The sequence below is a fragment of the Typopeltis vanoorti genome, chromosome 19, assembly GCF_054136105.1.
Source record: "Typopeltis vanoorti isolate ZY-2024b chromosome 19, IOZ_Tvanoo_1.0, whole genome shotgun sequence".
Classification (NCBI taxonomy): Eukaryota; Metazoa; Arthropoda; class Arachnida; order Uropygi; family Thelyphonidae; genus Typopeltis; species Typopeltis vanoorti.
In genome coordinates, this window is record NC_143567.1 from 111,964,566 (window position 1) to 112,108,744 (window position 144,179).

The 144,179-nt window shown below is 36.3% G+C and overlaps 1 long non-coding RNA gene across 3 annotated transcripts; it reads left to right on the forward strand.

The window, feature by feature from the left end:
• The first annotated feature begins 385 nt into the window (after nucleotides 1-385).
• Nucleotides 386-109,824, forward strand: LOC150096446 (uncharacterized). Of its 3 annotated transcripts, none has more exons than XR_016549946.1 (4): nucleotides 386-670; nucleotides 26,818-26,983; nucleotides 31,274-31,877; nucleotides 109,623-109,824. It is a non-coding gene; the product is annotated as an uncharacterized LOC150096446 (long non-coding RNA). The 3 variants fall into 3 exon arrangements; XR_016549947.1 differs by lacking the exon at nucleotides 109,623-109,824 and adding an exon at nucleotides 43,888-44,735; XR_016549945.1 differs by lacking the exon at nucleotides 109,623-109,824 and having other exon boundaries at nucleotides 31,274-32,365.
• Nucleotides 109,825-144,179: the final 34,355 nt, after the last annotated feature.

The following is a 144,179-nucleotide window of genomic DNA, read 5'->3' on the forward strand; positions in this document are numbered from 1 at the left end:
TACTGTAACTTGTTTATTTTAACAAAACCAAGACACCATTGTTTCTATTTTTGTATTTTCTTAGCTTTTAGCGCAGTGGTTCCCAACCCATGGGTCGCGACCCCAAATGGAGTCACGAAGGGTTTTCTGTAGGGTCGCCGGGCAGTGGTGGGCTATGAAAATTTTAAAAAGGGAAAACAAAAAATCACGTCATCGCGTTCTGCAAAGAGATTTGTTCGCTTAAACGTGTAACGATCTTTCGTTCGTCGGGCATGCTTGGGAGATTCGTGCGCAGTTCGGTGATTGGCTCTACGGAATGCGGGCTCGGCTTGTGATTGGTCGATTCTTAGTGATACATGCTGAGTGCCTAGCCTTCTTTCTTGCGGGCGGCAACGGTTTTTGTTCGATACCAGAGAATTCTGCGAAATATAATAAATCGTATGTCGACACGAATCGAATGATCCCGCTGCCAGGAATCGGACGCCTGCACATCGCGTTATTTCCCTTCTTTGGCCAGCCAAGAGCAAACAACCACGACCCGAGCAGCGCTGTAAATTCCAGACACTGTAGTCGTCACTGTAGCACCACCAACAGCTCCAGACTACGCAGCTAAACTGAATGAAAATATAATCTGCAGATCGGAACTTTTCACTCGTCACCGTCCAGCGACCCGATAACACTATTTCGGAAGGTACGCAAAATTATTTTTTACTTTTTTTTATGAATTGAAACCACTTAACGTCCAGGCACGTAATTTTCGCATTTATCACACAAAAGCAGACATTTGAATTAAGTAATTGTAATTTCATGTAGTTGTTTTGTAACTAAAATATTTGCCCGTAATATTACGGATATGATACAACAGTGTTTGATTTACAGTGTACGTTTGAAAATATTTTTTTGAAATAAATGTTTCACGTAAGTTTATTGTCTCTAATAGTATTTCTTATAAATTCAATAAAATAAATGGTTTTTTAGCCAGTTTTTTGCTAATTAATTGGGATCTTAAGTGTGAAAGTTCAAATAAATGTTTTTGCTTTATCTTTGCTTTTAATAATTATTTGAACTGTTTTGTTACATTGTTTGTGCATATTTGTATTATATTATTTAAATTGTTTCAAATATGTATTTTTCGAAATCCTCCCCATGGGAAGAAAACGTCATTCAGAAGATTTTTTGAAATATGGCTTTACTTACTTGACTAACAATGGAATAGTGAAGCCACAATGCGTTTTGTGCAAAGTTGTTTTCAGTGCTGAGTCTATCAAACCGTCACCTCTTACGCCACTTACAGACGAAGCATTTTGAACATTCTAAAAAGGATTTAGAGTTTTTTCGTCGGTATGAAACCAGTTGCAAACGTCAGAGATTGGATCAAACAGGAATCTCACATCAAGAACGGACAGCATTACTGCAAGCGTCATATGAAGTAGCATTGGAGCCGAGAAAAGCCAAGCAAAAAAAAAAAAAAAAAAACAATTGGATAAACGCTCATAAAATCCTGCATGTTGAAGATGGTAAAGTTAATTCTTGGGGTTTCCAGCGAAGTAAAGATGCAACGAATATCTCTGTCTAATAATACTATTCAAAGGCGTATAGTAGACATGTCCATGGACATTAAAGAGCAGATTTTGAATGAAATCAAAGTTTCACCATTGTTTTCTTTTCAAGTAGATGAGTCAACGGACGTAAGCTCATGTTCTCAGTTGCTTGTCTTCGTGAAATATGTTCATTCAGAAGGCATCAAAGAAGAGTTGCTATTTTGTAGTGTACTTGAAACTACTACAAAAGGAGAAGATATTATGGAGAAGCTAAATAACTTTTTTTGTGACTGGAGGACTAGAATGGAAAAACGTCTGTGGGGTTTGTACGGATGTGCACCAGCTATGCTAGGGTCTAAGTCTGGTTTCAGAAAAGACTAAAAGAACTTGCTCCCGAAGCAAAGGGAATGATTTACCGATATGCTCTTGCCTCTAAGACTCTTCCAGCTCCGCTGCAAGCAGCACTTGATTTGGTGATCAAAATTGTAAATTACATCAAATCTTAACAGCTGTGTAAAGACATGAATGCTGATCACGAGGTTCTTTTTTATTCTATACTGCTGTACGATGGAAGGAAATGTGGTCAATCGTTTTTTCGAGTTGAAAGAAGAAATCAAGTTATTCCTGGAAGTGCAAGGGAAACATGAACTTGTGGCGTATTTTAATGATGAAGCTTGGTTGCGAAGAATTGCTTACCAAGCAGACATATTAGAACAGTAAAATAGGCTTAACGGCCATTATGGATCCAATACGCAGCCTCATACGCTTCATATCCATTATATATTTCAATGCAATATGAATGGTATTACAATTTTAATATGCACTTCGCATCCATGATAATCATGACGTCTATAGACGACTCCGCCAGTAGCCTGGTTCTGAAACTGCAAGGAAAGGAAACAACTATTATCGAATTTCAAGATAATCTCAGGGCATTTATATCCAAACTCCAGAACTGGCGAAGAAAAGTAAATCTAGGAAACATTGCCATGTTTGAGAAACTGTGCCGTGTGGTAGACGAATCTGATGGTGAAATAAATGACAATTTGATAGAAGAGATTACTGGGCATCTCGATTTTCTTGAAAACAAACTCCAGCATCATTTCCATGAGCTGACAGAAGAAGAAGAAGAAGCTGCGCTGGTACAAAATCCGTTCTCTGCTTCCCTTGATGTCGCCAGCATCTCCGATGAAGTACAAGATGAATTCTTGGATCTGCAGAACGATTCCTCGGCAGGCAACATATTTGATGAAAATCTGCTGACTCAATTCTGGTGTGCTATGTATCGGTCATATCCATATGTCACCATGCTTGCGTTTCGAGTTTTACTCCCCCTTTGTTTCTACATATCTCTGTGAGAGCGGATTTTCAACGCTTCTTCAATTGAAAACCAAAACAAGAAACAGAATAAATGTTGAGAATGACGTGAGGTTGGCATTAACGAAAACTCAACAGAGAATTTTTAAGCTTGTTAATGAGTTAAAATTTTAATCATCGCATTAAATATGTCGTAAGTTAACATTATTTTGAATTATATTATACTGAAAAATGTATTTTCGATGAGTTTTCATTTACCCTATTAAAAAGCCTATTTTTAATGTATCGGGTTCGCGGGCCACTTTGCCTCTATAAAATGGGGTCGCGACTCGAAAAAGGTTGGGAACTGCTATTTTAACGTAATTGCTTATTTCATTTTATATGGATTTGTTTTTTTAGCTAATAATTTGTTACAGTCTTTAGTTAGTGATATAAGAAATAGTTTTGCCGCTATAAATGAAGAAGCGAATTTATTAACAGATGAAACGAAATTTAAAGATGAAAAGGAAAGAGTTAAAAAACGAAAAAAAAATGAGTGACGAAGTTTTACAATCGAAGGATGAGATTATATTACATGGGAAACAAAATTTCGCGGTGAACACTTTTAATGTCATTTACGATAAGCTAATTTTGGAAATTAATGAAAGAATAAAAAGCTATTTCGACATATTAGATATGTTTGGCATTTATTTGAAGAAAGATATAGATCAAGACAAGTACAAGACTAGTATTAATAAACTTTTACAAACATATGGGACTGATATCATCATCATCATAAAGCGTATCAAGGATTTAGGCCTAGCATGGCCTGTTCCGGCCTTAGAAATCATCGTTTAAGAGGACGTCCTGGTTTTCTTTTTCCTAATGGCTTGTACTTTAAGGCTTATTTTTGGTAATCTTTCTGTTTTCATTCTTTGAACGTGTTCCATCCATTTATGTTTATATTTTTTAATTTTTTCTATTAGTGGTTCTTGGTTGAATTCTTTCCTAATATCTTCGTTTCTTTTGGGATCAAATAGGGTATACTTTGCAGTTTTTCTCATAAACTTCATTTCTGCTGTTGTTAATCTTTGTTTGTCTTTTTGTTTTATTGTCCAGATTTCGCTTCCATACATTAAGACCGGTAGTATTGTATACTTTTAGCCTGGTTTGTTTTTGAACTAGGTTTGGTTTAAATATAGAGTTAATTACACCTGTTATTTTTAAATATTTTGAAATTTTTATGTTTATATCTTTTTTCATTTTCATAGGTGACCATACATCCTAGGTAGTTAAATGAATTCACCTTTTCTAAGATCTGGTTATCTATTACTACTTTAGTTCTTGCTGGATCATGTCCTTTAAAGGCCATAGTTTTTGATTTTTCTGTTGATATTATCATACCATAATCTTTGGCTATCTCATTTAGATCTAAAATAACTTTCTGCTAGTTATCTTCAGAATTTGTAATTATTATTTGGTCGCCGGCAAAGAGGAGAGTGTTTAAGTTAACTGTAGGAGAAAGTTTAATTCTTTGATGTAAATTTTTATTCCATTTTATTATTATTTCATTTAAGTAGATATTAAAAAGAGTTGCTGAGAGGGGACATCCCTGTCGGACCCCTTGGTTTATCTCTCTCTGGTATATGATAGCTCGTGATTTAATCTTATTTGTATTTGATTATTTTCATATATACTTGCGATAGCTTTTAGGATATTATTTGGTATTTGTCTTTCTTTTACTATGTTAAATAATATGTTTCTTTTAACTTTGTCAAAAGATTTTTCAAAGTCAATAAATGCAATATCCGTTTCTAAATTGTATTCTCTTCTTTTCTCTGTTATTAGTTTTAGGCAAAACGCCGGGTCTATACATGATCGTCCTTTTTGAAATTCATTCTGTACTTCTAAAATACAGGAATATTTCATTAGTTTGCTATTTAATATTCTGCTATATATATTTTTAACAAGAATTTAGTATACTGATACCTCTATAGTTTTTAGGGGCATCTCTCTTACCTTTTTTAAAGATAGGAATCACAATTGCTTTTTTCCATTCTATTGGGGGGATACCAGTTGAGTAAATTTTATTTAAAAATAATAAGAGTCTTTCTTTGAATCTTGTTCCTGCGTATTTATATAGTTCTGAACTTAGCTTACCTTCTCCAGGTGATTTTCCGTTTCTTGTTTCTTTCAGGCTGATTTCTAATTCTTCTTTAGTTATTTCTAATTCTTCTTTAGTTATTTCCTTTTCATTTTTGTAAATTGTTTACCAGTTGTATTTTTTTAAAATATTTATCTGTCCATAATTCTGTGTAGTAATTTAGAAATTCTTCTAATTTCAATTTGGTGTTTAGTTTTATGTATCTGCATTTAAGTATTTCAAAATCTTATATACATTGGGTCTTATTTTATATAAATCATATTCTAAATTAGAAAAAAATTTCTTCCATGATTCTCTGTCTTTTTCTGACTTCTCTTTTAGTTATGGCTCTTATTCGTTTATATTCTATTTCATCTTCTAATCTTTTACTGCTTAACCCTTTGTGATAGGCTTCTTTCTTCTTTTTGATTATTCCTTTGATTGTATCATCCAAGATCTTCAGTTTTTTCCTTTTATTGAATTTGATATTGATATTGGGACTGATATTGATCCAGAAAAATTTACTAATGAAGTTAAGCAATTTTTAATAATGATAAAGGAAGAAAATTCTTCAATTAAAAATATGTACAAATTTATAAACGATGGGTTAAGGTCTACTTTTCCGAACGTAGAAATAATTGTAAAAATATTTTTGACGATGCCTGTTTCAAATGCAAGTGCTGAACGCTCATCTTCCGGGTTGAAACGAATAAAAAATTATTTAAGAAGTAACTTGCACCAAAATAAAACAAGTGACCTGTCGTTATTATGCATTGAATCAGATGTAATGGACTCGATCAATTATGATGACATTCTAGATATATTTGCTAAAACCAAAGCGAGAAAAAAAACTTTTATTTATTAATTTTTTTATTTAAATTTGAACTGATTTATTTTATACTTTCTTTTTAAAATGGAAATGTATGTATACCAATGTTGTATTTTGTTATTAAAATGAGTTATTATGGAAATGTTGACTTTTATTTTCAATAAACTAAAAAAAATGCTTATTTTTTAGGCTTCATAATGGTGTTGGGCCTCGGGCCTCCAAAAGCATAAATGCGGCCCTGTATATGGTACTAAATGTAACGAACTAAATCTTATGCTTTTAAATGTATCTAACGAAACTTTATCTATTAAATGTAGGTAAGGATATCTTTTGCTATCAAATATACCTAAGAGAACCTTATCCAATTAAATCTAATACATCTTACGCTATTAAATGTACCGAACTAAACCTTACGCTATTAAACCTAACCTAACGTAAACTGAAAATCAACCGTTTCTGGTTTTTTCTACCTAACTTATCGTAAACTGAAAAACGACCATTTCTCATTGTTTCTACCTAACCTAAAGTAAAAATCGACCGTTTCTCGTTGTTTCTACCTAACTCTACCCATTTAAAAGACATAATATTCAGTAAAGATCTTTTTCCCACTACCTAACCTAACCTATTTTCCCCATATTTTTCAGGTCCAAGTTCGATTCCCCTATTATTCATTTTATTGAAAATATGGGATTCAATTTTTCCATATCTAACCAATTTAAAACTTTTTTGTTAATATTCAAAGCATTAAATACATATTGGCCAAATAAACGTTGGTATCCACACATTTATAAAACTTGGCTTTTTATATGTTCCTTTGCATGCTTTTCATCTTTTTTGGATTCATAATATTCAATACCATGAGGTTGGCATCTTTTATGCACTCTCTCGTAATACCATCGTTTTAACAAATTAATAACTTTGAACAATTTCCATCGCAATCTTGCAGCATATTGAATATCGTATTTTTTAATTTACAGGGTGGCCATGAAATAACTTTCCCTCTTCGGAGGCATCTGTAGCTAACACCAATAAATGGAAGGAGACCAAATTTTATATGGAGACTTTCGAAGGCATGGGGAGATGATTTCCGCGAATAAAAGATTTGAAACAAATTCGCCGATATGGGAAATTTTGGCGCTGGAGGAGCCGAAAACAAGCGGATAATTACATTAAAGGCAGATAAAACGGAATAATAACATTTCGACGGTGTAAGCGACAGCTGCGTCACTCATTCCAGCTGGAATGTGCGCGTTACGATGATAATAATAATAATAATAATAATTAAACTAAAACAACAACTTGCGAGAGACACAGAAATTGATTTAGTGATTGAACTCACAGGAAATAATGTTTTAATCATCAGAATCAGGGTCCCCTGCACCACATACACGATTTTCAATGTGCTAAACTTTGTTGTGTACAAAAAACTGCATCCGGTGTGCGACATGCTCTATAGCTGAGCATAAGGAGTCTCATTCCGTATATGGATGTTCATAACAGCCCGTTTTATGTTCTCTTTCAAGACATTCAAGTTTGGAACGCCACTTGAATGTCTCGTATCCTTTTTATACTGATTTCTTACACAACGGATTTCAAATACCCCACAGCCAAAAGTCACATGGAGTGATGTCCGGGGATCGAGCCGGCCATGCCATCGGAAAGAACTGACTGATAAACCCTCTTTACTGAAATGCTGGCGTAAAAGGCGCTGTACTGACCGTTTAGTGTGTGGCCATGTTCCATCATGCATACAAATAATGGAGTCCAGACATTGTCTTTGCTGCAATGCAAGAATGACAAAATTTTCCAGCATTCGTTGAAAAATGTAACCTGTAACCTGCTACAATACTCTCCAGTATTGTAGCAGGTTACAGGACCTGTAGGGGTAATACGCTCAAACAAGTATGGTCCTATTGTGAAATCGGCTGTGAAGCCACACCACAGGGTTACTTTTGGAGAATGCAGTGGTATTTGCTGGATCGCGTGGGGATGTTCAGATGCCCAAATTCTGCAGTTGTGAGTGTTGACCGACCCATTCAGATAAAAATGAGCCTCATCATCCGACAATATTCTCCAAAGCCAGTCATTGTCGACCTCCATTCCGGAAAGAAACGTTACCGCGAAGGTCATGCGCTTATCATAATCTGCAGTAGTTAGTGCTTGCACACGACTGAACTTTTACGGATAGAAGTGAAGCATTTTCCGTAAGATTTTCAGGACTGTACCATAAGTCATATCAAGTTTGCGAACTATGGCATGAGCCCTTTGACCAATACTGGTCCCTGTGTCTTCGAACACCGCAGTAGCAACGTCTGTTACTGTCTCTTCTGGCACTGGTTTCCATCCTCTGCCAGGTCTAACTCCTAGCGATCCAGTTTCTTCAAACTTCTTAATCTCAGTGCTACAGCTGACATAGGACCTGTACGCAGGTTATGAAGCCTTCTGAATTCCTGAAGGGCCGCTACGGCATTGCACTGTTTAAGGTATAAACAACTTAACAAGTAAGGCACGCTGAGGCAAGGTAGGACGCATATTGAGCAAAATTCGTCAGTCATTCGAATAACTGCCTGAACGTTCGCAATCCCTTTTTAAGTGGAATTGGTGGCGCTGCTGTCACGTACGCACAGTAAAATTTGCATAATCCTTCTTACTTGCGTTTACTGCAAATATTTGACTGCTTTCGGCTCCGCCAGCGCCAAAATTTCCCATATTGGCGACTTTTGGTACTAAACCTGTTTTCATCGGAATTCTTCTCCCCATGCCCTCGAAAGTCTCAATATAAAATGTGGGTTCATTCCGTGTACTAGTTTTAGCTACAGAGAGAGAAAAGTTAATTTATGGCCACTCTGTATTTTAACGGTAAAAGGGTTAGACCTCTTTTTTGAATGACTAAATTTTGTGATTTGTTTCATCACATAGATTTTAGCAAATCATTTTCTTCAACGTACACCAAGGTAAAATCGTAATGACAATATTTATACTTCGCATCCGTCAAAAGTTCAGGATTATTAATTGAAAAGTCTTCACAACCGATACGCATAAATTTTTTATTATATTTATAAATGATCATGTGATAAGGTTCATGAATAATGATATATGTTCGCAATGCCCCAAACTACAGTTTTTCTAAATGCTAATGAACATTTCAAAATTCATAGGAAAGTACATTTTATTATTTTGCAAAGGAAAAAAAGAGCAGTTATTGAACAGGGTATCTATTGCATGAGGAGGAAATGGGCTGTACAAATGCGTACATGTGTAAATGATTAATTCTGTTGATCTCTCATCATTGATGATTCTCATATATGATTCGACTATTTGTTGAATGTTTTCGTCTTCAATATCTCTCCAGGGATCAGTATTGATATCATCGTATTGTAAAGGAAAGAAATTTTTCACATAGATTCATAATAGATGTGGATGACATAATCTAGTATGTTATCCACATCCTGCTTATAACAACGAGCAATGTCACCAAAATAAAACTCCGTCGTACATAAGTAATTGTAAAAATGATATCTAAATATCACTGCAAAGCATACAGAAAACTTATTCTGAAATTTATCTATCTCGTATTTCTTAGCATTGCCATGTCAAAAAGAACAAAAATTGGCATAAGATAAAGTCACATAGGAATCATGTTCTTATACAAATCGAATATCACTCTCTTGTAGTAGTTCCTTAAATTGTCTCGTACAATTCAACTCTAACCGATTCAAAACATTCTCATCGCAGAAAATCGGTATTCGAAAAATTAAATACATGTTACTTGGATCGCGATCAGGCCAAACTTTAAAATTAAACTGTGGTAAGGTTAATTTGGTTTCCATTGGGATGACAATCTAAATCTATTTTTTCAAACAAAGAGAATCTTCACTCTCACTTTAAGGGCAGTGATGTTGTTTGGCAACAACAACGTGCATAGAACTATGTCATTAAATCTTCCGGTATAATTTCTTTAACGACTTGTAGTACATCTGATACCGATGCAGTTTCGAACTGCTTTTGATCTGTATATTTCTTCTTATCATTAAGGATTTGATATAAACCTTCTTCATCAAAGTTACCAATAAAACAATAATAGTCCATATCATATTTACCCATTAGCCTCCTTCTTTTTCGAGAAACACGTGATTTTTTGGAATTTTTATATCATCTTCATATAGCGAATCGTTTTGATTGATTACTTGCAGGGTATTAACTTGATATTTATCGTCAGTTAAATCCTCACTACTACTACTACTGGAATATTCGCTTTCAGTCAGGGGCGAATTCTCCGCAACTGCATTTATAAGCATTCCGTTGAGGCTTTTATTTTTGTAGACAGAAGATGAGGCAATAATTGAGCATTGCGTTGTATCGAAGGCCGATGTTTGCTCGTCTAGTCAAAGTTAACTTGGCTTGCTCGGTTGTAGGAACTTCCAGGTACTCGCAGCAGCACGGTGATTTCATGCACGCGCATAGCCATTTCACGTCGTCTCACTCTATTGCTTGAACACAGGCCATACGCAGTTAACGTAGCTCTAGCCAGTGAGCTTCAGCCAGCCTTTGCTTAGGAAAATTAAGTTAGAACCAACTTTTTATGACGATGTTATTGACCAGTTCATAAAGAAGAACTGTAGGGTAGAATTTGTATTCAAGTAGCTAAAGTGAAAAAAGATAGAATATCATTTGTAAGATAAATGTTATATTTGTGTGATTAAATGTACGTAAATTTCTAAATATGTAGTTTTAAATGGTCAGTAATTCATTATTCCACTGATCAGAGTTCAATCTTGAATGAAAACAAGAGCAAGGGTGAATTTCAAGACCAGCATTAGCCCATGTTACTGTAAGGCCACTTTCTTTATCGAATCTATATTGCCATAATTAAATTAAAAGTCCCCAAAATGGTCACCGGCTTTCCGCTCACCAAGTCAATTTTCCAAGTGCAAATGCTGGTCTTGAAATTCACGCTTGCTCTTGTTATTATTCCGGGAGTGAGAGGTGTGATTGAAGTCTGATTAGCTCAATAATGAATTACTGACCATTTAAAACTATAGATTTAGAAATTTACGTACATTTAATCATACAAATACAACATTTATTTTACAAATGATATTCTATCTTTTTCAATTTAGCTACTTTAATACAAATTCTACCATTCGGTTTTTCTTTATGAACTGGTCAATAACATCGTCATATTGGTTGTAGCTTAATTTTCCCAAGCAACACGCACACTTCTAAAGGCTGACTGAAGCTCTCTGGCTAGAGCTACTTTGATTGGGTATGACCTTGTGTTAAAGACGACGTTAAGGGAGCTGAAATGGCTATGCGCGCATGAAATCACAGTGCTCCTGGAGTTCCTACAACCGAGCAAACCAAGGTTGCTTTGACTAGATGAGAAAGCATCGGCCTTCGATACACAACGCAGAGCTCAATTATTTCCGCACAAGCTTAAGACGTCTTCTGTCTACAAAAATAAAAGCCTAAATGGAATGCTTATAAATGCATGCATTTATTAACAAATAAATAGTACTTCTTTCTCAATTAATGAGCTTGTGCAGCAAGCATGGAGAATTCGCCCTGGTAGGAAGAGAACACTGCACGCAAGAGATGGATGGTATTTAAATGTGAGGGTTAAGTGTTTGAAAAAATTACAGTGGAAATTATATTAAAAGTGGAATTATTTGATTAGGGAAACTAGAACTGATAGCTGTTGGGAGTGGGAGGGTCGGCCTCATGTTAGAAAGATCTGAAGACTCATCGCGGGAGGACCCCTACAACTGTCTCAACTGATAAGGTGTGGAAATACTTTCTGAAAATGAAAGCTGCCGAACAAAGCGGCCTTTTGCAGCTGCCCAATTTTTAATCCATCTAACTCGAGTGCTTCTAGATGTTTTTTCAGTATTTTAGGTATGGTGCCTGAAGTACCTATTATTATGGGAACAACCTTCGTTTTCTTTTTATCAGATTCGTTCGACTTCGATTTGCAAAACACGATACTTGGTAATTTTTTCATTTTCTTTGCGTTAATCCGACTATCTCCTGGTACTGATATTTCGATAAACTGAACACCCTTGTTTTCACTTTTCTCAATCACCGTGATATCGGGTGTGTTACATTCCAAGCTTTTGTTAGTCTGGATTTTGAAATCCCACAGTATTTTAGCTCTTTTATTCTCCACCACTTTCTGGTGGTGAACTTTAGCTTCCAATAGTCTTTAGATACTTTAAACCCATACTTTTTACATAAATGCCACTGGATTATCTTAGCTACGTTATCATGCGTTTTACGCTACTCAATTTGTGCGATTTTGCTGCATCCACTTATAATGTGGTCCACTGTTTCTTCCTTTTCTTTGCACAATCTACATTTACTGTCTTCTTGAATTTTTTGCATTTTTGCCTTCATAACGTTGGTTTTAATGGCATGTTCTTGTGCTGCAAAAATGACAGACTGTTTCTTTCTTTAGTGCTCCATTTCTCAACCATTGCCAGGTCAAGTTGCTGTCAGCGCTGTCCTCTATACTGTGAAGGTATTTTCCATGCAATGGCTTATTTTCCCATCTTTCAGTTCTCACTTTTACTTGGTTGGTTTTGTATTCCAATTTTGTCTGCATGAGTTTAAATAAACCCTCTTTCCTTACCTCAATTAGAAATTTCCCATTGTTTGCTGCAGATAATCATTTAAATTTCGTTTTTCTTCTTCAATAACTTGTAATAATCCTCTACCTCCTTTTTTGCGTGATAGATAGATATAGCCTATCAATATCACTGCGAGGATTGAGGGCATGGTGCATTGTGATTAGTTTTTCGGTCTAAATTTTCCACCTCTAGCTGGGTCCATTCAACAATGCTTGCTGGATATCTCAGAACATGTATGGCCCAGGTATTAATTGCTTTTATCAAATTTCCAGCATTAAGCATTGACTTTAGGAGTTTTTTAATCGTCTTATGTATTCTGCTCTAGTTCTTTCTTTGATCTTATTGTGCAGAATTTGTGATGATTCTAAATTCCCAAACATCTGCCAAGATGCCTTTAATACAAAACATCATACATCCCCTTCTTTCTACACTCCCTCCTCTTTCTACATTTATATCTCCTCCAGAGATTTTTATTTAATAAGGTTAAAACACCTTATGGTAACTTGTTCTGGTAAAATACTTATAAGCTCTGTATTACTAAATCTTGGTATTTCCAGCCTGGCTCCCACTGATGAGACCTCAATAAAGGTCGAAACCGGTCTGGGTAGTGGCTCATTGCCTTTAATACAAAACATCATACATCCCCTTCTTGGAGATGTGTTTTGGCATTAAGGGTAAATATTAAGATTAGTGATCAGAGCTTATGCTGCCTTTACCATGAGTTGCCTTGGGCTTGCACTACTTGTGGGATCAGCTAGACTTGCATCACTTGCAGGCGCAAACTTGACATGTGTGTCTGTTTGCTTACTTGGAGTAAAATCATGGAAATGGAGTAAAACCAGGTTTAAAATTGCTTGGTATTTTTAACATATATGAAATATGTTATCATATGTCATCATATATATGTTATCATATGTTATCAAAAAAAAAAAAATCAGCTAACGCCTTTTTATTCCCGTATACGGGGAGTAGGCGAAGCCATCTAGCCCTATCTAACTTTTGGAGACTGAGTGGGCAGTTCAATCTCCACTGGTACCAATCAGAGATAGATGGCCCAAGGCTATCACTAATTAAGCAGTACTCAGTGAAGAGAGATGGCTCAAATGTGCCGCCATCTCGTGGTCCCTAACCCTAACACAATATATTTAATGTCTGAAAAAAATAATGTGGGTTCTACGGTCGATTTTCTTCGGTCGAAAAAAGACTTAGAAAAATTTCCTCTAGTCGCCGACTAGACTCGAAACCAAGTCTTCCTTCGTGCGGCCAATCAGAGATAGATGGCCCAAGGCTATCACTAATTAAGCAGTATATATATATATATATATATATATATATATATATATAGAGAGAGAGAGAGAGAGAGAGAGAGAGAGAGAGAATGCCCACTTTTTTTCTATACAAAAATGGCCACGAACACTAGAGAATGAGTTAGTGGCGTTGACCCATTCAGTCTCTCCTATGATTATTGCTATGAGTGAAATGTTGTAAACAGAGGAATGATGTTCTGAGAGGAACAGAAGAATTCGCTATTTTCCTGAAGGTTAGGGGAGAAACGGAATATTGGCGTGTTGCTTATAATAGTTGATGAGCCTGTCTCTAAGGAGAGACAGGATATAAGGATATGCTTATATACTATCTATCCATGTGGCTTGAGAATGCGTGGTGTGGAGCGGGCAGGACCTGAAGTATATTTGGAATCAGCTATGGGCCAGGAAATGTAGATATAGGTGCACAGGAAAATTGCGTGGGCAAATTCTCCATGCTTGCTGCACAAGCTCATTAATTGAGAAAGAAGTAATATCTATTTGTTAATAAATGCATGCATTTATAAGCATTCCATTTAGGCTTTTATTTTTGTAGACAGAAGACGGCAATAATTGAGCTTTGCGTTGTGTATCGAACGCTCATGCTTTTTCGTCGAGTCAAATCTATCTTGTTTTACTCGGTTGCGGGAGCTTCCAGGTCCTTGCTTCAGCACTGTGATTTCATGTGCGCGCATAGCCATTTCCGCTTTCTTCACGTCGTATTATACACATGCCATACGCAATCAAAGTAGCTCTAGCCAGTGAGCTTCAGCCAGCCTTTACAAGTGTGCGTGTTGCTTGGGAAAATTAAGTTACAACCAACTTTTAATGACGATCTTATTGACCAGTTCATGAAGAAGAACCGGAGATTAGAATTTGTATTCAAATAACTAAATTGAAAAAGATAGAATATCAGTAGTATACCGGGCGGTTTGAACCAGATTAAGATCAAGATAAGATAAGGAATGGCGTGATGGGTTGTTCAGATGATGACGTCAAAAGTTTGGAATGTTTGGAATTTTTCTGGGGGCATGTGTCAGTGACGTCAGTTCTTCTGTTTTTGTTCGCGTATGGAATTGTGGGTGAGGGTAGAGATAAGGACTCGTGTCGTGATTGATGGAGTAGTTTAAACCAAATAGCGGTAGGGTAAATGGGGGAAGCGCGCCTATGTCGTGGATGTGTGTGTTGTTATCAGATGAGGATAAGTGATGTCATTTGTTAGTTGTAAGTACGTGTCGTTTTTGTTTCGAATGGAAAAGGAAGATATATTAGTGGATAAGGATTCGTGTCGTGATTGGTGGGACACTTTAAACCAAACAGGGGTAGGGTGAAATTGCAGATATCTTTTAGTGATGCCACCTCCAACTGATACTGATAACTGCACAGCGAAAAAAAAAGCGTTTTTTTTTGCGGTGAGCAACCCGCAGTTTAAACTTACTCGCATTATTAATATTAATATTGTTACAATAGTAGTGAGAAATAAGTTGTTTAAAACAAAGATAAATTTCATAGTGAAGTGTAAGTGCTACTCTGTTGTGAAAATGAATGTGAAGGGAATTTAAGAAGGAGATAGGCGACCGGCAGGCACATGAACGGTATAAAGTTATAAGTTATATAATTTTACTCCAGATTGCTAGGAATAAACCCAAAGAAAACGAAACAGGTGATTTCAAGTGGTTAAATTTTTGATGACCTGCAAATTATATGCCAATAAAAATGGAATAAAAATTAGAAGAGAAATTAAATATTGAATAATTATTTATTTTGTTTGATCTTACAAAGGCATAATGGCGAAAGAAATAACTCCTACACCTTCAGTTGAATGATTTTCATCAAAAATGCCGTTACTCACTGAAGTACCAGTGTTTGATGGGGTAGGTGCGGAATATAGGGGAAGGGTAGACTTGATATCCCCTCAGAAAGCTAAGAAGTATTGGAAAATTTTAGTTAAATAAACAAATCCAACCCCATCCCGATATACAGGGTGACCCACATGTCATGAAGTGGTTTAAAATGTGAATAAGTTTTTGGATTTTTTAATTATTCATTTTTTATTTCATTTTTTCCCGGTGTTCTAAGGAACATGCGGGAAATTAATCAAGGAAAAGTTCACAACCCAACAACGAACCAAAACTGTGCGATTTTATTTTGAAAATCAGCATTCGATTATATAATTTCGCGAAGATTGCAATTAATTGGCACTCACGCTCTTCAGATCCGACGGCTCCCGACTTCTTCCTGTGGAGGTTACCAGAAGGAAAATGGACAAGCCCCAGACAATCGAACAGCCGAAGGAATTCGTACAGAAATGAGGGCTGCAGCCAGAAACATTCACGGCTGTCGTGGAACGTGCCGTAGAAAGGGCAGGGCTTTGTGAAGCTGAAAATGTGAGGTATTTATGTGATGTGATTATTCGCAATTAATAAAATAATCACTAGGCTCTGTATTATATTAAAGCAAACAAACAAAAAAAAGAATATAATAATTTATAAATAAAAAAGATATTAAATGTTTATACCCCTCGTGACTTATAGGCCACCTTCTATATAAATTCCATTTTCCCCTTTTTCTAACGCGTCATCAATGATAAATGGAATTTATATTAATCAAATAAAAAACTATGATAACACTCCTCATAAATATTTCTCCAAACAATCGCCCATTTGAAACTTGCTGTTTATTTTCTATCTTCTCCCTTTCTTTAAAATGCTGGACCGTCCCTCTTTTACTGGGATACACTTTCTTTAGACTGAAGTAGCAGAATCGGAATGAAAAAGATGACTTTCTTTCCAAGTGAAGCATTTTGTTGTTGTCTAAAATTTTGTATTGGACGGAAATAAGACCCTTTGGAAATAAGCGTTTTCAGTTGTTAAACGAAATTTAAAACCACCGTAAATTGGAAAAGTTTATTTGTTGTGTTTCTTGGACACAGGAATGTTTGCTGCGATTTCAAAAAACAGCCAAGCGAGAACAAACCTCTGCCGCAGCTGGCAGCAGTGCGATTATCAACAGTTCAAGGTCGTGTAGAAAACGAAATGGGAGCGAAGGGGGTATTATGTGTTGAGACAACAGGACTAGAGCCAGCGCTATCTCTAGCCACATTCTTTTTTCTGTCAAAACGTTCATTGACAATCACGCGATATCGCGTGATACGAGTTCTCACCGGGCGGCCGATCGCGGGTTATCGCGTGGGCGTCGCTAACTAAATAAAAAAATAAAAAAAAGTTTCGCCACCACACCAAATTCCAATTTTCAGCTTGGCAATGAAAACGATATCGCGCATTACGCGATGCGAGTTCTCACCAAACGGCCGATCGCGCGTTATCGCGTGGGCGTTGCTAACTAAATAAAAAAATAAAAAAAGTTTGGCCACCACACGAAATTCCAATTTTCAGCTTGGCAATGAACGTGTTAACTCAGACGAAGGCCGCCAACACATTGTGGACTGGACACAAACTTCTAATATCCATGTGTGCTAAGATGAACTTGAAAGAAAAATTGTCGAATGTAGAGAAATTAGCTTAGAATCTTCCCATATCAATAACAGCCTAAGTTTCAATCTCTCTGACGCACACGTTGCCTCTGTTCAATACTGGCGCACTCCTGACAGCACGTAGTCAACTTTTGTTTGGAACTCAAGCTGGCTTTACTGTTTTCAAAATGTACTACTGTTTTTTGTACTACTGTTAATATAATTTTTAAGTCTGTTATTTTTTGTATATTTCTTTGATTGTGATACCTGAAGAAGTTGATCCATTCAACGAAACTAGTAAACCAGTAGTATCTTTAATTGTTCATATTTGGTCTAATGTATAACGCTCTCAGCTTGACAGAACTACAATTCGCGAAAAAGCACACAACACGTGGTTATGTACCGGATTCTGACTAACGCATGCGCACTTCCAAACGCGAATTATCAGATGTAACGGCCTAACAGGTACTAACGCTTCTGTATTCATGTAACTTGGTGCCTTTGTATTTACACCAGTACAACCTTGATAATGCTAGACAGGAGCTAGTGAAACTGGTTGGGAATGTGTATTCTATTCATTAAATCGTATGGTCTCTTATTAACAAACCATACGATTTAATGAATAGAATATGGTCTCTTATTAACAAAGTTCTCAGTTTTAGTAGTATCTTTTTAAATAAACCATTTCACCTCTCTATCTCTCGGTATCAGTCATTTACTTCTAGTTTACTAGTTTCGTTGAATGGATCAACTTCTTCAGGTATCACAATCAAAGAAATATACAAAAAATAACAGACTTAAAAATTGCATTAAGAGTACTAGTCCACAAAAAAAAAAAAAAAACAGTAGTACATTTTGAAAACAGTAATGCGAGCTTTAGTTCCAAATAAAAGTTGACTACGTGCTGTCAGGAGTCCGCCAGTATTGAACAGAGGCAACGTGTGCGTCAGAGAGATTGAAACTTAGGCTGTTGTTGATATGGGAAGATTCTAAGCTAATTTCTCTACATTCGACAATTTTTCTTTCAAGTTCATCATAGCACACATGGATATTAGAAGTTTGTGTCCAGTCCACAATGTTTGGCGGCCTGCATCTGAGTTCACAGAGAAACGAACGTGGCTAGATAGTGCGCTGGCTCTAGTCCTGTTGTAGGAAATATCTCTACGGTGTTCTTCCAAACGAACAAGGATGGATTTAGCAGTTTGGCCATAGTATGGCTTTCCACAATCGCATAAAATCTTCTGGAAACTGGGTGGGAAGATGTTTCTCTTTAGGTTTACTACGTATGGAGCGAAGTTTTGGGAACGTAGTGAAGGAAGTTCTGAAGTTAAATTTCTTGAGAATTTTAGCCAGTTTTGGTGAAAGAGAGCTGATGTAAGGCAAAGAAATAAAGGCTCTGGGGAAGAGGGATCTTCAGAAGAAGTTGAGTGACGGAGAGAAAGAAATTTGTCAATTTTATTAGGAGAGAAACCATTATTGATAAAAGTCTTTTTAAGAAAAAGGAGTTAATTTTCAATTTCTGTTTCTTTTGTTAGTAAAGATTTGGCCCAGTGTGCTAAGGTGGAAATAATACCAAATTTTTCCAGAGGGTAGTGATGGGAAGAAGCATGAAGGTATCTGTCAGTATGAGTAGGTTTTCGAAAAATTGAGATTTTAATACTTTCAGAACATCTGGCAAGCTTCAGATCTAGAAAGGGGAGGCAGTCATCGGATTCCAGTTCGAAAGTAAAAGAGATTTTTTCATGAAACTTGTTTAGGTGGTCCAAAAATAAATTCAGGTTGTTGACACCGTCTTCCCAAATGAGGAATATTTCGTCAATATAACGATACCAAAATTTTGGTTTAAGAGGGAAGGAGTTAACAGCTTTTTCTTCAAAATCGTTAAGGAATATATCTGCGAGGATCGGAGAAAGTGGGCTACCCATGGCTAGACCTCAGTTTTGTAAGTAGATCTTATTGTCATATTTGAAGTATCCTGACTTTATGCAATGGGAGAGTAAAGCAAAGAGTTTTTTTTGGATAATTTGTTCTTTAATCCCTCAAATATAATCGAAGGATTCACGGATGAAGACTAAGTGAAAGACGGATGTTTCTTGGTAATTCCAAGGTGGTTTTTAATAAATTATTAGTTCTATTATGTAATTCAATTGTAGGATCGCTGTTAAGTCAAGAGTAAGCATCACTGTTTAAAAGTTCCAAAATTTTATTATGGTAGTCAGACTTGTCTAAGATGACAGTCGCATTCCCTTTGTCAGCAGGTAGAATCACGATGTGTAAAATTAACCTAATCAGAAAATGTGATTCTCTTAAATATATGCAAGTCCTCGAAACTTCTCATTTTGATTCTACCTTTTTGAAAAAAGTTGTTATCAATAATTCTTCCCACCAACTGTCTTCGGCAGAAGAAAGTGTCTTGCTAAAAGTCTTAATTTTGTCACTGGTATTGAGGTAGGAGCAGTGACAAAATTAAGTTCGTTAAGAACAACTCTTAACGAAGCTAGAAAAGGCGGCATTTTTATTACCAATCAAAGAGGCTAACCTCCTTCGTATAGAAGCTATTTTCACCATAAATCATGCTAGACCACCTGTAGACAACATCTCTTACTCTGAAAGAGCAGCTATTAAGTCTTTAAAAAATAATAATGACATCGTGATTCTACCTGCTGTTCCGCTAAAGCCTGTAACATACCATTTTAAATCTCGGCTCCTGTTAGTAGCAAAAAAAAAGGAACGCAATCCAATGATCCCAGCGAAACAGAATAAATGACTTGTACGCCAATAAATGACATTAGGTTCATCTAAAATATTTTTTGTTTAATTCAAGGAAGGATCGTACTATGGTGAAAAAACAATAACAGAGAAATAATCTTCTTCTTTGAGTGCCATCTCCTATCGGAGGTCGGCCACCACCTTCGCAAATTTTGAACGATCCTCAGTCACTCTGAATAGTCCCTCAGAGCTCAGTCCACTGTCTGATGTCTGCCAGCCAAGATTTTCTTCATCTTCCTTGTCCTCTTCTTCCAGTTATCTTCCCTTTCATAATCAGTTGGAGTATCTTATATTTTTCATTACGAAGTAGGTGAACAAGATATGAAGTTTTCCTTCTTTTTATGGTATCTAAAAGTTAATGTTATTCTCTATTTGTTCCAGTACTTGCTGACTGGACGCTTTTGCTGTCCATGGGATTTTTAACATTCGCCAGTATAACCACATCTCAAAGGCTTCAAGTTTTTTTTTATTGATGTTTTCGTCAAAGTCCAAGTTTCTGCACCGTAGAGCAGCACAGACCATACGTAGCATTTAACCATGCATACTCTAAGCTCTAAACTGAAATTGCGATAGAAAGGGGGATAGTAAATCCCTTTATGTTTTTATAGCCGGGTACGAAACTCGGATCGAAATCCATCGAAATCCATAGAGTTTCATGCCGAAAAAACTATCGGCGAGCCCAAGTGTAAATGATCACTTGGGTAGTACAACACCAGGGTAACTCCATGCAAAGGTGGAGCAAGCTCCATCAGTAACTTTAATATTCTTTCATAATGTAAAACCATAATGTAAAAGGGTTATTAACATATTCGCCGGTAAAATAGCCTTCCGGCTTATTAAATTAGTAATTAACAATGAAATTGCGATGTTGATTTCGTCAGGAGAAGATTTTTTCTTGCCATTTCAATTCTAAATTTTAAATTCTAAACCTTCAAATTGCGTCTCCAGCTCAAACTGTGCATCCCGAATATTTTAAGCTGGGTAAACAATTAGAAACTTCGAAATCTTCCAACGCAACCAATCTCAACCGGTGGTTAACTACAAAGAAAAACAGATAGTTGTAGACAAATTTTCCACTTGGTTGTAAAGTAAATGATACTCACCAAGAATTATTTTCTGTTTAGCCCTTTACCCAAGTGTGCGCAAAGTTTGCACGTGGAGTACTCAATATTCAGACTAGGCTGCGTGTATATAGAAGCTATGACTTCACAGCAGTTGCCTTGGTACCCCCAAATGCAAAGCACGCTTCCTTTTGGACGTGCATGTTGCTATGTGAGGGATACTACCCATTTCAACGTTTAATGAGGCCTCGTTAGTGGGAACCGAAACCCGCAATGCCGATAACATATGATTTCTGCATTAGTTAATGTCTTTCTGGAAGAAAAAGAGCGAAGAATGAAAGCGACCAGAACCAGCACTGGGAGGTCCGTTCCATACTCTAATCACGAATATGGAACGGACCTCCCAGTGCTGGTTCTGGTCGCTTTCATTCTTCGCTCTTTTTCTTTGCTTTCTTCACGGATTCTTCGCTCTGCTTCTCATTAGTCCTTTTCACTATCCTCTCTTTCAGACTGCCATCACTGTGGTCCAATGCCTTGTCGCTGTGTTTGCCGTGGACATCAGGAAAGAGGGGGGGATCCTATAAACTCGCACTATTGGGCCTCTTCTTCGGCAAGACGGGCGGTCCTGGATGACCTGGACAGGGTCAGTCGGCTAGTGGGTCAAGGGGTATACAGAGGTCAAGGTCGTTTTACTAAATCTTTATCCCTCATGGTCCGGGATAGGGTCCAAGACTTACTGTGTTTCTCGTGTAGCGTCCGAAGTTACCCTGAAGTTCCACTCTCGAGCGAAGTCATTGTTTGCCAGATAGCGGGCATCCATATGCAGCTCTCTGGTGGGTGTGTAGCTCTGGAACTGAACAAAAACCACACATTCTTAATGTTTCGGGGATCATAACAGAGTCCTAAACAAGAAATAATAACTGTATCACACCTTTCGACAACAGAAGTAAGAAACAAAAGTCCTGATACAAGTTTTTCTAATCACCCGCGCATTAGGTGAAAAGCCAATAGGAAAATGCAACTGCTTCTTTTTTTTTTCATTCAGAAGTGTCTAGAAGGATCCTCGCAAAACAGATAAGAAACTATTGTTTCGATGTCATCATAAATATAACATGTCAGCAGCATTCGGGAAAAGTAAACGTACTCAGAGCTACATGAATGCCTGGATACAATAACAGTGAAACCCTATAAAATAATCAATTCAATAAAACACACAATTGAGGGGTGATCTCTGATTGGGATTTCCTAGATATCCACGATGAGGGACATTTATCGAGATATGTACAGAGCTGAAACATCAGGTGTTGACAGGAATGAGGCGCATCCTGATCCGTGGGGATGGTCACCTGGTTCCAACTAGAAACATTATCTTGCATTTGATCACCTAAGCCTCCAACATCTGTTTAAAGGGTATCTCAATTGTCCTTTAAATACATGATTAGTGCACTAAGATGCTCCAAATGCAAGAAATAAGGACATGCCCAAACTGCCAGTCGTGCCTGTGCTACCTGAGCCCGATGTGGTAGTAAAGAGCATGAAAAGCAATCTTGCTCTGATAAGAAAGTAGAATGGGTCGACTGTCAGGAAGATCATCCAGTGTACTTCCTTGCATGTCAGAAGTGGAAAGAGGAGAAAGAAAGACAAAAAATGAAAACAGAAGAAAACAAATCATAAGAGGATGCCAGAACAAAACGTTAGTCGTCACAACCACACCTAATCTGAGATCCTTTTGTATGAGAAAGTTAAGAAAATGTCAACTGAAATCATCAGCAGATCTAACACTATTAATCCCAGTGACATTTATTTAAATTCCCATTTCAATTTCTTCATATTTTTTCATCACAGCAAAACACACACACACACACACACACACACACACACACATATATAGTCATATTTATATATATTGACTATAACCGAGACTAGAATAACAATTAAATTTATTCAAAACGCAACATGTTTCATCGGATTGTCCGACTTCTTCAGGCGTGGGAACATAGAAAGCAAGTAAACACTATAAGAAACATCGTATCACTATAAAACGACTATTATAAAATCAGTTAGCTTTGAACTGTAGCTACAGTCCGTGTTGAAGTTCTATAGTTAAGTAGCTACGTGCGTCTGATTTCACGCGTGTGCCAATATCGAATAGCAGAACTGAAAGAGTCCGGTAGATTATTGCTGAGGTTATTATTTATGTGATGAGGGGCCATAACAATTTCCTTAGACTCCACTACGCGTTGCTCCACCTCGTCACGGCATATATGAAGGTTTGAGGTTGTTGTCCAGTTTATCTCATGTTGACGGCCTTCATCATTTGTGTTTACTGAAAACAGTACATGGCTTGACAGGGCACTTGCTCTAGTTCTTTTGTAGGTAATGTCTCTCTGGTGTTCTTCTAGACGTAGGAGGATGGATTTTTCAGTTTGGCCATAGTATTGCTTCCCGCAGTCACACGTGATTTTATACACTCCTGGGAATTGTAGATGATTGTGAGCTTGTTTGTGTTTGCTTAAAATCGATCTTAGTTTAGGAAGTGTAGAGAAACAGGTTTTTATGTGGAACTTTCTTAAAATTCTTCTTAGTTTCGGGGAGAGCGAGCTGATATATGGTAAGGAGATATAACCTTTTGGATTGTCTTGTGTTTCTGAGTTGTTTTGATGGCGGTGGTATAGATGCTTATTAATAGTTTTCGACGAGTAGCCATTACTTGTAAAAGTTCTTTGCAGATGTTGTAGTTCATTTTTAGCTCGTCATCATCTGACAGTATAGATCTGGCACGATGTGCTAGGGTTGAGATGATACCCACTTTCTGTGCAGGATAGTGATGTGAGGGCGCATGCAGGTATCTATCTGTGTGTAGATTTTCTAAAAATCGATATTTTAATAGAATCAGATGACTTAGTAAGTCTTACGTCCAGGAAGGGAAGAGATCCATTTTCTTCAACCTCGATTGTTAATTTAATATCTTGGTGGAAGTTGTTTAAATGATTTAAAAAAGATCTAAAAAAGGTTATCGGTGCCACGTTAATATATATATATATATATATATATATATATATATTGAAAAATATAGAGGATGTTTGCACACTTGTGTCACTCCTCTTTTGTTTCATTATGAATTTACTGTAAATTGTTTTCTGATTCGAGTATAATTTTATTATTATTTTTCTGTGGGTGTCAATTTGAATGTCTTCGCTTGTTTCTAGTAGCTCTTCATGGCTTACTGTGTGAAATGCTTTTCGAATGTTAATGAGGCAGGGAGAAATATTACTATTTATTTCTAATAATCTTTAAATAACAGTTTTAATTAAAAATTCCATTACCTTCTCCTGGTATGATTTTTTACTGCTCACTAGTATGACTTTTAATTTTACAAAACATTCTATTTTTTATTACCATTTCAAATAACAGTCTTAAAGCATGAAATATGATAGGAATCGTGCTAAAATCTTTAGATTCCGCAGCATTATTCTTTTCATGGCACTGGAATACAAACAGATTTTATGAAGCCTTCTGGAATGATGCCTGTATTACACCCCCCCCCCAAATCTTTCATTAACTCAGCTGATATTCTGTCACATCCTGTCAGTTTATCATTAGGTAGTTCTTTTATTGTTTCACTATTTCTTCTGCTTTAAATATATTTGGATTATTTGAGTCATCACAGATCATACGTTTGCCACGCCTGTGATCATCATACAGTTCTTTTAATTGTTTACTATGCCGTTCAGTTAGATATTCCTTTTACGAGGGTGGTCTGAAAATTTCTCGGCCTAACAATGAAAAAAACGAATTCATAATTTCAAATTTATTTTTATTTTTCAACATAATCTCCCTTAAGACTAATACATTTATTCCAGCGATGCTCCAGCGCCATTATCCCGTCCCTGCAGTGGTTTTCAGTAATATCTGCAAAATACCCCTCTACAGCTGCAATCACTTCTTGATTAGAAGAAAAACTCTCACCAGCGAGGAAGATTTTTAGTTTTGGGAAGAGATAGAAGTTAGAGGGAGCCAAATCTGGGAAGAGGGTGGATGTTCTAATAACTCATTGTGCAGATCCCTTAATTTTCCCATTGCCAAAACACCTTTGGGGGCAGGTGCATTGTCCTGATGAAAGATGAGTATTTTTTTCCCCTGCAAACTGAGCCTTTATCACGAATTTCTTCGTGTAGTCTGGTTAAAAGATCGAAATAATATTCCAGGTTATTGTTTTTACCCTTTTCAAGATAATTAATAAAAAAAATGCTTTTAGCATCCCAAAACACTGATGCATGATCTTTCCTGCTGATGGAACCGACTTTGTCTTCTTTGGCGCTGAACAGCCGGCTTCTGTCCACTGTTTTGACTGCTGTTTGGATTCTGGTGTGTAATGCAGAATCCAAGTGTCATCGGTAGTAAGACATCAACGCACAAAATCAGTTTTATTCTTGTTGATATGCTCCAAGCACTGTTCAGAGATTTTCATGCAAGTGCATTTTTGATCTGCTGTGAGCAAGCGCGGAATCCATCTTGTGCAAAGAGTTTTCATTTGCAATTCTTCATGCAAAATATATCCTACAAGTTCTGTTGAAATGCGTATAATGTCAGGAATATGTCAAAAGTTCACGGAGTTTGACTCGCCGGTCACCCAATACCATATCGTGGACTCGATCAATGATTTCTGGCGTTGTTACACTTTTTGGACGTCCTTCACCTGGATCATCTTAAAGGCTGGTACGGCCACGTTTAAACTCGGCTGACCATTTCTTAATTGTCGAAACGAAGGAGAAGAGTGTCCATAAACTTTTATGAACTTCGAATATATTTCTTTTGGCATTGAACCTTCTTTTACAAAGAATTTTATATCCGCACGATACTCAATTTTATCCATCTCAAAGGATACAGACAACACGTTGGCTTCCGACAGCTGTATAAAACAAAACTACTTGATCGAATGACTTGCAATTTCACATGGATGCTTATGACAGATGTACCAACTTGGAAAAAATCTTGCCGATAGTGTTGCTATCTATGGTCGAGGCCGGGAACTTTTCAGACCATCCTAGTATCTTCCTATCTTCTGAAATTAAAATAACATTCTGATTCTTATCGTTTAACTGATGGCTTGCTATTTTCTTTTGGTTATTAAGAGTTTTTTTTTTTTGTTACAAGGTATAACACAGTTTTATTTTCTTTATCTAATTTCTCTACTCATAAGCAATTCTTTTTGATTCATCTACGTTTTTATTATCTACGTTAATTTTCTATTTGTGTATTCAATCTTTTGTATTATTTTTTCCCCAATTAGTGCTATTTTTCCAGTTCTTCTTTAACCCATCGGTCCTTGTATCTCTTTTGTCATCCGTGGTTTTTTAAATTCGCTCTTTGGGTTACATTTTACTCCTGCGGTGAACATCTCTTCTTATATCAAGCCATTTGTTTGAGATTTTCTTTCTTCTCGACATATTGCGCTCTCCCAATTTCAAATAAAGAGTTGGTGTTACTGTTATTTACTTTAGCTGCATCTCAATTTGAAAACTCTGTATCTGCTAGTTTTTATTATTATTATTTTTTATTTCATATTTATTGTAATTCTTACAAATCTGATCTAAAGCCGGCTCTTGAGATAACTTTTTTATTTGTCATTCCATTTCTATATCTCTGACTGACCATTATAAAATCTGTTTGATTAAATATACATGTATATCATCTGGTTACCTGCACGTATTATTCGCTTTTTCCTTTTCTTTATGTGTATGGAGTAAATAAAGGAAGCGGTTTAAACCTCTTTCTTGTTTTCCTCCTTTCTCAGTAGGTAGCAGCACTTTCCAAGATACACTTGGAATAAGTTCATTGAGCTGTACACGTATTTATAGATGACGTCAAGGCATCCGGGTGCTTGTGACACACGTCCTAACAACTGCCTTCGAAAGAAAGAAGCAGGAAGTTGTTACTGGCGTCTCAGTTTGCTGTGCAAGGTGAGTTTTGCTGTCTACATAACTAAGCATGTAATCCATTGTGAAATTATAAAATAATTATGATAATGTTGCTGCTGTTTATTCTTCGTATGCGTCATTTCACAGTATCGATATTACGAAATCCCTCTTTCTCAACAGGAATGCTTATTACATCGTAAACTGTACCGTCCCGAATGTGTTTGTATGATCGATGTGTTCTTTGCATTCTTTACCAGCAACAACACAACCATAACATATTCTATGGTTGTGGACACAACCATAAAATCAAAGCGTTTAGCTTGTTTTTGTTCATGTCTGAAGTGCCTTTCCATTAAATTTTAACTTTCGATTCTAATTTGATAATTCTGTCTACACCATGCGATTTTTTTCTGAGGAGAGGCGTCGCTAGCTAATACGGCGCCTTTGTGCCGGCTGCGTCTCTGTCATTCAAGTAATTTTTTTTAAGTTACTGTATTATTTTTGATGATTTCAGTTGGTATAATAATAATCGTTTATTATTGAGACTAACAATTATTATATCTCAATAATAAACATAAAGTCATTTCATATAAATTATACACATCAAATTATTAACTTTAAAAGAATTCTTTACCAGCAACAACACAACCATACTTTCAAACCATACATACGTTTTTCAAAGTCGCTAGGATGCTACAATCTCTATAAAGTAGTTACATATATTGCTTTCATAGAAACTTGTTTTTCTCCCTTCTCAGTAGGTTATCTCGTAGCAGCACGCCCCTAGATGCACTTGACCTGTACACAGTAATCAGCACTAAGGCCAAGAAGATACAACCTCGCTGTTTACATAATCCAATACCAGACAACTCGTTAAACGTTACTGTGGGCATGAAGGCTTGGCAGATGTCTTTAATTTCATTAAAATTGAGTTTATCAACATGAACACACAGTGCAGATGGAATGATAGAGTAGTACAATACAAAATGCTTCTTTTAACATTAAGACAAAATTACAATATGACGTGATAGAAAATAAGAAAGTTTACAATACGGGATGATACAGCTTACAGCATAAAATTTATGAGAATAAATGTACAGCACATATGTGCTGTACATGGGTACATATGTGTACCCAAGAGCAAGGTTGCCACAAAAAAAAATAAAAAAAAATACACATGCCTTGATTGTCTCTACTTGATTACTTGATCACATAAATTATTACATAATCAGATTATTTTAGGCATACGATTCTGCTTACTTTTAGGTATTCATCGGTCCAAGTTATTCTTTTTTTTTTTTTTTAATTTTAATTTATAAACACACATTTTGCTTGTTTGGAATATACTTCAATATCACTTAAATTCATCATAAAAAATCCTGTTTCTTTTAATATGTAATCCAAAGATACAGATTTTATGTCATCTGCTGATTTATTTTAGCTGTTTGTGGCCGTATGTTGAAATAATTTGTGGAATATCTCTCTGTTGGCCTCGGAAACTTGCAAATTTCTCCCACACTGCAGATTATAATCCAGAATGCATTACTGGAAAATGTTCGATGTTTTTCCTGATGTAGGTTTTGGATTCTTATTGGGGACAGCAATTTATCGAATTAATCTCCACCCCACCAAATGATGCTACTACACTGTGATGAGAATTATATACCCACGCGCAATAGTAGGCATCTCAGGAATGCTACACTAGCAAATTTCTTAACATAATCGGTCCCGTTGATGCAACTTATTTTGTTTGCCAAAAGTGGAATTCTGCTTCAATGTTATCGATATTTTAAAAAAAAATTTTTTTAAATAATCGGCAGTAAAATGAGTTACTGCCGACTTAAATTGAGATGCTTGCCATATCAATTAAGTCATGCTATTTTATTAATCGACGGCGATCTAACTTTTTTGTTTAGCTAAATTACATGTATCTTGTTTTATTTAAACTTATTTTTAGGATATAATTTTGAAATCATTTAGTAATATCCTAATCCAGTGTTTCTCAATGGGGCAATTTGAATATTTTGGGGGGCAATTAGAAAATGTACATATTTATATTATACTTTTTCAGAACTTGGCTGTCTATTATGCTAGGGGGGGGCATCAAAATCTTTGAGACGTTGAATTGGAGCATGATCCAAAAAACGTTGAGAAACACTGTCCTAATCTATGTGGTCTCCTAATGCGTCGATATTAGATTTGTTGTAAATCAGAACGATGTCATCGGCAAAGGACAGTATTTCACAATAAGCCGCAGCCACCAAGATCATTGACATAGATTGAAAACAGGATACGTCCCAATTCTAATTTTTTTTCGGTACGCCATATTTTGTATTTCGCTGTTGTCTTTGCCAAAGTTAATGAATTGTTTCCTGTTAGCTAAATACAGTTCGAACCAATTATTCGCAACACATCTACCATGTGTGGACCTTTTCTGTGAGAGTAGATCATATGATGAACACAGTTCAGACGAAGGAGATGTTTATGAAAATACCAGTGGTACCCTTCCTAATGTGTCCAAGTGGCAGATGAATTTCATCGTCCGACGTGGATCATCACCCTGCTTTTCGGAGAACTGAAGTGGCTTGAAATAAAAGTTCCGTGTTTGGTCTCTACAGTTAAGGATTTAGTACTACAACGTTTAACTTCCCGCATAGTAGTACTAATGTACTGTGGGCTAATAGCCTTTCTTGGGTGTGATTCACAAAGAGACAAAAATGCGATCACTTTCGAAAATTTTATAATTTCAAAACAAGCACAGTTGGTCACAACATACCAGTGGATCTTTAATTATCCTTTCGTTTAATAATTTTTCGCTCCAAATTTAAGCTTTTGGTTTCTCTATTTGCTGCGTTTTTTACACTATTTTTTTGCAGAACAAATGTGAGTGACGGAGACACGCTGCAATACAACAAACTGCACAGAGTTCGCAAACGATATAATTGTGATTTGAGCTTTCTTTGCTCGTAAAATTAGCGGAAACTGATTTTGAAAGATTCCTTTGTATTCTTTCATGCACTAGCGATGTTTGGCATAATGAAAACGGCTTGCGAAATAATTGTGTAATCAGAAGGAAGTAAGCGATGTCATCGAAGATTTAATTTCGAAATATGGATGTAATCCGTCCCGCCAAAATGCAGAGTAACTGCGTACAAAAGGAAAAAAAACATGGGACCTTAAGAGGCTATATTAAGGATTACTGTAATAATGATGTGCCTGCGTTTATCACCCTGACACTGCTAATTTAATCGAAAGAAAGCAAAAGGTTTTGGACGATTAAATTCGGTTGCAGCAAAGCAAAACTGCGGACATTGCTGGTTAGAGAGTAGTAAGTAACGCATAAACTTGAAAGAAAGAAGCGAAATTTGAAGCTTTGTTTGTGGTGAACTGCTTCCATATGAAAACTCTAAACCGAATTGAGTGAAATCAAGTAAAGACATTCAAATATCTCACAATGTACGAGGACGATTTTTAAAAAATTTTTTTTTTAAGGTTTAGAATCGTGTCAGAATATTTCAAGCATGCAGACATTTGGAATGATTTTAATTATTGGTTCAGCTTCCACTCTAAATACGCAAGCATTTTTCTACCTTCTGTGTTTTGGAATGCCGCTGAACTGTCTCTGATAGAGTTGATTTTTGTAGCTTTGTGAAGGTGCCAGCTCTGCACTTAAATGCAAATCGCTTTCGTCCCTCCATTTAGGTCCAGCGAACTACCTTGTGTGGCTGATAAAATGGAAAACAGTTAACGCCTCAAATGAATGCAGTTTGCTGCAAATAAGTCCTTGCAAGAGCGCTGGCTGTTTGTTCAAGTCGAACGGTCATCTCGCTTCCAGCTGGGCCCCTTTTACTTTAATGACCCACATTCGCAACTTGTTGAAGAGTTTTACTGAATCCATTTTGGATCAAAAACTGTATTCAATTTTTGATCCAAAGCAACTGATTTCGTTATGTTTGTTCTTCTCTTTTGAAATTTCTAGTAAGCTGCCACTATGTCATTTGAAATATTCACTGTGCTGTCCAAATTATGGAGAAAGTTTCATGAACTCAGCTATATTTTCCCGCAAAGAGCCACAATAGATTTTCAGATAAATGTTGATAAGGGGACTCAAGCATATGAACTCTTTCGCACATTTCAAACTTTTATTTTGCTTTATATACTATATTTGAATTATATTGTCAAAAATAATAACCAACAAGTCATAAATCAATAAATAATAGTAGTAATATATAAAATATTTACTGTTAGTCACTTACGTAAAGTAATGAAAGTTATCAGACAAAAAGTTTCTTTTCACTTTTTGATACATTATTTATCATTTTCTTTTGGCAGGTCATGCTGAAAACAAATTCACTGCTTTAGTGTGAGAAGACGAAGAACAGATGGATGTTTGCATTTGATGAATTTATTCTCCTCGTCAATTGTCATATACAAAGCGTGAAATCCGTGTTTCTGCGTCCTTTCCTGGATCTCTGAGAGGAAGAATTAAAATTTCGGTGCCCAGAGACACAAAAGGAAGCTCATTAAAGAAAACTTCGTTTGACTGCAAGTTAGAATTTCCTGAGGTGTGCACAGAAAATCACTTTTATGCAGCAAAGAAGTAAAATACCCATGTACTTTTTACTGGACTGAAGATCTTGTTTAGAAAGTTAGTTCTTGATTAGAAAGGGACTTTTATGACTGAGAAGTTTTAAACCAAAATGTTGCTATGTATTAGAAACAGTTTTGTAGGACAGCACAGCATGCAAACTTGTGTTGAATGCATGAAATTCACTCAGTTGATGGCACTCATTGTGCCAGAAGCACCCTGTACTTCTACAAAAGCAGTGAGCTACAGCAGACTTCCGATTCGCTCCTTGGATTGGTGCTGCTGTGAAGTGGAAAGTGAACTTGCTTTCTGTTGAGCAAATAGATGGAAGAAACAAGCCAAGTTGAGGTGAGTTTTTAAGAGGTGCAATTACTGCACTGTAATCATTATTCATTGATTGCTACCTTATGCTCAACAACTGATATTCTATTATGCAATGCAGTGTTGCATTGTGTTGCATAACAGAATAGTGGCAGAGTATGAGAATAAGAGAATTAAAATTGAGTTTTACTATGTGATTTTGTTTTTAACAATGTTAGGCAAAGGCTTTGATTGGGAGTGTTTGCTAATCCGAGCAGGAAAGGCCAACTTCAGGTGGCGTCTTCTTGGGGATGTCTCTCGGAAGCAATTTACCATTCACTAGTCTACCTTGCGTTGTTTACTTGTTTAGTTTGCATTATAGCTTTAAGCTGAACTTTAAGTTTATAATTGCCATCCATGAGAACTCTTTGTTTTGTACCAAGGTCACTTAGAATAAGAGTTTCCTGTACGTGACACTGACTTAAAGCTAAGCAGTTCTAACACACCAGCCACTGAATAAAAAAATTTATTTAATACCTTGTTGGACTTGCTTTAGTTCAATTTACAGCACATGTGCTTCGGGATATATTCCACAAAGTGTTTACAACGTATCAAGTCTTCACCAGACAGTCCTTTAACTAGCTCAGATTCTATGTAAAGGGACTTTGCTCCTGGGTCTGTTTTTCTAAGATGTCCCATACATTCTCAATGGGGTTCAGATCCGAGCTTTGTGGTAGCCAAGGAAGCTGATGGAACATTTTTGTGTGCTTCCCAAGCTACAAATTCCATATAGAATTCTTGAATATACCAAAAATTGGTATATTCAAGAATTCTTGAATATAACGTAAACAGTGTATGTAAAAATTGAAACTAAAAATTGATGAGATATACTGTGTGCTTAATGTTAAACATTCTGTATAATACATGCACCTTCGTTTTTGTAACTGTTTGTATGTGGGTTTCCATTTCGGTTATGTTCCACTTGTATGACCAGATTCTGCTATGTGTGGACCCTCTGTATAGTTTGGCGACCGCAGTCATTTCTGGGGTTGCTGGAAGTGTATGATATTGAATTGATGAGATGGCTTCTCTGCTCTTCACTTCAAATAGGCTATCTTTGCTTTTCTGGATGTTCATTTTGATTTTGCTTTAACTGGACTATGTATGCAGGATTAATATGTGAGAATCAATGTTGCTCTTTAAAGTGAAAATTATTGCCTTATCATCAGGAAAGCTGATTAGGTAGGTTCCTTTCATTTCCAGCGAACAGAGGTCGTTTATATAGATCAGAAATAAAATAGGTCCTAGAACTGAGCCTTCAGAACTCCAGTTTGGATGAGTTGATGGTTTGCTCTGGGTCAGCCTTTCTCAACATGTCTAAGCCCAAGGACCAGTAAGATGCCTAAAACAATTCTACGGACCACTGAGTGATGTAATTTTTTTTTTATTTTTTTTATTAATGTATGTGGGGATTACCAACATTTTGGAAAAACTGTGCCTTTTTATTACATAATAAATCGAAGGCATGTTTTGAATACACATAGAAACATAATTAAGTTGGAAGTAAACGATTAAAACTATATCATCACTGAATCAAGTTTTAATTTTTATTAAACAAATTAAGGTATCAGTTTCCGATTTGCCGTGGGCAAATGAATGGGTATGCCAGCGCCGTCACGCTGAGACCCTCATTCATCTGCCCACAGCAACTTTTATATTTTATATGTAATCCTCATTCATCTGTCCAAACTCATTAAACTCACTCCACAACAACATTATTTTAGCGCCGTTTGTACCATGGGCAAATGTCAGCGCCGTCCCGCTCATACCTTCATTCATCTGCCCACAACGACGTGTATCTTTAATTCCCGTTCATTCACCCACATCAACTCATTAACTTTTATATTTTATATGTAATCCCCCATTCATCAGCCCACAACAACGTTTATCTTCACGCACTCTCTGATTCGATCTACGACATATAAACTGTTCCATTTGCTAAGTGCGTTGTGAGACGAGGTAAAAATGTTGTTTTTATCTTACTCCATTCATCGTAATACTGAATACGAACTTGACATCCATGGATTCCATCATGGATGACATTCCTTGTCCTGTCCAAACCATCATCATATACGCAAAAATTTCTCACAGAATATCGCAAAGCCATTAATGCCCCCTTCCATCAACACACACAAAAAACACTCCCTGCCGATACAAATCGTCTTATTTCCCTGACAAGTTTTCCATGACCATCAAAAAAATTTAAGACACCTTGTTATGTGAGATCCTTCCCAATATCTGTAAAGAGTCCAATCCACGATGTCAGTCGCAAAGTGCCATCCACGTGGTCGGGCGCATTTTTTCCGCCAGCGACCGTATGCCGTATATACTGTACGCATGTGATTTGTACTAATCGTATTATGATGGTGGTTTTAATTATATCCTTCCTGTTTTATCCAGAGGCACAACAGTGGTCATCATAAATCTGGCAGATTCATTAATCGTGTGGAGGTTTTATTTATATCCGTCTTGTGTGCTGCTTGTATTCGATACGTTGTGATGTGTGTTTCTGTACAGTCCATGACCGTACGGATGTTGTTGTCAGCATGCGATTGATTGGGAGTGCTCGGCCGCATATTCCTGGAAGCGAATTTCGCTAAACGGGACGCGGGCAGCTATCCTATCCTCCTCGCCAGCAGAGCGTAGCCTCACCATGACGTCACTTTGCGCAACTTTTGTTTCATCCGTGATTTTGTCCGATTTTGGAAATGGATTACTTCTAAAACCAGTAACGAGAATAATCGGAAACTCTACTCCAAATAAATAATAAGATAGTAACATAATTCTACCTTTTTTTAATGAGATGGTTCAGCTTCTCGGCAGAGTTGCTGAATATCTGGCTCAATATTGGTCAACTTCAGTCGGAGATCGGCACACACACACACACTAAGACGATTTCTGTATTTTATTTTTATTTGAAGGAGCGATGAAAATCCTTTCTCACAAAGATAGGTTTGTAGAAAACTTTAGTGCTTCTTCAGGTAATTCGGGAAATTCGTTTCTCACTGAAGGCGAGATCCAGAATTGAGCCAAACCAAGATCACGGAATTGCATTTTAAGCCCACTTTCACTTGAAAGCTCAATTAATTGTTCTTTTTTCGATAACTAAAGGTTGTTCTCGTTACTGAAAGCCGGAAATAGATCTCGAACCCACAGATTTCTTATAAAAGTTATTCGGAAAATATGTTTCGAAATTTTGTTTCAGAGTTTTGAGGTGTGAACCCTTTCAGAAACTCGGAATCAACAAAAAGATCATTTTTCACTAAAGAGGATTTCAATGTTGAAAAAGGTGCAGATTATCTGTCTTTTACATAACTAACACATAACATCATTTTTTTTTTTTTTTCTGGAATGCCTTTATTTTGTTGTAGGCATCAAGAACAGTTAGAAAATTTGCCTGAAAGATAGGATACTATTGATAACCATTACAATAAAACTTCGTGCCTTAATTGAAATGATCTTGTTAGTACTTTTCCCCTGGAAAGCCAGCGAATTTCAGAATGAAGCAAAAGTTGTATATATATTCACTGCCCATTTCATCGCAGAGTACTGAAAATAAACTGTTATTTAACGGTCGAGCCTTAATAAAATTAATTAACTTTACATCGTTGTATAGCACAGTTTTAAATAAACTGTTATTTAACGGTCGAGCCTTAATAAAATTAATTAACTTTACATCGTTGTATAGCACAGTTTTAAATTCTGGTGGCATTCCTTTGGAGGCCAACCTTTCCCTATGTATGAAACAATATATACCTGATTCATATCCAGAGTCACTTCCTTGACCATAGAAACAACCCCCAACTATGCCTGCCTTAAGGGCGCGAGCTCCATCCGAACAGAAGCCCATACATTTTTCCCACTGGATCCCTTTATGTAATTATTGAGAGTGTGAAATATTTCTTCTCCAGTTGTTCGGGATGACAAAGTTCTACAAAACAGAATATCATCATGAATGTCGTTATCAGGCGCATATCTTAAGTAGCATATTAACTGCGCATCATTTGTGTCATCGGTAGTCTCGTCTATTTGTCATGCATAATAAAGGCTCTTCTTAACTCTTTCGGTTAACTGAGATTCGACGTTACCTGTAATATCATTAATTCTTCGACCTACAATATCATTGAAAGAGGTGGCAAATCAACATCTTTTAGTAACGTGTTCCCAAACATAGTTTTTACCACATCTTTTATAGCTGGAAGTAGCAAATTTTCCTCGATAGAATAAGGTTTCCCTGTTTTTACTATGCGCAAACTTAAGAGATAGATGCTTCCCGTGCCGTGCTATTAATCGGACCGATGGCCGGAGCTACATCTTTCCCATGATTTAATGTCGCTGAAATTGTCTTTTTTTTTTTTCCAATTTGCTTATTTTTTACATTGCAATGTTTAGTTTCTAAATATCGTGGGAGTTTTGCAGGTTTCATGCACTCGTTCGACAACACTTTATAACACGAAACACATTGAGTTTCTGTTCACTTTCATCTCCACACCAATTAAATCCGATTTTCAAATATGAACTGTTATATTTCCTACTGTATTTTTTCTTTGAACTGCTTGTTTCTTCTACTTTAATAGTATCAGATTTATTCGCCGTTATCACAATTAGGGTTAGTATCACCTGTTTTTCATTTGCCCTTCTTTTCAAAGTCCTAGTTCTAAGCCACTTTTCCATTATTAAAAAACTCCGAAAAATATATAAATACTGGGGTTAACTCAAGACACACTTTGTCCAAGTATCATTTAGCACTTCTGAAGGAGGAAAACCTTCAGTAATAAAAATCAATAAACAACAAGCAATTGGTTAAATGTTGATAACACATGTTCACTTCAAATCTGATAAAACAGCAAGGGAAGGCGGAAGCAATAAAACTATATTGTTGTTCACTTCACCCATCTTATTCGTCATTCTGCCACTACAAATTATTGCGGTGCCAGAGTAACGAGTAATATAAAAGGGGTGAAGTGAACAACAATGTAGTTTTATTGCTTCTGCCTTTGAACATTCTGACGCTCTTGGTTTTTTTAATGCCCATTGGATTTCAATAATTTTTACTTACTTATTCAATTTTAATTTGTTTGGATAACAAAAAAGATACGGGGATCTAAAATATATTTATTTAAATAAATTCTGCCTGCGGACCATCTGTGGTCCGTGGACCCCAGGTTGAGAAACACTGCTCCAGATTCATTTGAATTGCTTGCCACCTGAATTCTAGATAAGTTTGAAGCCATAGGTGACACTTCCCTCTAATCCTGACAGTGTACAATTTTTTTTAATACTTTGGCACGATCTACAGTGTCAAATGGCTTTGTAAATCTAAGACGATAACTGCTGTTTTTTTTCTTTACTGTTGTTAATACTTTTATATATGAGTTTTCAGAGAATTTAGGCAGGCTTGTTCGTGTTTCACGGAATCCGTACTGAATTATACTGTAGAAGTTTATTGAATGGCTTTTATCATTGTGAGTTCAGGAATTTTTGAGAGAATAGGTAGAATAGAGATTGGTCTGTGGTTTGTGAAGTTCCTCGATGTCACCTTTTTATAGGTGAGTAAAACGGTTTTTTATGTCTATTATGAATTTACCAGTACAGAAGGATTTGTTTACGATATGATGGACAATTTTTGAGTAGTATTTAGTAAAAGTTTGTATCCTTTTTATAGTTACTCAAAATTTCACAGCCTGGTTGGTGTTAATTCTGTTTAGTGTTAGTTGTAGTTCACATCTTAGATTTCTGACAGGAGCGTTTGAGGTTACACCTCTTTTACAGCCTACGTTCAAGGATTGAATGCCATTCGTCGGATAATCTTCTGCCACATGGGCACCAATATTTATTAAGAATGTGTTAATTTAATTGACTATAATTCTCAGATTAGTGGAAGTGTGGAATGTTTTCTGTTTACTCTGCTTACTCAGAAGTGAATCCAAACATCTCCATTACTTTCTTAGATCGTTGCCGCATTTCGCAAATTCAGTATGGAAGAATACTTCTTTTCCTTTTGATTTTGTTCTTCATAAGCTTGTTAAATGATTTATGTTCTCTTCCATCTCTGAGATTCTTTGTTTTTTCCTGTATAGCAGTTCTTTTTGTTTAGTAAATTATTCAGTTATGCATGTTTTTTTTTTCTGTTTTTTTTTTCTCTCTGAGGTCTCCTTCGTACATGTTTTGGCGGAGTGATGTTGGAAATCAGCTCCCTGTAGAGCTCATTCTCATATTTTCTGTAATCAACTGTTTGGCTGCTATGTGTGTTGTCTGTAAGTGTTTGTGTTTATTGATTTTTAAAAAAAGAAAAACCCTCAAATTTGACGTCCGTAATTTTACTTCCGTCCCCCACTGGGTTTCGGGAATGAAGTCTTCTGCTAGAATAAGTGGTACGGTCGCAGATTTCCTTTCCACACAGAGTTTATAGGACACTCACAAACATCCATGCCCATGGCGGAATTTAAACTCGCATTCTCTTGGTTGGCAAGCCGACATGCTAATCACTTGGCCAACCAGGCCGGCATATTTACTTCTGCCTTCTTTTTTTATATTGGGAAATGGTTTGTAGTGTGGTATTCGCATATTCTGACTTACCTGTGTTCTCCGTTGTGCTTCACATGAAGACATGATCGGTACGTGATCCTTCATCTCTCGCCTTCTTGGTTGGTTGGAAGACATACTGTCTGAAACTCAGGTCACACATTATGTTTAGATATTCGCCCTATTCTCTACTGTTTTTAAGCAAGCCCATATTTACATCCTCTAGGTGATAAACGGCTTCAGTTTTGATACTTTTCAGTACGCTTTCCAGCTCTTCATTAAAATGATCTTTTGTGTAATCATGTTTGTGTCGGTGCAGGCATTCGAAAGTATTCGTGTGAAACTTATGCTGATTTAGATTTCAATGAGTGTCCGTGGCGAAAATTAAAACACCACCCGATTTTTTATATGCCATACAGTTAAGGAATATTTGATACTCAGGAGGAGCAAAGATACTCATCTCTTCCTCTTTGACCCATTTCTCAGAGAGCATATCCAGATGGTGGTCCATATTTTGTATTAAGCTCCTGATGTTTATGTGCAGTATATAAGAGTTGGTTTCAAATATAAAGGTTTGCAGGTCCTTCAATTCATCTAAAGAACCTGATGAGGTGTCCTCTATTAGGAGCTAATATTACTCGTCTCTTCTTCGGTCCTTATCGGGTGTATTTTGACTGTTGTTCATTCGTAAAAATATTTTACCGTGTTTGATCCAGGCAAATTGAAAACCGTTTGCTATCTTGAATAGTTTTACAACATAAAATAATAGTTTAGTAGCATTAGTTGTATGCTAATTAAGGTACATTTTAATACATTTAAATTTGTTATTAATATCTGAAGCTCTAATTTTCTTTTTGTATTCTTTTTTTTTATCCACGTGTCTCTAATCCTGCTGTCAAACTTGACATCTAAGTGAACCTTAGATGTCAAGGTTCACTTCAAAATCGCAATTATCCTCTGAGTTATATTTGCTACTTTGAACTTTAAATTCCTATCCACCAATACTCCAGGATCCCTTTCCTCTTCAGTTTATGTAGGCATAAACCCGCTAATATAATATGTTGCTGGTACTCGAATCATGCCAAAGTGCATAACTTTACACTTACTAAGATTAAACCGACAGCTATTTTCGTTTGTCCAAATTTCCATCTTGTTGAAATCATTTTCAAGTGCTTGATATCAGTAGCATCCCTGATTGCCCCCAATCTACACATCATCGGCAAACAATTGCACATCTCATGTTAGATCCTTCCGATTGCCGTTAATGTACAGATTGAACAATAATGGCCCAAGGACTGAACCGTGAAGTACATTACTGTTCACCTTAAATCTGGCAGATTCGCACCCATTGTATACCACTTTTCGATGTCTGTCTGTCAACCATCCCCTGATCCAAGTCAAGAGTTTATATTCCGATGCAGTATTCTCCAGTTTCTGCAACAGGCTTTCGTGTGGTATCCTGTCAAATGCCTTAGAAAAACCTAACATTATCATAGTATTTCCTCTCCCTTTATCCAACTTAGCAGTAACATTGTTATAAAATATGGACAAATTGCTAAAACATGACCTTTCTTGAGTAACGCCATGTGGTTCCTTGCACAATACAGCTTGTTTGTCCACCCATTTCCGTATGGAAGTAATTATCAACTTCTCTAAACTTTTCACTACCACACAAGGGGTGCTGATAGGTCGGTAGTTAGACACATCAGTTTTTGCACAACCCTTTGCACAATAGAACTAGCAAACATTACTGTTGTAAAGTGTGGTTTTGTATTCTACCTGGCTGATTGTTGTTATGTATATGACGTGTTTTAAAACGTGTATTTTATTTGCTACGATTGCTGCTCCTATGTAAACTATGGCTTCTATATTTTTATTCGTTAACTTTAACGTTATCGTTTTCATTTCATGTACTCAGTTAATCTTATTTCCCTTTCTCTACCTTTAGTATTCTTTCCTTATGCCGGAGATCTCTAGAAATTTATTAATTTATTACTAGCTGCGCCACTAAAGTTCTCCAAATGGCATAAGAAAATATTTATACTTCCAGTAAAGTTCCTCCTCTATAATTGCATACAGTCGTGGCTAACTCTCAACTGAAAATTCGTACCAAATTCCAATCTCCCCCGCTCACAGGATCGGTTGTTTTTTTTGAGAACAGTGCAATTGCGAAAAAGATCAGATGGCACTCCTTTTAAATATAACAAACATGTTTATTTATACTAAAGCAGAAATACAAGGTATGCACTAAAAGGATGCTACTTTCCTTTCCTCTCTAAGCTAAGCACCTTAGAAAAAAAACATCATATAGGACAAATTCTTAGGCATGCGACAAGATACCAATGACGTAAATTATTAAACTTTTGCAGTTTAGGAACTTCCATGCTTTGATTAATTATAATCTCCAATGCATAAAATATAACACTCTTTAAGCAACCTACTTCTCATAACATTATATTTCTTAATTCTATAATCTTGTCAGTTCTTCTGAACCAGTTCTTTACAAAACAATGTAAGTCAAAATTTTCATTAATGTCTTTTACATTTACTTTAAATACAGCTTCTCTCTATGCGAACAAGTTTTCGATCTACTGTATATAGCAGTTCTATAATTTCAGTCTTTCTAAACAGTCCTTCACATCATAAATAATAAAAAAAAAGTTTGCAACAAAATTCAACTCACATGACTCCTCCATAGGTACAGTGCACTTAGTCGTATTTCCTTTACAGACTTATTCTGGATCCCCCTCTATGCTAGGGCTTGTCTATCACTTTAGAGGTTTCACGGATATCGTGTTCTCCTCTGGAATGGCTGGTGGGGATGGAGCGCGATCTTCTAGCGGTGCAGGCACTGGGACGTAAGGTCTGATGGTCAAGGCTTTGTCATCCAGGTCCTGGGACGCTATTCGCTCTGTAAGGTTTCACCTCCGGTTACCTTCCACGACTTCATCCGGATCCGACGTAGTCCATGAATCGACGCCCTCCTTTTCTCCTGGCGTCAACTCTGCCAATGCTCGATCATGATAGTCGATTCTATGATCCTTTTATTTGGCTTCTCGAGGGACCCTGCGCGAACATTTTGGACCCCAGATATTCCCGCGCAAACTTTGAATTAAGGTCTGAGATCCCCGTATCTTTCACGTGCAAACTTTTATCCTTCTAGAACAGCGCTTCCCAAACTGTGGGCCGCGGTCCCCTTGGGGGCCGTAGGTTTTGTTGAGGGGGGGCCGTGAAATAATGAAAACAAATTTAAAATGTTTTAAGACTAAGTAGGTTTTTTTTTTATTTTAAAAGAAACGTATTTAACTTTTATTATTTATTATTTCTTTTTTGTTATTTTTTATATTTTAATGGAAAAATTCACAGATTGGTGTTGGTTCACAAACTTTGCTTCCTGCGTATTTCGGCGCTTAACGAATATTAGTAAATATTGCTTATTCATATGTTTCATTTCAAAGCAGTGGTTAATTGTACTTACTTCGCATGTTCTCCAGGGAAGTTCCAAATCTTTCTGTCCCTTTCATAATGCGTTCGTAATCAGGGACTGTTGATATTGACTTTATATACATATCAAAACTCGTTTTATATTATCACTGTCATCCGAGCTAGTTTTCTGTTACCAATAAAAGTTTCGCATATACTTCACACATGAAAAAAAGCTTAAACAAGTTCATGTGGGGATATAGTAACTCGCTCGCAGTGGTAAACAACACGCCCTCCCTAAGAGCCACTATACTGCAAAGGCAATAAAAATAAGTACTTTTGTTATGCCAGTGAATAAGGTATGAGGAGTCTGTGTAATATTTCTCAACAAATAGTGCAATTAGAGACAACTTATAAAAACACGCTAATTAATGAATCACATGTCCCCTCATACAGAAACTATGCTGTATAGACTGAAACAAAACCATATGTTGCATGGGCAAACATAGTATCTAACTAAAAACTATTGTTATTAATTAGATGTATGTGAGTTCGATTTCCCAAGGCAGCAATAAAATTCAACCGAACGTGTTAAAATTCGTAAAAGTGTTAAAACTAAGTAATATATATATATATATATATATATATATATTAAATGTTATGGCAGTTTCACATATGGAATTCGGTTGAAGAGAGTGTTAGAATTTCAACTCAATTGTCAGCTATGCTTTTATCTTTCGGGTTGCGCGATCTTTTGTTAATACCGCACCAATCCTATGCACGTTTGAATAAACAGACTGCCTTTGCTGTCTGTTTCGCGTTAGGCTTAATTACCGTAAAAGGAGAAAAGTCACAAAAGTGAAAAATGTTCCTGGTCCGGGGATTCCCGTATTCAGGTAATATTCAATAATTTCATGTTATCAGTCTGTGGTGTGCCATTATCGGTAAGTGGTGATATTATTTGATCTATTCTACGTTAAAAAATTTAACCCTGAGATGGATAAGTGGTTGATAAAAAATAAAAAAAAAATCCTGCGAACAATCAGAAGCAGAAACAGACTAAAAAAAAAAAAAGGACAGTATTTCATATTTTACCAGAACAGACCGTATCGTCTTCAGAACCAAACGGTAAGAGGCAAAAAATGTAATACATGCATTTGATTTTTGCAATATTCGCTGTGTATGTTTTGTATTGAATATAAATACAATAAATATAATAATATATCTCTATTACGATTTTTTTCGAGGGGGGGGGGCCGTGAAATATTTTAATTTTTGCAAAGGGGGCCCTGACATCCAGAAGTTTGGGAAGCACTGTTCTAGAAAGTGCCGACTTCTAGATCTCCCTGAAATGTACGTTTAATTCCTTTTACAGCATAGCGTAACAGCTTCTGATGTATACCCCCCTCTTTTGCTATTGACCTTGAAGGCGGTATTGGACTGCTTTGGTTAAAATAGGTTTCTTTGTCACCCAATACTAAGTGATAACATCAGATGCATTTCGGAATTCTAAAGTATTTCCAATGAACTTCTATTTTAAGACATCTGTTTACTCTATTTCAGCATGTTTAATTCCTCTGGGTCTTTATACATGGGTTTTGGTATTACTTACATAGATAAATTCTAACATATTTCTGATTTCTAGGGCATTTTCCCTTGAACTACATATTCATATATCTTCTATTTACACAGTATCATGCTAATTTTTCTGGGCTAATTTATATGGGCTGTTAGTATTATTTACATATAAAATTTACAAGGTTACTTTTTGTGAGTTTTGGATGTGACTCCTGTAAAAGTCGATGCAATAAAATTTTGGAAAAATTATGACGGTGCATCGAATTTTACACTGCGGTATCATTCCTGAACTGAGATCAAGCTATATTCATATTTTTGGAAACACTTGGTCGATTGGAGTTGGAGTGGTTTACGAGAGGGAAGGGGGGTGCTGAGAAGTTTTGATAAACACCTAGAACAAAAAATCTTGAAATCCTAAATTTAATCCCCTTCTTTCATTAAATATTGTAATAATTTGTTCTTTTTCTTTTAGGATATAAGAAGACATATCAAAAGTTTTGAAGAAATTCGAAGCCACACAGAGGTGCAAAGTGAAAAATTCATTGAAAGCTAAAGTTTTCACTAAATTTTAATGTGAAGGTTCTGAAAAGTGTTTTCTGCTTCAGAATGATTTGAAACCGAAATTATGGACTTGAGAAGTAAGGTGTGACATCGACAGATAATAGAAATTATAAGTCAAAGATGCGTCATAATTTACACTGTGGTATCATTCACGATGACACGATAATGTCAAGAGACTTATGAATATTAAGATTATATGAACGCTTTAAATTGTTCGAAGTGAGGTATCACGCGCGATGATTATGACAGTTAGTGATTTGTCTATTTTTTTTCTGTTGATTCAACCCAGGAAAACTTCTTAGGAAACCTATAGTGGAATAAGGATTATTTTCTATTTTAGTGCCTTTTCTGTAGTTTGCGATTCACATAATGCAACTTTGTTGCAGCTTTGTAACAGGCTTTCAAACGCACGTGTGTAATAGAAATCCTTTTTCCTTTGGGACGTGTTTTCGTGATGACATGCTGTTTGCTACCTTGTCTTATCTACTGCGATTCATGGTATTGTGTAAGGGAAAAGGATTTCAAAAATCACTCTTTGGGGAAGAAAGTGACATCTACTTCTCACCAGTTATTAACATTTATTAAAATACGTTAAAAAATGTGAAACTAACTCCAAGTACGCGTTTATTGCACAAATTGTTGTTCAATAGCTCGTGCCAGGATAAACGACAGGGTATGTTCACAGAGAAATAAAATGCGAAAAACTTTTCTTCTAAATGTTATTTTTCTTTTATTCCTATCATAACTTTCCAAGATGTTAAAAAGCTCACGAAACCTAAAATTTTCCATTTTAGGTAATGACCTCCACAAAAAGTTACATAGGTGTGGAATTTACTATTAAGACAGGGTACATTTGGAATTATTGGGCTGGTGAGTATGACAAGCTTAGGAGTTTGATTAGTTCAGTGCCATGCCATGTAAACCTGCAAACGCTACATGTTGATAGTGCATGGGAGGCAGTTAAGAAGTGTTTGCATGAGGCAATGGATGACTGTATATCTAGAATCCGAATAATAAATCACGTAGGGGATAAATAACACCATTAAGCTTGAGCTGCAAAAAAAGAAACAACTATGGAGGGAATTAAAGTAGAAAGGTGACTGGCAGGCACATGAACGGTATAAAGCGCAAGCCAGAAGGGTAACGAGTGTGGTAAGAAAAGCAAAAACGGATTATGAAAGAACATTAGCCATGCAGGCTAAAGAGAATCCCAAACAGTTTTTTCGATATATTGCAAGTAAAAGAAAATATGTATATGGCAGAATGATTTTAAAGAATGTCGATGGTAGGGAGGTAACCGAATCAGTTGATATAGTTGAATTACTGAGCTAGCACTTTGCAAGAGTATATCATCCAGGTGGTGACATTGCATGAATGAATAAACCAATCGATTATATGGGAATTGTGGGGAATGTAGTGGAGGTGAGTTGTCTATTAGAAAACCTGAATGTCAATTCATTTGCGGGATTGGATGGTATACCAGCTCGTGTCGTACGTGAAGCGGCTAAAGAATTGTCAGTGCCCTTGACCAGTTTGTTTAATTTGAGTCTCGGGTCTGGGTTAATCCCTAGGGGTGGAAAGAGGGGAAAATAGTTTCACCAAGACTGCTGTTGTAAATTACCGACTGATTAGCATATCAGGAATCGTTGTCAAGGTCTTGGAGAAATTAGTCAAGAGAAAAATACAGGATTGGATAGATGAAAATGGGATACTGTATGGGGGATAACATGGTTTTGTTAAGGGTAGATCATGCCTCAGTGATGGCTGAACTGTACAAGGGTAATGGGTTTACAGTGATTCTACTGGACTTTGCTAAGGCCTTTGACAAGATACCACATGGAATTCTAATCAGTACACTGCATAATATGGGGACGGATAGGAGGGTTGTTGATGGAGAGATATCAGAGAGTGGTTTATTCAGGAGTAGAGTCCAAAAGACAGCCTGTGACTGGTGGTGTGCCTCAGGGTTCTGTTCTTGGACCACTACTTTTCAATTTGTTCATTAACGATATAGGAAAGGATCTGAGAGGAAGTGTTCACTTGTTTGCTGATGATGAAAAGTTGGGTAGAGCAATAGTGAGTGCACAGGATGTCAAAATCTTGCAAGATGATTCGGATGGTTTGGAGAACTGGGCTAAGGAGAATGTATGTCAATTTAATGTGGCAAAGTGTAAGGTTATGCATTTTGGGGTGAAAAGATTAGCAGCAGTATATCACATTGGTGGAACCGTACTCCAGGAGATTGATGAGGCCAGGGATTTGGGAGTGTTGGTGGATAGGGAGTTGAAGTTCAGGGGGCACCTCGCAAAAGTCGCTAAATCATGTCATCAAATCACTTGGTTGCTGAAAAATACTTTAACAAGCAGAGACAAACAGGTTACTGTTCCTCTGTATTGAGCCTTGATAAGAACCCATCTAGACTACTCTGCCCAGATATGGGCGCCAGGGTTTCTTCTTGATGGGGAGGAGGTGGAGAGGATCTAGAGACCAGTGACCAAGATAATAGCAGGACTATGGAATGAACCTTATGAGAACAGGTTGAAGCTTTGTTGGTTGCAGAAATTGATTGATAGGCAGAAAAGGGATGATATGATTGAGACATTCAAATTACTGAAGGGGTTTCTATAAGATTAATCCAGAAGATATTTTTGAGAATAGGACTGGTGGGAGGACTAGGGGCCATACATGAAAGCTGGGCAAGAGTGTGGTTAGCAAGGGTGTTAGAGCGAGGTTTTTTACTTGGAGAGTGGTGAATGAGTGGAATAAGCTGCCAGAGTCTGTTGTGGGTGCCGTGACTGTAAATGAGTTCAAGGTGACGTATGATAGATACTGTGTGAAAGTCGAATAGTTGTTCTTGAACTAAAGTTAGGGCCTCCCTCGATGAGTCTAAGGACTCCTTGGAGTTGCTCGTAATAATAATAATAAAAATATTTTCTTTTCAATATTTTTACCGTTGATGACAGCATTATTGAATCTTCAATTGTCAAGGCAGCATTTTTAAAGATAATAAATGAATGGCTGTAGAATGTCCCTGCAACATTCTGATTGATTATTAATACCCCAATTTAATGATTTTTCTCCATTCAAATCAGTTTGTTGACTTATACTTTGCAGTGATTTAAAAGATTACATCACTGATGAATATCTTTATTTTCTAAATGAAGACTGGTCTTAAGATGCAGAAACAAACAGTGATGTTACTTTGATCACAGTTCAGCTGATCACTCGTGACAGAAACATCTTTAAAGTGTTTACTATGCTTGCCTAGGAGTTAATCCAAGCATCTCCACTGTTTTCTTGGATCGTTCGGCCATTCAGAATGGAAGGATACTTCCTTCGTCTTTTTCATTTCTTTCTTCACAAGCTTGTGAGTTATATTATGATGTGATGTTAAAGAAGTTCGATGAAACTAGATTAAAACGTTACGACACAAAGTAGCTCATTGCTAAGAATGCACCATGAGATGACACATTTTGGCCCACACGTGTTTGCGATAGCGAAAGGAAATGAATCATACATCTGAAGAACTCTTTGTCTATAAATAAAAGCATACCCATTGAATAAAAAAAAATAAATGATGTTTTAAGCCTTTACAACGAGATATGATATCTTTTACTACTTAAGAAATGTTTAGTTGTATACGCATGCGTATATTAGTTTTCAGGCATTAAGTCTGAACGGTAAGATGTCACGTAGATTAACCTTAATAGCATTTTTCGATTTTTTAATCATTTAGAGACAGCCGAATTTCTACTGGATTCAACCAGGTTAGATGTGACAATCACTACATGGCAAAATGCACAAAAGCTTGTTAAGCTAGCATACTGTCTCAACAGCTTTCTTGAATAAATTGAAAGGTCTACTTTCTACATGCGACACGTTTTGAACGTATTAGGCAGGTGCAACCTTCCTTAAATACCTATGCAAACTTATTACTGTCTTTACACTTACTTGAAAATGAAAGAAGCAATATGCATAATTATTCAGCATCCTCTCCACCTAGACTGAAAAGTAAGTTGAAAAAAAGAAGAAAATAATGTACATGGATGATTTCTTAGAAATGGCTAGTATAGGTTTCTTGTTAGGTGGGCAATGCTCAGTTTATATTTAGCAAAGATTTCAAGTGTATTCGATTCTATTCAAGTTATATCCTTCCTAGGGAGATATCTGTGCACACTGATGACCTTTATTTATTCATTTTCGGGGTGTAAGGGGGTGGTGAAGCGCAATACATAGCCTTTCCCACTCAAATGTCAACCCCACCTTCCCGTGGTCCGCCCTGTTCTAAAAGTACAAACGAGGCACTGACGACCGAGTATGGGCGGTATAACCTTAACACCCTAACAGAGTAAATGCTGTTAGATCTGCCTGTCGAGAGGCGTTAGGCCCTACCACTGGAATTACCCAGCGACATGTTAGTAACCTGCCCTGGGGAAATTCAAAATACTTTCAAGTTTCATGCAAAGAAAAGCCGGACTGTAAAGAAAACCCGGAAACACCAATAGAAATTAGACTCAAGACATTAAGCGGCCACATAACAATAATTGGTGCATATGCACCAGAAGAGGGAAAAGAAGAAAACCGTAATATATTTTATAAAGAATTACAGAATGCCATAGATAAAACAAACAAAACTGACTATTTACTGCTAGCAGGAGACTTAAATGCCAGAATAGGAAACAAAAAATACAAAACAAACATAGGTAAATTTGGCGAAGATACATGTAATCAAAATGGTCGCAGATTGCGCGATTTTGTCATTTATAATAATATGGGAATAATGAATTCAGTGTTTAAACACAAGGAAATACATAAATATACTTGTTCGACCAGAGGATATAAATCAGTAATCGACTACGTTATCACAAATTTTAAATTAGCGGAGTTAATTTTAGACGTAAGAGCATATCGAGGCTTTGAATTAAACTCTGATCATTATATGGTATCAGCAAAAATTCGTTTTAAACCAAAGTGGCTAAAAACACATAGAATTGAAAATTCTTACCAGCCAATCTACAAAATTTCTTCATTACAGGATCCTCAAGTTAGACTACAATATCAAAAATGCACAAACTTAAAAACAGAAACCACACATGAATCAAGTGACATAGAAGATGAATGGGAAAATTTGAAACAAATTCTCACAAAAGCAGCAACAGAAACCTTAGGAATAAAGCACAAATGGATTAGAAATAGAGAACTACGAGACTGGAACAAAGAAATAGAAAATATAATAAAAACCGAAAAGGACAGTTACCAGAAATGGCTAAATTCCAAAACAATAGAAGCAGAAATAGAGTATAAAAGAAATAGTGCAATTGCAAAACGAGAAGTAAGGAAAAAACATAGAGAAAGATGGAACAATTTCGTAACAGAACTAGAAAAGGATTTATTTAAGCCACAACCCAAAACCTATAAAGTAATAAAAGACATGAATAAAAAATAGATTTAGAAAAATGGGTGACCTATTTCCAAAATCTCTGGACAGATGAGAACAATGAATTAAAATTTTATAAGACAAAGAATGACCTAATAGAAAATATCACAATGTTAGAACTGAAAAATATAATAAAGAAGATGAAAAATAGGAAAACGCCAGGAGAAGACAATATAAATATAGGACTATGCAAAAATGCAGGTGAAAAATTTAATAAAAGACTTATGAAATTTTTTAATATGGTTTGGATATCCGGAAAAACCCCTAACTCTTGGAAAAAAGCACTGGTTTTCCCAATCTATATAAAAAAAAGGAAATAAAGACAATTGCAATAATTATAGGGGAATTAGCCTGCTGAATATAGGATATAAAATATATGCAGGAATATTAAAAGAGAAACTAAGCAGCATTGCAGAAGACAAATTATTAGATGAACAAAATGGTTTCCGAAAAGGCCGATCCTGCATAAATCCAATTTTTACTTTAAAATTATTATAGAAAAGAGAAGACAATTTCAAAAAGAAACACACGTGGCGTTTATTGATTATGAAAAAGCCTTTGACAAAATTAGTCGACAAAAATTGTTTAAAATATTAACCGATTTAAACATACCCAAACCAACTTTCACAATCCATTCAAGAAATATATACAGGAAATAAAATAGCAGTTAAATTAGAACACACCTCAGAATGGAAAGATATATCAAGAGGAGTACGACAAGGAGTACCCTCTCACCTCTGCTTTTCAATATATATATATATATATATATATATATTTAAATAAATGAAATATTAACAATCTGGAAACAGCATAAACCATTTGACATACAAATGACCCCACAAATGAAGATAGATACACTACTATTTGCAGATGATCAAATAGTATTAGGTACATCAGAAGATGACTTACAAAGGTCATTAAAATCATTAAATGATATCTCAAAGCAATATAATATGACAATATCCAAAGAAAAAACAAAAATAATGGCATTCAAAGGAGAAAATCCAATAAGAAACAAAATAGTGATAGATAATACAATACTAGAACAAGTAAACACTTTCAGATACTTGGGATGTGATCTATCATACGAAGAAGAAAAGACATAGACACTAAAATATCAAACTTTGTCAAAGTAAATGGCATAATAAATAATATATTTAAGCCATCCCTGGCACAAAAACACACTAGAATCAGACTATATAAAGTCTTGTCAAAACCAACTCTACTATACAGAAGCGAAACATGGACCATGAAAAGGAAAGATGAAAAACGAATTCAAACAGCAGAAATGAAGTTCCTCAGAAAAACATGAAAATAAAACCAATTAATTTCTACATAAGACAGTATAAACAAATATAGCTAGAACATTTAAATCGAATGGACAACAGCAGACTACCAAAAATATTATACAGATACAAAATAAGTGGAAAAAGAAGAATCGGAAGACAAGAAAGAGATGGCATGAGACCGCAACTGGCCACATGGCCTAAATTTGCATGTTAGGAAGAAGATTTATTCATTTTCTTGTAACGAAACATCTTTAAACTGACCAAGAAATAATAAGCATATTTATTCAGCATTGACTTTTACATTGAAGAGTAAATTTTTAAGAAACAAAGTAACTTACATGGCCAGTTTCTTAGAAATGTCTATCATGAGTTTCATGCCATTAAAACTGAATGGGGTTGACTAGATAGGAAATGCAGTACCCGGTATTTACATTGCTTTAAATTATGGCAGTTTTTTTTTTTTTTTTAAAGAAATATGGATATTAACTAGAATCTCTCATATGTGATGCTGTTAATTTGCGAATGCTAAATCTAGAACATAACAAGTAAACTATATTACAAATGGTGATCTCAAAGACTTCGCAACATTAACAATCATTTACAAAGGGTTGCTGAAGAGTTCTGATAAACACCTAAAAAAAAGTATATTAATGCTACTGATATAACCAAAAGAACGAAGATATTTTTGACTAAATTTAACACACATGAACCAGAGTAGTAGTTTTTTTATTACGTAACGTTTATTACGTTTTTTTTATTTCGTCCGAGGTATCTTACGACATCATCAGTACAGTAGAACAATTCTAGGAATGACAGAAGAAAGAGCGCATACGTACAATGGAATCCAAATTACGTGCAGTGGCGCGTCGCGGCCTGAACTTAAATTAGATTAAATTGAATTAAATTAATTAAATGAAAATTAAATTACAGTTAAGTTATTTTTACACAATTTGTATGACAATTTCCCATACTTTAGGGATGGCAAGAATATCATTGCGGTTTGGATTTGGTCTGTGAAGTAGGGCTTCAGCACTTTCTTTATATAAGCGTTCATATTAATATGAAGATCTGTGCAGGAGTTTCGTCTTTTCCCAGTGGATCTTGTGGTTTGGGTTTTCAACTCCGTTTTGACCGAGGTCTGATTTTTGGGGTTTCGTGAGGTGGATATGGTCTTGATGTTCCGAAATGCGTTTAAAAACTGATCTGCCTGTCTGTCCATAATAAGAGAGTTTGCAGGAGCATGGAACCTCGTATACACGAGGTAGTAGCATAGGTGAAAGTTTGTGTTTAGGCGAAGGTAACAAGTTGTGGATCTGTTGATGGGTTTGTAGGTGGCAGCAAGATTGTATTTCTTCATAATTTCCGAGAGCCTTTCGGAGATGCCTTTGATATAAGGTATGGGAATGCTATGGGCTTGTTCTTGTCTAGGTTGATGTGGAGAAGTTGCTGATGATTTTTTGAGTTGTTTTGAAATTGTACCCATTTAGAGTGGCCGTGTTTTTGATTATTTCCAATTCTTGTTTTAGAGAATCCTTGGAGGAGCAAAATCTGTTTGCTCTGGTTACCAATGATTTAATGATGCCAATATTTTGAGAGGGATGGTGAGCAGAAGTATGGTGAATGTAGCGACCTGGAAACGTCGGCTTGCGATAGACAGAGGTGGAGATAGAACCATCTTCTTTTCTTTAGATGTGTAAATCCAGAAAGGGGACACATCAGCCACCTTCCCAGTAATGAAGCCAACAAACGTCGTTTTGAAATAGCAAAAATAATTTTCGATGTGAAACCTTCAGTTTTAAACATTCCACCTTCAGAATTGAAGGCTCTTACTTCTTTAAAACATAATAAAAATATAATCATTAACAGAGCCGACAAAGGAAATACCACAGTGGTTCTTGATACTGTTTCATATGACCAAAAAATGAATCTATTACTCCGAAACCGAAATACTTATGCAAAACTTGACTATGATCCCACAAAAAAGACAACTGAAGAAACTGAACAAGTTACTCGATGAAGAGCCTTTGGATGAAGAAACTTCAAAAAAACTCAAGACATATCATGGTAGACCTCCGAGAATATACGGTTACCCAAGCTTCACAAGAACACGTTCCACTCAGACCTGTCGTTTATTCAATTAGCAGCCTGACTTACAAGTTATCAAAATTCTTATCCAACCTGCTCCGTCCCCACATAGGCCATTCAACCTTTTCAATAAAACATTCCACAGAATTTCACGCCAAAATAAAAGACTTTCAACTGCTGAAAACTGACATGCTAATTAGCTTCGACATCGTCTCTCTCTTCACCAATATCCCCTATAAAGAAACTGTAGACCTGTTAAATCAAAAAAAATTCCTTTGGATATTGTTGAACTTTTCAAATTTGTTATCACTTCCGGTTACTTCACATGGAAAGGAAAAATCTACAAGCAAAAGGAGGGAACAGCAATGGTGTTCCCCTTGTCACCCAACTTGGCAGACCTGTTTATAGAACATCTTCAAGAAAAAATTCTCGTGTTTAAACCCAAACTAAAACTCTGGCTTTGATATCTTCGCAGTCTGGAGTCATTCCAAACTAGAGCTACTTCAGTTTTTAGATAAAATCAACCTTCTTCATCCACGCATCAAATTTACATTAGAAAAAGAATCCCCACAGGGAATCCCATTTCTTGATTTACACATCGAAAGAAAAGAAGACTGTTCCATCTACACCTATCTATCGCAAGCCGACTTTTTCAGGTGGCTACATTCACCATACTTCTGCTTACCATACCTCTCAAATATTTTGCATCATTAAATCATTGGTAACCAGAGCACACAGATTTTGCTCCTCCGAGGATTGTCTAAAACAAGAATTGGAAATAATCAAAAACACAGCCACTCTAAATGGATACAATCGCAAAACAACTCAAAAAATCAGCAACTTCTCCACACATCAACCTTGACAAGAACAAGCCCATAGGATTCCGATACCTTATATCAAGGCATCTCCGAACGTCTCTCGAAAATGATGAAGAAATACAATCTTGCTGCCACCTACAAACCCATCAACCAGATCCACAACTTGTTACCTTCGCCTAAACACAAACTTTCACCTATGCTACTACCTCGTGTATACGAGGTTCCATGCTCCTGCAAACTCTCTTATTATGGACAGACAGGCAGATCAGTTTTTAAATGCATTTCGGAACATCAAGACCATATCCCCCTCACGAAACCCCAAAAATCAGACCTCGGTCAAAACGGAGTTGAAAACCCAAACCACAAGATCCACTGGGAAAAGACGAAACTCCTACACAGATCTTCATATAAACATGAACGCTTATATAAAGAAAGTGCTGAAGCCCTACTCCACAGACGAAATCTAAACCGCAATGATGTTCTTGTCATCCCTAAAGTATGGGAAATTGTCATACAAAATTGTGTAAAAATAATTTAATTGTAATTTTAATTTAATTAATTAAATTTAATTTAATTCAAGTTTAGGCTGCAACGCGCCACTGCACGCAATTTGGATATTCCATTGTACGTACGTACCCTAATCTTTGTGTTATTCCTAGTATTGTTCTGCTGTACTGATGATGTTCTAAGATACCTAGGATGAAATATTTACGTAATAAAAAACCTACTACTGTGGTTCACGTGTGTTAAATTTAGTCATGAATTCTCCACAGGTTTCTCTATATAATCAAGATATTTTTTAACCTTTTAATCCCCATGTTTTATTAAAATGTGATAATTTGTTCATTTTCTTTTATATATACAGTAATCCCTCGATTAATGCGCCCCAAATTAGTGCGAAATATTTTTTTTTGATACCCAAATTCGATTAGTGCGCCTCTAAAATTCGATTAATACACCTATATACATCTTAAAAATAAATGTTACAGATTTTAAAAATTTTGTATCTAGCATTTTTATGGCTAACTATTTTTAAAAAAATCACTCACCAGAATGAAATAATTTAGTTACCGATTTAAAATATTGTACAGAGTTATTTTTAATGGCATACTACACTACTTTCATGTACACTATGTATACTATGTTCCAAATTTTTACCGCCAAAATTTATGTCATCTGCTATAGTACGCCCACAGATTCGAGACCTTTCGACACCTCTGAGCATGTCAACAGAAGGAGAATCCATTCCGATCATAGGGTAATCAAACCATATCGTGGGATGAGTTGTTTATTATTACACGTCGGAAAATTAACTTCTCTTTTATGATTACTGTAGTTTTTAAAGTGGTAACTATTTTGCTTGTATAACAGTTGGGAAATTTTATCTATAAAGCACGTGATTTCGCGTGTTGGTGACCAATTCTTACGGCCTTCGTTTCTTTCTCCCATTAAATTCGTCCAAGAGTTAATTAAATCTCATTTTGAAGAATTGAGCGATTCCGACCTGCTAAATTTAGATGCACAGAAGATCTCGAAGAATATGAAGAAATTTAACCACTGATAGTCAGCCAAAAGAGATTTTACAGAAACAATTTGAAAATATTTTTCGTACAATCGAAGTTTTAAAGCAGCAATGCTTGGAGGCTGACCCTGATGAAGAGAGAAGCAGTAAAATTTGCAGAAGAGGAAGAGGCAATAGGGCCATACCGTCGGTTGTATGAAAAAAAGAAACGAAATGCCCGCCAAACTACGTTAGTCAATTCTTTGTTAAGAAGTAGAATAATAAAATTTATATTCTGAATATGTTTTATTGTCTTTCAGCTTCATGGTTTTCCTTTAACTAGGCCCTGAGACATACCTTAATTCTTTTATAAAAAAAAATTAAGGTTCAAAAAAGAAATTTGCGGAACGAATTATACTTTTTCCCATAGCTTATTATATTCGATTAGTGCGTTTTCGATTAACGCGCCTCTTTTAAAGAACACATTAGGCGCCCTAATCAAGGGATTGCTGTATATAAGAAGACATGTCAGATTTTGAAGAAATTGGAAGAGAGAGAGAGAGAGATGCAGGCCATCATCAGGTTTTCGTTCTGCAAGGTAAGTTTCCAACTGAGATTCACCAAACTTTGTGTGAGGCTTTAGGGGCTGTGCACCGGCATATCAATCAATTGCCAGATGGGTGGACATGTTGAAAACTGGACATCATGAGACAACTGATGCTCCCAGTCAGGAAAACCTTCCACACCAATCGCACCTGAAACATCGATGCAGTGCATGCCATGATATTGATGATAGACAAATACCAGCGAAAAATATTGCAAAGACTCTGGGAATATCAAGGAACGATTGGGGGTCATTTTTCACCAACATCTGGAGAGAAGCTCTCACGAAAGTGGGTCCCCAAATGTTCGAATACCGACGAAAAGAGAGAACATATGATGTCATCTCAAGAGATTTTGGTAATTTTGAGAAAACAAGCGCAATTTTTTTGGTTTTTATTGTGACTTGATGAAAGATGGTTTTATCATTATAACCCGAAGACCAAACAACAGTCAATAAAGTGAAGACACAAAGGTTCTGCATGACCAAAGACATTCCGAACCCAAAAGACAGAAGGGAAGATTCTTGCCATTGGTTTTTGGAATGCGAATAGTATAATCTTTAGCAAATATTTCAAGAAATGTGAACCTCTTACAGCAGCAGTTTATTCAACGGCTCAGAAGAAAATGAAGGAGTCTGAACGAAAAACGCCATGGGAAACTTAGCAGAGGAGTGTTGCTTTTGGAGGACAATGCACTCGCTCCCACTGCTCATGAAACCCAACGGACAATACACAACCCTCCCCCAACCTTTTCGGCAGACCTGACCCCATCAAATTATTTCCTATTCCCAAATTTCAAGAAACACTTGAGAGGAACAAAATTTACCATGGATGAGAATGTCATGTTTGCAGATGAGGTCTGGTTTGCACAACAAAGGAAAGACTTTTTTCTAAGAGGATTGCGAATGATGCAGCAGCACTCTAACAAGTGTATCACACTTAATGGTGAATTAAGTATGTAGAATTAGCTGCAAGTTACATGGTTCTACCTCGATTTCTTCATGGTGATAATCATAACTTTTCTGCACACATCATTTTGGACTTCTCAAGTACAATTACTGAGCACATTTTTAAGTCATTAACTGTTAACTTCTTTGTCAAATGAACTGATTCCCTTACTTTTTATTTTTGTTTGTTTCTGTAAGTTGTGGGATGAATGGTGGGTGTTTGGCTTTCTCTTCGAGAGCTTTTTGCAGTTCTCACTTTGTGAGGGAGGGAGGCTTTTAGTTGTTTTGTGTTTGTAGTAGTCCGAGGGTTTGCAATAGGCTGCCTTTCATAGTAGCTAGTTGGGGTGATAGTCGCTGTGGAGAAGTTAAGTGATGCTTCTCATGTAGGTTTTGGAAGGATCATTGAGGTGCCATGTCTTGAGTTAGTGTGGGGCCTTGTTATTAGGTAGTTATTGCTATCATTCTTAAAGGTTTCTTGGTATCGCATTTGGATTTCCTGTTTCCTTGCCCTAATGGTTGATCATTGTTAGAGGTAGTGGTGAAAAGTTCTTTGTAATTTCTTTAATTGTGTTATGTAAAGTTTTGGAGTTATGGTGTTTATATGCCTCATTGCATTTTTCTAATTTTCTGTTTAGCCGGTTTTCTTTAGCCTGTCAGCAGGGTTTATCAATTTGGTTTTTGAGTTGTTTGTATTTCTTCTTGTTTTCTTCTGAGGCATGTGTGTTTATTTTGGTTTTTAGTTTTCTTTTTTCTTCACATTTTTCTAAAATTTCAGATGATATCCATTCATTATTGGGTCTCGTATACAGGGCCGCCGAGAGAAATGTTCGGGCCTGTGAGAAGTCTGTGGTCCTGGCTCCACTTAAAAAAAGTGTATCACGTTTGTTCAATAAAAAAAGTAATTTATTTAAAAAAAGTGTACAATAAATTCAAAATTCGATACATTTCGTACCATAAAAAATAAAAACATTAAATAAAACGACAATTTGTAGATTTTTATTGCCTCATCCACTTCCTCACTTTATGGTTAGCGAAATCTTTAATCACCTCGTCATAATCAATTTTCATTGCCAGGTCATGTTCTATTGATAGGCCGTTTAATCTTTCCTGGAGCATTGCTGATCTACTGAAGCTGTTTATTGCTTAACGTTTACTAAACGCTCTTTCACCGTCGGTTACTGGTATCGTGCAAAAAATTCTGATTGAAGTACATATTTCGGAATAAACACCGTGAAGTTGAAATTCATAAATAGTATTTAATAAATGTAGTTCGTATAACGCCACGTTTAAAGATATTATAAATCTTTTTTATGCGATAGATTTCGTCTTTCAGAGATGATGTTAAGTCTTTCGAATATTTATTTATTAAATTATTGCACGAGTCAGAAATTTCTTGATGATTGATTCATTGTTTTAAAATTTAATATTGGTGAAAATAAATTCTGAATGTTTTTTAATGATGTCAAACGTATGTGAAGTTGGGAAATAATTGGATCCACTGAATACAATTATTTCCCGGAACCGACGATTGGGCCCTTTTCGATGCCGGGCCTGTGACAGAAGTCTCAGATGTCACCTGCTCTCGGCGGCCCTGCTCGTATAAATTCCTAAAGTTTCCCTTGCTGAGTTAATATCTCTTTTCCTGTTTTCCAAAGGTTTTCGGTTTCATCTGTTTGAGTCCTATTTATTTCTTCAAATTTCCTAATGTAGTCTAGTCTTATTTGGTTATTTTTTAACTTTTATCAATTCTATTTCTTATATAATTGATTTTTAATCTTATCCACATTGTTGCAGAGAGGAGTTCATGGTCTGTATCCAGCTCTAGGCTTTTGAGAGTTCTTACGTTTTTGATTGAGGTTTTCCATTTATTTCTAATTAGGATATAATGTATACAATTTCATACTTCTCAATTTGGTGAGGTAAAGGTGTATTTAAAACTAGGTCCATGGTAAACATTGTGTTTGAGATGACAAGGTTATTTTCTTTGCAGAAATTGGATAGAGTTTTTGCCTTTTAATTTTCGGTTCCAATTCCAAATTTTCCCATTACATCTTTTAGCTCTTCTCTGAAAGTTCTGATCTTAGCATTGAAATCTCCTATTATGAATAAGATGGCTCTTAAGGTTAGTATTAACTGGGCTATTGTCTAGTAGAATTTGCTGAAGATGCTATGTGCATCTTGAAATGTAGGGGTCCACCTTTCTCCTAGGTAGTTTACTGATTTGTGCAAAGGGATGGATTTCCAAAACATTAGTATGGATGCTCTAGGTTCTGCTTTTCGTCTGGTAAATAGGACTGTGGATCCTTTTTCTGGGTTAATCGAGATACGCTGTTTGCTGTGGAACTAATCACCAACTTGTTGGTGATTAGTTCCACTCGGTTGGATATAGATGATAATCATGTCGTCATAGTGGGCAGTGATGGTTGGGGGCATCTTGGGGAGATATCCCATGTATGTAGAGAAGAGTAGAGTGGATAGCATGGAGCCTTGGTAGAATCCAGCCATACTTCTTTCTGCGGACCTGATTCCGTTTTGTGGTTCAGATATGATTTGATGAGAGGTGTTGGGATTTTCGCTTGGCGCAATTTGTGGAGTAGCCCATAATGTGGCTTTGTCAAATGCTTGAGCTACATCCAGGAAGATTGCGCCAGAGTGTTGGCACCATTTGTATCACTGGGTAATGTGTTCTGTTAATCTGTAAGATTTGTTGTGTTGGGAATTCTTTTCCTGAGAGACGAATTGCTAATCTCGTATGAAGTGCGTATTCTCTGTTGCTTCTGTGTATTCTGTTGGATCCACTCGAGTATCGCACATTTGGCAATTTCGCGTACATAGATAAGTAGACTGATGCTTTGGTGGTTTTTTGGGCACTGAGCGGCTTGTCTCTGTTTGGGGATTAGAAAGACTTCTGAGAATTTCGAGCATTTTGGGTAGTGATCCAGCTGCGGCTTGTATTAGTGATAGCTATGACAAGCAGTAGGAGAAGTTTAAGTACCTTGTTGGTGATCCCAACTGTGCCTGGGCCTTTTGTTCTTAGTTTTCCTGATGATCTGGTATATTTCTTCTGGTGGTATTGGTGGTTTTGTTGTTGCCTTTTGGGTTTGGTATTATGGATTCCTTTGTGCAGTTGGGTGTGGATCTGTCTTATGAAGCTTAGATTTGCATACATATATTTGGTGCTGCATTGACTTTCAAAGCTGTCTGCAAAGATTTTCCCTTTCTGTTCATCTTTGTAGGCAATTCCTCTTTTTCCCCCCCTTATTGTGAAGAGTGTTCTACGATTTCAGTAAAGCAATCTCATTGCTTTTCACATTAACTAATCTTGTATTCAGGTGCTATATCTTGTTCTACTGTTCGTTTCGGTGGTCTTTCAATGTGTATCAGATTTGGATCATTGCTGTGTTAAATGCTTGCTTGTCTGTTCGTCTTTGTCCAATGTTTTCTGATATTATCATCATAGCAGGTTCTTCTCATGGATAGGATCCGCTTGGTGTCGCACTGATTAGATCGTCGGCTTGCCGAGAGCTCCTGAAAAGATTAGTATTATTTTGTGTTAACATTAGATATTTTACTAGAATTTTAAGTAGTATTGTTTGCTTTTTGTTTCTTGGTGTGTCTGTACAATTTTTGCATGTTTTCTGTTATTTTAATTATTATTTCTAAGAAAAGATAGCGCACACATGGCACCGATAAAGAAAAAAATGGCGGCCAGATCGCCATGTTTGTTTAAGAGTTTTGATGTAAACGAATTTATGCAATGTGCTGTCTGTGAGATGTATGCCTTGCGAAGAGCGGTGGGAGTCTGGTTAGAAAGTGATAGTGGAGTTAATATGTATAAAAAGTAAAGAGAATGAGGACTTCAAGCGTGTTTCGTGTGTCGAGAGCGATATCGTGAACGATAGTCAGAATGTAGAAAATGGCGGTGTGCTAGAGAATTGCGTGGTAGTGCCAGATAGGTGTGAGAGCGTCGCCGAAAATGTAATTGAAGGTAGAAACACAGAAAGAATGGATGATTTGATCGATAATGAAAATGGTGAGATAAATGCGAGTAGCGAAATTGCCCGTTTGAATGGTGCCATACACAGCTAAAAGACAACTGGAGCGTATGGAAAAATGTGTTGAACGTACCGACAAATAACCGGCGGAAGTCTGTGACGGCAAATAATAGAATGTTTGCAAACGTCAATAAAATGAAGGAGCGAGTGCTGTATGGGGATTCGCTATTAAGAGGCGTAATAATTGAGAGTTTAACGAAGTCGTACCAGCCGGGTGCGATCATAAAGGACGTCAGCGAATCTATTCGACTGCAAAAACAGAGGGTGAAAGAGATGATAATCGTGGCAGGAACGAATGATTTGAAACAGGACAAAATGGAAATGATAGAGGATGTGAGGGAGTTGTTTGAGGTAGCAAAAGAGAAGAGTGAGAGAGTTAGGATGGTGAGTATCTTACCGCGGTATGACAGTGAAGTGTTTAGAAGGAGGGCCATAATTGCCAATGACTTTATGCGTGGGTTATGCATGGAGAGTGGTGTGGAATTTGTGGATGTGTGGAATGAGTTCGATGGGCGAAAGGACTTATAAGATGGATGGATTGCATTTGAATGGAGTTGGTGTACGGAGACTTGAAAGAGTGTTGATGAATGATGTGGAAGTGGATGTACAGACTCAGGGAAACTAGATTTATTAAGAGGGGGGGGGGGAGTAGATATGCTGACTTTAGGGGGGAAGTTAAGTGTATGAATGAGTATATTATGCCCGAGCGAGTACGACGGACAACAAATCAGAATGGGATAGTTAGTATAAGGCATCAAAGTAAGGATGCGACAAATGGGCTTCTGCGATTCATGTACACTAATGCCAGGAGTATTAGGAACAAAAAGGAAGAGTTTTTAGCCATGGTTGGCACTTCCAGGCCAGAGGTTGTCGGTATTAGTGAAACATGGCTGACAGAAGATGATAAAGCTAGTGGGATTGAATGCGACGGGTATAGCGTGTTCAGGAGTGACAGGGTGAATAAAAAGGGGGGAGGAGTGTTATTGATGATAGCTGATGATCTTAAGCCAAGGAGTATAGAAGTTGAACTGCATGATGGGGAAAAAAGCACATTTGAGGCTGTTTGGTGTGAGATACAATCCAGCAGAACAAAATATACAATTGGGTACTGCTATAGACCGGGTGATGGAGTGGATGGTGGGGATAGTATGCATAAGCAAATAGAAGAAATGAGTGGAAGGAGGGTAATTATTATGGGTGATTTCAATTATGGTAACATTGACTGGAAAGAGGAGAGGGCACATGGGAGGAAGGAATTGGATTTTATGCGGTTATTAAGGGACAACTATCTACGGCAACATGTATTGGAAAATACCAGGGGGCAGAGAGTGCTGGACCTAGTAATTGCAACCGAGAATGTGGCTGTAATGAACATGACCATGTTGCCACCAATTGGTGAGAGTGACCATAAAGTCATGACTTGGGAGGTGGCTAAAGGAGTCGAATTTACAATTAAGACAGGGTACATGTGGAATTACCGGGCTGGTAAGTATGACAAGCTTAGGTGTGTGCTTGGCTCAATGCCATGGCATGTAAAACTGCAAGGGCTGGATGTTGATAGTGCATGGGAGGTGGTTAAGAACTGTTTGCAGGAGGCAATGGTTGACTGTATACCAAGAGTCCGAATAATAAATCAATTAGGGGTTAAATGGATGAATAACACTATTAAGCTTGAGCTGCAAAAAAGGAAACAATTGTGGAGGAAATTTAAGGAGAAGGGTGACCATCAGGCGCAGGAACAGTATAAAGCTCAGGCCAGGATGGTAACAAGGGTGGTAAGAAAAGCAAAAGCAGATTACGAAAGGAAATTGGCCACGCGGGCTAAAGAGAATCCCAAACAGTTTTTTCAATATGTTGCAAGTAAAAGGAAAAATGCTCATGGTAGAATGATCTTAAAAAATGCTGAGGGTAGGGAGGTAACCGAATCAGTCGATATTGTGGAATTACTGAGCGAGCACTTTGCAAGAGTATATCATCCAGGTGGTGACTTTGCAGGAATGGAAGAACCAACAGCTTATACTGGAATTGTGATGAATGAAATAGAGGTAACTAGTCTATTACAGAACCTCAATGTCAATACATCTGTGGGATTGGATGGTATACCAGCTCGTGTCGTACGTGAAGCGGCCAAAGAATTGTCAGTGCCCTTGACCATTTTGTTTAATTTGAGCCTCAGGACTGGGTCAGTCCCAAGGGGGTGGAAAGAGGGGAAAATAGTTCCACTGCACAAAGGTGGTTCCAAGGCTGCTGTTGAAAATTACTGGCCAATCAGCATAACAGGAATCATTATCAAGGTCTTAGAGAAAATAGTCAAGAGGAAAATACAAGATTGGATAGAAGAAAATGGGATACTGTATCGGGGACAGCATGGTTTTATGAAGGGTAGGTCATGCCTCAGTAACTTGCTCACGTATTATAACACAGTGACGGCTGAACTGGATAAGGGTAATGGGTTTACGGTGATTCTATTGGACCTTGCCAAGGCCTTTGACAGGATACCACATGGAATTCTAATCAGTAAATTGGGGCATATGGGGATGGACATAGGGTTGGTGAGATGGATAGGAGGGTGGTTGACGGAGAGATATCAGAGAGTGGTTTACTCAGGAGTAGAGTCCACAAGACGGCCTGTGACTAGTGGTGTGCCACAAGGATCTGTTCTTGGACCACTGCTGTTTAATTTGTTCATAAATGATATAGGAAAGGATCTGAGAGGAACAGTTCATTTGTTTGCAGATGATGCGAAGTTGGGTAGGGCAATAGTGAATGCAGATGACGTCAAAATTTTGCAGGATGATTTGGATAGATTGGAGGTCTGGGCTAAGGAGAATGGATGTCAGTTTAATGTGGCAAAATGTAAGGTTATGCATTTTGGGGTGAAAAGATTGGCGGCAGTTTACTGCATTGGTGGAACCGTGCTCCAGGAAATTGATGAGGCACGAGATTCAGGAGTGTTGGTAGATAAGGAATTGAAATTTAGGGGACACATTGCAAAAGTGGCCAAATCAGCTCATCAAATCACTTGGTTGCTGAAGAATACGTTGACAAGCAGGTTATTGTTCCTCTGTATCGAGCCTTGATAAGACCCCATCTAGACTACTGTGCTCAGATTTGGTCACCTAGGTTTCTTCTTGATGGGGAGGAGGTGGAGAGGATCCAGAGGCGAGTGACCAAGATGATAGCAGGTCTGTGGAATGAACCGTATGAGAACAGGTTGAGGATTTGTGGGTTGCAAAAATTGGTTGATAGGCGGAGGAGGGGAGATATGATTGAGACATTCAAATTACTGAAGGGTTTCTATAAAATTAATTCAGAAGATATTTTTGAGAACAGGGCTGGTAGTGGGAGGACTAGGGGACATCCATGGAAACTGGGCAAAAGTGTGGTTAGTAAAGGTTTAGAGCTGGGTTCTTTACTTTTAGAGTAGTGAATGAGTGGAATGCGCTCCCTGAGTCTGTGGTGGATGCTGTGACAGTGAATGAGTTTAAGGCGAGGTATGATAGATACTGTATGAATGTCAAATAGTTGTGATGAATATGATTTGGGGCCTCCCTCGATGAGTCTAATGACTCCCTGGAGTTGCCCGTAATAATAGTAATAATAAATAATAATAAGTTATGTTCTCAGGGAGTACGTTTCTGGATGCTCGCGTAGTTGTGATGGTGACTGAGGATAGTGCTATGAGCATCGCGTTTCCAAGGTTTCTACTGCTTTTTCTTCTGTTTTTTCAGCTATTATGCATGATTCTGGGCCTAGGATTTCCAGAATTCCAGAATTTGTTTCAGTGTTCTCTTCTGTGAAGCTGTGTGTTGTGCTTAGTTGCAGTATGATAGGGTTCTGGTGCAAGCTTAGGTCGTTGGTCATCTGTATTTGGTAGCTGTTTTCTATATTCTTTATTATTTCTATGTTGGCCGATAGCTCCATAGTGTGTGGTCTCTGTGTGTCCTATTACTGCCATGTTTCTTGAGTTGGCAAATGAGTTGCGCTTTCTGCTGTTGTTATTGGGGTTTCTGCTATTCCAGTTTGGGAGCTTGGTGTTAGATTGCCAGCTATTATTACTGCTCTTCCTAAGTTTGGTATTTTTTCTAGATGTGAATCAAGAAGCTTTTGTTGGGGGTTGTAGGCTGTGAAAGTTTTGAGGCTGCTTGTGTTTTCCATGTGGATTTTTACTCCTGTGCTTTTGAAGCGTTCGGTTCTGGGAGTAGCGTTTTCATTGTGCTTTAGTCCTCTTTTGATGAAGATGGCGATGCCTCCAACCTTGGCGTGAGAATAGGGGTCACTATCACAAAATAGGTGGGATAAAGTGGGGAGGTTATCTCCATTAGATAACCACGCCCTGTGGTTATCTAATGGAGATAAATGAAGTCATTTATCACATGGACATGATTGACGTCATTGTAGTCACTCGTGGAATGAGCTGTTGGTCATTTTGGGGGTTTTAGTTGAGGCTAGGTGGTGGTGGTGGTGGTGTGGAGAGGATTAGAGATAAAAAATTGGTGACTTAATCTGTATCTTGGAGGCATGAGTTGTGTGACCACCCTCGTTTGTTGTTGGAGTGATGCATTATGGGTGATGGTTCATGCTTCGAAATCTGGGAAGTGGCCTGGGGTCCCAGCTGTCAATGACTTCACGTTATGTGTTTGCTTCGAGCATGGAATACAACAGCTGTCAATGACGTAACATGGGCCTTTGGTTATCGTGTGGAATTATGGGTGAGGACATTTGGTCATGTGTTGAGGTCTTTGGCTGAAGTGTGGAATTATGAGCAAGAATATTTGTCTATAGGTGGCAGCACGAGTTTTCAAATAATTTAATACTTTATTAATTTAATAATTTAATAATCAAATAATTTAAGGAATTTAAATTAAATTAAATTTAATTTAGGAACCATTCATTCCTAATTTTTCAAAAAATTAGGAATGAATGGTATTTTATTCCTAATTTTGACTATGGAAAGTTTTGGTTTAGTCTTAAGAGATTTTGCCACGAGTACTGTTATTTTTTTACATTCACGTTTTCTTTTCAATAGGTAACAGTACACGTTTTTTCAAAATTAATTAATTAATGGATATGAATGTGTCCCCATTTTTTTTTCTTTTCCTGAATTAATTTCACTGCAGTGAGAACAGATGGTACTACGATTTGGAAATTTTTAATCTTAAATATTTTATACATGCATAATTAAGCAGAAATTTGCATGTTTCCAATAATCTTATATATATTATCGTTCATATTTACTCGGTAGATAATGTTATAAAAAATTAGTTTGGATGACTATATACCGAGAATGAAAAAGAAAAGGTTTAGTGTTAAGATACTACTAGTTTCGTTGAATAAATCTGCTTCTTCAGGTATCACAGATAAAGAATTATATGAACTGACAGAGACATGATAAAATTACATTAACAGATCTAGTATAAAACACGCAAGTACATTTAAAAACAGGAATGTGTGCTGGAGTTCCAATTGAAGTTGACTACGTGTCTGAGCTGCCACGAGTGCGTCAATACTGGACAGTGGCAATGTGTGCGCCAGAAAGATTGTAGCTAAGGCTGTTGTTAATATGGGATGAATCGAGCGATATTTCTCTAGATTCAATAATCTTTCTTTCGAGTTTATCATAACACACATGAATATTAGAAGTTTGTGGCCAGTCTACGAGGTATTGGCGGCATTCATCCGAGTCGATAGAAAAGAGAACGTGGCTAGAGAGAGTGCTGGTCCTATTGTAGGAAATGTCTCTTTGGTGTTCTTCCATACGTAAAAGGATGGATTTAGCTGTCTGGCCGTAATATGGTTTGTCACATTCACACAAAATCTTGTAGATTCCTGGATACTGAATAGGAAGATGTTTCATTTTATGTCTACTTAGTATGGAGAGAAGTTTTGGAAACGTAGTGAAGCAAGTTCTAATGTTGAATTTCTTAAGAATTTTTGCCAGTTTTGGGGAAAGAGAGCTGATGTATGGCAACGACATAAAAGCTCTTGAGGGACAAGAATCTTCAATAGCAGTTGAGCGATGGAAAGAGAAAAAATTATCAATCTTTTTAAGAGAGAAACCATTGTTGAAAAAAGTCCTTTTTAGTAAATGGAGTTCATTTTCAATTTCTGTTTCATCTGTTAGTAATGATCTGGCTCGATGTGCCAATGTTGAAATAATACCAACGTTTTGCGGAGGGTAGTGACGAGAAGAAGCATGAAGGTCTGTCTGTGTGTGTGGGTTTTCTAAAAATAGAGATTTTGATATTTTCAGCGCATCTCGTAAATTTTAGGTCCAGAAAGGGGAGACAGCCGTTGGATTCCAGTTCGCAGGTAAAATTAATTTTCTCCTGAAACTTGTTGAGGTGGTCTAGAAAAAAATTGAGGTTGTTCCCAGATGAGGAATACATCGTCTGTATAACAATGCCATATTTTGGGTTTTAGAGTCGAGGAATTAATTGCTTTTTCTTCAAAATCCTTAAGAAATATGTCAGCAGGAATCGGAGAGAATGGACTGCCCATAGCCAAACCTGAGTTCTGTTTGTAAATCTTGTTTTCGTATTTGAAGTATCCTGAATTTACACAGTGACAAAGTAAGGAAAAGAATTTCTTGGATAGTTTATTCTGGAGAAGATGGAGGACTTTTTGAATAGGTACATTCGTGAAGAGAGACACTATATCGAAACTTGCCATTAAATCTGATTTGTTGAGTTTGATGTCTTTGATTTTGGACACAAAATCAGCTGAATTTTTTATATAATTTTTTATTTTATATACTTCTTTGCCTGTGATACCCGAAGAAGTTGATTTATTCAACGAAACTAGTAGCATCTTAACATTAAACGCTTTCTTTTTCTCGGAATATAGTCATTCAAACTAATTTTTTAATATATATATATATATATATATATATATATATATACTAGGAGTACCGTTCCCCTGACGCCTACGGCACCCAACCCCCAGAGTTCCGGACATAGGTAGGCCGGTTCTCCTTGCATTCTGATGACTCGAATTTTGAAGACTCGACACGCAGGGTAGCCCCTGAATGTCGAGTCTTCAAAAGGGAGGGCTCCCCCCCCCGAGTTCCTGACTGGTAGGCCAGTTCTCCTTGAATTCTGATGACTCCAAAGGGGGTTCCGTCCCCCCCCCCCCTCTGGCGCCTACCGCGCCCAACCCTCCCCAAGTTCCGGACTGGTAGGCCGGTTCTCCTTGAATTCTGATGATTCGAATTTTGAAGACTCGACACTCAGGGTGAGTTTCAAAACGTTTCGAATAACTCTATAATATAAAATGTAAGCCTTTTTACAAAAACGTTACGTAAAAAGGCTTATATTTTATATTATAGAGTAGACACACATAACTGATCTGAACATTTTGATCTGTGTGTAATCAACGAGTGCTTCGATGTCATTTAAAGAATAGTTCATTACTTTTTTCTAATTAAATGTTAATTTTATATCAAATTCTAAGCAGAATAATGAGCAAAAATTTGTGCGTGAATTCACTGACTTCAAAATTAAACGTGGTGTAACTTAAATATGGGGAACACATCAATGAAACCAAAATTTGTTCATTTAAGTGTACAATTTAAGAAAAATGAAACAAAAAAGCCTATTTCTGTGTTAGGTAATTTTTTCTGAATCTAACATACAGAAATAAGCTTATTTGTTGACATCGCCAGTGACAGTGCTTTTTATTGTGTTGTTACATTTCATTGATGAGGCATGCCCGATTGGTTGTTTTTGATACTGCTTCCCATATGAGAACACATATTTCACAGCACACAAGAATGAGCAGTAGTGATATAGAAGCAATCAGGTGGCGTTTTAGTAATGGTTCTTGATTTTCACCTGCAAAGAAAAAAAATCTTTAGTGAAAAGTGAGAAGTTTATAATGATTCTAATACAGTAGGTAGTAGTGTTGGCAGTATCAAAGCATTACAGAAACCTAGCAAATTAATACCTGAAACCGTGAAAAACTGGTTAGCCACATAGCATACTTGTGTGAGACATAAAGCCATTAAAAGAAAATTTAAACGCAATCAAATCAAAGTTCTTACACTTTTGCTGTTTTCAATGCGATTTTGCAGATATGTCATCCCATGCAAAAGAGAATGGGGGCGTGTGTTTCCTTCTTGTATGCATTGATTGTTTTTCTCGATTTGCGTGTGTTCGAATACTGAAGAAGAAATCAACATATGCTGTTATTAATGCATTCGAGTCTGTTTTTAAAGAAGTTACATGAACATAGATCAATGAAAGGAGTTTTGCAACAAGAAAGTTTGTGCATTATTTAAGAACCATAGTATTCATTTTTACCTGATCAGGAGCGAAATGGAAGCACCTATTGCATAAAAGTTTATCAGGACATTGAAAACGAAGATCTATAAATGGATGACTTATACTAAAAGCAAAAGTTATACGAAAGTATTGCCAACCCTTGTACGTAATTATAAGCTCACTTCACATTGTTCGATCGGACACATAACGAAAGAGCACTTTGGGATTTCCTTTGGTCTGCTAAGTTAGATTCTTCTCATAATCTGATTTTGCCTTCCTTGGCATGCTGGGCACCCATCTTCATATAAATACAAGAGGATCTCGTTCACAGTCATTCAGTCAGTCAATCGTGAATAGTGTGACATTCGTGTATAAGCGCATGCAGGTTCATAGTGTCAGCCATAGCTTATTGTGGTTTTATATTGCCAGACGTTTTTCATTAGTGTGAGACATATTTAGTGGATAATAACCATTACACGGCCATTTTGGATCTTTTTTTTGGTTCACCTTCCATCAGAATGGCGTCCACCAGTAAAAAGAGTAAATCAAGTGATTCTTGTCCGGTTTTTAATGAAAAGTGGACGAATTTATACTTTTTGTGCCGATCGACGATAAGCCAGTGTGTTTAATTTGTCGTGAGTCAGTGTCAGTATCAAAAGAATAAAATATAAAATGACACTATGAGACAAAGAATGTGTCCAATTTCGATAACCTTCAAGGACAGCTTCGTGTGGACAAACTGAACCGTCTCCAAATTGATTTAAAATGCCAGCAGGGTAAATTCAAAAGGCAGAGGGAAGAGAGCGAAGCGTGCGTCGAAGTAAGTTATGTAATAAATGAAAAAAATGCTAAAAAATGAAACGCCTTCTTGAACGGCGAGTTTGTGAAAGAGCGTCTCATCGCTATTCTGTGCCCAAATAATAAAGAAATGTTTAAAAAACCGAGTTTGTCTGGGGTAACTGTAGCACGACGTGTCGAAGAACTTGTCAATGACATTGAAGGAACTTAAAAAAAAAAAACGGTCGTCCGAATTTACGTCATATTCACTTGCTCTAGACGAGAGCACAGATGTATGTGAAGGATACAGCACAACTGGCTATTTGTCCATGGCATTGATTAACAATTCATTCTGACAGAAGAACTGCTAGCGCTCATACCTATGAAGGAACGACGAAAGGCACTGATATTCTTGAAGCCGCCAAGAAAACGCTCCACCGTTTCAACCTCAGCTTAACCAACCTCGAGGGTGTGGTAACTGATGGTGCCCCTGCTGTGGTGGGAAAGAACGGAGGGTTTGTTGCGCTGCTACAAAGAACCGGAACTAGAAGGGAAAGATTTCGTCCATTACCACTGTTTAATGCACCAGGAGAATTTGTGTGGGAAAACTATTGGATTCGGGAATGTTATGAGAGTTATTGACTGTCGTCAACATTATTAGGACAAGAAGATTGAATCATCGTCAATTCCAAGTGTTTTTGACCCAAGAGTGCGAAGCGGATCATAGCGTTGTGGTTTATTATAGTGTTGTGCGTTGTTGAGCAGAGGGAGCGTTCTTAAAAGAGTCTTTGATTTAAGTAGCGAAATAAAGCACTTCATGTAAACTAAGGGGAATCCGATTGCGGAATTTAACGATCCGAAATGGATGATATACTTTGCCGTTGTGACCGACATCTCGTTGCATATGAATGACCTAAATACGTGGCTACAATCCAGATCAACTGGTGAGCACTCTGTTTGTTCATATCACACCTCCCAAAGTTTGGTCAAGCTCAAACTTTGGGAGGCACAAGTCGCAAAAAAAAGACTTAACTCATTTTCAGCTTCTTCCTGAGTCCAACTGTTCGTCTCTTGATGAACACGGTACAAAATTTGCCATTCTGCGAAGTGAGTTCGAAGAGAGATTTAGTGATTTTCGTAACCAACAGTCTTCTTTAGATTTATTTTCAATGCCATTCAGTGTCAATGCTGCCGAAATGCTAGGCTCGGTACAAATGGAGCTGTTTGAACTCCAAAACAACTCTTCTTTGAGAGAAAAATTATTCAATGTGCCCTTGCTTACATTTTACAAAGACTACATTTCTGAGGACGCATTCCCTAATCTTTGCCGGTGTGCTTTGTTAGGAAGCACACACTTTTGTATCAGTTCTTCTCCAGAATGAAGCATGTGAAGTCCATGACAAGATCTCAGATTACGGATCAACATCTCGAGAATACTGTGCGCATAGCGACTTCCAACATTGATGCCAACATCAACAAGCTGGTCAAGGAAAAATAATTGCCAAGTTTCCCATTGACATTGTAAAAAATGAATGTTTTCTTCATTAAATTTGTTTTTCAAATATTTATTGTATTTATTTATCATGAGCCCGACTCCTACCTACGCTCTTAAAGCTGCGTTTGTTTATTTTTATTGTATTTTATTTAAAGTATCAAACGCACAGCGTTCCTTGTGAATCTGGAAAGCATCTTACAATTTTGAATAATGCAGTATAGCTTAGTGGCCCTCGGGCTTCATTGAAATTTTTAATGTGGTCCACACTGTCTGAAAGATTGTATACCCCTAAGCTAAGGAATCTATTGCACTGTGTGTATTCTTCAATATGGGGATATCGTAGTGTTTCTATGCCAAATATTAGCAAATGCTATTCTAATGATTTGTGGTTAAATGATGTTGTCCCCTAAGCTGTCACAGATAATTTCTTCTCTTTCTTAGTTGGCTCCTCGTATTGAAGGTTCGCAATTTTTAGATTTCCAGATCGTTCTATTTTCTGCCATTCTTTTGATGTCGCCATATAATTTAGTTTTTGTCCATTCCAGAACATCGTCTATCGATGTCTTCCTTCTCTTTCCCCTTGTTCATGTTCCTTCTATCTTTTCTTCTAAAATTACTTTACTCAATTCTCTGGCTGACCTTCTCATTATATGTCTGGCTATTTTCATCTTCCCATTCATGATGTCTTTGATTAGTTGGTTTTTCGTATTCATCATTCGTAGCACTTCTATATTTGTTATTTTATCTTTCCACCATATTTTGAGGGCTCTCATACCATCACAACTCGAATCTGTATTCTACGCATTGTCCATTTATGTAATATCCAGTTTTCATATCCATAATTTAATACTGATCACACGTATCTTTTAATTATTCTTAGTTTTTTTTATTCACATAATTGACACACAGTCAAAACAAGGTATCATTTAAATAACAATTTGACTGGCGATACAGATCAATTCAGATTCTACCCAAGAATCCAAGAATAGTCCGTCATGTAGCGTCGTAAAAGGTGGACTGTTCGAGATAATGCTGTTTTTTATAGGTCATATGGGGTTACTTCGTTGATGTTTAATTGCTGTGAATAGTTGGATAGCTTCTTTGAAATTGCACCAAGTGCACTGATAACTATTGGTCTGTGTTGGATCCTAATTCGTCTCAATCTATACTTTGGATCCGACATGTTTGTCATTACGATGTTCTTATATAAATAATAGTTGCTAGTTGATTTCTAATTCAAATATAGAGAAAATTTATATTTAAAGACTGCGCCACTCTATATCTGAATTAGTTCAAGAATTGAAGAAAAACCAACTCTCAACTACCTCTCCTTTATATGTTGTTATTATATATACTAGCCGAGTATATTTAACTTAATTCACCCGCTTTGGTTCGAATATTTTATGAATGGTGCAGTAAAAGAGATTCAGGCAAAATACAACTTTTGATTAACAAAAAAAAAATATTTAATTTTAAAATCACAAATTTTACACTTAACTTCAAATCAGTAATTAAGATATCACAAACATTTTAGCTTCTCTGATAAGTACAATCTTACAAACTCAGACAATGGTAAATCTGTTATCTCTATATTACAGTCTTCTGACAGTTCCTTAAGTTCCAAATAAAATAAAAATTGCAGTAACACCTCTTCACAAGCAAACACTTTTAATTTTACACTTCAGCTAATTCTCCACAATAGTTACTGTTAGTATAAGGAAATTGTAGGATGAAACTCGCACACTTTTCTGTATAGAAATATTAAGGGTTGGAATAATCTTACCGATAATTTTTTTCTTCATCTACTTAAACGTAAACACTTTTTATAATTGTAAACACTTAAACAGTATATGGCAGTCATTAAATAAATCTTCTAAGTAATAACTGAATTAATCATCGGTCACTATACACATAAACGTTGTTGCATGAAGTACTACTGATCACTCACGAATTAAGGCAATATACAATAATTCTTAACTCGAGGTTTTATATGCACAGTTGTGCATTCAATTAATTCTTTAGGCACTATAATTCTAAACACAGCTATCCTTAAACTTCAACTTTACAGCCTCTACTATTCTCTAGTAACTCTGTGCTTTATTTCAAGATTCTGTGTGTCCTTAAAAGGTCGGCCCTGAAATTAAATCTCAACTCAAGTATCGCTAGTCTATTTAGTAGTCACTCAGCTATCTTATGTAGCTATAATTGTTATTCTACAACTTATTATATAACCGACTCTCAACTAGTAGACTTTAATTAGCTCTGAGTGATTCTGGCGACAGGCTATTATCGCACTCTGATTCCTGAATGCTCCGATTCCAACCGAATGCCAATCCTCTCCCTCTATGTTTCCTCTCTATCTCCTTCTATCTAAATTTTCAGCATTTCTTGCTTATATATCCATTCTTCCTGCCTCAATTATTCTCGTGATCTCTATAACTAAAACTGTTTTCAATAAACTTAACATTCTCCTCCCGCACTGTTCCAAACTCGCGCTCGCTTACTTACATACGTCTCCATGACAACAAAACAAAACATAATAAAATTGAGCTATTGCATAACGTTAAACTTTCACAAACAGGAACAAAATAAGAATATTTACATTTCAATTAGTGCACAGTTAAATCATCAAATACAAATTCTTATAATATTAACATAGTAATAATTAAAATAGCTTAATAATATTTAATACCATCTTTTCATTATTAATACATATATCTTTGATTAAATAATTAACTATTAGACAAAATTAAGGTAGTTATATGAATATTAATTTATGAAATAAGTTATTTACATTAAATAATGTTTACAAGTCTAGCCTTTGTGACGGAAGATCATGTTGGATTCTGAACCAAATAATAATTACTCTAATCTCTACATAATCAGAATCCAACAAAGGCTTACTCTTTCTTTGAAAAATTTTTCTTTAAAGAAAAGTTTTTCATACTAGACTCATTGGTGGAGGAATCAGACTTCTACTATCTTTTTTCTGCGTCTCAGGTTATACCTCGTTTGGATGAAACTCCCTCCTGTGTTTTCTACATTGCATGTATTATCTTCCTCGTCTTTACTCAGATTCCCACTGTTATCACATTCGACTGTAGCATATCTTCTATATTGGTAATCCGGGGGATCTTCTTAAGAACACAAATCCTTTCTTTGATCTTCAATGATGCGCCTAGGTTGTTTCATTTCTTCTTTTCCTGATCCCAAGTTATTTCTTCTAAATTCCTCTCACTCCTTGATAATTTCTTTTCCCACTCCATACCTTTTCAATGGGATCTCCTAGGCAGACCAGGCGATCTGGCCTATTCTTAAGTAATTTCAATCTGTCTGAATGGACAATTATGGTTCTTTTTTGTCCTGATATTTCTTTTATTCTGTAGTTCACTGGGGATATTTTATTAACTATCTCATAAGGACCTGCAGAACCTTTACCAAATTTCCCTCTTCTTTTATTGCTGGGTTGCTGTTCTAGAAATACTAGGTTCCCAGGCTTTAACTCCTTATACCTTCTTATCTTATTAGCATAGGCTCTGGCTTTTTGTGAGCTATTCTGACTGGCTTCTGCTACAAGGTCATATGCAACTCTATTCTCATAAATTAGGTTGTTAAGATATTCATTTATGTCAAGGAAACCAGAACTAACTTTCAAGTCTAAAGTCATTAGGGAAAGGGGATTCAAATCAGTATAGGACCATAGCTGGAATCTCCCTTATAGCAGAGTGCAATGCTGTTCTACAGGCAAAGAGGGTCTGTGAGAGGAAGTTGTCCCAATTAGTTAATTGACCATCTGCAAGTTTAGATAGGGTTTGCTTGAGAGTTCGATTCATTCTCTCACACATCCAATTGAGGATGGTAGGGAGGGTGAGCAGCTTCTGTATTTTCAGTAATTTACATAACTGTAGCATGACTTCAGCTGTGAAATTTGTTCCCTTATCAGTGAGGAGGGTTTGGTGGGTTCCGTATCTTGAAATTATTAACTCAAAGAATTTGTTTGCCACTGTCTGGGCAGTTTGGTCCTTCATAGCTGTGGATTCGGGAAATCTAGACAAGGTGTCAATCACCACCAGTATATATCGGTTTCCCTTCAATGTGGTTGGAAGGGGCACTATGATGTCCATTGCCACAGCTTGAAATGGACGACTTGGAATGGGAAAGGGCTAGAGGGGAGCCTTTTTTCCGTTACCTGATTTACGTTGACACAATATACATGAAGATACATAGGCTTCGACATCTCTTCTCATTCCTTTTCATATATATCTATCTTTTATTCTGTTCCAAGTTCTGTAAAACCCCTGGTGATCTGCTAAACCTACATCATGAAAGGAATGCAGTATCCAGGGAATCATTATCGTGGGAGTTACTATCTTATTTTACTAACGTCCAGTGAAGTTCAGCCTTGCCAACAGAAGACCATCACCATCTATGAATAGGGATTGCAGGAAAGAATGTTCTTCCAAAACTCCATTTCCCTTTTGGACCTGTAAATAAAGTTCTCCCCATACTGGGTCTTACCTTTGAGCTTCTCTTATGGACGACTTGTCCCAATTCTGAAGGTGAGATGGTTTCCTGTGGTTTTGCTGTTCTCTTCCTGTCTTTATTAATTTGATGTTTCCTTCCTCATAATCTGAGTTCTCTTTTGTTTCTTCATCAAGCGCTCTGGAAAGGTAGTCAGTGACCACATTATGTTTTCCTGGAACGTAGCTTATCTCGACCTGGAACTCTTGTATCTCCAATGCCCAGCGAATTATTCTCTGAGTTTTGTCTTTCATGGAAGACAAGAACGTCAGAGGTTTGTGGTGTGACGTTAGAAATATCTTCTGCCCTAACAGCATGTACCTGAACTTCCTTAGGCATGTACAATGGCTAATGTTTCTTTCTCAATTACAGAGTAGTTTCTTTCAGAAGTGGAGAGCTTCCTACTTAAAAACGCTATTGGTCTAAGATCTCCTCCTTCTTGTTCCAGTACGGAAGCTATGGTGTCATTAGAAGCATCTGCAGCTAGATAGAAGGGCTTCTCGAGTTTCTGGTTGGCTAAGACTGGAGCTTTGGTTAATGCAAGGTTGAGGGAGTTGTGGGCAAGCTGTTGTTTCCCCCCCAGTGAAACGTTTCTCCTTTTTTTGTCAGTTCGATGATAGGTTGCATTATTCTGGAGCAATTAGGAATGAATTTTCAATAAAAATTCACCATTCCCAAATACCTTCGAACTTGCCTCACAGAAGTGGGGATTCTCGCTCTCATGACGGCAGAGACATTTTCTTGAGTGGGAATAATGCCTCTATTGCTCACCACATGGCCTAGATATTCTACCTCCCTCATGAAGAGCTTACACTTCGAGCACTTCAGTGATAGTCTTGATTTCTCTAATCTTTCCAACACACCATTCAAGATATTCATGTGAGACTTCAGGTCCTGGGTGTAGATTAATAGGTCATCCTGAAAGCACATGACTCCTTTTCCCAACATGTCTGAGAGAACGGTGTTCATTAGACATTGAAAGCTCATGGCTGAGTTTCCTTTCCCCTGTGGAAGTCGACAGAGCTGATATTTCTGCCAACGAGTTGTAAAGGCGAAAAACTGTCTATCTTCCTTCCTAAGGGGAATTTGGAAATAGCCAGAGTTCAGGTCTAATTTTGAAAAGAACGTTGCTCCCCTAGACTTGTTAGCAATTCTTCTATGTTACAAAGGGGAAAATCAATGGGCTTAGTGACCTTATTAATCTCACGCAGGTCCAAGATAAATCTTAGGCTCCCATCAGGTTTCTCTACTAATATGAAGGGGCTATTCCATCTGGAGTTTGACTTCTCTATGATTCCCACTCTTTCATATTTACTCAAAAGGTCCTGAAGTCTGTCCGAATATTTCAGAGGGGTCGTGTACTGTTTTATGTATATGGGAGAGTCTGCGGTAATCTGAATGGAGTGCTCTATTTTCTCAGCACAGGTTAAAGAGCTGATATCCTCTGTAAAGACTCGAGGATATTTCAAGAAGATTGTTTGAATAAACTACTCAATTTTTCTCCTTTCAGTGTCGGATACAGTTGAGCTGATGGCTTCATTCAATAACTTCTTTTCTTCGAGACCCTCGTCGGGCCTTACTACTTCTATCTCCATTGCATCATGTTTATTGTTCTCAGATCCTTTTGAAGACCTTGGTTGGTAACTTATGCCATTTAATGAAATGGTTCTTGAGGCAAAATCACACATGAACTTATTCTCTTCTAGGAAATCTAGACCCAAAATTACTTGACCATTTGTGTCTGCAATCTCAGGAAGAATGACTAGCTCTTGTGAGAATGAAATTGGAAAGCAAGGAATGTGTAAGTTTGCGACTATTTTCTTCATTGCAATAATTTCAACTTTTGCAATGCCTGTAATCTTTATAGGATTTTGTAACAAGGAGGCATTATCAGAGATTTGATTATTAAGTTTGCTCACCAGGGAACTTGAAATAACAGATATATGGGCGCCGGTATCTAAAAGAATCTCACAAGGAACCTCCTTGACTAAACCTTGTACGAGTGACAAAGGCAATCTTCCAGTTACTTTGGCTATAGTTACGTTTTGCATTTTTAGAGAATTAAAACTACAAGAATCTGGGAAGTCTTTATAGATGATAAGGTTGTCAGATGATTGATCATATCTGCAAGGGTTTAAAGGCTCATCCTGTCCTTTTAGAGTCTCAAGGCTAGAAGGAGATTTATCATTAGACTTAGTTGATCTTATTAACTCAGAGTTTGTCATTTCATGACGGTCTAATATAGGATATTCATCTTCCTTTCCTTCAGGTTTGAGTGAATTTTCTAATAATTTGAGACAGTTCCTGTGGATTAACAGAAAGCTCTTCTGGTGTTGCCTTTGGTAGGTGAGTACCACCTGACAGATACAAAAAAGTTGATAAAGAGGGGACTCAAGCATCACAATCTTGGGCTAACATTTGCCTTATGGAGGAAATTTGATGCATCTCTTCTAGGATTCTCTCTCTCTCTCTCTCTCTCCCCTTTTTGCTAATTCAAAACACTCCTCTAGATCAGTAGCTCCCTTCTTATGAATTACTTCCCTTAAATTATCATGTAATCCTATTCTAAATTGTTGGAAAGTAATCCATACTAAGTGGGGTTTCTGAGCATTAGTCACATTTAAACTGTTAGATAATGTCAATAAACGATTGTAAAATTCTGTGACAGCTTAATTTCCAATACTTCTTAATTTTGAGAACTGTGAGATCAAGTTATCCTTTAATTTTTGATAATCTAATGCTTCTTTTAGCACTGGAGATGAGTGCAAAAAAGTTTTTGCCTTGCCAATTTACTTACTTCTTAATAATGTAAGTAATTGGAAATCAGTCCAGTTAGCTATTTCTCTAAGTTTTTCAACATAAGTAAAAAAGGACAGTACATCATCTGAGTCTTCTCCTGAAAACTGGGAAACTACCTGTTGGGGATTCACACTTCTAAAAAATTCACTGTCTTCCATCTCTGAATTAGATGAAACTGCCATATTAATCTATTAACAACAATATTTTAAAAAAAATCAGAATCCTAAATTAATTTCTCTGTTTGCCTGATTCTAATTTACAACCAATTCACTTGATTCACTTAATTTATCTTTAAATTCCTTTTACTATTACAAAATCTAATATTTAATATTACAATCTTTATTAGTGAAATCAAATCCTGTCGACTGCTGCGCCATTTTGTTGGATCCTAATTCATCTTAATCTATACATTGGATCCGACATGTTTGTCATTACGATGTTCTTAAATAAATAATAGTTGCTAGTTGATTTCTAATTCTTTGTGATGGAAGATCATGTTGGATTCTGAACCAAATAATAATTACTCTAATCTGTACATAATCAGAATCTAACAATCTGACTATGGTGTGTTTAAGCCACAGCCGGCCAATTTCAATTGCCAGATCACGATATTTAGTAATTTTTTCCAGTTCTTTATTATTAATGTTGTTATCACTGGGTACTGCGATGTCAACAGTCCAAATTCTGGATGCTCAATAATTGTGATATCAGGTCGGTTGTGTTCCAAATGCCAATGTTTGTATTCTAAAGTCCCAGGGAATTTTTGTTGTTTCATTTTCAATTACTGTCTCTATTTTATGCTGCCACCAGTTATTAGAAGTAGAAAAGCCATGTTTTTTGAATATATGCCAATGAATTATTTTGGCCACTTGATCATAGCGGTATTACTAATCAGTTTGAGGTATTTTGCTGCAGGCGCTGATTAGATGTTCTACAGTCTCATCTTTCAGATCGCATAATCTGCATTTGCTGTTATTATTGATTTTCACAATTTTTGCTTATATTTCATTAGTTTGCAATGCTGGTTCTTCGGCTGCTAGAATAAATCCTTCGGTTTCTTTTTTAATATATCCATATTGTAGCCATTGCAACGTCTTGCTCATGTAAATTTTGTCCCCAGCATCTCGAAGAAGTTGGCCATGCAAAAGTTTATTTTTCCAATGCACATATCGGTTATTTTGTTGTTCCTTTTTGCAATCGGATTTGTTTCCTGTTGCTTTTAGAAGCTGTAAGCAATTACCCTCGTGTGTAATTGCTTGAAGCATAGCTCAGAGCTATTGTCGATGTAACTTTTTAAACTAATTTCTTCTTCTTCCACAGTCTGTATCACTTGCAGCAGATCTTGTCTACCTATTCTCCTCGGTAGGTACAACCGGTCAACATCACTTCGTGGATCTAATGCATGACGCATAATCATTAATTTTCTAGTTTTTGGTCCAATTTGTTCAAGTCTTCTTTTGTCCAGTCTGTTATGCCTGCTGTGTATCGGATCACTGGTATAGCCCAAGAATTCATTGCTCTATTTGGGTTTAATTCCTTTAGTTTTGTTTTCAGAATATTTCTAACTCTATTTATATATTCTGTTGAGGCCTGTTCTTTAACTTTCGGGTGGAGAATATGACTGGCTTCTAATATTCCTAGGTATTTATAGTGTTTGTCAGATGAAATTGCTTTTATATATTTATCTTGGTCAAAATTAAAATTGATAGTGTCAATAATTTTTCTACCTTTTTAATAGATAAAATTGAGCATTTATCCAAACCAAATTCCATTCTTATGCCCTGACTGAAAATACGAACTGTGTTCAGTAAAGAGTCTAAAGAATTATTATTAAGAGAGACCGCCAATCATCCACATACTACATGCACCAGCTATGCTATCATATATATTCTTGAATTCATTTACACTGCTTACACTCGCAGCATCCAACAGCAATCCATTCCAACCATGCACCAGACTATGATAGAAAAATCTTGCTCTCACCTCCTTAGCAGCATTCATTCTCAGCTTCCAGGGATGCCCTCTTGTCCTTTCCCACACTCTCCATAAATAAAAAAATTCCATAAATTGAAATCTTGTATGACCTTTTCAGTAGTTTGTAAGTTTCACTCATATAGCCCCTTTTCTCCTGTTTGGTAATGTCTGCAGTGTATAAATTCTGTCTTTATAATCAGTATTCACAATCCTGATATCATTTTTAATACTCTCCTTTCCACTCTCCCCAGTATATCAGAATCATAACAGAAACCAGGCGACAAAAGCTGGGCAGAATAGTCCAAGTCAGGTCTTATCAAGGCCTTATAAAGAGGGAAATTGACATCCTTATCTTTACATGTGACCATTCGTTTCAGCATTGCAATTACCTACTAACACTTTAAGCTCCCTAGCCCAGCCAGTTTCTTCAAGCCTAATCCCACCAATATACAGTAATACTACATTGGATATCTAATCATGCCAAAGTGAATGACTTTACTTTTACTGATATTGCAATTGACATCCATTTTTCCATGTCCACAATTCCAGCCTATTCAAATCATTCTGCAAGCACTGCATATCAGAAGCATTCCTGATTACACTATATATGTTTACATCATCAGCCAATAGCTGGATGTCGCTTTTCAAATCCTTCCCAATATCAGTAATGAACAGATTGAGTAACAATGGAACAACCACTGTTTCTTATGGTATACCACTTGTTACCATAAATCTTACAGACTGGCATCCCCGTATACCACTTTTTGATATCTGTCAGTCAGCCATCTCTTATCCATGCTATTATTTTGTAATCCACACCCATTTTCTCCAATTTATGCAACAATCTTGCATGGTGTATTCTGTCAGAAGCCTTAGAAAAACCCAAAAGAATCTTGGTGTATCAATTTACCCTTGTCTAGTTCAATGATAAAATTGTTATAGAATGTGAGCAAGTTGCTAAAACTTGACCTTCCCTTAGTAAACGGATGTTGCTCACTGCAAAGTAGAGCTTCCCTGTCAACCTTTTTCTGAATGTGAGACCTAACCAAGTTTTCCCAATCTTCACCATCACTCCTGACATAATAATTGGTTGATAGTTGGATATATCGGTCATTGCATCACCCCTTGCTTTTGCTGTGAATATCGTTTCTGAGTATGCATCCAGTTTTCCAGAAGGCTGCTTTTTGGATTTCGTATTCTGGTTTGTATTTCTTCTTTTCTTCCCCTAGTCTCTGTGAATATACATCCGAGGTAATTGTATGTTTCCACTTGTTGTATGTTATGACCTAACACTTCTAGTTTGCTTCTTACTATACTTCCTTTATTTATTATCACGTGTTTGCTCTTGATTGTTTGATTCTATTCCATACACCTTTCCATTTTGGATTAATTTGGTTAGCATTATATCCAATCCTGTATTTGAATCAGCTATGAACACGGTATCATCAGTATTTTTTATATTATTTATGTATTTTCAAATGATCTCGATTCCTATTTCCATGTTCTCTGTTCTTCATTGGGTGTACATTATAGATGCCAAATAGTATTGGGGAGATTACGCATCCCTGTCTTACTCTTCTTGTAATGTCTACAGTCTTCTCATCTCTAGGCAACACAGCTTTCTGTCCCGAGTACAGTTGTGAGATTATTTTCAAGTCTCTTTTTGTCAATATCATACTATTTAAGGATTTCAAATAATTTATCATATTTAACTTTGTCAAATGCCTTTTGGAAGTCTATAAATCACAGATGCACGGATCTGCTTAATTCAATTATTCTTTCAGTTATATAAAATAGGTTTCAGATGCATTTATTGTGCTTTTGCCTTTCCAAAATCATTCTGTGTTTCATTAATTTGGTTCTTACTTTTGCATGTATTTGATTTTTTATTATGTTCAGTATGATCTTAAATGTCTGCGAGATTAGACGTAATGTTCTGTACTCTTCACATCTATGTATGTTGATTTTTTTAAGATTGGAATGCAGATTGATTTCTAGAAATCCCCCGGTATCTTCCCTGTGTTGCACATATTCTTTATAATGTCTCTCAAACAATTCCATCTTTTCCCCAAGCTTTTAATTATTTCTGGCAGTATATTATCATCTCCTATGGATTTTCCATTTGGAAAACAATCTATTGCATTTTCTGTCTGTTCATCAAGTATTTCTTGTTCTTCATTCCCTTCAATTTTAGAGATTTCTGATCTGCTTTCTGATCGTATAGTTCTCCAATGTATTCTTTCCATCGAGCATAAATATCTTCGGGCTTGAACAATAATTTTTCCAACTTATCCTTTGATCATTTAACATGATTTTTCTTACTGTTGAGTTCTTTAAGTCAGTTATTTCTCTGTAATTTTATTTTCTTTGCTTTCTTTTTTTCTTTCCTCTATTAAGTCAGTATTTCCTCTGTCATCCATGATTTTTTTCTTCATCTTTCTTTTCTGCCGATAATTTTTTTTTGCTATACTATTAGTTCTTTAAGGCTTTCCCAGTTACGATTTTCTTTGTTTTTCTGTCCTTTACTTATTTCATCTTGGAATGTTTTTTATTTGCTTTTAAATTTTCTAGGGTCCACTTCACTCTATTCGTTATTATCTTGAGTTTTATTTTACTTTTCATTAACAGTCATCTGTGGTCTCAGCCACAGTCCGTTTCTGGCATTACTTTCGCGTTCTTGACACCGTTTCTATATCTCCTGTTAATAAGAATGAAGTCTTTGATTTTTGTGATTTTGTGTGGAGCAGTCCAAGTGTGTCTTGTACTTTCTTTATGTTCATGGAATGTGTTTCCAATTATTATTAGATCATTTTGGTTGCAAAAGTCCAACAGTCGTTCTCTGTCGTTCATTTGTTCTAATCCATATGTTCCTATATGTTTGCTTATCCTTGTCTTCCCAATCTTTGCATTCCATTTGCTCATCAAAATTATAACCTTGTCATTTTTTCCTCCACATTCTTCTATTGTTTCAGTTATTTGTTCGTAAAATCCTCCTATTTGGCATATATTTGATGAGGTCTTTAGGTGTGCTGTGTTCTCCCAGGACCTTTTGAATGGGCAAACCGCCCGGCTGGTTTTACCGACCTCCCGGCTAATTAATGTTGTGAATTGACATGGCTAAATAATAAGCGAGAATGGAAAAATAATTTAAGACATTTTTTAATTAATGGTGATGAGAAGTCGAACCGGAGAGTCTCGATACTCTTGAGACCAGCTCAGTTTCTTGCATTGCAAGCCAATCTCGAGAGCTTTGGATATTCACTTTGATGCTGACCAATCCGTACACGGAAGAAGACAAAAATCGGGATCTTTAATACAACAGAATCGGTTGTAAAGAAGATCCTTTACAAAAGAGACATAATTTTGATGTCTGAAAGAAATAAATTGTGAAAATTGACCGAATTCGAATCGAAGGCAAAAATAGATATCTTAAAAATCTACATTTATTTTTCTTAATAATGGTTTTTGTCCGAAGATCGTGTGTCAAGTATTTAATATTTTATTTTGTAAAAGAAAATAGGCCTGCGCATCAAATATAGTTGTGATCTCGGGGAATTCTCGAAACTCTCGAGGACTATGACATCAGTCTCGAGTGATACCTATTCCTGGTAATTAATACTTATAAATAGTAAAATTGCGACATAACGCGCGTTATGTCGCAATTTATCTCGGGTAATATCTCGGGTATTACTGTCAGTGCACAATTCAGTGATTTGTTCTGATTAATTTAATAACAATGATATTTTGTATTTATTAAATTACCCCATAATGAGTAAAAAGTAAAGTTCGGAAACCGCACTCCTAAGATATTTCAAGAAAGATGAAACCGATAAGCATAGTAGCGAAGACACCAAACCAACAACAAAATTGTCGATTTCTGCAGAGTCTCTTTCAAATGTAAAACGTGCATCTAAACATCGCTTATCGGGTATTAACAGTGAGTGGTTTAAAAAATTCGATTGGTTAGTGGTGAAAGATAATGGAATGATGTGTTCCACATGTATGAAATACGGAAAGAGACAACCCCAAAACAAGGAAGTGGCTTGGCTAACAATGCCATTCACGAGACTGAAAAGAAAGCTTGGCTGACCATGAACAAAGCAAGTTACACACTGATTCTTGTTCAGATATAATTGAAAACGGTATAGTAGAAGAAACTGGAATTGGGCAAATTGAAAAATCAATTTCAATTTTGAATAACTTGCAGAGAGATGTTTTTCTGGGAGCTTTAAGATCTATGTATTGGTTAGCGGAAAATGAGTTACCACATACTACATTATTTGAAAATTTGCTCGAGCATTGCAAGGCTATTGGCTGTTCCTACTTAGAACATCTTAACGTTGGTAAAAATGCACATTATACCTCAGAATGAATAATGCAAGAGTTGATTGATATTTTAGCATCAGAAATGAGATCTGAAATACTGAAAAATATACATTCTGCAGATTATTTCAGTGTTTTATATGATGAAACTACAGACATCTCGGTTTTAAAACAGTTGATTGTGTACATTAAATATGTTTGTCAACTTAAAAAAGAGGCCAGGGTTAGTTTTGTATCAACTTGCAATATTATTGATGGCAAAGCTAAGACTATAACTAACAAAGTAATTGAAACTATTGACGGTCTAGGCTTAAAAACTTTTAATATGGTAAGCCTAGGATCTGATGAAGCAGCTGTCATGATTGCAAAGCAAAAGGGAGCTGCAAAACTGCTCGAAGATAAAACAGATGGACTCAGGTCAATTGTCATTATGGAAACCACTGACTGGCTCTTGCTAGTGCCTAAGCAGCTGGTAAAGTGCCTTATTTACTCATGTTAAATGATATCTTAAGGCAACTGTTTTTCTTCTTCCAAAATCTCTCAGTCAGGATGGCTGGTTTAACCCAAATCCAAAATATACTGAACATCCCTCAGATTAAACTTAAAATGGCTGGTGACACCGAAAGATGACTGTCTCATGATTCTGCAATACAATCTCTAAGAGAATGCATGGTGAGTGTTATAGCTGCATTTGAAAGAGAGGCCACCGAACGAAATGATATCACAGCTGAAGGTTTAAGTAAATATATCAGAACATACAATTTCGTAGCTTCACTAATGATGCTTTCAGATGTGTTACAGCATTTATCTAACTTGCCTTGATTATGGCAAAGACAGATTTTGACTTAACTGAAATAGAGTTAGTCTTAGAAGCCAGAAAACTATCCATCATGGAATTAAAAGACGCTACTGCCAGTCATTTTCAAAATCTTTATCAGCATCTTTCAAGTGAATGGTCAGACCTTCACATTGATTATTCGGATTCTAATGTTATTACGTTTAAGACTACAATATATGATAAATACATAGGCACAGTTATTAAACACCTAGAAGCAAGATTTCCAGATATGCCATTATTCTTCATGACTTACTTTTCACGGTATTAACACCACACACACTTTTATCACAAAGATGTTTTATTAACGCTTATATTTCGCTGATTTTCAACTCAGCATCATCAGAGCACAACACACTTGTATACGCGACAGTGAGTGAGTGAAACAATATAATTGCAAAAAACAAAAGATCTAAAGTCCTATTTTTGGCGCCCTCTAACGGGAAAAAACCAAAAAAAAAACAAAAACTCAGCAGCTATCCCGGAGTTTTTCTTAGGATAACCGTCTCCCAAATTTTTGGCAAATTAATGCAACCATATTTGTTAACACGTTCATTGCCAAGCTGAAAATTGGAAATTCGTGTGGTGGCCAAATTTTTTTAATTTTTTTATTTAGTTAGCGACGTCCACGCGACAACGCGTGATCGGCCGACAGGCGAGAACTGGTATCACGCGATATCACGTGATTGCCAGTGAACGCGGTGTGGTTGGGAGAATTCTTCAAAACCATTGTTGACTGAAAAAATAATCTTTCAGATCTATAACGATTCCTAAATAGCACATTCGTTTTCCTCCATCTAATCCTGTGTGAAGGAGTGTCCAACGCGTGGTCTGCCAGTCCCGACTTGCCATAGTAATAGTAGCGAATGTATCTTTCATGTTCTTCCAGGCGGATGTTCACTGATCTTCCTGTTTGCCCATAATAGGCCAAGTCACAAGGAACTTCATACATTCCTGGGTGTGTTAAAGGGTTTAGTTTATCCTTAGGAGAGCGGATCAGAGTTGCCACCTTGACATGAGGTTTGAAAGTGGTGCAAAGGTCATGTTTCAACAATACTCTTTTCTGATGCACCTCTGATATAGGGAATAGAAATGGTCATGTTGTATTCTTGCATATTAGGAGAGGCACAGTAATGGGCCTATGTAGTATTTTATCTATTTTGTAGGGATTGTAGCCGTTGGCATTGTTTTTAAAATGCCGTAGTGTTGGACTGGAAAGTCCAGTCCAACAGTATGGCATTTTAAAAACACTTACACACAGAGCCAGAACCACTTGTTCTAACGATACAGCTCTGACCAGTGAACTCCAATACCTGCGGCATAGGTTCTTATGCCAACGGCTGCAATCCCTACAAAATGGATAAAATACTACAAATGCCCATTACTCTGCCCTCCCCTAATATGCAAAAATACAACACTACCATTTCATTTCCCTATATCAGAGGTACATCAGAAAAGATAGCCAAAGTATTAATGAAACATGGCCTTCGCACCACTTTCAAACCTCATGTCAAGGTGGCAACTCTGATCCGCTCTCCTAAGGATAAACTTCACCCTTTAGCACACCCAGGAGTGTATGAAGTTCCTTGTGACTGTGACTTGGCCTATTATAGGCAAGCAGGAAGATCAGTGAACATCCGCCTGGAAGAACATGAAAGATATATTAGCTACTATTACTATGGCGAGTCGGGACTGGCAGACCACGCTTTGGACACTCCTTCACACAGGATTAGATGGAGGAAAACGAATGTGCTATTTAGAAGTCGTTATTGATCTGAAAGATAATTTTTTGAGTCAGCAATGGCTTTGAAGAATTCTCCCATCCATAACAAATAAGGTTACATTAATTCCAAAAATTTGGGAGACGGTTATCCTAAGAAAAACACCTGAATAGCTGCTTTTTTCCCGTTAGAGGGCGCCAAAAATAGGACTTTAGATCGTTTGTCTTTTGCAATTATATTGTTTCACTCACTCACTTTCGCGTATACAAGAGTGTTGTGCTCTGATGATGCTGAGTTGAAAATCAGAGAAATATAAGCGTTAATAAAACATCTTTGTGATAAAAGTGTGTATGGTGTTGGCAATACTGCGAAAAATAAGTCATGAATAGCTATCAACACCTAAGCTTATCTGTTAAATTCCAGATATGCCAATCATTTCCTGCTTTTCAAGACTTTTCAAATGCAGAAAGTCATGATCAACGTGAGGCTTCTGAGATTCGTTTTGATTATTATTCTAGAAATGGAAGTCCTGTAGTTTTAAACTATGAAAGTACTAAACTAGAATGGGCAGTTGCAACAAAAACGATTAATGGACTGTCATACAAAAATCTAGATCCAAGACAAATAGTTTTGAGGTTAGCGACAACATCTGTGCTCAAAGAGTGTTTTCCAAATTCAGCAAAACTAGCTGCTGTAGGACTGGCCATACTGTGAACAAAGCTGAATGAGAAAGGGGTTTCTCTGCATTAAAAAGGATAAAAACTTGTATGAGGAATTGCATCAATCAGAACACTCTAAATAATCTGATGCTGATTTCACTGGAGGGACCAGATCCAACAGATTTTAATTAAGAAAAAGCTGCTGACAACTGGGCTTCTAAGAAGAAGAGAAGAATTAATGTGTAGAATTTTAACCTGTGATCATTACAAGATTTTTCATTACTTAATGAGAAAATAAGAAAAATCCTAGTCTTGTTTGTTATAATTACTCTATAAAATATTATCCTCGTTTGAAGTAAGTTCTAATAAAATTACTATTTTAATTTGTTATGAAAAAAGATCTTTCTTAACTCATTCAAAATTTTTGTATGTCCGGGTAATGCTTTATTACACCCGGCTGGTAAAAATTTCTGAGAAGAACACTGTGATTTTGCAAGTATAGAGATTACACTGTGATATTTTGCATATTGAGATTACAGATTTTTCGAATTCTTTTTTCGAAATAAAGGCTACAACTTTCCTGTTTTGTTCTCTCCCTGATGTGATAACATTGTACCGTTTTCCATTTGGGACACATGTATCAAATTCGTCCGTGCCTCTACAAAAAGATTTTTCTATTCCTACGATATCGACTCCCATTCATTCTTTCGATTTCTTTATATATATTCGCCAGTTTCTCAGCTTGCTTCATTCCTCTTACATTCCAGGTGGTAATCCTGATGAGGCTGTCGTTTCCTGCAGTATCATATTCCACACATCCAGCCTGATTGGCCGCTGGATCGCGCTGATGGCAAGTCAGATCGCATTGCATTCTTATTTTGCTTACGTGTCTATCCGTAGTACACCAATGGGGCTAATACTGCACAGAGGCCCCAAGAACCAAGTGCAGGGGTAGAAGTTCCCTATTTCACCAGCCGTTCATTTTGGATTAGTTGTTCGGGGACGCCCATTCGGGATCAGACACTCTTGTGGGAGGTATTTCATTTCCCTTGTATCACCTACATGTAGGAGGTATTCCCTGATCCGCCACCTGGATATGCACTCTCTAGGGGTTAAGGTTTCCCTAAGACATCATAATAATTAACAAAAACGTTTTCACTTATCATTTTATCCACACTAGTTTCTTATTCCCACGCAGTTTCCGAGGACATAAAAAGACGATATTGGCATTCGTTCTCCGACCTCTTCTGTGGATGGGGTGAAATAAAATTATCCTCCCTGACTGTGACTGAAAAAGGAAGAGGGGAGGGACTGGGTATTCTGTTTTGCACTCTGTTAGAACCAGTTAATTTTTTCAAAATGTGACTGCTGCTGCTCCTCTTCTTTTCCTTCTGTCAGAAGCATTTCGTGTTTCAAACCTAAATAGTTCTGCAGAACATTTAAATGTGCTTTGACTTTTTTATTTGGATTGCCACAAGACTTTTTTTTAAAATGGAGCTCATTTCATTGTCTAAATTGTACAACTCACTCTGCTCTGGTGATTGTAGAAGTCTAAATTTTTTGAAAACTCGATTCATTTTCTCAAAGGACCAATGATATTGCGTAATAATGGGAACAGTGTTACACCATGCTGCAAAACCAGTTTTCTTTGACTACTGAATGGAACATATTTGTTGCTTAGTGCTCTTTATTTTTTTTCTTTTTTATTCGTGCCTTCTGGTGATTATTTAGCAGAATATTCTTCATGTAGCTTCCTCAGTGAGAGGGTGCAACACGATGTCCTTCTAATCCGTCCTCTCTGTTGGTAGTCCTTCTTTCTATTTCAGCATAGTCACATGATCCTGCCCATGATCTTATATCATCAAACAATCTTCTTTTTACCTCTTGATCCTCTTCCCATAATCTTTCCTTCTAAAGCTGTTAATGTTCTCTGTCTTGCTGATCCCTTGAATAAATGTCCTGCCAGTCTCATCTTTCTCTGGATCATTTCCTGCAATAAGGATTTCGTGTTTTCAACCTTTGCAGTATCTTTTCGTTTGTCACATGCTCTGTCCATGAGATTTTCTGTGCTTTTCTATAGCACCACATTTCAAAGGCCATTATATGTTGTCTTACTGTTCTCATAGTTTGTCATTATTTATTATTTCGATTTTTTATTTTTCATGAGTTTTCTTTATATTCATGATTTTCTGGGGAATCCCTTAGTGCTTCAATAACTTCCACACAATCTTCCTGTCTATACTATGAATTCACGTTGAAAGTCAATGAATCCCAAATACAGGCTACTCTACCAATCTATTAATTGTTCAACAATTATTCTTAATGGTATTATCTTGTCACTACAACAACTGTTTGGCCTGAACCCAGCCTGTTCTTTCCTCACATTACTTTAAATTTCTTGTTTTTTTATTATTTCTTACAATATTTTAGTAAATACTTTACTTTCTTGTTTAGAAGTGAAATCCATCTCCAATTTTTACAAAGTGTTATGTCTTCTTTTATTCATAGTTTCACCAGAAGTCCTGTATTCCAGTCTTTTGGCCATTCCTCCGTTTCCTGTATTTCTTTGAATTGGGGGGGGTGTAGCATTTCAACAGTAGTGTTTATATCTGTTTTAAGTAGTTCAACCTCTTTACACATTTCCACCAAGAATTCTCTTCTTTCTTTCCTTGCACTTTTTTACCTGTCCATTTTAAACCTATATCTTTCATTATTCTGTTTCTTTCATTTACTTCTGTACTTTGCAGACATGTATTCCATAAAGCATTCCATTTTTCACATAAGTAGATTGCTTTTTCTCTGCAATGTCTATTTCCTTATGTTGTTCTACAAGGCTTCCATATTTATTCCTTAATGTTACTTTATATTTGTCTTCTTTTTCCTTGTTTTTCAGTTTGGACATATTGTATCCAATTCTTTTGTTCTTGCCTGTAGATATTTTATTTTAGTTTCAGTTTCATTTTTGCAATCAATAATAAGTGGCCTGTGAAGACATCTGCATCTATCCAAACTCTTCCATCCATCAGGTTCTCCAAGATCTGTTTATTAGAATATGGTCTACTTCGTTTTTGGATTTCTTATCAGGTGACATCCAAGTCTGTCTATGGATGTCTTTGTTTTAAAATAAGGTTACTCCTATGATTATATCAATAAAAAAAGCAAAAGTCTTTTAGAATTTTCCAATTTTCATTAGTTTCCTAAACCTTCATCATCATCAAATTCCGGACATGAACCCTCAAGGGGTGCACAGGATATGATAGTACTACATGAAAAATTTACAAATTACTAACTTCGTATATACAATTTTCCTCCATATCAATATGTTATCTGTGAAGACTCCAACATTGTCAGATCTTATATTTCTATCGTCTAAGGCACTTTTTACCGTATCAATCCACCTATATCTTGGTCTTCCTCTGGATCTTTTTCCAGCCAACCTGGCAGAGAACAATTGTTTTGCTAATCTTTCTTCGCCCATTCTGTTTAAGTGACCATACCACCTGAGATTAGCTCTGCCAACGCATTCCTGGATGCTGACAATGTCAAGTTCTTTCCTAATATCCTCGTTTTTAATATGATATTGCCATTGATGCCATCTGTTCATGCCCATGATCTTTCTCAGGACTCTTATATCTATGGTCTCTAGTCTTTGGTCAAGTGTTTTACTTCTAACCCAGCTCTCAGATCCAAAAGTTAAAACTGGTTTGAACACCGTCTTGTATACAGCTAATTTAGTGTTCCGAATAATTTCTCTCTTATACCATATGAATTTATTCATTATTTAATTTACCATCTTCACTAAAAATCGTGCCTAAGTAGCTGAACTGTTTTACTTGTTCCACAGGTTCTCCATTCACAGTGTAGTTTATATTTTCAATGCTTCTGCTTATGTTTATTGTCTTTGTCTGGTTGTTTCTGACCTTCATACCATATGTATTACAACAGTTATTCAATTTAGTCAGGGGATCTTGCCGACTTGTAGTGGATTTAATTTAGGAGTAGAACATCGTCCACATAAAGCAAAGAGCTGACATTAACATCACAATTTTGATATCAGGTTTAATTCCACTTTCCTTCATAATCCATATAGATGATGAATAACAGAGGGGATAATGTACATTCTTGTCTCACACCAGATTTAATATTAAACCATCTTCCTGCACTTCCTTCAATTCTAACTGCTGACTTAAAACTCAAATAAAGACTGAAGTATTGCCTGATATAATGCCCCGCTGACACCCTAAGACTGTAGTGTTTTGAATAGCTTCTCTCTTGGTACCTTGCATACGCTTTTCCAGATCTTTTTCTTTCTTTCTTCTCCCGTAGCCCAAAATTGACCGTTGGGTCATTCATGGCTGGTAGATGATATTCTTTGTTAGTCTCCTCCAATCATCTCGGTCTCTTGTTTGTGATGTCAGTTGAGAAAGGGAGGAATTTGTCCATTTTTTGATGTTATCAGTCCATTTCAATCGAGGTCGGCCCCCAACCCCTGATCCCGGAACGATTCCTTCTAGTGCTTGCTTTGGAATTCCATTACCGCTCTCCACATGTCCGAACCATTTCATCTGTCTTCTTCTGACGACTTTCAGAATGGTTTCCCCTTTTCGCCCGTCTATTGAATCCATCCGGTTTCTGACATTTTGATTGGTTTCGTGAGCGGTATAGGGAATCCTCAAAAGTATTCTGTAAGTTTTCATTTCAAAAGACAGGAGTCTCCTCTCATCTTCCCTCAGTAATGTCCAGGCCTCACAACCATACAAAAGGACAGAATTCTCCAAGGTGTCAATTAGTCTTAGTCTGGTTGTGATTGCTATTCTTTTATCTCCCCACAATGGTTTTAACTTCTGTAGTGCCATGGTTTCCTTAGCAATTCGGTATTTAATGTCGGTTTTTGAACGACCATCTTGACTCAACGTGCTTTTTAGATAAGTGAACTTGTTTACATTCTCAATTTGTTTATTGGCAATTTGTATATTTAAGAATTTGATGTCTCATTTTGAGGTTATCATTGTTTTTGTTTTTTGTAGCTTTATGTATAATCCATATTTTTTTAATGTTCAAAAATACAGCTGGTTATCTCTTGTAATTCTTCTTCACTTTCTGCCAGAAGATCGATATCGTCTGCAAAGCGTAAGTTATTTATTCATAGTCTGCCAACTACTATTCCACTGTCATGAATATGTCATATTCATGAACAGCTTCATCTATGACATATTCCAGAAAACAAATAAAAAGAAGAGGGGACAAGATGCATTCCAGATCTACAAATCTTAAATACAGATCTTTTATATTCCCATGATTTCTCAACTATCTGTCGTAAAATAAAAATCTGATCCTCACAGCCACTATTTGTCCTGAATCCAGCTTGTTCTCCAAGCATCTCTTCCACAATCTTTCTCAACCGCTTCTCAAGTATACTTTAGTAAATTTTACCAGGAACTACGTAGAGAAATACCCCTGTAATTCTTACATTCAGTTTTATTTCCATTTTTTTGTATATGGGTACTATGAGAGCTCTACTCCAATCGTCTCGAATTCGTCCCTCTGTCCAGGCCTTCTGAACTATGCAGTGCAGCCATTGCAAGACTTTTCTGGTCTTGCAATGGCTGCATTTGCAAGACGATATTCGACCAGAAATGCTTGCAAGACATTTTAAGCATTTCTGGTCGAATATCGTCTACTCTAGCTGTCTTTCCACATTTCAGGCTTTTCATTGTTTTTTCTACTTCGAATATGGATATGTATTCCTGATTGCATGTCTGTCGAGTGCATTTTTCTATTGTGCTGTCATATATGCTTGCTTCATTTAGCAATTTTTGGAAGTAATTATGCCACACAACAAATATCTTTTTCTCCAGTTTTTATGTCACCTTTTTCATCTCTAATGCCTTTCACAGCACTATTTCCCCCATTTCTGAGATTCTTCAACAACCGCCAGAATATCTTGCCACCTTCTTGATATTTATTTTCCATGTCCTTACCAAAGTCTTCTGATGACTTTTCTTTAGCTAGTTTTACACAGTTTTTAGATTTTTTTACATTTGTCTCTGTATTCTCTAAGAGCACAAGCTGACTTATTTGCCAGAAACGTTGATATGCTTCTTCTTTTCCTTTACTCCCTTTTAAACTTCCTGTGTCCACCAAGGAGTTCTGATTTATCTATGTTTGCAGACAACCTCACCACATGCCTCTCTGGCTGAATCAACCAAAGTTTTCTTCAGGGCTTGCCACTGAATCTCAAAAGTATTTTTTTGGTTCCTAATCCTTTTTCCATTATTCTTTCATATTCCACAAAGGCAGCAGGAGTAGATGATATTCGACCAGAAATGCTGAAGTATGGTGGTATAAAAGTCTTACAGTGGCTGCACTGCATAGTTCAGAAAGCCTGGACAGAGGGACGAATTCCCAATGATTGGAGTAGAGCTCTCATAGTACACATATATAAAAAGGGAAATAAAACTGAATGTGAGAATTACAGAGGTATTTACCTACTGAGTGTTCCTGGCAAGATCTATGCAAGTATACTTGAGAAACGGTTGAGAAGAATTGTGGAAGAAAAGCTTGGTGAAGAACAAGCTGGATTTAGGCCAAATAGAGGCTATCAGGATCAGATCTTCACTTTACGACAAATAGTCGAGAAAGCATGGGAATATAACAAAGATCTGTATTTAAGTTTTGTCGATTTAGAAAAGGCATATGACAAAGTGCCAAGAGAGAAGCTATTCAATACGCTGCAGTTATATGGTGTCAATGGGGCATTATATCAAGCAATACTTAGTCTTTATTTGAGTTGTATGTAAGTGAGCAGTTAGAATTGAACGAAGTACAGGAAGATGGTTTAATGTTAAATCTGGTGTGAGACAAGGATGTACATTACTCCTTCTGTTATTCATTATCTAGATAGATCATATTATGAATGAAAGTGGTATTAAACCTGATATCAAAATTGGAGATGTTAATGTCAGCTCTTTGCTTTAAGCGGATGATGTTATACTTCTAAACAAATCCGCTACAAGTCTGCAAGATTCTCTGACTAAGAATAGCTGTTGTAATAGATATGGTATGAAGGTCAGCAATAAAAAGACAATGAAAATAGGCAGAATCATTGAAAATATTAACTGTGTTGTGAATGGAGAACCTGTGGAACAAGTAAAACATTTCAGCTACTTAGGCACGATTTTTACCGAAGATGGTAAATTAAATATAGAAATAGACAACAGAATCAGCAAAGCTGGTATGGTGGGAAGTCAAGTGAATAAATTCCTATGGAATAAGAGAGAAATTAGTCGGAACACTAAATTAGCTGTATACAAGGCAGTGTTCAAACCAGTTTTAACTTATGGTTCTGAGAGCTGGGTCAGAAGTAAAACACTTCACAAAAGGCTATAGACCGCAGATATGAGAGCCCTGAGAAAGATTAGAGGTGTGAACAGATGGCATCAATGGCAATATCATATTAAAAACGAGGATATTAGGAAAGAACTTGACATTGTTAGCATCCAGGAATGCGTTAGCAGAGCTAATCTCAGGTGGTATGGTGACTTAAATAGAATGGGAGAGAAAAGATTAGCAAAACAAGTGTTCTCTGCCAGGTTGGCAGGAAAGCGACCCAGAGGAAGACCAAGATATAGGTGGATTGATACGGTACAAAGTGCCTTAGATGATAGAAATATAAGATCTGATAATGTTGGAGTCTTGACAAGTAACAGACTGATTTGGAGTTAAATTGTAGATAGGAAGTTAGTAATGATGTAATTTTTTCATGTAGTACTATGATATCCTGTACACCCCTTGAGGGTACATGGCAGGAATTTGATGATGATGATGACTTTTGGTTTCATGCCCTCTATAATTAAAAGCATATCATTATTTTTGCTTGATCCATTTGTTTTTTTTTTGCAGCATATCATAGAAGTCTTCTCTTACTTGTATTTTTCCATTGTTTGTTGGTCCATATATGTTTAAAATAGTCACATTTCTGTATTTAATTTTAAATCTAGTGTTTGTGATTCTTTCCGAAACCAGTTTCCAGTCAATTAGTGCTCTTCTAGCATTGCTCTGTGTGTCATTCTCGTTCTGGTTTCCAGAATATATAATGCATTTGTTGGTTTTGTTTCTCTGCTACCATTCCATCTTGTTTTGGTTAGACCTAGTATTTCTATTTTGTATCTGTCCATTTCTCTGGTTAGTAAATTATAATTTCACTTTCGAACAAAGCCCTAATATTCCACCATCCAATTTTGGTTAAAGGATTTGCGCTGAAGAAGTATTTCTTTGGTTTTTTCCACCTGTCACCTTTCCCCCTTTGGGTTTTCACTGGTTTGCTCCATTTCCCGTCTTGGTTTTGTGTCAGTTTTCCAGCAATGGTTGAGGTTTCTGTAGTAATATTTTTACATATTTTGGTTGCTAGCCACAAGTACAACCCTTCTCCTTTCTCATTTGGGCTCGCGACCAGCAATCAACAGACAATGTGAACGACATTGTCTGCATCGACGTATCGATTAATGGATAATCACTAATAAAAAAAATACATTTTTGGTTTAGGGATTTCTTTTTACAAAATAAATATCACTCATGATAAAAGTGCGTATTGCAAAATATTTTACAGTTCGCAATCCGTTCTCTGTCAATTTTTACCATTCAATCCCCACTCCTACCCAAACAAAAATATAATGACACATTGTGCATGAGTTATTTTTCCTTCTATATTTTAAGCCCATTTTTAAAACCAACAGTTCAGTTTGTCGATTGGCAAGCCTCAAAAACCGGTCAGCACATGCTAGCTGCATTGGAAGGGGTGACTGTACGTCACATCGTGCCTTTATAAACAGCATCAGAATCTGGGAAAACCATTGCCGAAAAAAGCTCAGAATCGACTGCTTCAGAGGTCAAGGAAGCCAGAAGAAGAAGATGAAAACAAAAAACCTAAGCAAAATTACATCTTTTGCGGAAGATATGATGTCAGAGTTAGATCGTTTTTCCCGCCCTCGTGTCAACTTATGTGTGGAAAGAAGTTCTTATATCACATTCCAACCAATCCGTGTGTAGAAGCTTAAGTGCTGTAAGGAGATCATGTTAGAGTCTTAATGGATTGTATACAGCACTCAGAAAGGATTAAAACAGAATTTAATTCTTCCTATATTTCATCGCAGTCAATGAGACATCTTCAGGGATTGCAAAAAACTAATGTAACATAAAAACAAATAACAGACAATACTAAGCCCAACCATGTGGTGACACTGAAGTTCTTCCTATTTAGGTGGAGCACCCTATAAGGGTGGTTGTGGGTGGCCTGGAATGTAAAGTGGGACATCTGGTGATAAGTGTTTCTCAAATCTTAGGAAGCTTGATGCAACCATATTTGTTAAGATTTGGTTGCTTCTTGAGAGCTGCTGCTGATTCTAAGAATAGTCTTTCTCTTTTGAATTTGCTGTGGTGGAGCATGGTGGTTTTTTCTATGAGATCCTATGCGTTGTATCCGATAAATGGTCAGCCAGGCCTGACTGACCATAGTCGTGGTTGCAGATGTATGACTTATGTTTCTCCAGGTGGATAGTAGCTGATCTACCTGTCTGTCCAAATTAAATTCTGTTTTAATCCTTTCTGAGTGCTGTATGCAATCCATTAAACCTCGAACATGATTCCAACCAATACTGAGTACTGACCGTGTCATACCCGTGGAATATTGCATAACAGGTACAACTGAAAAATACCTGGATATTTGGAAAAATCCCAGCTACGCATTCATCTGCGCATCACTGAGAACGAGAGTGAACCTATTGAAGATTCTTCTGTTGGTGTCATGAAAAATTTTCTGCATTACTTGTTCACGCATATTGATTTTCTCCTCCAAGACAAGCTAGTGAATGTGGTATCAGACATGTATCCTTATAGGGCTTATATTGAAAAGCTGAGATTTTGGCAGAGATGTTAAATGCAGTTAACTGGCAAACGACTTATTTGTTAAAGATGACATGGCTAATGGTAGCAATATTTTTACCAAAAGTGAATGTCGGATGCATAGCCGAGAAGTCCAAATGAACCAATCAAAATGTGTCGAGATGCTTGAGATAATACATACTGGCATCATGTATGACGACCAGTACTTGATCAACAATGTTCCTGTTCGCGGTCGTTTGGTTCGCAGGTCTCCTGAATTTTGTTACCGACTGTAAGTGCAGATAAGTAGTAGGGTAGGTACTAATAACCAGATCAAGATAAGATAAGGAATCGTGAAGTGATTGGTTGTTCATTTGATATGTCATTGTGTGTGACGTCATGAGTTTGGAATGTTTGAAATTTCCTTGGGGGCATATGTGTCAATGGCTTCAGTTCTTGTTTTTTGGCTCAACCTTATCGACTATTTCCTTATCTCTACCATCACCCAATTATGGCTGATGGTAGAGATAAGAAATCATGTCGTGATTGCTGAGACACTTTTACCCAGATCAAGATAAGATAAGGAATCGTGACCTGAATGTTTGTTGTTATCAGCTGAAGATAAGTGATGTCATTTGTTAGTTGTAAATAAGTGATGTTATTGTTTTGAATGGAAAGGAAGATGTATTAGTGGATAAGGAATCGTGTCGTGATTGGTGGGACACTTTTAACCAGATCAAGATTAGATAAGGAATCGTGACGTGGATGTGTGTTATTATAGAGTTTGGAATGTTTGGAATTCCGCTGGGGCCCCCCTTCTGTCAGGGACATCACAAGGTGTGTTGGGTTCGCATAGAGTATTGGGGTGATTTTTAGAGATAAGAATCGTGACGTTATGTATTTGGAAATTTCTGGGGAACATAGGTCTCTCTGTGATATCACATGGTGATTTGGTTTGCTTATGGAATTGTAGGCAATGTTTTTGAGATAAGATATCTTGAAATTTTCCCAGGATGACACACTCATACATCATTGTCATCATGTTTTGTCTTTGGTTGTATATAGATGGCTTACTAATTTTCAAATACAGTTTAGGATATTTCTTTCCTGTTAAAGGGTGGGAATTCTTAGAATAGAGTCGTGATGGTGGTAGTGATTAGGCTTTTCTGAATGATTTAATTATATGATGGTGTCCCTCAAACACACACACATACATTAGACATGAAAAGTCGCTAATGCATTCATGTTGATACTCTAATATGTACCCTATGATTATTCTTATGAAAAAAAAAACTATTCAATATTAGTATTATGCTTACCAAAACATATGAGATGTGATTATTGACATTACAATTATCGATTGTTATGTTTAAGTTAAAAAAAATTAACTTGCATTTCTTTCTGGAATGGGAACATCTATGTTTTCTGAATATTCCAAATTGTTGAATTTTAACATGTATTCACAGCACAGAACACAAACACAAGTCGGAAAATGCAGTTGACTTTTTCATTATAGGTTGCTGGGGCTAACATATATTCACAGCGCAAAAACACACAAAACATAGGTATTGAAAGATATTTCTGTAAATAACCAGAAAATACAGTTGATACATCGTTTAGATTACCACCCGTTTGGTTCTGTTTGTTTTCTTGGAGATGACTCATTAATTTCCGGTCTTAGTTTTCGGTTCTCTTTTCAGACTATGGAATTATAGTTACTCATTTTGTATACAACTAATCACATCCTGTAAGATGATGTTCAATAAGTATAATTTTTCCATGTTTTCCCCCGCTTCTGGAGCTTCTCTGATTACCGACGTCGTGTAAGAAAAGTAAATTCAGTGCTTGCCTTTCTGTTAATTTCATTTATTTCCGATATTAGTCTGTTTGTATTAATCACATCCTGTAATATATGAGTTGCGGTATTGTTCAAAAGGTATCATTTTCCCAAGGTTGGATGTTTCTCAAACACTTACATATGAACTAAGTGATGAGCATTCACACGATTGTGATGACACATATCCTAAAATTATTCATTCCTGATTAAAGATTTTATACACTTCTCGTTTTCAAGTAGATGGCTTGCGTGTCTGTTTACATTTTGTGTTGCTGGGAAACTGGAATTTATTTCAAATGAATATTAGCTCTGTAATATATATATACTTTGTTAATGTCTATGTTACCTTTTTATTTGACTGTGATATTATTAACAAATTGTATTTACTGCTAACATACAGAAATTAAATAAAGTGAAAAAAGACAGTATTTTTTTTCTTATTCTGAGTTCATATTTGCGCTGATTTTCATAGTTTATGATTTCCTACTGGTGCTTACGTATAATTCACATGAGTTTTCTCCATGTGACATTTCAAAACAAGTTGAAGTATGGTTTTTACATAGCCGTATTATGTAGAACTCATTTCCGTTAGTCCCAATTGACTGTTGTCCTCTCAGCTCGACATTTATTTCACAGTAGGGATATTTATATTTTAACAAAATTATTATATTAGATATTCTTTTTATTAATAATAATAATATTTTTTATTGATTGCTAAAATATTTATACATGCAATAAACATCTTGTGTGACATTGTACCTTATAATTTGGGAGTTCGGCACTAAGTGCTGCAATTCCTACATTGGATTTCAATTAAAATGTTTTAATAATACTTTTTTGCCTTTATATTATGTATTTACAACACATGTTCTTCTAATATTAACAATGAAGATTATACAGAATTTTTTGTATAATTTGTTATTTTTCATTTTCATTTTATTTTTGTTAAAGTTTCAGAAAGAGTGACTAAACATACAAATTTCTGTATTTGCTTATAAGGATTACTTGTAGATGAGTGAGGCAAGTTAATTCCCACCTACTTCGAAGCTTGGGTTAGCTTTTATGAAGAGAGTGGGATTTTGGCTTCACTATTTGTGCTGTTGCTACTGTTTATGTTTGGCATATAGGCATTGGATGCTAGTGATTTGTGATGTGTATATTAGTGTTAATGGTTTCTTAACATTGTTGGTATATTTTCCAGAGTTCGATTTTTAATGTTCTGTAGTTATCTACGTGTTTTAACTTTCTTGGTAGTTTGTTGAGTTGCATGGGTATCTGATGTGATCTCATAAAAGAACCGTATGAGTTATTTAAGTGAGTGGGGATGTAGAGGGTTGTTGTAGGTCGTGTTATACGATATGTGCCTATGTTGTTTCGATAGGTGATGTTGAAGTAATTCCTTGTTAATGTCATGTAGTGTTTCAGGTTTTTAATGCTCAGAATTCTGTGTATTGCCATGTGCTTATCGGATATTGGTTATTGCGTATAAGGTGTCCAGATCACTGTTGACACGAATTTCCTGTGTAGTGTTTCTAATTTTGTTAGGTGGCTGTTTAATGTATTTGCGCAGACTGTTATTCCGTATCTGAGAGGGATTCGCAGATAACGTGATATAGGAGTTGTTTTATGTTGGGTTGAATAATGTCTTTAACTTGGATGAGTTTTGCTGCGATGATCCGTAGTTTGGTGTGTAGGTATTCTATATGTTTTGTCCACTTAAAGTGGGAATATATATAGAGATCGAGGTATTTTGCATGTGTTACAGGTTTGATTTCGGAACATTGGCAGGTATTTTTGTTGTTAATGCAGCGGTATGTGTGACAGTGTATCGATAGTGATGCCGGATATATGATTCTTGGGTTGTGTATTATCAACATCTGTGTTTTGGTGCCGTTGATTTGAATTGCGTTTTGGTGGAAGTATGTTGCGATTTCATTTAGGTCTTGTGGTGCTTTGCAGAGAGAGAAGTGTTAATGTCTGTGCGGATTGCTAGTAGTGCAGTGTCATCTGCGTATTGAAATATTTGACTTCTTATGGATAAGTTATGAACATCGTTAATGTATATGTTGAACAGAGTGGGTGATAATATGGCACCTTGAGGTACAGCGTGTTTTACTTGTATATTACGACTGTGACATGTACCTATTTTTGTTACTTTTGTTCTGTTTGAGAGGTAGTTCTTGAACCACGTATGCAGTGTTCTCCTTATACCTATTGAGTATAGTTTGGTGAGTAGTATGTCATGTTCAAGTGTGTCAAATGCTTTGGTTAGGTCCAGCACTATAAGGACAGCATACTTGTTTTTGTCAAGAGCTTTGTTTCTTGTGTCGGCGATGTCTTCTGATAAAGTAATGGTGCTTTTTGTTTTCTGAAAGCCGTATTGGTTTTGTGAGATGATGTACTTCTGTAAATAGTTCTGTAGTCTGGTGTGTGTTCTTTTTTCTAGAATTTTTGAGATGACTGGTAGTGTAGCTACTGGTCTGTAGTTCTGAGTATCGTTTCTTTTGCCGTGTTTGTATATTGGCGTAATTACTGCAGTTTTTAGTTGTTGTGGAATAATGCCTGTGTCGAATATTATGGTCACAAGTTTCAAAGGTATTGGATTTATTTGTCCAAAGTGTGTTATAATGTCTGCGAGTCTTATTTTGTCTATTCCTGGAGTGGTCTTTGGTTTTAATTGCAGGATTGCTTCTTTCAGTTCCTGTTTTGTTATGGGTGGAAAGTACATCGTTTGTTGTTGACTTTGTGTCGGTGGTTTTTTGTTGATCATTGGTAGTTTGTCTTTTTTGAGTTGTGTGATGTTGTTTGTGAAAGCATAGCTGAATGAGTCTGCCAGTTCCTCTTGGTTTATGTTGTGACTGAAGCTTTTTGCAATAAAATCTTGTGCTGAAGTTTTATTTTCGCAGGTTACTAATTCATTGAGTGTAGCCCATTTTTGCTTACTGTTGTCGTTATATTTGTGAATGTTTGGAAGTAGTAGCGTCTTTTTGCCCTACGAATTTTTGTTGTTAGTTTATTTCTTGTGTTTTTGTATAAGATTTGTAAATATGTGTTACTGGGTGACTTTTTAAGTTTTTTCCATAGATTTTCTTTTACAGTAATAGTATTTAGTATGTCCTCATTTATCCATGGATTGTTGTGTGTTTGTCGCCTCTTTTGTGTAGGTTTTGTTGCTTTTTTTTGTATATTTCTGTGAACTTTATTTGAAAATTCTCGTATAATGTTACAGGATCGTTTATTTTAAGTAGAGAATTCCAGTCTGTATTTTTTACTTGGTTATCGACAATGCTCTTTAGTACGATCGAGTTTTGTCTACTTTTTTGGAGGTGGGAGGGGAGTGGGGTAGGAAACGTTATAAAACGAAGTTGAGACAAAGTAGTGATCAGCAATTTTTAAGTTAATTACTGATGATGTATATGTATGGATGGGAGCCCGTATGTTGATATGATCAATGCATGATTGTGTTAGTGAGTCATTGAGTATTTCTTCTCTTGTTGGGGAGTTAATGGTAGGGTTTATGTTGTACTGACTTAGTATATCAAGATATGTGTTAGTGGTTGAGGAAGCATGGTCAAGAGTATTTATGTTAATGTCTCCTATTAGGATGAGCCTGTGTGTTGTATGCAGTTTGATGCCGCTTAGCCATGTTTCTAACTCGTTAAGAACACTGAGTGGATTATTATCTGGGGATCTGTATATTGTGTTTACTGTGTATTTGATACTATTGTGGCTATTTGTGATTTCGAAAATTAGTGTTTCCGCATGTTCGAAGTGAGTTTGTTTTTCTGTCACATTGTATTTTTCTTTGATAAATGCCACAATGCTACCTCCTCTTTTGTTTGGTCTACATAAATTGTAGGTTTGATAATTATTTATGTTGTATGCCTAAATTTCTGAGTCGTTTATTGCAACTTTGGTCAGCATTAGCACATATATGTTTATCATGGTATTATTGAGCTGTGTTATCAATGTAAGCCAGTGTTTTTTTATACTTATGTTTGTGTGTATGATAGTGAAGTTGGTGTTGGCGAAAATGTTGTCTGACCATTTCTTCAAAGAGTGAAAGACCTTGAAGTTTATGTTGTCTGACTGGATATATTCGCCTATGTTTGGGATCTCCATTATATAGTTTTTAAATGAGTTCTAATCTTATTCTTAAGGATGTGAAAAGTTAGTGTTTTATATTGGTAGGCTGTGTAAGTTGCATTCACTTGTAATTATGTATACTCCAGTGTTTTCATTCTTTCTCAAAAATATCTGGGAATTCTTTGTCAACAGGAACTTGTGGTTTTTCTCTGTTTTTGTCTTCCTTGCTTGGTATAGAAGATTTTTGAAGTATGGAGTCCAGTGTTCCGTTATATAGATTGGTGTTGGGAGTTTCTTATCAGTTAGGATCGTTCTTGTCGGCCTTGTTTTCTTGCTTGCTGTAAGAATGAAGTCTCTCAGATTTCTGTTGGTAAAACTAGCGATGATTGGTGGCGGTTTCTTTATTTTTTTGTGAGCCTCGGTTGATATAGGTGATATCTGTGGTTGCGATTTCAATTCCAATTTTGCTGCCGATCAGAAGCATTATGCTGCTTAAGTCTTCTGTATTTTGTTTCGTAATTCCCTCAATTTGAAGTTCTTTTTTTCTTTCTTTTTGTAGCATGTGTTCCATTTGACACTTGAGTGTGTTTATTTATTTCCGCAATTCTTGATTTTTGCGTTGGAGTATTTCTTGCGTTTCTATCGCTACCGTTAATTTCGTCTATTTCTTGCATGGTTCCCAACATTTCTTCAGAGGTCTCGTTATTGAACTGTATGTAATGTTCATACTCCTCGAATTTTTTGTTAATTTGTTCCATGTGTGTATTTAATAAGTCTTTCTCCATGAGTTTAAATGAATCAAAGTTATCTGTAATTTTAGGATCTGGAAGCGGCTTACCTTGATGTGCGTCATTACTTTTCTTTGGTGTCTGGTCTTTGTTCTTCGTTTTCTCATGGCACTGTTGACATCTCCATTCGTTCCGTTTCTTGGCTCCTTTTGCTTTCCGTGTGCTCTCTGAGATTCCTGAACAGTGGAAGTGTTTTTTTTTTTTGTTACATCCGGCACAATGCGAATGTCTTTCCAATACAAATAAATAATACTTTACTTTCCGAGTCTGGAACACCAATCATATCCTCTCCATTCAAAAAACAGCAGCTTGTATCGCCTTGTCATTGACCATCAGAATGTCATCCGTGGAGCACACATCGATTAGATCTGTTCGTCAGTTTGGGCATCTCCACAGTCACAGCTATCATCATCTGTATAACCCCATTTCATCAAGTTACTTCTGCTTTGGACGCTCCCACTCTAAGATGGTTCAGAGTCCTCCAGGTGCCACAGGGTAGATGATATCCCTTGGTTAACTCTTGCTTAATTATGGGGGCTTCTTGAAGTTAAACCGATTCCCTCCATAGAACAAGGCATCGCTCCTCAGGTTTATGGATCAATGGTTTAGTTCTTTGCATAAAACTATGCCTCGATTTGAGTCAAGAAGCCATGATGATATGGCTGTACATTGGATGTCTTTCATCCGCCATCTGCCTTTTTTTCTCCATCTCACCGGCCACTTGACGTCTTATGCCTGGTGGTGCTATGCCTGCTAAGGGATACAGCTTGTTGACTGGGGCTGGTCTTAGGCATCTGGTTATGATCTTAATGGTATCATTTAAAGCCACATCCACGTGTTTCATATGGGAAGATGCCACCCACACTGTGGCAGCATACTCCCCTGCAGCAAAACACAATGCCAAAGCCGTCAAGCAAAGTACCTCTGGTTGAGCTTCCCACGTCATGCCATCATTTTTCTTATGATGTTAATTCTTGCATAGATTTTTTCTTTTAGTTCCTGGCACTCTACCTTATACGACAAGGTACGATCCAGTTTAACTCCAAGATATTTGGGATTGCTGCAGTATTCGAGGCGTTTTCCTCTCCAGACAATGTTTAACTGGCATTTTGCTTCCCTGTTGCACAGATGAAAAGCGCATACCTGAGTCTTGTTTGGATTAGGCTTCAGAAAATTGTTTTCATAGTAATTGGAGAGTATTTCTAAGGCTTCTGTCAACTTCTTCAAAACTCTTTGCTTGACTGCATATAACTGTGTTGTCGGCATAGATAAACCTCCTCACTTTTGGATGGGTTGGCTGAGCGTTAGTATAAATATTATAGAGCATCGGAGCCAATACGCTTCCTTGAGGTAAATCATTCTTCTGATTTCGAATAAATTTACAAGTATATTCACTGAGAAAAATTCGAAACATGTAATTACTAAAAAATATTTCACAATATTTAGTTTACACTCTTAACATTTTCCAAAGAGTTCAATGACTAAAATTTTCGCTACTCACTGTTTCTTAGTTACATACATTACATCAAAATAGCTGGTCACACAAAAGAGTTTTTAAATCAGCTACCATGGTAAGCACAGGTAATATAAGTCCTATGCTTACCATGGTAACTCAATACATTTGATATTGTGTCAGTTTGGAAATGGCACCATGCCTCCCTAAACATTCTATGTATTCTTTTGTTACCAAATATACACAAAGTTTTTGTAAAATTCGCAAATGTCCCAAAATAAGGAATTTTTATCGAATTGGATAAACTCTTGAAAGTCTAATTTTACCATTGATGAATTTAAATGATTAGCGATAATTTTTCCCACGATACGAATAGCTGGTAATTCAGTTTCCAAAAATAGTAAATGATTATCAATGTCATACATTTTTGTTGAAAATCTCTGTTTCTTCACAACTAATAGAAAAGTGAAAAACATTTTCACTTTATATTACGGAAATTGACTTTTGTCAAAAAGTGAGTAACATCAAGCATAGTATTTCTGAAGAAGATTCCACTTGGCTCTCAGGGAGGATAGCTTAATGTTGGATATGTAGATTATCTTTGCGTAACTTAGTAACATCTGCAAGGCACGAGTAATGGTAACCTACCCAGTAATGCTGCAACAATACCTATGATGGGCCTCAGTCGAAAATCTTGGCATACTGCCCCCGAGCGAAGTGTGTCAATTATGTTAGCAACGGGAACATTTCAAGCCAGTGCCATACCACTACCAAAAGAGTAGTAAACCTGACCATCAGATATTTTCAGAGCCACACCTCAGAAAGATAAAGAATGTAGCTATGACCAACACCAATGTAGCTGCTTCCACTCCAAGAACATTAATGGCAATTGCCAGTGCTGCTGAAGACACTAAGCTGGAAACTACCTTTGTGAAACACCACCAAAACAGACAATTGAAGTTGAGGCCATGGCTACTCGAAAAATACCGTCTGAACCAACAACTTATACAGAAACTGTCATCTTACAGGCAACAAAAGCAGGTGGTAAAATCTGTAAATAATGATCCCTTCCCAGCAGGAGATATGCAACTTGAAGAGGATGAAACACCACGTGTTACTGACAAAACAATCAAAGGCAATAAAATGTAAAGAGGAAGCAAGAGAAGAAACAAATTCTAGGATAAGAAAGTCAATGAAACGTATCAGAATTGGAAATGTACCTGGATTCTCAGCCTCTTCAAGAAAAGACAACCTCAAAGTTAAAGAGATACACACGGTCAAAATTCAACAAATACTCATATACGACCTCTGAAGATAAAGTAATTAGCATCAAGATAAAGACCAGCAGACACCAGTTCGGAGTCTGGCAAACTTGTGTTCCAAACTTGAGGCAAGCCTGGGGGAACCAGATATTCCACTACCCCTCCTACGAATAGAGTCCTTACTCAGATTCGTTAAAGAACTTAGAAGCAAGGACTTTCACTGGGTATAAAGAACCACTGGCGCCACCAACCTTTTCCATTGCCTCTCTTAACATCAGAGGTTTCCGAAACAGAAGGCAGTATAGAAATTGATGCTAGCATATAACATCAGGTTCTTGTTCCAGCAAGAAACACACTGCTATCACTACCGAGGCACAGAGGAACTTAGCCAAAAGTATCCTTTGGCATCATACTGGATCCTCAGGCAATCACCCTTCACTGCTAGAGTTGGCGTAATTATGTTAGCCCCTTCCTAGGAGCATTTCACAACATCCAAAGGGATGCAGAGATAAAAGTATTATTAGTATGGACTTGAAATATCAGGGCTGTATCACCAGGTTCCTAAACATATATGCCCCAGCTAATGCACCTGCACCACCAGCATTCTTTTACAGTAGTGGTTCTTAACCTGGGGTGTGTGCACCTCAGGTTAAGAACCACTGTGCATAAATATTCAAAGAAGAATAAAAAATTTAAAAGCCCAATTAATGCCGATTCTAGGGAAACAATAATTATTCCTGAAGAATACTTAAATTAAGAATTCATTCCATCACAATGTGAACGTTTTTTATTGGCTGATTCTGGATCAGAACAGGTCGACCGAATGAGAATAATAATTTTTGGTCATAAGAGCCATACAGTGTGGAGCCACAGTATGAATGAATTATTTATTAATGGCATATTGTTATTTTCTCCTCCTCTTTTTGCTCAATTTTTTTTATTTTTGCTAGAAAGGAAAGGTCCTGTTTTTATATTGTTTACTACCTAATAAGACTCTTGAAACATACACAAACATATTTTATTTGATACATGAAATGTGGCCATTACTAAATCCCAAAATTATAAATGTTGATTTTGAAATTGTGATTCATCAAGTGTTATATAGTATTTCCACAAGCTACCATAAATGGTAAGTTTTTCATCTTGTACAAAATCATTGTAAGCATTCAGCTTCATGCAGTCTTTTAACCAAATATAATTCTAATGTGCAATATGCTTTAAATTCAAAAATTATCACTCAGTTGCTTTCGTTCCAGAACAAGATATTATTTACACTATTTCGTTATTTTATTAATAACTTTTTCAAAATTCTTTCATCAGCTTCATCGTCACATCAACGTTTGTGCTGATGTTGATAACCTGCTACTGCTCTTTCAAAATCGACATCATATGTTTTTTTTAATTTTTTTGTAGTCAATTTATTAAACTTGGATGACTTGCGCTGCTGCCAAAGTTGAATTGCAGTTTTCGATGACAGGCTCCGCAAAATTATTTGTCCTATTGCTTGAGGGAAAAATCGGTGGATCCCTGGTTTTGTTGAGAATCATTTATCCAATGAATTTATACCAATTTCAGAATGGGTTTAAATAGGTCGTCTATGGAATAATGGAACCAGGGATCCACCGATTTTTCCCTCAAGCAATAGGACAAATAATTTTGCGGAGCCTGTCATCGAAAACTGCAATTGAACTTTGGCAGCAGCACAAGTCATCCAAGTTTAATAAATGGACTACAAAAAAAATCAAAAAACATATGATGTCGATTATGAAAGAGCAGTAGCAGGTTATCAACATCAGCACAAACGTAGATGTTACGATGAAGCTGATCAAAGAATTTTGAAAAAGTTATTAATTATGATAGGGAAATATAATAGAATATTTACGTGGTATTGCATATAACTATAACATGAATTAATAAATTTTAAAAAAATTGTTTGAATTTCATATACTTTTTGTTATAATGAATAATTTAATATATTTTTAATATTGTGCAATTATACCTTTTTCATTTTTAAATTATTTTCGGACCACTCTTTTTAACCATCTCTTTCTTAAATGATCCCACAAATTTTGATATAGGATATAAATGAAAATATATAATATAAATAGCTAAACAAATGTTAGCTTAACCTGACATAACAGATTCTGAGACAAAGTGTGCATAATGAAATAACCAATACTCAGTATGCACTTGTTATATATCATGTAGATGTACATCCATTTAGAATTGTAGTTATTTCCAGACACAGACCTCGGGATGCAGTCAACTGGGCGACGGAATAAAAGATCAAAGATGTAATTCTGTTCTGTTGATCTATTACAAGGTAAAAATGACTTCAAAGAATGCTATAAACATAAATTTGATAAATCTCGCTTATAATTAAGTTTATTTTTTATTGTGTAGAATTACGAATTGTATAGAAGTTATATTGAAATTTCCCATAGAATTACGGTATAAACATAAAACATGGGTAAACATGAGTTAAAAGAATGTTATAAACATAAAATTTGAAAAATCTTGCTTATAATTAAATTTATTTTTATTGTGTAAATAAAAATTTCTAAGCTTCACGGCGTAAGGTTTTGGCAATTTACCATTTGTGCGGTTATTTTGTTCGATATGCATTCGCAAGGTATTTTGACTTCTATTAAACAGTAACACTAGTTGTTCGTTTATTACATCGTGTCTGATATTTGTGTCAACCTTACAGTTACCACGTGCAAAGAACAACTTTAAGTAAATAAAAGGTATGCATTCAAAATTTATAATCTTAATCGTATACTAAATTGTATACGTAACATCTAAATTAATTTAAATAAATTTCAAACTCTTGATTATCTCTCAAATGAAAACAATTACTAAGTACAATTATGATGAATCTCTTATTTGTGTCCAAACAAGTGGAAAATAGTACTGAAAATGTCTTAATTATATCAATAATGAATTTTTTTAGTTTTTATATTTATATTTCTTGTTTCTATTCTTCAGAAATGGATAATTCAATAATATTAAGTCACAGAGACAGGGGAAACTATGCTTCGAATGACTAACTTTATGTTAAAGAGAAGATTGATAAGGAAGGTTCAATTCAATTTTGGCAATGTGAAAATAAAAACAATGGACGTAAAGGTAGAATCAGGACAAGTGCCAGTGATGGATCACTAATTTCTGAAAAACAGGGATACACATGTAGCAGTTCTGGAAATGCGGCCAGAGTAATAAACGGAAGAAGTTAGTACAACAGCCAAAAATTAGCGGATACGAAATGAGCAACCCATCACGAATCAGGACTCAAGTTCTACAAAATGTTTCTTCTGCGGTAGAAGGAATGTTTCCAAATCATATCAGTCTGTGCAGAAATATTCAAAGAAGAAGATTAAAAAATTTAAAAGCCCCAAGTAATCCTGGTTCCAGGGAAACAATAATTATTCCTGAAGAATACTTAATTAGGAATTAAGTGCATCATAATTTGAACATTTTTTATTGGCCGATTCTGGATCAGAACAGGTCGACCTAATGAGAGTATTAACTTTTTTTTCTCCAATTTTTGTTATTTTGGCTAGAAAGGATGGAGGTCCTGTTTTTCCTGTTTTATATTGTTTACTACCTAATAAGACCCTTGAAACATACACAAAATTATTTTATATGATACATCAATTTTTTTCATGTATTCATGAAAAAGGAATGTCTGGAATTTTTCTGGGGAACATCTCTGTGTGTGATGTCATGTTGTTTGTTTTGTTCACGTATGGAATTGTGGGTAATGATTAGAGATAAGGATTGGTGTTGTGGTTGGTGGGACACTCTGAACAAAATAGGGGTAGGGTGTATGGGGAAGTTACATCGGTGTTGTGAATGTGTGTTGTTATCAGATGAAGATAAGTGACTTCATTTGCTAGCTGTAAATAAGTGAAATTATTGCTTTGAATGGGGAAAGGAAGATATATTAGTGGATAAGGATTCGTGTCGTGATTCGTTGGTCCACTTTGAACAAGATCAAGATAAGATAAGGAATTACATCGTGGATGTGTTATCAGATGAAGATAAGTGATGCAATTTATTAGTTGTAAATAAGTGACGTAATTGTTCCTTGTTAATAAGTGACGTTATTGTTTTGAATGAAAAAGGAAGATTTATTAATGGATAAGGATTCGTGGTGTGATTGGTGGGACACTATGAACAAAATAGGGGTAGGTGAATGGGGGTTCGCGATGTCTCTGTAGATGAGTAAATGGTTCGCGTATGGCATTATGGGTGATGGAGAGTGATAAGATAGAGTTTGGAATGTTTGGAATTTCGCTCGAGGGTTCCAAATCTGTCAGGGACATCATGTGGTGTGTTTGTTTCGCCCGAAGCATTGTGGGTAGTTTACAGATAAGGAATCGTGACGTTATGTGAATGAAAATTTCTGGGGAACATATGTCTCTGTGACATTGGTGTTTTGGTTTGCCTATGGAATTGTGGGCGATGTTTAGAGATAAGGTAATCTTGGAAATTTCCCAGGGAGACACACATTTGTCATTGTCGTCATGTTTTGTCTTTGGTTGTCTATAGATGGCTGTACTAATTTTTCTGTATATTTTGGGGTATTTCTTTCCTTCTCTCCTGTTAAAGACTAATGGAATTCTTAGAGTAGATTCCAGATGGTGGCAGCGTTTATACCTTTTCTGAATAATCTAATTATATGTTGCTCTCTCTCAAACACACAGAGACATCTTTTTTTTCTCATATAGAAACCTCATCCAAATAATTTGATTTGTCTACATAAAGATCTTAACGTTAATTAGCAAAAGTAATGAAGTTTATCTTTTTTTACAAAATGTTTGGATTTTTTTTAGTTTACAGTGGAGAAATAAAACCAAACAGCATTTAAAAAAATTAAAATAAATGGAGACTTATAAATGGATTACAACAACTTTTGTATATAGTCTAGAAATTCTAATGATGATTTCCATTTCTTACAGTATTTCTGGGATGGCTTTTCTAAATGCCGATAGATATTCCAAAATAGTTGAATTTTATATCCTCACCACAACACACGTACACACAAAAAAACATGAGTTGAAAGAATATTTCTGTAAATAACCAGAAAATCTAGTTTAACCATATATTCACAGCTCAAAACACAAACACAAGGTCTGAAATGCAGTTGACGCTTTTTTCGTTATAGTTACTGTACGTTTCAGGTTCTGTCCAAAATGACATCACAGATTTGAAGTCTAAACGCCGTTTTGTTGAGAGTATGTGTTACTTCCTGTTTGGAATTCAGGATGTTGTTAGAGTATGGAATTGTGACAATTGAAATGAGTTTTTTTTAACTTAATTGGATTCACAAAACACTACAACACACGAACATTAAAAAAAACAATACATATAATTCTAATCATGAGTAAATTGTGTGAAATTGTTTTGCCCTAATTTTCATATGTGTTAAACTGTGTCTTTTCCCTTTGCTTTTTCGTTGAGCCTACTTCTGAACTTTTCAGATTGGGGCAATTGCACTGATGTCCATTTATCTTGAGGATGACTGACTCATTTCACCCCCCCCCCCCCCCACCCCCCCCCCCCCCCACCCCCCCCCCCCCCCACCCCCCCCCCCCCCCACCCCCCCCCCCCCCCACCCCCCCCCCCCCCCACCCCCCCCCCCCCCCACCCCCCCCCCCCCCCACCCCCCCCCCCCCCCACCCCCCCCCCCCCCCACCCCCCCCCCCCCCCACCCCCCCCCCCCCCCACCCCCCCCCCCCCCCACCCCCCCCCCCCCCCACCCCCCCCCCCCCCCACCCCCCCCCCCCCCCACCCCCCCCCCCCCCCACCCCCCCCCCCCCCCACCCCCCCCCCCCCCCACCCCCCCCCCCCCCCACCCCCCCCCCCCCCCACCCCCCCCCCCCCCCACCCCCCCCCCCCCCCACCCCCCCCCCCCCCCACCCCCCCCCCCCCCCACCCCCCCCCCCCCCCACCCCCCCCCCCCCCCACCCCCCCCCCCCCCCACCCCCCCCCCCCCCCACCCCCCCCCCCCCCCACCCCCCCCCCCCCCCACACACAACACAACACAACACAACACAACACAACACAACAGTGGTATACATATATTTGCAATTTAAAAAAGTATGAAATAATTCAGTTCAAATTGAAATAAAAAATTAATAACTAAAAGTTTTTCTTTCTGGCTTTGGTTTTAGCAAATATATCCATAATGTCATCATAATTGATCGAGTCCATTACATCTGATTCAATGCATAATAACGACAGGTAACTTGTTTTATTTTGGTGGAAGTTGCTTCTTAAATAATTTTATATTAGTTTCAACATTAAAAATGAGCGTTCAGCACTTGCATTTGAAATAGGCATCGTGAAAAATATTTTTAGAATTGTTTCTACGTTAGGAGAAGTAGACCTTAACCCATCGTTTATAAATTTGTACATATTTTAATTGAAGAATTTTCTTCCTTTATCATTATTAAAAATTGCTTAACTTCATCAGCAAATTTTTCTGGATCAATATCAGTCCCATAACTTTGTAAAATTTTATCAATACTAGTTTTGTACTTGTCTTGATCTATATCTTCCTTCAAAAATTGTCAAACATATCTAATATGTCGAAATAGATTTTTGTTCTTTCATTAATTTCCAAAATTAGCTTATTGCAAATGACGTTAAAATAAATTAGCTTCTTCATTTACAGAAGCAAAACTATTTCATTATATCTAAAATAAAACCAACTAAAGATGTAACAAATTATTAGCTAAAAACAAATCCGTCTCGGGATCTTGTAGAGATTTACTAGTAGCATCTATTCGTTTTAAATTTTGTACCACAGAACTGTTAAAATTGCTGTTTCTGGTTTGTCAAAATGTTCAGCCAATGATGAGCTCTCTAATTTAGAAATAGGTTTTTCATGAAGAAAAATTGATAGTTGAAGTAATGCATCTTTAATTTGTTTATGTCATCGTTTCAAAGCCAATATAGCGTCAGCTCTTGCGGACCAACTCGTTTCACTTAGTCTTTTAACTGTTAAAGATTTTTTTTTTCTAAATGTTTAAGGCATATACCCCATCTTCTTGTTGAAGATGAAAAGTAATTATATACATTTTGAATAAAACAAAAATATTGCACTGCTTCCGGACAAGATTCCGCGGCATAGTTACCAATTAAATTTAAGGAATGACTAGAGCACGGTATATAATGTGCAGAGAGACTACATTTTTTCAGCCTAGCTTGTAAACCTGTATAGATACCTTTCATATCGGCAGCGTTATCATAGCTTTGGCCTCTGTATATTTTTATATCCAAAGATAATTTTTCTGATTTTTTTAATACTACCTCTTCTAAATATAAGGAATTATGTTGTGTAATTCTGATGACCCCGATAAATGTTTCTCCAATGTCAGAATTTGCGGCAGCATACCTAAATATCATAACTAGTTGGTCATTAAGGGCAATGTCTGGCGTTAAATCGAGTATTATTGCAAAATACGCAGCTTCCATAATTTCTGATATTAATATTTCTCTGTGAACGCTCTGAATTCATCACAAGTGTGGTAAAAAAGATAATTTGATCTGCCAGAACCACAGTTGGCGTACATTTTCATGTGATGTTTTAAAAAATCATCAAATTCACTTAAATAATGTAAACGCGATAAATAATTTCTGCAAGAATCAGAAAAAATATCATTTGTATTTCCTCTAAATGCTAGCCCTAGTCTACTCAGTAACTTACTGGTAGCTATTATTCTTTTTTAAAACCTCTCTCCAATGATTTTCTTCAGATTGTATTTGTTTGATCAATTCGACTATTTACAGAACTTGATTTTCTTTTGCGATATGTGCACATCGCTCGTATATGCTCAGTAGAATGCTTGTGATCACATAAGGTTCGTGTTATATTTCCCCAGTCATTAAAACCCTTCATTAAGTTATTATTTGATTTAGAAAACAGTTTACAAACAAAGCAGTAAATTCTTTGCTGGTTTCTGAAAAAATTAGCCCCTCTCGTTTCTCCTTTGTTCCATTCGCCTTTTTACAGTAAAAATATGATATATTTACATTTCTGACATATATTGCGTTCTGTGTATTCCTTTTTTAAATTTTCGATTTTACTAACATTCTGGGGCATATTTATTAAAATATGGTCGATAAACTGTTCATTAATAGTAAGTGGCCACACTGCTGTATCGGTAGGATAAGAGATAGCTTGCTTGCTGGTAAGTACAGACTCCGATTGAAAATTTTCTTCAGAATCCTCTTGATTTGTTTCATTTACTTCCTCTCTCTTTCTATGTTTTCCACATCATTTTGATGTTCTCCATTTTCACTTTCATCTCCCCTGATGATACTAATATTTCGTTTTCATTCCGAGAAGTGTGAAGTACAACTTCTTCTTCTTCTTCTTTGGTGCATCAATCTGGAGATTGGTAAATATAGCAGCACTCACAACATCCTGTCTTGTAACCTTCTTTTTATCTCTTCATAACGCTTTGCGCCAGTTAGCATCATTATATTATTTATATATGAAACTTTTTGTCTACCTCGTGGCCTCTTTCCTTTTACAGTCCCCTCGATTATTTCTTTAATCAGTCCCCCATAACTCAAATGGCGTCCAATTAGGCTTTTTCTTCTCTTATTGATGTGTTTCATTAATGACCGCTCTTCATGAACTATATTTAGAACTTCTTCATTACTTTTCCTTTCTGTCTAACTAATTTTCATCATCTTTCTCCAACACCAAAGTTCAAATGCTTCCAACATTTTCATGTCTTGTTTTGTTACAGTCCAGACCTCACAGCCATATAATGCAATGCTCGATATGTATGTTTTAACTAGCCTTTTATTGAGCTGGATACTAAGTCCTTTACTGGTAAAAATGTTTCTGCTGTTATAGAATGCTTTTTTGGCTAGGATTATTCGTGTATCTGATTGGTTTCTTCCATTTTCTGTGATAAAACTTCCAAGATATTTAAAAGAGGATACCTGTTGTATTAGATTATTATTTATTTCCAGGCTTTGCTTTACTTGTAATTAATAATTTTGTTTTCTTATAATTAATTTTTAGGCTATACTGTGTGAAGATTTCCTCCATTTTTGTTAGGGTGGCTTTCCGTTTGTTTTCATTATCAGCTATAAATGCTATATCATCTGCAAACCGTAGCCAGTTAATATCAATTCCATTTATCGTAATTCCTGTTTCAAATAGTTCTTTCAGTTTATTTGTTGCATCTTCAATGTACAGATTAAACAATATGGGAAAGAGAGCACCCCTGTCTTACACCTCTACGTATTTTTGCTATTCTAGTTTTTGTTGTATTGCTGGCTGCTTCTATTAGGGCTTCTTGATGCTTGCAAAGATTAAATATGAGCCTTCCATCTCTCCAATCTACATTTATTGTTTTTAGGAGTTAATCATTTGATTCCATTAAATACTATCGAAGGCTTTGTCCAAAATCAAGAAAGACTATCAGAGTATTTTGATTCTTCTCCAATCTCTTTCAATAAGTGTTCTTAGAGCTAGGATTGCTTCTCTTGTCCTCTGCTTTTTCCTGAATCCAAACTGGTCATTGCCAACATATTCTTCAACCTTCTTTGTTATTCTTTTTAGTAGAATTTTGAGTAGTAGTTTCGAAGCATGTGATATTAAGCTTATTGTTTGATGATTTTCACACTTGCTTGCATTATTTACTTTAGGAATGGGTATGATAGAGCATTGTGTAAAATCTTTGGGGGTGATCCCCGTTTCATAAATATCCTTTATGATCTTGAAAAGGTGTGACTTAGTTATGTGTCCTGAGTATTTTATTAATTCTGAAGGGATATTATCAGTGTCTGGTGCCTTGTTGGTTGACAATTCATTCAGTGCCCATTCAAATTGATCTTTTAATATAGTTGGACCAATTTCTTCCACGTCAAGTATTGTTTCATCTTCTATAGCCTTGGCACCTCGATCTGTTCCATTATATAGATCTTCTAAGTACTCCTTCCATCTTTTCGAAATTTCTTCCTTATTTATAAGTATGTTCCCCTGTTGATTTTTGATAATTGTACTCCTTGTCTTGTTTTGCTGGCTTATTCCTTTTATAATGTTATAAACTTTATCGATTCTTCCAGTCTTTGTTAGATCTTCTATTTCTTTACAATTCTCTGTATACCATTGTTCTTTTCCTTCTTTACACTTTCTATTTATCATATTTTTATATGTTTATATTTGTCTTTACTTTCTTCCTTTAGGGAGGATTTGTATTTTCTTCTTTCGTCTATTAGATCTAGAATGTCCTGAGTGATCCATGGTTTTTTTATTTGCTTCTTCCTTAATCCTATGCAGTCATTGGCAGCCTTCATGATTGTATTCTTCAAATGAGTCAATTTTTCCTGTATGTTTTTCTTTTCCCTCTCTCCTGTTTTAATGCTTTCATCAGTCTGCTGTTTATAGTTTCTATGGTTTTCCTCTGTTTTCAGGTTACTTATGTTCCATTTGGGCCTTTTCCTTGGTTGTTACAGATTTTTAAATTTCAGATTACATTTCAATAAAACCAAATTGCGGTCACTGCCAATATCAGCTCCCCGGTAACTTTTAAATGATTTTACTTGATTTTTAAATCTATTTCTTGTCATAATATAATCTATTTGATAACTTCCTATATCTCCTGGCATTTTCCAAGTATACTTTCTTCTTTTTGGTACCTCATACCAGGAATTAGTAATGAGCAGATTGAATTGGTGGCAGAACTCCAAAAGTCTATCTCCTCTTTCATTTCAGCATCCAAGTCCATACTTTCCCACCTCTTTACCATCTTTGCCTTCACCAATGACTGCATTCCAATCCACACGACAATAAGATTATCTTCCATCTTGGTCAGTTTGATTAGATTCTCAATATCTACATTTACTCTCTCAACTTCATCATCACTGTGGTCACTAGTAGGCATGTAAGCTTGTATTATTATAATATTTGTTGGTTTTGCTTCTAGTTTTACCATTATCAATCTGCTACTACATTTTACTGACTTGATTACTCTTCTTCCCCATTCCTTATCGAGAACCACAGTGACTCCATTTTTTGCTGTCTCATCACCTGAATAAATGATTCTGTAATCACTAGTATAAAAGTTTCCAGTTCCATTCAATCTCATTTCACTAATTTCCAATATGGCTCTTTTTAATCTCTCCATTTCTCTCTTCAAATTTTCCAATTTGTAGGTGGGTTCTCACATTCCACATCCCAATGAATGTACAAGGATTTCACTGGCTTACGACCTGGAAAGCCTTGCTTCTTCCCCTGCCATGCACAAGTATTGAGTCATTGTGCACTTTATTATCATTTACAATGTCCATCCACACTGCTATCTTATTAAGGAAAAATAGAACAAGGTGGTATCTCGTTGCCTTTCTTGTCCAACAAGGAAGGCAACGAGATACCACTTTCTAAAGAGGCTCAGAGTGCTAGCCATTTCTCATTCTTCATGATTATCTGCCTACCACAGTATCCTTTACACCTTGTCACTTATGGTGATCTTCTGCTGATCAGGATTAAAGTGTTGCTGCCCCTACTTCCAGTGGGCTTAGTAATGGAGTAACTTAATTAATGGCGATTACATCTTGCCAAGTCACATCCCCATCAGTGGAAATGTGTGGCGTTTCATAGAGATAATCATGGCACTGTCTATCTCACCATTTCCTGTTGGTAGATGCCATCCCATTGTCCATGACTGCTTATTCACAGGTTTCCCTGTTTATTCGCAGCTACTGTATCCAGAAGCCATTTCCCTATCTGCAACCTGGGGATGCACTTGGTAGCATGGAACCCATGCCCCAACTTAAGTTCTATGAAATTCTGCAATGTTTAAGTCATTTTATATAAATAAATGACTAACTTATATCGATGGATTATAAATAATTAAGCAACTTCTACGATGCTTTATATTTAGTATTAAAATTTCTAAATAGTTTAAAATCTTTTAATGTAATTCTAATTATATGTATTATTTACACTTTTAAATATTCCATGTAATTGAATCATAATTAATTTAAAGAAAGATGTAATTAAAATCTTTTTTGTGAAAGATTTCAATTGCAGTGTTGATTGCTGATTTTGAGAACGTTGATTTTGTTTGACAAGCTTCATTGACAAGCATCATAGTTGCTACACAAATTCTGATTACCAAAAAATTTTAGAATGTATGATAATAATTTAGTATAGTGATAAATTTTTTTTTAAAAAAAGAATTTAAATGTAATCAAATTAACCTTGCTAATCAAGGTAAAAATAGGAACTTCATCAACTGTAAAGTTTAGATATTCTCACTAAAAAAATAAAAACTTTGAATTTAAAGTAATAAAAATTGTAGCAAAAATCGTCATATTTTTGTGGAATAAAAAAATTTTATGGAATACAGGAGTTCCTGTTAGTTTTATATTCTAAGGAAAGAACAATGTATTGCAAATGGAAGCTGGAGGCCTCACAAATTTTTCAACTGCCTGTAGTTTTTATATAATGAATTTAATATTTAGAAATAAGTATTTTATTTTGTAACTATAACTACACTGTTTTTTTATTGTTCTTTGTGAGGAGTAAGGTTTTAAAATGTGGCCCCCATTGAGAATGAAGCCCTCAGCTTGAGCCTCATGCATGTAATTGTAAATGTGAGCCTGCCTTCAGGCCATTCAGATGCTTCCTGTTTCAGCTTCAGAAAGGTATCAATGTAGTGAGCAAAGAAGTTTTCTTCACCTTCAAATTTTTTGAAAAATGCCACACCTCATAAAATTCTAAAACTTTATAACCACGAGCACGGGTGAGATCTAATTCTGGAGTGCAATAAATACCAGTAAACAATCGGTCCATATGAGAGCACAATGGGACCATTTCAGCACACATACCACATAGGGGAAAGATTAATTTTTCGTGCACTGTGATAGGCAAAACCGGTAAAAAGAGTCGTGTAGGTGGTTCCACTTTTGCATGCCAAATACCAAAGTATACCCCCAGACTATAGTCGAAATTATCAACAATAACTTCAGGAGGTCCTATAGGGAAGACTTGATATTTCCTTATCCATGGATAGAGGCTATTAGAGTGCAAATAGCGAATAACTTCCCCTTCTGACTGAATTTTGAGATACATTTTATAGCAGTCGGTTCTGCCACCATACAAGCACTATTAGGTAAAATGGGATCTGGAATTTTAAGAGCAGCAATAAAATTTTTTATGGCTGTTTTTCTAAATTTCTGTATTTAGTTGACATTCCTAAATAGAGATTACATCAAATCCTTTGCTATGAAAAACGTTTTCGCGATCCTTTCCTCAAAACAGGGTAATCATATTTGTGTTTTCTGTATGGTTGGAAAGTATTTGGTCTGTAGAATTTTTGACAACCATGATGGAAACACCCGTAGATCTCATATATAATATTTCCACATCTCCCATCGATAAAATAAGGTCCGATGTGGACTTCCATCAGAGAACATGCATGGTGTATGGTTATATTATTCTTGCCATTTGATCCAAGCCAAAGCCTTTTGACATTGCAAGTGTGCCCTCCTATAACCCCGTGCAGGAAGTCTGGCCAAAGTGTTAGGTTTTAAAAAAGTTCTGGAGAATACTCTCAAACATGCTACTGCAATTGTTATGTCATGAAGAAGAGTCAGTGTCAGTGAATTGCATGAAGAGAGTTCAAAAAGTGTTGCATCTGTCATGCAAAACATGCACATCATCTTTCGTATAAGCCAACTGTTCTGCTTTTAAACAGTATTCAGTGTCTAGCCGATTTTCACAACAATTCTCGAACTCTGTACGAGTTTCTTTGTTCATCAATTCTGGCTAGAAATATGATTTTACAAAGATGACATCATGATAATCCAGCGAATCGGATGTGCGGAACTTATGAGGAAAGAAACCCTTACGAACTTCTGGGAGATCGAACATAGCTGGTAATTTCCTTAGAGGGACACTAATGTATGAGAAACTATGAAGAAATATGATATTTAAAGGGTCATAATAGATAGCAAGGACCTTCTCTCTATCAAACATTACATGGAGCTGGAAATTTTTTACAAAAAGATATTCCAAAATAAAGTACCTGTCAAAACCACGAAAATTGTGTGCAGTCACACTGACATTTTCGTATTTTGGTTTGACAGTCTGAAGGATCCTACCATTTTGATCCTGTTTCATGATATTCTTGACAGAAAACAACATATCTAGGAAGGAACTGACCCACACAGTTTTCACAACAGAACGTGAATTTGTGACTACCAAAATCAGCTACACATAATACTGAAACATGACAATGATTTTTATCAATAGTTTCTATCTCAAAATAGATAATAGAAACCTGCTTGTTTGAAGTCTCTGATTTTTGAAACAAAACATTGATATTGAGGGTGAACTATTTTGCAGTGGCATGGGTAATTTTCAGGTGGAAAAACGTGGCATTTATCTGTAAAGAAAGTATCCAGACATTGCCCACAACAATGGATTTTTGGACAAATATTATTTTGTATATGCAAATTCAGACATTCAGTGCCATAGAAAATTCTATTGCATGACTCACACAAAAGCAGGTTCTGCACACTATGACTGGTTTGTGTGACAGGGGATGCATATGTACAAACATCGATGCATTTGCAATTCGATTGCGTTTTTGAATATTTTTAAACAACTGGGGCAATAATAGATATCCCAAACAGAGTTGGGGCAGTATGCACAAGGTCATAATGAGAACTGCAAAATAAAAGACAGATCTGTTTATTTACATTTGGTCTGTAATATTAATAAGTTTATAATAATTAATTAATATATATAAACAGTATCAATAGAAAGATCATTGGCCAAAAGGAACTCACGTTTCAATTGGGCAACAGCATATAAGGCATGAATTATCCTTTGTATAGTTAATTCAGTGAGCAACATAAATGGCAAATTTATGTTGCACACTGATTGTGAGCAACATAAATTTGCCATTTGTGTTGCTCACAAGGCAAATTTATGTTGCTCTGTAAATTGGGTGCACTAATGCCCAACCGAACATGACAAAAAGTTCCTAAACTCGATAAACAATGAATGATCTCATAAGCATATCTCGAAACATTTCGAAAAACGACTCCGATGGGAGGAGTTCAAGGTCACGAAATATAATTTGGTACTCCATTTGACGAGTTTGATATTTGATAGAGAATCATGACCGACATTTATGGGATCATTTTTTATTTTGTCATGTGAATAAGTATCAGATAATTTCCCTCTTCTTGCCAAACTCTGATTCTACTAACTGAAGCTGTCTCTTTTATATGCTGTGTTTTATATTAATTTCCAAAAAATGTGAAGCCTGCGTTTTTTTTCAGGAAATGAAGTTCACATGACCTTCACATATATATAGATATATATATATAAACTAAATTTTGGATAGCAAAATTTGCAAACGTGTAATATACTGAAATAAATAATAATAAACTACTGAAAAACAAAGCAAATTTATTCACAATTTCATGCGTTTTTGTAGTTGAATGTTAAAATCTTGAAACGCAAGCTAGTAACCTCTTTTTCCAGGATCATAAAAGGGCTTTAAAACCCATTTATAAAACACATATAATTTTAGAGTGCAATACAAAATTCCCATGCGTTTTTGGTAGCTTCCATTATCTAATCTTCTTTGTCTAATTCTTATGAAAGAACAAGATTCAGAAAAACAACCCTTTGGATGCTTGTTGAATAAATGACAAAAATAATTTTCTCTATAAATTTCATAATAGTTTTCACTAGTAACATGGTAAAAATTCATCCAAAGGTGCGCATAAGTGTTTTGGTGGCATAAGTATGGTATACTATTTTTCTTTCATTATCGAACATCAGGGAAGGATAAAAAAATATAGTATAATATCAGACTCGGCACACAAGAAAACCAGCATGGTATTGTTCCATTATTTAGTTCGTAATATATCGTATTCCTTTCACGGCAAAATATACGAAAGCTCGAATAAAATTTCACCTGCTGTAATATATCTCTTAAGTTATAAAAGCTCTTTAATCTGAAGTAAATTTCAATGATGTTCTTTGAACATCTTTTTAGAAATGCTAATAGCACATAAGCCAGTAATTTCAAATGGCTCCTCGAGTGTGTATAACTGTTATTGGTTCTTTGGGAATGAGCTCCTTAATGACTTCTAATACATAAGCTACCGGTGCTGTTTCCATTGGCTTTAGATTCTTTTTTCTTATATTAAGTACAACATGCAAACGTTCTTCTTCAAAGGCCCGATGATCTGGAAATAGTAATTTTCGAAAATGCTTCTTCACTCCACCAAAATTGTGAAGCATATTTGTGGTGAGGAAATAATCTTTATTCGTCAAGAAATACGTGATTTTGAGGATCTTTAATATTATCTTAATATATTTCTAATTTTGGCAAATAGAGGATAACTTCGTCTACTGGATTATATCTTCATCTCCACTGCTGCTTTCAAATGAAGAGATACGTTCGTATAGAACTATTGCCAATACAGTGATAACGCTGATTCATTGATCACAAGGAAATCTAAATCTAATTTATATATACCAGGTTGACCTTCTGGAATATCTTTTCTAGTAGTGTGATATTTTGATACAAATACTAGCAAAGCAATGATAAACAAAAAAGATTTAATAAAAAGTCATTTCATTACTATAATTCAGTTTTTGAGCGTTTTCTTTAGTTGACTGTTAAAGTCATTAATAGCAAGCACATAACATCTTTTGCCAGGTGCATAAAATTACTTTATGTGAAAATGAAAATACTTTTTATATCAAGTGCATCACAAAAATGAATATTATCTGATATTCTTGTTACACAGCAATCTGTAATTTTTTCAATGTCTCCTTCTGCATGACCTTCATGTACTTTGCTTTCTAGATTCTTAAAAAAACAGTTTCGCAAAATTTCCCTCAAGTATGATATTTCTTTTAGTTTGGTTCACGGAGACCAAATATTTCCCCATGCAAGTTTTTCAATCTGCTGATTCGTTTGCATTGTCTTGGATGTTATATTTTCAATGCTGGCTGGAAAACTCCTATTTGTTTTTTGTATTCACTCTCTACTAACAATAGAATGATCGTCACAATTCATCGTTTTCCATTTTTTTCATCTCTTGGATTAATCAGAAACACTTATTGTATAAGATTTTCTCAGATTTTCATAAAAAAAAAAAATCAGCTAACGCCATTTTATTCCCGTATACGGGAGTAGGCGAAGCCATTTAGCCCTATCTAACTTTTGGAGACTGAGTGGGCAGTTCAATCTCCACTGGTACCCAATCAGAGACAGATGGCCCAAGGCTATCACTAATTAAGCAGTACGCAGTGAAGAGAGACGGCTCAAATGTGCCGTCATCTCGTGGTTCCTAACCCTAACACATTATATTTAATGTCTGAAATAATGTGGGTTCTACGATCGATTTTCTTGAGTTTACAGGACGAAAAACCCGAGTTTCCGGGAGGAAAAACCTGCTTGCCCGTGCCAGAGATCGACTAACTCGGGAACCGGTTGAAAAAAGGCTTAGAAAAATTTCCTCTAGTCGCCGACTAGACTCGAAACCAAGTCTTCCTTCGTGCGGCCAAGCGCGTGCAAACGCCACATCCGCTGAGCTACACAGGCTCTAATCAGATCTAATGAAGATCTCAATTACTGTGAGTAGTAGTCCGGGCACTTTTAATAAGATCAAGATCATGATAAGTTTAGGAATCGTGACGTCATTGGTTGTTCAGATGATGATGTTGTTGTGTGTTTGTTGACGTCATGAGTTTGGAACGTTTGGAATTTCCCTGGGGCATATGTGTCAGTGACGTCAGATGTTATGTTTTGGTTCACATACGGAATTGTGGGTGATGGTTAGAGATAAGGACTCGTATCGTGTTTGGTGGGCAGTTTAAACCAAATAGGGGTAGAGTGAATGGGGAAGCGACGTCAGTGTCCAGGATATATGTGTTGTTATGAGGTGTAGACAAGTGACTTCATTTGTTAGTTGTAAATAAGTGACATTATTTACTCTTTGAACAAAATAGGGGTAGGGTGAATGGGGAAGCAACGTCAGGGTCATGGATGTGTGTGATGTTGTGAGATGTAGATAAATAAACGGTTTACATATGGCATTATGGACGATGGATGGTGATAAGATAGAGTTTGAAATATTTGGAATTTCCCTCGGGGGGGGGGCACAAATCTCTCAATGACATCATGTGATGTGTGAGGTACGCGTAGGCATTGTGGGTGATGTTTAGAGATAAGGAATTGTGATGTTTAGAGATAAGGAATTGTGATGTTTAGAGATAAGGAATTGTGACGTTATGTATTTGAAAATTTCTGGGGAACATATGTCTCATTGACATCACGTGGTATTTTAGATTGGCTATGGAACTGTGGGCGATTTTTAAAGATGAGATATCTTGGAATTTACCAGAGTGACACACATCGTTCATTGTCTTTGGTTGTAAATAGATGGCGGTACTAATTTTTAAATATAGTTTGGGGTATTTCTTTCCTGTTAAAGACGATGGGAATTCTTAGAGTATAGTTGAGATGGCGGTAGCGTTTAGACCTTTTCTGAATAATTATTTATACGCTGGTATCCTCCTCAACCAAACACCTTTTTTTTTTCATAACTCATCCATATTTTGTTCATATTCTATTTCTAATTCATATTTTATTCATAACTCATCCGAATATTTTGATTTGTCTAAAATTTACGATCTTGAAGTTTAATACATAAATAAATAAACTGCGTGTGAATTCAATGTGATTTCAAAAGTGAACTTACTTAAATATGCATAACACATCAACGACACCATTTGTTCATTTAAGTTTACACATTTTATTTCACAGATATTATTTACAATGTTATCTTTTTGAATGTAACATGAAGAAATAGGAATTTACAGACAACACCACTGCCTATGATATTTTTCTTGTCGTAACATTTCTCTGATGAGACATGTGCGATTGGATGATATTGATACTGCTTCCCATATTAGCATGCAAAGTTCGCAAATCATTAACAAAAATAACAGTAGTATAAATATATACAGCTGAGGAGTTGTTTCTGGTTCTTCATTTTCACCTGCAAAGGAAAAAAAAATGTTATTGTCAGTGAAGGAAAATTTAGCATATTGCTATAATCCTAATACAATAGTTAGTTTTGTAAGTATCAAAGCTTTACAGAAACATACAAATTTGCAACATGAAACCGGGAAAAGTTGGTTAGCAACACAGCCTCCTTATGAGACATAAATCCATTAGAAGAAAGTTTAAACGCAATCAAATGAAAGTCACGACACTTTTACACACTTTTCAATATGATTTGGCAGATATGTCATTCCATGCAAAAGATACTGGGGGCTGTGTGTTTCCTTCTTGTATGCATTGATCGTTTTTCCCGATTTGCGTGGGTTCGAACACTGAAGAAGAAATCAGCAGACGATGTTGTTAATGCTTTCGAGTCTGTTTTTATAGAGGAAGTGCCATGTTACATAAACACTGATCAAGGAAAAGAGTTTTGCAACATGAAAGTTCGTGCATTGTTTAAGAGCCATAATATTCATTTCTACACGACCAGGAGTGAAATGAAAGCGCCCATTGCAGAAAGACTTATCAGAACATTGAAAACAAACTCTACAAATGGATGACGTATACTAAAAGTAAAAGTCATACGAAAGTTTTGCCTGCCCTCGTACATACTTATAACCTCACACCACATCGGACTATCGGTATGGCTCCTTGAGAAGTTAACCTTCTCAACGAGGATAGTGTCTGGAAATATTTGTACGGAACACAAGAAGAGACTACCAAACGAAACTTTCATGTAGGCGATCGTGCGGTTTTAAGTAATGAAAACCACAAATTCAGAAAAGGGTTTGGGGGTAACTGGACACGAGACTTGTTCACTATCGTTCAGGTTATTAATAGAAAAACTGTAGTATATAGAGTTTGCAGTCGGGACGGAGAGAAAGTGGAGGGAACTTTCTATGAACCTCAACTACAAAAGGCTGATTTACCCAATGAACTTTCCGGAAGACGTGTATCTAATCGAACAAGTACTTAAACACCGCAAACAGAAAGGAAAGCTTCAGTGTTTTGTTAAGTAGCTGGGTTCTCCCTCATCGTATAATTCTTGGGTTCGTAGCGAAGATGTTTTACTTAACCCTTCCCAGTAACTCCAGCATGAAAATGTGTCCTACTAACATGCAAACGAAATTTCAAATGGAATTACCACACGAGGTCAGACTTAAAGGTAAATGGGAAGGTTCTCTTGCCGAAATTTATCTTCCTGGAGAATATAATAACATCGATTCCGGTTACGATGAGTTTCATACGATACGTGGAGTTGGAGGAGGAGGAGGAGTCAACACTGTCGACAACAACATCAAAGTGTACAAGATTCCCCATGGCAGTTACAATTCACCCTCTGAACTTCTTCAAGCAGTGCTTGATGTGAGTTCTGTGATTATTGGAAAAAAGAACCCAAACAACACAATTCTCTGACAGTTCCGAAAGATTACAACCTGTTTTTCCTAAGGAGGCCACGAGATTGGGCCTTCTACTGGGTTATAATCAGATTGGTATTAAATTGAAAGGCATAATCACTGGGAAATATTCAGTTGATATAAAGAGGGGTGTAGCCGCATGTTTTGTTTATTCTGATTTAATGCAAGAACAGATAGTTGGTGATACATGGGCACCATTGTTAAGAGTTGTTCAGTGCAGCACCAAGTGTTCCTTCGTTTTAGCTCACCCTGATTATTATCCGTTACGAAAACAAACATTTCAGTCTATCAGCATTGAAATTCGTTCTGACAGTGGCGAATTGTTTCTCTTTCGCAGCGTCAAGAGAATAGTTAAATTACACTTCCGAAAAGTGAAACTGATTACCTCAGATATTTCACACTGCAAGTAGGTGGGGGTTGAAGTATTTACGGGGTCCCCAATACAGCGTGTGCATGGATTAGGTAGTATTTTCAGAAGTGCCTTCTCCCTTTAAGTCAACTTTTAAAACCTGCAGCTGAATTTGTCTGTTGTCAAGCCTTAAAGCCGGTCAGCATATGATATGAGATGTATTGGAAGGGGTACCTGTACGTCGAGCCTTTATAAACAGAGCATCAGATGGTGGGAAAACCATTGTTGAAAAAGCTCAGAGCGGATTACCTCAGAGAGGTCAAGGAAGCAAGAAGAAGAAAACGAATAGTATAAATTTTGCATACCATGTCTATCTGAAGAATAGATAATAATTTAAAGAAACACATGTATTAACCACAGTGAAAATTATTTAATTGTAAATATTTCATCCTAAGTATCTTAGGACATCATCAGTACAGTATTTAAACAATAATAGGAATAACATACAGTTAGTGCGCATGATTACAATAGAATCTCATGAAACATGCATAACGCGCTAAAGTAGTACAAAAAAAAATTATTTAACACAATTTTGTATGATAATTTCCCATACTTTAGGAATAGTAAGAACGTCGTTGCCGTTTAAGTTTGGTCTGTGTAGTAGGGCTTCAGAACTTTCTTTGTATAAACGTTCGTGTTTAAATAAAGATCTATGTAGAAGTTTAGACTTTTTCCAATGGATCCTATGGTTTGGATTTTCAATTCCGTGTTGAGAGAGGCCAGATTTCTGAGGTTTAAAAAGACGAATGTGGTCTTGATGTTCCGAGATGCGTTTCTGAACAGACCTACCTATCTGTTAAACCGCAACGACGTTCTTACTATTCCTAAAGTATTAGAAATTGTCATACAAAATTGTGTTAAATAATAATTATTATTATTTTTTATTTATTTATTTTTTTTGTACTACTTTAGCACGTTATGCACGTTTCATGAGATTCTATTTTTGTGTGCGCAGCACTGATAATGATGGCAAACCTATTGAAGATTCTTCATTTGATGTCGTGAACAATTTTTTCCACCTGTTCAGTCAAATTGACTTTTTTCTCCAAGTTAAATTTGTGAATGTGGCATGAGGCACGTATCCTTATAGAGCTTATATTGAAAATCTGCTAAATTATGACAGAGATTCTAAAAACAGTCAATTGACAAATGAACTATTTGTTAAAGATGATGCTGCTGTTAGTGATATGTTAACCAAAAGTGAATGTGGGATGCGTACACAACAAGATCCAATTAACCAATCGAAAAGTGTCGAGCGAATGTCTTGGGCGAATACACGCTGATATCATGCATCAAGACCGGAACTTGATTAACAATGTTTCTGTTCGTGTTCGTATTGTTCGCAGTTCTCCTGAATTTTGTTTACTGTGTGCAAATGCTGATTTGAGGCTACACGTTTTGTCTGCAAAGTCAAAATAAACCCAAAGATTGAACTTGCTCACCTGTCTGTGCTAGACAAGTCAAACATGATATATCCCATCAATCGAGTGTAAGTGTCTTATTTTGCAATTCCCAAGGGCATGTCAGATGCCACACTAGACAGTCTGTATCTAGGTGAAATACCATCTAGATTAATTAGTGGACTGGTCGCTAGTGATGGATTTAATTGCACTTTCAACAGAAATTCATTTAATTTTCATCATTTCAATCTGAATTTTCTTCTGGTGACAACTGACGGTATTCAGTATCCCTAGCAACCTTTGACTCCAAACCTCAAAGAAAGGCATTGCAGCAAGTGTTGCATATCACTGTTCCCATCGCTTGGCAAATGGAACAGAGACTGTGGTAATGACATTTATAATGATGAATACGTAAAGGGAAACGTTCTCTATGGATTTGACTTATCGCAAGATCAAAATGACGTTGACCTACATATCAGCCTGTTAAGAATAGGAAGTGTGCGCCACGAAGTTAAATTTGCTCAACCTCTTCCTGAAACATCACAGTGGTTCTTTATGCAGAATTTGAGTGCAAGTTATCCATACCAAAGAATCGTTCTGTGTTATTGGACTATGAACACTGAATAATTAGTAAGCATATTAGAGTGAGAACCCACCACAAGAAGAATGGGTTTATGAGTTTGTGCTCATGATGAATTGCCACAACATCTGATCAAACAAAAACAGCCGATGTTCGTCGTGAACACAGATCCGACCTGGTTGCCAGGACAACATTGGCAAGCAATCTATATTAAAGACAAACACGGGGAATTTTTCTATAGCTTCGGTCGTCCGCCCGAAAGCGATATTGTTAACTTTCTGAATAGCAATAGTAATATATGGCATTATAATACGGTACCTGTACAAGCTAAGGAATCTGTCGCGTGTGGTTTGCACTGTGTATATTTTTTTAGTTTTGAGATTTCGTGGTCTTTCTATGCAAAATATTAGCAAATATCATTCTAAGGATTTGTGGTTAAATAATATTGTAGTCACTTATGCGGTAACAGATCATTTACTGAAAATAAAAAATAATTTAAAAAAAATTGTTTTTTTCACTTACCATTTTTCCACACCAGTTTCTTATTCCCACGTAGCTTTTGGGGAGATAGAGAGATGAATTTGGTACTCCTTCTTCGAGCTGTCTCTTGAGGGGAGGGATTGGAGTGGAAGCATTTTCCTCACAGGGACTCGCTGATGTTGACGGTTGATGGGAATGGTTCTGGGTATTCGGCGGTTTGTTCAGTGAAGGTTCTGGATGTGGCAATCTATGTTCCTGTTGCTCTCCTTCTGTGTGAGCCAACTGGTTTTTCAAACCTAAATACTTCTGCAAAACAACTAAATATGCTTTTACTTTTTCATCTGGATTTTGATTTCTCATTTTTAAAATGGCACTCATTTCATCATCTAGTGTATACAGTTCACGCTCCTCTGGTGATTGGAGTAGCATAAATTTTTTTTATCATATTCATTTTCTAATAAGTGAACTAAATAAAGGAACAATGATACTGCATAATAATGGGATGAATGCTCCCCCGTGCTGTAAAACCAGTTTTCCTCTAGTAATGAAGGGAAGCGATTTGTTACTTAGTGCTTTTATAATTTTTTTTCCTTCGTAGGCATGACTTCTGGTTATGTTTTTGTGAAATTTCAGATAAAACATTTTTGCAGATTTCACAGAGTGTGGTGATTTGGCTGGAGGTGCAGAGTTTTAAAGCTTCATTTGCTTGTTTGGGAAAGGAATGAGATAAGTACTTGATGAGATATTCATATCGTTTGAGTCTATCAGTCATTCAGGAATAAACACTATATTGGGTTCTTCTCCTGGCAAAATCCGTGACCTTAATCGTAAAATATCAGGTGTTTCCTGTCTAAAGTCTAAAATTAAACATGAGTGGGGTTCCCGTGTTGCATCTTTATAAATCTGAACTAATATGTTCGTATGTCCTGGAAATACTTGGGAAGCTAAATGAGAAAATTGTAAAGTGTCTCGGGGATTTTTAAAAGCAATAACATAATGGCTATTGAGAGAAATTGTCCAAAAATGTTTTCCTTTACAGAATGAATTTTGTGTCAGTAGAATGACGCTGAGGTTTCATAAAAGGTTTCATAAAAACCTTTTATGAAAACATCAGTTATTTCCATGCTGTCCTTAGCCTGGTGAACCAAATCATCGATTATGAGTAAATTTCTTACATTAGAATCAAATTCAGGAAACTTCAAACCATTTGCTCCGATGGTGGCTTGTACAGTTGATTACAATGTTCTATGAGAGACTACACAAAGGTTGTTTTTCCTGACTGAATAGCTCCTGAAATAATGCATGTAAATGGATTTATGAACATATTTCATATGAATATATGAAAATGATAACATAGTCAGACTTATTATTTTTATATAATCAGAGATCATGTAAAAACAGGTACATACTTGTTTTTAATAGCAAAAAATCTCCCTATTAGGATTTTTTTTATCACAGTCACTGTGCAATCATTCCAAGATGAATTTTTTTCTCTTTAAATTCTAAGAAAAAAAAAGAGCTATTGTGGAATAATAGTAACATTGATGTGAAAACTGCACAACAGAAGGGTGACACTGCCCCCCCACCCCCCCCCCCCCCCACCCCCCCCCCCCCCCACCCCCCCCCCCCCCCACCCCCCCCCCCCCCCACCCCCCCCCCCCCCCACCCCCCCCCCCCCCCACCCCCCCCCCCCCCCACCCCCCCCCCCCCCCACCCCCCCCCCCCCCCACCCCCCCCCCCCCCCACCCCCCCCCCCCCCCACCCCCCCCCCCCCCCACCCCCCCCCCCCCCCACCCCCCCCCCCCCCCACCCCCCCCCCCCCCCACCCCCCCCCCCCCCCACCCCCCCCCCCCCCCACCCCCCCCCCCCCCCACCCCCCCCCCCCCCCACCCCCCCCCCCCCCCACCCCCCCCCCCCCCCACCCCCCCCCCCCCCCACCCCCCCCCCCCCCCACCCCCCCCCCCCCCCACCCCCCCCCCCCCCCACCCCCCCCCCCCCCCACCCCCCCCCCCCCCCACCCCCCCCCCCCCCCACCCCCCCCCCCCCCCACCCCCCCCCCCCCCCACCCCCCCCCCCCATATATATGGACAGCAAATATTTGCGTTTACCATCCGAATAGAAAATGTTTCTTGATTAATAGAGAATATCTATATGCATTCGGTTGTTCAACAGTGTGGAAAGAAACTGACGACGAAACGTTTTCTTGCGATTTGCCAATACAGTTTTATAGCATGCTTAAACTAAATCACAGAGCACCACTTTTATTGAAATATCGACAGTAGTTTCGTGATCCTCATGGAGGAATGATTGCCGTATTCGACATGCCACCTGTTCCTCTGATTAATAGAGCTAGAATCCTTACTGCACTGATGAAATACAGAATGATGGTTACTTCTCTTTTTTCTGCTTATTAGAATCAGTTCTTTTTTTTTTTCATTATTTGATAATTTTACAAATTAAACTAATGACAGTTAAAAAATCTGTTATTTCCTTTATTTTTTCCTAATTAGGGGTAATAGGCGTTTTTTCTTTATCATCGTGATATGGCAACATATTATCCAGAAGATGAATTAATTCCGTTTCCAAATGAACTTTTTCTCCTTCACTTTTCTTCTCTGGAATAAATGCTGAAGAAGATGTACTGCCATATGAAGTGAATTGACCTCTTGTTTCTCTCCATTTGTATGTTTGTGATGAAGATGTTTCGTCATTATCCAAGCGTATTTGAAGAAATTTGATATATCCATAGTTTTGAGTAGAGTTTAGAAAGAACAATTGCAGTAAGCCTCCATTGTACTAATATTGAAACAAAAGATCAGTTATTATGTAAAGCTATATGTAACAGGCATTATTAAAGTATATAAGATTTTACTTACTTAACATATACAACCACGATCTAGAAAGCGTTCTGTCTATCGGTATATAGTACAGCTCTATATAGCTGATACTATTCGGAGAGATCTATATAGCAGGTATAGATCTCTCCGAATAGTGCAGCTACATGAAGAACCAGGAAAAGGTCAGCTTAGTATAGTTCTCCCACCGATTAGAGATCCCTCGACACGTCTGCGCATGCCAGAAAAAGGAGAATCCATTCCGATAATAGGGTAATCAATCTGTCTTCTGGGATGTGTTTGTTTATTATTACAGGTCGGAAAATTTAGCTTTTCTTTTACGAACATTGTAGTTTTTAAAGTGTAACTATTTTGCTTGTATAACAGTTGGAAAAATGTACATAAAATATTAACAAAATTAAAAAAGGTATAGCATAAAACAAAAATGTAACTAACTTTATTTTTAAGAAAGTTTTCTATAAAATAAAAATAATTATACAGAAAAATAGAAATTTTTTCAAATGAACCAAATTAAGCAATTCAATTTTTCGCATATCTGGGGAATGAGAAATGTTATTTGCAGAGAGCCAATCCATAAGAACTTGCTTTTTATTATACCAATTTGGAACTTTGTTTAATCGAATAGCGTGATATGAAGCGTTTTCAATTATAACAACATCATTTTTAGGAAGGTTTGGAATCAGTTTTTCTTCTGCCCACTTTTCTAAGATCGTAGAATTCATTTGTCTATGGTAATCGGCTTTGTATATTAAGTTTGAATTCGGTAAAAAAAAAAAAAACATTTCTCCACCCGCACACAAAATTATTATGCGCCGCGAGGCATTTCCGGTTTGTAGGCACTCCACATTCTTCGTTAGACTGCCAACATTTTCCATACGTCAAATTACTATGAATCCAAGTTTCATCTAGATACACAATCGGTCTTTTCTCCTTCCTGAAACGTCTTATTGCTCTCAAATACTGCGTTCTAGATAAAGCAATGTCATTTTGCTCCATGATAAGATTCCTTTTATTCTTGGACTTTTTAAAACAAAATCCGATTTCATATAGAATTTTCCTTAAAGTTTCTCTTTTCCAAGGAAAATTCATTTTTTCTTTAAGCACAGGAATCAATTTCTGAACAGTTGGCACTCTTTTCTCGACCACGTAAAATTCGTGAATAGTTCTTCTTATAACGTCTACATCAAAATCATTCAAAGCTACGGTTTCGATGGTTTTCTTTACTATGGCGTTTTTTTTTAGGAGATTTAAATTTTGGCTTACCTTCACCTTTTGATTCCCTACGAATTCCTTTAACAGTCGGCCCCGATACTCCCGCGATTGCACTTGCACGTTTTATGACTTGAGAAAGGGGAACAAGGAGACGATTCTTTTTCGCAGAATGCCAGGACATTATTCAATATTCTTTTGCTATTGAAACGTTTAACAACAGAACTTGTTGACTGTACTGGATCCATTATACAAATTAATAATAAAAAAATAATGCAAAAAAGCGACAACAAAAATCAAGCGAGTACTAGTACAGCGACAGACAAGAAAGCACGTGATTTCGCATGTTGGCGCAAATTCGTACATCCTTCATTTCTTTCTCCTCTTAAGCATGATTCGACTATTCTTTGCAAAATGCCAAGGAGAGATCTACAAAAAGGTATAATTGCACAATATTAAAATAAAGAAAAAAATACAGTTTTTTTAATTCATTTATTAATATTATTTTGTAATTAACAAACATATTTATACATGTTACATATATCCATTAAAGCAAAAAAGGCCGAACTTTAGTTGGGTAAAAATGCGCAGTAGCATTGCACGCAGGCAGGTCGTGGTCGGCATCACGCGGTGTTATGGGCCGTACTAATGTGCAGGGGAATTTGTTGTTTGGTCAAGGTCTGTGTCTGGAAATAACTACGGTTCTAAATGAATGTACTGATATTTGATGAACTGAGTATTGGTTTTTTCATTATGCATACCTTGTCTCGGAATCTGTTATGTCAGGTTAAGCTAACATTTGTTTAACAATTTATTTTATATATTTTCGTTTATATCATATATCAAAATTTATGGGATCATTTAAGAAAGTAATAGCTAAAAAGAGTGGTCCGAAAATAATTTAAAAATGAAAAGGTATAATTGCACAATATTAAAATAAAGAAAAAAATACAGTTTTTTTAATTCATTTATTAAAATTATTTTGTAATTAACAAACATATTTATACATGTTACATATATCCATTAAAGCAAAAAAGTATATGAAATTCAAAACACTTTTTAAAAATTTACCAATTCATATTATAGTTATATGCAATACCACGTAAATATTCTATTCTATTTCCCTATCGTAATTAATAACTTTTTTTCAAAATTCTTTGGTCAGCTTCATCGTAACGTCTATGTTTGTGCTGATGTTGAAAACCTGCTACTGCTCTTTCATAATCGACATCATATGTTGTTTGAATTTTTTTTGTAGTCCATTTATAAAAATCCATAAATTTGGATGACTTGCGCTGCTGCCAAAGCTCATTTGCAGTTTTCGATGACGGGCTCCGCAAATTTATTTGTCATATCGCTTCTGTTTATTGTTCTTTGGTACACAGACCAAACCTGTGAGGGAAAAATCGATGTAGCCCTGGTTCTATTATTCCTAGACGACCTATTTAAACCTTTCTGAAAGTGGTACAAATGCATTGGATAAATGATTCTCAAATTCAGAAATAGCGTAAATAATATCTTGTTCTGGAACGAAAGCAATTGAAGTGAACATTTTCAATTTAAAGCGAATTGCGCATCAGAATTATATCTGGTTAAAAGACTGCATGAAGCAGAATGCTTACGAAGATTTTGTGTGATGCAAAAAAGTAACCATTTATGTTAGCTTGTGGAAATACTATGTGTAACGCTTGATGAATAGCAATTTCAAAATCAACATTTATATTTTCTGGATCTAGTAATGGCCACATTTCATGTATCATATAAAATAATTTTGTGTATGTTTCAAGGGTCTTCTTAGGTAGTAAACAATATAAAACAGGACCTCCATCATTTCTAGCCAAAATAACAAAAATTGAAGCAAAAAAAAATTAATATTCTCATTGGGTCGACCTGTTCTGATCCAGAATCGGCCAATAAAACACGTTGAAATTGTGATGGACTGAATTCCTAATTAAGTATTCTTCAGGAATAATTATTGTTTCCCTGGAATCAGCATTACTTGGGGCTTTTAAATTGTTTAATCTTCTTTGAATATTTCTGCGCAGACTGCTATGATATGGAAATATTCCTTCTATCGCAGAAGAAACATTTTGTAGAACTTGATTTCTGATTGGTGTTGGATTTCTCATTTCGTATTCGCTACTTTTTTGGCTGTTGTACTAACTTCTTCCGTTATTACTCTGGCCGCATTTCCAGAACTGCTACACGTGTATCCCTGTTTTTCAGATATTAGTGATCCATCACTGAGACTTATCCTGATTCTACCTTTGCGTCCTTTGTTTTTATTTTCACATTGCCAAAATTGAATTGAACTTTCCTTATCAATCTTCTCTTTAACATAAAGTTACCCATTCGAAGCATATTTTCCCCTTTCTCCTTGACTAAATATTATTGAATTATCCATTTCTGAAGAATAGAAACAAGAAATGTAAATAAAAAGAAAAAAAATATTCATCATTGATATAATTAAGACATTTTCAGTACTATTTTCCACTTGTTGGGACACAAATAAGAGATTCATCATAATTGTACTTAGTAATTGGTTTCATTTGAGAGATAATCAACAATTTGAAATTTATTTAAATTAATTTAGATGTTATGTATACAATTTAGTATACGATTAAGATTATAAATTTTGAATGCATACCTTTTATTTACTTAAAGTTGTTCTTTGCACGTGGTAACTGTAAGGTTGACACAAATATCGGACACGATATAATAAACGAACAACTTTAATAGAAGTCAAAATTCCTTGCAAATGCATATCGAACAAAATAACCGCACACAAAACGCACAAATGGTAAATTGCCGAAACCTTATGCCGTGAAGCTCAGAAATTCTTCTTTACACAATAAAAATAAATTTAATTATAAACGGGGCAGAGCTGACTACTACCGGGTGCGTCCCCAGGTGGCGGATCGGGGAACAGCCTTCAGATATGGAGGTTAGCTGCGATATAAGCAGAGCAATCTGGCGAATAAGCAGCCGTGGACCAACAGCGACTGAGCTATCAGGGCGTGGGGGAGCAGAAGCGGTAACTCTGTCTCACTTAAAACCTCACAAAGCCCAATGACAACTCGGTGACATGGCGAGTAGTGCCGCCATTAAATAAGTACCTACTGGGTTTACCGCCCCTGACATTGGGAAGCAGCATTGTCAGTACTGACACAAGGTTGAAGCCAAATGATGACGGAAAAGCTTGTGATCAGAGATTTGCAGATGGCAATATGATTATATTGTGTACGTCTGTAATACTGCGGAGCAGAAAGCAAATGGAGAAACTACTGCTCTACCTTATCTCCAGAACAACCACCATGGCGAGCAAACCCTTACAATTGGCCCCAAGTTCCCGGCGTCCCTTAAATGGGACAGGGGTGAGAAGAATCTCCGGGCTGAAAATGGTGTCCACTTTTAAAATAGCAACTTGGAATGTCAGAACTCTGTATGAAGCTGGCAAATTAAGAAATGCCACAAGAGAAATGAAGAGGCTGGGCATCCGGATTTTGGGAATTTGCGAGACAAGATGGCCAGGATCTGGAAAGTGTCAACAAGATAATATGACAATGTATTACTCTGGGAATGATGAGAATAAACATCGACATGGTGTAGCTGTAATAGTAGATGAAGAAATCAATAAATCAGTAATAAATTGGATTCCATTTTCTGAAAGGATAATGCTGTTACAACTTAAGGGAAACCCCGTTAACATAAATATCATCCAAGCTTATGCACCCACAGCTGACAAAAGTGAAGAAGATGTTGAAGAGTTTTATGAACACCTAAAAGAGATTAAAAACCTAACAAAGAAACATGATATAAACATAGTGATGGGTGACTTCAATGCAAAAGTGGGAAGAGGGGGTGATGGAGAAATTGTTGGCGAACATGGCTTAGGCACCAGAAATGACAGAGGAGATCGCCTAGTCCAATTCTGTCAGGAAGAAGATCTAACAATAGCAAATACCTGGTTTAAACTTCCACCCAGAAGACTGTACACTTGGAAATCACCTCAAGATAACCAACATAATATTGTCAGAAATCAAATTGATTATATACTGATAAATAAAAGATTCCACAGTAGTATAAAGAGTGCAAAGACTTATCCTGGAGCAGATATCTCATCAGACCACAATCCCATAGTTGCAGAAATACGTCTTAGATTAAAATCAGCTAAAAAATCACAAAAGAAGAAAAAGAAAATTGATGTAGAAAAACTGAAAGACCCGAACATAAATAAAAACGCCAAGTCACAGCTTAACCTACGATTACAACAGATTAACATAGAAGAAAATAAAAGTGTGGAATCTCTTTGGAATAGCTTAAAGAATGCCATCGTAACAACAAGTATTGAAGAAGTAGGTTATGTGAATAATATAAAACAACAGGAATGGATGACAGATGAGATTCTTTCTCTTATTGATACAAGAAGAATGTATAAAAACAAAGACCTAGCCAGGTATACAGAAACACAACATCATCAAGAAAAAAATAAAAGAAGCCAAGGAAAATTGGATGAAAAATTTATGTACTGAAATTGAACTGCTTCAGAAACAACATGATAATTTCAATCTGTATAAGAAAATCAACGAAATTTCCGGAAACCTGAGGAAAAAGCAAATAGTGTCTCTAAGAGACGAAAATGGAAAAATAGTTCTAGAAGAAGAGAATAAAGCACAGATTTGGATAAAATATGTAACAGAACTTTTCAATGATACTAGACAGAAGCCTATAAATATAAAAGATAACATTCAAGGACCAGCAATCATGAAATGCGAAATAGAGAATGCTATACAAACAAGTAACACAGGAAAAGCCAGTGGTCCAGATGGTGTGCAAACAGAATTTTTAAAATTAATCGAACCAGATAACATCAAACTTCTTGAAAAACTATTTAATAAAATATATGAAAGTGATGAATTTCCATCAGATTGGCTCAAATCTACATTTATCACTATCCCAAAGAAACCCAAAGCGAATTCCTGTGGTGACTTCAGACTTATTAGTCTAATGAGCCAAACATTAAAAATATTTTTGAAAGTAATTCAGAATCGCATTTATAGAAAAAGTGAAGAAACTCTAAGTGAAACACAATTCGGCTTTCGGAATGGTTTTGGTACTAGAGAGGCCCTTTTCTGTACCCAAATATTGATACAAAAATGCATAGAAAAACAGAAATCTGTCTTTATGTGTTTCATAGATTTTGAAAAAGCATTCGACAAAGTCAGACACACCAACTTAATAGAAATCCTTCAACAAATAAGGCTAGACGAACAAGACATAAGACTAATAACAAATCTGTATTGGAATCAGTCAGCTACCGTTCAATTAGACAACATTACCACCAGTGATATTAACATCAAAAGAGGAGTGAGACAAGGATGTGTGCTCTCACCACTCCTGTTCAACATATATGCAGAGGTAATCTTTAAAAAAGCATTGGAAGAATGTCCAGAGGGAATCACAATAAATGGAAAAATTGTTAACAACCTACGATATGCAGATGACACCGTGCTAATTGCAGATAACATTATGGATCTCCAAAAACTCGTTGACAGAGTATACATAGAAAGCCAAAGGATGGGAATAAATATAAACATCAACAAGACAAAATACATGATCATCAGCAAACATCCAGTCTCATCAATGAAACTGACACTCAATGGGAAAAATATTGATCAAGTGTCAAGATATAAATATCTTGGTTGCTGGCTTAACAAACGGTGGGATCCAGAAATAGATATAAAGACAAGGATTGAAGTTGCACGGCAGTCCTTCATGAAAATGAGAACACTATTCTGCAATAAAGACCTAAACATGGAAGTCAGATGTCGAATGCTGAAATGCTACGTGTGGTCTATTCTGCTCTATGGAGTTGAAACATGGACATTGAAGGCGACAACCATCAAGAAAATCAAAGCCTTTGAGATGTGGCTATACAGAAGAATGCTAAAGATATCATGGACAGAAAAAATTACCAATGAAGATGTCTTAAAATCCATTGGCAAAGCTAAACATCTTTTACAAATAATCAAGAAACGAAAAACATCATATCTTGGACACATCATGAGAAACAGCAAATACCAACTTCTACAAACTATTTTGGTAGGAAGAATTGATGGCAAAGGAACTAGAGGAAGAAAAAGAATATCATGGTTTGACAACATCAAGACGTGGACAGGAAAGAGCAGTGCACAACTGCTCAGATTAACACAAGATCGCAGTTTGTTCGCCAAGATGGTCGCTGACCTTCGATAGAAGATAGCACAATAAGAAGAATTATAAACGAGATTTTTCAAATTTTATGTTTATAACATTCTTTTAACTCATGTTTACCCATGTTTTATGTTTATACCGTAATTCTATGGGAAATTTCAATATAACTTCTATACAATTCGTAATTCTACACAATAAAAAATAAACTAATTATAAGCGAGATTATCAAATTTATGTTTATAGTATTCTTTGAAGTCATTTTTACCTTGTAATAGATCAACAGAACAGAATTGCATCTTTGATCTTTTATTCTGTCGCCCATTTCGCCATCGCCCAGTTGACCGTGTTCCGAGTCAAGGTCTGTGTCTTGAAATAATTACTGTTCTAAATTAATGTGCATCTATATGATATGTGATGAATATAACAAGTGCACACTTAGTATTGGTTATTTCATTATGCACACTTTGTCTCAGAATCTGTTATGTCAGGTTAAGCTAACATTTGTTTAGCTATTTATATTATATATTTTCATTTATATCCTATATCAAAATTTGTGGGATCATTTAAGAAAGAGATGGTTAAAAAGAGTGGTCCGAAAATAATTTAAAAATGAAAAGGTATAATTGCACAATATTTAAAATGTATTAAATTATTCATTAAAACAAAAAGTATGTGAAATTCAAACAATCTTTTTAAAATTTATTAATTCATGTTATAGTTATATGTAATATCACGTAAATATTCTATTATATATCCCTGTTGTAATTAATAACTTTTTTCAAAATTCTTTGTTCAGCTTCATCTTAACGTTTACGTTTGTGCTGATGTTGATAACCTGCTACTGCTCTTTCATAATCAACATCATATGTTTTTTGATTTTTTTTGTAGTTCATTTATAAAAATCCATAAATTTGGATGACTTGCACTGTTGCCAAATCTCAATTGCGGTTTTCGATGACAGGCTCCGGCAAAATTATTTGTCCTATCGCTTGAGGGAAAAATCGGTGGAGCCCTGGTTCCATTATTCCTTAGACGACCTATTTAAACCCATTCTGAAATTGACACAAATTCATTGGATGAATGATTGTCAAGTTCAGAAATAGTTGAGAATCATTTATCCAATATCTTGTTCTGGAACGAAAGCAAATGAGTGATCATTTTTGAATTTAAAGCGAATTGTGCATCAGAATTATTATTATTATTATTATTATTATTATTGAGGGCGCTGTGTAGGCGCACGGTGATATCGTTGCTCCAGTTTTTTATAGTTTTAAAGTGGTTCCAACTCCTGTTTTAAGTTGAAAGTGCTCCCAAGTAACCCTACTTATCACACCGAAGACAGCGATATAAAATTCAACGAGATCGGCTAAGAAGAAACCAAATTTTGAAGTGTTGAAAAGGGAACAGAGAGGACCGTGGTCAACAAAGCGAAGAACAAAGGACGTCGCCATCTTTATAATCACGCTATACTACCTAAGGGAAGAAAGGTGAGTCATGAAGTCATATCAAATGCCTGGAGGATTTATCGTCCAACGGAAATAATATAACTTGTACGAAATGCAGTAGGATTCTACACTTAAAATGTGCTGGCATTTCAGAAACACCGCGCAACATAAATATAAATCCGATATAACACGCGAAGAATGGAAGTGCGTACTCTGTAGGAAGAACAAAGAAACGCACCTAAAAGCAGCCACCTACGACGCAGCCGATTATACCGGAGGCAAAATCAGAGACGAACTGAAACAGACAAAAAAATGTAGGTGAGTCCTATAATTTGAACTCTTTAAATATACTAATAGGAAACGGCCTAGAGATCATAAAAGCCAGCTTAGTAGACCTTGTGCAAGAACACTTTCGGAAACAGAACGAACAAATAACAAAAAATCTAGCGAATATGAAGATTTGGTAAAACATAATAATTTAGCAATTATAGAAGTGTTGCAAACGGTAAAAGACATTAAAATGAGCATTAACGCACTAAATGACAGGCAACACAATTTGATGAAAGAGACATCTGAACTCCGTCAAGAACTTCATTCTCTAAAACTACAATACGAACGTTTAAATCAGCAACAACATAAAGAAGATCTTGTCATAAACGGTCTTCCTGAAACTGCACCTACAGAAAACCTCAGAGACGTGGTTTTAAAATTAGGCCATGTAATTGATATCCCCCTACAGCTTAACGACATTCAGACCGTAAATCGGATTCCTAGGAAGAGCAAAAACCAAGGCTTGCCACGACCTGCACCAGTCATAATTCGTCTTAAGAGCAAGTCCACAAGAGACAATCTCATAAAAGCCAGCAGGCAGAAAAAACCAGTAGCCAAGGACTTGAACGCACAGCAAAACAATGCACTAATCTTCCTATTCGAATATTTAACACCATTCAACCAGAATCTGTTGTCCAAACAAGAAAAGCAAAAATGGAAAAAAAATTACCAATTTTTGTGGACCAGAGATGCCAAGATATTCATAAGGAAGTCAAAAATTCAAAAAAAGCCCACAATAAAAAAGAATATGAACCATCAAGACAGATGCAATAACACAGGATATATCGGCAACTGGTTATATATATATATATATATAACCAGTATCACCCTCAGATAAGCTAATTACAAAGCTTCGAGGGTGCAGTTGAGTTACATCCCAGTAGTAGTATCTATCTAACATTATTCACTTAACATTCTGTAATGAATTCTAGTAATAAATAGAAAATGTGATAGCAATACTTCAGAGATATATTTAAATTTAAAATTATATATTTAATCTACATATTTAAATTAAAAAAATATTATTATGTAAACTGCAACATCAGTAATATTGTTTAAATTGTGAGTTATTAAGTGTAAAGTATTACTATGATTATTATTAATGGTAATTATACATAATTATACACGCTTTTTACTCTGTGTCAATGAGAAATTCTGCAAATGATAATGATATTACGAGTAATTATAATTTTTACTGAACCATTTTGCAAGAAAAAGTTGCATTGTTGCCTAAATATTAGTATATTCATGTAATTATTTGAGAGATTATAAACTATTATTATTAAAAGAAAAAAATTACTATTATTATCCGAACTATATAATTGTAAATTATTGTTATTTTAGAAGATAGCAAAAAAACTATATTATCATCATTATTATGGAA